Source organism: Lichenostomus cassidix, chromosome 2, assembly GCF_008360975.1.
Source record: "Lichenostomus cassidix isolate B80296 chromosome 2, HeHo_3.0, whole genome shotgun sequence".
NCBI lineage: Eukaryota > Metazoa > Chordata > Aves > Passeriformes > Meliphagidae > Lichenostomus > Lichenostomus cassidix.
This window is the reverse complement of record NC_139482.1, coordinates 29103428-29228693: the sequence shown is the minus strand read 5'-3', so window position 1 is coordinate 29228693 and position 125266 is coordinate 29103428. Positions and strand designations below refer to the sequence as shown.

Sequence of the window (125266 nt, the reverse complement as noted above, 5' to 3'; positions counted from 1 at the left end):
CGTTGACAGCACTTTAAGTATTTCATTTCACTCTTTGCCTTGTAAAGTCATTTTTCTTCCCCTCTTGTTTGTATAAAGTCTCTCATGCACATCAAAATCAGGGTGGAGGAAAACAGGGTTAAAGAACACCAGGTCTTACCAGGAGTAGTATTTATTGTGTACAGTTGACATGTTTAGATGTTAGTCTTGAAGTGAATAGTGTATACGCACAAGGGGACAGGGTTTCAGCTGGTTTTACTTGGAGTAAATGAAGGGCTTATCCTTCCTTAGCAGGGGACCATTAAAGCACGTTCCCATGCCAGTTAAGTATGTCTGAAGTTTGGTGGCAACCACAGAATCTGTCAACAAAGACTGTGAAGTTAAATGCTGTTTATCATCAATCGTGTTTCTCCATGGATGTAGAGGTTCTAATGTCCAGTCATTTCTTGTGTCACTGGGCAGGAAAATCTGAGTCATCTCAGTCACCTGAACTGCCTCACTTATTTAGTCATGTCAGTTAGTCACCTTAGTTGTCACTAACCTATGACTGAACATATGGAGTCAATTAAAGATACACTTAAAATGGTATCTGCAGTAAAAATCGGGATTTTTCTCTCTTTTTTTTTCTCAAATTCAGCGCCAATGTCCTGTGGACATACCCCAGTTATTTCCTGACGTGTTAGTAATGAATTGGCTGTGCCGTGGTGTTTGCTTGCAGTCATGAAATTCTCCCTGCTTCCTGGAACAAAACCAGTTCCTGCAGTGCTATTGCACTTGTGCCATTCCATCCCCAACCTTAAAGAAGCCCTTTCTGGCACCAGGCAGTGAGGAACAGCATGAGGAGGCGTAGCTGTTGCGTGGATCTTTGCTGTCTTACAGGTTGACACACAAGGTGTTGTGGTGGTGTTTCTTGTCAATGATCATTACAAGGCAGACACAGTGGAGAGGCGAGTCTGGCATACAGAATAAACTTGTCTGTGTTGTTTGGATCAGAGATTCTTCTCTGCAAAGAAGAAAAAATGTACAAACTGTTTGGCATTTTTATTTATTTCTTTAGTGAAGTGGAGCGTGGTAGGTAGAGAAAGGGAAATTAGGACAGGAAAATAGGCCATTTAAGTTCTGTGGCTAGAGCAACCCACAACTAGGTCAGAAATTAGCTCCCTCAAAAGCACAAAGACATAGCTCATGTTCAGTTTAATAAATCTAACAAGTGGTTGCAAAGGGAGTAACGGTTTGTTCATCTTTGCTCTTGGAGAGACAGATAATGAACATATTCTTTGACAAACTTTCTGACCAAAATCCAAATGGCAAAAAGCTCTTGGATTAAGCCTGGGTAGTTAAATTGCCATTAGGAGACTACCTAGAAGGGACACTCACTCAAGCAAAAGCAGCTACAGGCAGGCATGAAACTGTTGTCCTGGACAGAGCTGCTGGATGTCCAGCATTGCTTTTTGAGCCATTCTTTATGATTCCCACCAGATATACCATGCAGTGGTGGAAAATAACATTGGAGTGTAAGAATAGCATGTCTCCTTGTTAACTGAGTTGATGCCTGTGTGTTTTGAATTGTCTCATGAATTGCACTTGCCAGAGAAGATAGGCTTGGTGAAATGTGTCCCACTAAAGTTTGTAGACAGGTGAGGGAAAAAAACCCAAAATAACAAAACAAAGAACTAATACAGCCCCAGGACACAGACTTTAAAGGGAAAGTGTATTTCAGAGGCCAGCCTGCTGAAAATAGTAAAAGAGGCAAATACTCACATGTTCAGAAGCTATGTCTTGGGATTTCTAAAGATCTTAGCTGCAAGAATCGCCTTTCATCACATTTAAAATCCATTCTGAATTAAGCTGATAGAAGATTAGGATAAGGAGAGTTTCTTACATCTACTGTATTAAAGAAACAACTGGAAGCTGAAACAACAGTCAAGTGGTATTTTGAATAGTAGTACATGAAAGGCTTGACTGAAAGCCCAGTCCTTCTATTCAATACCAGAATTTGGAAATGTTCTGAAATTGAGCTACTTTTAGTTCAGCATGGAAGACAAAAAGGCAGAATTCTAGATCCTGGAAGTGAAGTGGTCTAGGGCTTCCTACAGACAAATCCAAAATTCATGTCCTGTTATGTATCAGGCACTTGTATGTCTCTCTGGAGCAGTGGACAATTAGTAGGAAAGTAGCCACTGGGAGACTGTGTGTATCAGACTTTGTTTCCATGGGAAGTGGATCATGGCAGTGATGGTACATGCAATGATGGTACATGCTGGTACCTGACCCACTGGCACATCTGTTCTTTAGGTCTGAAATAAACCTTGCAAACTTCAACAGCAGATGTAAGCTAATAACTCTGTGACAAATGGAACATGTTAATGCTTGTGGACTAACACTGGGCTGTAAGCAGTGGGAGAGTAAATAGTTTTCAGATTAATTGCAGGTTTTATTGGTTTTATGTTATGTCTGCTGTGGGTTCTCATTACCATCGCATCCCAGAGTTCCTATTTATCACATTCACATGGAAACTGTTACCTCTTGAAATGAAAATGGATACCATCTGCTGAATGCCCTCCCAGGTGATTCCCTGGAAGAGTTCCAAGAAATTCTAAGAAGCAGAAATCCTAAGTCTTTATAAGTACATAGCAGAACAGTAGAGGATGGTTTGACCAAAACCTTGTATGGTGGAAGTGTAAGGGTGGGGAGAGAAGCTGGGCATCACAAAGGAAATTTGAGCACCAAGGTTCTGATGTAAGTTGATTTGCTAAGTGATCATCACCAGGTCTGTGTGCTGGCTGTGTCACTGTTCCTCCTGTGCACATGAACTGTGTGATGAGCTGTGTTGTGCCTGTCACAGAACCATGGAGAACACAGGTTGGAGGGGACTCCTGGGGGTTGTCTGATCCAATCTTCCTCTCAAAAGCCAAAGCAGTTTTCTCAGAGAGCTGTTCAATCAAATTTTGAATGTCTCTGAGGATGAAGGTCTACACCAACTTGTTTCAGCGCTTGGGTAGTCTCTTTGTAAAAACCTTTCCCATATCAGAATTAACATTGTTGCCACTTGTGGCCATTGTCTTGTTCTTTAGCTGTGCCCACTGAGAAGGTTGGCTTAGTCTTCATTCCAACGCCTTTCTGAGAGTGGAAGACTGCAGTCAGATCTACCCCCAGCCTTCTTCTATGTAGACTAAATGAACACAGTTCCATTGTCATTCCTACATCATTTGTTCAAGAGCCACAACAGTAATTTTTTTCCCTGTGATATCATAAGCTGGTACTTTCCTTTGATATTCTGCTGAAGTATAGGAGAGAACAGAGATATTTCATCCAAATCAGCAATCCCCCAGTGAAACAAATTCACTAAAGGAAAGACAGAATGCCAGATTTTGGTGTATCTGTTATTTCTTTCTGTGGTTTCTTTGAAGCACAGTCAGTGTTCTCACCCTGCTCTATTAGCGTGGCTTAGCTGAGGTAAAGTTAGCTGCTGTGGTCCTGTGGTGAGGTAAGAATTGTTCAGAAATCGATGATTTGGTTATGAGCAAAACCTTGAAGACATGAACAGTAAATGGCTCAAAATTCAGAAGTTAAATTTAAAGAACCTAATTTCTTTCCTAATATAAAATCTTAAACCAGTGCCATAACTAATTTAGACGCCTGACATACATTTTGAAGCAGTTGGTTCGGTGATAATGCTATGTGCCTCCAGCAAGTCATCATTCTTTAAAATATCTCATTATTAGAATAGCCTAGCTTCTGTTCTTGCAAAGAGAAGACCCAAAGCTGTGAGCTATCAGTAATGTGAATTCAGCACTTCTGAGGGTGCGTGAGGAGCGTATAGAAAAAGCTATGACTCTTTAGTTAGGAAAACAACCTGCTGCTGCCAGCCTGTTCTGCTGCGTCACCACCATCATCATCTGTGCACAAGCTGGGGACAAGCTGGGAAGCAATTTCATCATCTGGTCTTTTCCCTTGATGGAACTTAAAGTGTACCAGGCACTCACATAAAAATTTGAAGCAACAAGAGTGCTCAGGAGTAAGTTCATCTGTAAGAATATGTCTTTATTTTCCACCAGTCTTCTTGCAAGCAGATGACACTAACAGCAGAATGGTATCTAGTAACTAGGAAATAGAAGAAACAAACCTTGTTTGTTACTTGAAGTGTCAGATGATGACCCAGGGTTTGACAGTGAAACCCTGAAGTCTCATGCTTATTCTGAATTTCCTGCTTTGCTCTTGAGCTCTATAAATCCAGCTCCAGTACAGTGGCAGACTTATCACTGTGAAAATCAGCCCATTTGTATTTGTGTGGAGTGCATTTCTGACTTTATGTAAGCTAAGCAGTATATAGGCTTACACATTTAAACTTAGCTTCCTATTTTATCCTACAAGTTAACTGCTTATGGAGTCTACTGTCAGTGCTTTTTGCTATCAGTGCCCAAACATCTGCATTAGGGACATTACACAAGCTGACAGTCAGATTCTGGTATCTGCAGTAAGCAATTAATCCCTTAAGCACACAGGAATTTTCTGTCTGTCGAATTGGCTTGGTACAGTTTCTCTAAAAGAAAGATAAAGCTGATAGGTCACAGCTTATCTTTTACCAAAGTTTCTTCCTAGAATCACAAGATTTGTCTCTTTTTATCATCTGGCTTCCCAGCCTGCAATCCCAATTTAGATTTACCCTTTTGAAACTGTGGAGTTTTTTTGGTGGTGATCAAGACAGCCATCAGTTGAAAAGCCAGGTACTAGCTTTGGTTTGTTGGTTTGTTCTTTTTTTTTAATATGCAGTTGCTTTTTACTTTACAGTTTACACAGACAAAGCGAAGTGTTCTGCCAGTGCGCTAATAGAGTTACTATTTCATTGTGTACTTCACATGAGTCAAGAGACCTTCTGCAAGGGGGCAAGAGAAGCATTTAGGAATGAAGGAAGGATAGAGTGGGTTTTAGACTGTTTAATTCTATTTTTTTTTAAAGAAAGTGAATAAGTAAGTGAAGAATTCTAAAGTAGAATATTTGCAGTTACTATGCTTTACAGAATGTACACTGAATTCTAAGCAAATCTAAAGGTAAATCTAAACTTAATTTTGCAGATACTTTCAAATTATGGTAGATTTTCAAGTTTAAAATAATTCTGCAGATACTTTCAAATTATGGTGGATTTTCAAGTTTAAAAGAATTAGTTTACTTCCTAGTATCATCTGTAAAGTGTTTTTGACACCATCTTGTGTCTTATTTCCACGTTCTGTGTATGAGTGAGAGATGGCAGCTCGGGAAGCTGCCAGCCTGCCACTACAGGAGTGGCTTTTCTTCCAGAGCTGTGTTGAAACTTGATGGCACAGTTTCCCTAGAGCATCCCAAGTCATGGCACCTGGCAGTAACCTGGTGCTGCTTTCGTGTCCATGCCGCCAAGAGACACAGCAGGTGACAAAGCAATAACTGCAGTGCTGATGGAAAAAAAGGCTGCTTTAACAGTAGGAAATCATTTTAAACATGATCCAATCTTTTAGAGGATCCAGCCTGAAATTAATACGGACTCTGAATAAAGTGCTCTGAATAAAGCAGTCAGTCATGTTAGGAGTGGACAGATCTGGAGCACTGGCACCTCTGGGTTCACTGCAGTGCTGTTTTGCACGCATTCAGTGGAATTGCTGGCATGAGGGATAAAAGATTGATATCAGATATTAGAAATTATTAGAAATTAGAAATTAGAAATTAGAAATAGAAGCAGGCTGACAAAGGTCAGACAGACTTTATGGCCCTCTTCTTACCAGCAGCAGGCCAGGGTTCGTTTCTAGTCTCAATTCTGGCTGTTGGTGCAAAGAAGTTTTTTTTTTTTTTGAGGAAGAAAGGAATGGACCTCAGGTCTCTTTTACCTGCTTCTCATTGCTATACCTATGTTGGGGCTGAGACAGCACCACTTCACCCTGCTAAGTCTCTTGTCTCAGAATTCATCCAACATTTACAGGCATCTTCATGTCATCCTTGAGTGTCATCTCCATTTCTGAGCCAAAGGACAGTAAGGTCACAGGTCTGACAGAACAGAGAAGAAGATGTCTCAAAGGGTTTTCTTCAAATGCTAGGTAAATCCTTAACTACTAAGACAGTTCTTCATTTCATTCTTTCATTTGACACTCCTGTGTCAAAGGCATGTGCCCTGCACCAGCCAAATGCTGCACTAACCAAGGCACCTCTGCATTTGGGGAGTAGAGCACACTGAATAGCAGTCAGGTTTTTTTCAATGTGCTTTATTACTTGGCTTGTTTAGTATTATTTTCCTGAACTGGATGATTTCTTGGTTTTGTTTGCCTCTGAAGAAGAATATGTTTCTGCCCATTGCAGACTGGCACAGCTGCAAAAGGTGGCTGGTGAGAGGGGACTCAATAATATAATTATTCTGTCTCCAAACACTTTCTCCAACTGGATGGTGTCTCTGGTTGTGATGAAGGAATCCGGTTCATCTTGGGGGGTGATCTGGATTCTTACATTTTATGGAATGGACTAAAACCACTTGGGAATTCAGAATATCTCTGGGATCCTGATATTTTAGGTGACTTCTGGTGAGAAAAGTTAACATGAATTTCAGTATGGAAACAAAATTCCAGCTTCAATGTCATCTACAGCATGGTTCTGACCTCCCACTGTTGCAGGACTGGCAGGCTGTTGCTATGAAACTGTCTGTTATGTTTTAGAAGGCTGTGCTTTTGTGCTTTTCCTCTAATTTACATTTAGGTTCCCATCTATACTATTAAAATTGTCCCTAGTGGATTCTTCCTTTGATATGGGAAGAAGCTGTCCTTCTGGTTCCTCTCTGAGGATTGGTATTCCCCAGAAGACCACACTTTTCCTCTGTGCTTTTGTCACGTTAAATCTCTAGGGTTGCTTTGCAGCATCAGCACCACCATGTGTTTCTCTTCAGTCGGTTGTCCATACAGCTTTCAGACCTCTCCCACACCCTGCTGAAGCCATTTGGAGTTTAGGGTCATGAGAACCAGTTGCTTTAGGACTTCTTTAGTAAATACATCCATGTCTTTGATTTATCCATGCTGATTCTTCTTGCCTACCTCTTATTCTTGCATTTCATTCATCCTACTCAAGTTTAGTAATGTATAAAGGTGAAGTTGCACACAGGCAGAGCATAAACTAGTGTCTGTTTGCTTTTTTAGTCCTTGAAGGGAGAGTTGTTTTATTCAGTTTAAATAAATCATCCAGATGTGTGCCTGTTTCATCTGAGCTGCATTTTGCCTCAAGAATCCTTCAGTTTAAAGAATCACCATGAGCTGCTGTTTCAAGAAGGTTTCTTAAAAAAAAAAGTGGCTCTAATGGCCATTAAATTATAACATAAATATGACACAAATGCTACAAAAATCACTAAATTATAGTCAGCTATTATAGGAATACTAAAACTCACCCCCACAAAACTAAAAAAAAGGTGTACAGGGAACTGTGAATGTGATTATGCACTAAATGCAGTTAAAAGCTGAAATAGAAGAAAAAAATTGAAATAAGGCAGTCTCTGCTCATCAGTAAAAGGGATCTGGTGTGACTCTAAGAGGGGCAACACGTGAGAGTGTTACCTATGTGCTGTTTGGTGCAAGAAGGGACGATGCATGACCTTGAATGGTGCAGGTGTTCTGGACTGTCTTTCTGTCCTGTTTTTTGTGTCCTATACTTCTCTTGGGACTGCTACTTCTCTCTCTCTGTGTCTGTCTGTCTGTCTGTCTCTTTCTCTCTCTGTCTTTGCAGTGTTTGCTGGCATTTCCCCTGACATGCTACTGGCCTATTTGGGATCTCTAGGGACTGCATCCCTACAAATCTGGCTGCTGTGATTATTTTAGTACTCGTCCCAAATTTCCCTGAGGAGCAGCAGAATTGTGCCAGATGTGCTTTGCTTCCCTGGCTCTGGCGGGGAGGCTGTGTGCCAGCTGTAGGGACACCAAGAGGGGGCTGAAGCAATGGCATTGGTGTCTGTCCCAGCCCCTGGGAAAGGGGGGATCTCCTTTCCTTCTTCCGAGCGAGGGGCTGCAGGATGTGTCTGCACAGGCTCTCCAGCAGCTTGGGAGAGCAGACAGCTCTGATTGCAAGTCCAGAAGTTTAGCTGAGTGTAACAAAATGTGTCCCCAGTCTTTCTGGAAATCTGGGCCAACCTGTGAGGAAGGTGAGAAACCACAGTAAGTGAGAGGTGATCAGTCTGGGAGCAGACTTTTCCATGTTGGATTTATTGAATTATGTGTGGTTTGTGATGGGAGAGAGAATTCAGGACTTTATCAGCTAGGTACAGGATGAGATACCCTTTGATTAGAAATCAGCATTAATGGGTTCTTCTGGAACAGCTTTACGGGTTTGGTTTTCTAGGTTCACCAATGTCTTAAATTCAAAGCAAAATACAGAAGACACAACGTCTGTGATAACAAGAAGAAAAAAAATCTTATTTCTAGTAATCCCAAAATACCACTGCCTTGATAAAATCACAGAAAACTGGGTTTTATTTTCAAAAGGTGGGAAAAGTGTAATTTTCCATGTCTTCCACTGCTTCCATTTCTTGACACCAGAAAAATTTCTGGTTGTGGAAGCAGTGTCTTTTGCAGGCTCTTTCAGAAGATGTCTGTGCATTGCTGTTATCCCAAGGGCCTGGATTGTAGGGACTGAAAGGAGCAGAGCTGATGTAGGGATGGGCACCAAGCCTCATGATAAATTCACCTTCTCTCGGTCATCAATAGAAGAGAAAGATTCTGTGACAATTTTTAACCTTTCCTTTCACTGACTGTCCTACTAATTCCACAAACTATAAATTATCTGCCTTCTCATTTCCCTGTAGAATCTCCTGTAGTAACACAGATACCATCTATTTTCTCTTGGGTGGTCTTACTGATACAAATCTAACTAAATTTTAGATCAGTTTTTCTCAATTGGTTTTTATTTTTTCATGGCTGCTGCTTCTGTTTTGGACCTGTAGAAGGACCAATATAGTTGAAAGCTTATTGATTTTTCCCAGCTGGACTAGTGGGTTTAATCATGTAGGTCTGGCTAAAAACCTTATTTTGGTCATATCCTGGGATAGATCAACAATACTGTTTCGTTACTTCTGGCATAATTTATGGCTGTCAGTGTTATGCGAATATCCCTGCAATAAGTAGTAATGATATGGAGTGATATGTTGGCCCATTTCATCAGGGAAAGAAAAATAGAAAAATCTCAGGCAACTGATGCACTTTGAGAGACTGCAACACAAATGCATCTTCTTGTTGTAAGGTTGCCATGATTTGTTCACTCTGGATTGAATAATTTTTATTCTTGTGTGTTCCTAAATCAGAGAAATTTGGTGTTCAGGGTGTGTTTCTCCCTGCTGGTGAAGCTCCAGAGCAGTCTGCGTTTTCCCTGCAGTCCCATGAGATGAAGGACGCTGAACACCATGGAAGCAAACATTCAAATCTTGTAACACCATCAGTAGAAGAGCTGTGGTGAGTATAGGATGCAGCAGCAGTTGTTAACATTGCACTCTTAAATGGGACACTTGGACTAAGGCAATTGAGTTTCTGGCAGCCATGGCAAGGACACATCTGAGTACCAAAGTGTTACCTGTCAGTCTGCAGCTGTGTCATATTAACAGCTCCAGCTCTGGCCTCTTTCCTCATGCTGACTGGGAGAAGGTGGTGGATCTTGGCACATACAGCTCAGCAGTGCCTCTCCAGTGGGTGGGGGACATGTCCTGTATGTCTGCAAAGCAGAGCCATCTGTGGGGTGCTGCTTGCTGACAGCTGAGACTGACAAGTGCATTTCTCTCCTGTCTCCTGCACGTGTGGGAGAGGCAGTGGGAAAGCAAACACGAACTCTTCCCTCTCCTAATCCGATCTCCCCAGATGAGCACTAAGCACACTGCCCTCCCAGCACAACCCCTGGGGCCCCAGGGCAGCAGGGAGCAGTGGTGAGGTGAGACTCCAACCTGCACAGCTCCTGCTGAAGCTATTGAGGTCTTTTAAACTCAGGACTTCTTTCTCAGCAAGGAATAACGCTGGTAAACTGTAAAGGAGAGACCCAGATGGGGTCAAGCACCTGAACACCCTGCTAGTGAGTGGGGTGACGTGAGCTACCAGGCCTCTGTGGGAGGAAACTGAGGCTGTCACCATGGTGTTAATCAGATTCCTTGCAGGAAAAAATAGCAAGTGAGCTATTTTGGTCATCCAGGACACCAGTGCAGTGGCTTTGTGACATGGACCAACTATGTTACATGCACAGCCCAGGAGTGCTCGCCTGCCTGAATTGTCTTCTGCGGGTGTTGGCGTGACTTCCCCTCCTGGGATTTGTTTCCATTTACATGAAGCTATAAAGGCCCATGTGGCTGGTAAGGAGCAAGAATTAACTTGTGCTAAAAATATCATAGCAAAAACAAAACCAAAAGCCCTGAGGGGAAGTGGAAGAAGTCAACCCCTGCTTTTCCCCCCTTCAAAATCAAAAGATGTGGCCTTTTCTTGGAAAATATATACTTACGTAATTTGTCCTAATTTTGGTTCTTAATAACCAGCACAGCTCAGCAAGAGCTGAATGGTTACTGCAAGTAACCCATGTAATGTTCTTTGTGGTTCTTTTTGAGAAAGGACTGGTTTGTCTCAGCCCACAAGCCTTATTTTAGATAATCACCATTTTTAAGTGCAAATGTGATTTTAAAGGTAGTTATTCTTGTCCATGAGCATGACAGGAGCTTAAAGCAAAGCCTTTGAGATGCCAGAAGGGACCTATTATAATTACCAGGCAGTTCACCAATGCCTCAGTAAGGGCATGCTTGGGAGTAACAGGTTTTATTCCCCAAATGCTCTTTCAGACAAACTCAGCAAGGCTGAATCACCCTGTACCCTCCATCTGCAACCCTTCTAGGCTGAGCTCACTAGTTCTGGTAGGTGACATTTTGAGGAAGTGGTTCAAAACAGGAACCAGAGTTCAGCAACCCTACACCCTTACATTAATGAACATAAGGGATTGGGCCACTTTTTCTTGCCGTTTGCTTGCCTTGGAGTGCTGGCCTGTCATTGCTGAAGTGCACAAGCTGTCCTGGAATAAAGCTGTGCTGCTCAAATACAGGCACTGAGAAGTTTGTTTTTTGCTGCTAATGCAGCACCAGAGCTGCTTGTCAGTGCCCTGACCCAGGCACCCCTCTGGGGAGCTGTGCTGGGAGAGGGAGCCCCACAAGGAGCTGCACCAGACACCCTCAAGCCTGAGTGTCACCTGAGTGGGGAAGAAGGGCCTCTAACACTCCCCGGCCCATCAGTCCTGTCAGTGCTGCTCGGTCAGTGCATGTGTGTTTGTTCTGCTCAAAGCTCTGCCTCTTGAGCTGGGGATTATGGCAGCATTGCAGGAAACACAACACCCATTTATAAGGCATTAACACTGCCTTGTCACTAAATGGACTGGGGAGGGCTTTTAAAGATTTGAGAAAATGGCTGTCACTTGAAAAGCCACTTTTGTGGAAAAATCTCAGCTGTGCACAACCACAAGACCACCTACATATCCCTTCCTCAGGGAGTGGACCCTGGGCTCTCACCTGGCAGAAGCAGGTTTCTCTAGGTGTTAAGTGCCTTCCTTGCTCAGCCAGCCTGCAGCAGCCCTAGGGATGAGTTCTGGGACTTTTCCATCTCTCTTTTTGGCACGAGTCTGGCTGCTGGGTTTGGGATGTGTTGCCCAAGCAGAAAAGGGGGATGCTGGCACAGCAGGTCATCACCTTTTTGGGTGTAAGTCTCTTTCAGCCAAAGTATAGTAAGGGTAAAGCAGGATCGCTGCTGAAAACAATGCAGGGAGTGTCAGTTTAATGATGATTTGTCATCTGTGAGATTACTAACCACAGTGGGGTGGAAGCCCCCTTTGCAGGGGGCTTGACACGGTTAGACAAGCCTGCAATGCAATTAGGTAGTTGAAGCAGTAAGAAATAGGAACCGTGTCAGCCCCTTTCAGACTAATAACCAGTGCTTTAACCAGCCTCACTGTAAAACCTCACTGTTGCATCCCAAGTATGATGTGGTCTCTCTCCTGAAGAGCTCTTTCACACCAGAGGAATGTTTTAAAGCAATATAATTGGCTTTCTTAGTTAAAACCTCAGCATAATGTCAGAAGTGAGAGGCCAGAAGGGAATTACCTTCAAATTCAGTAATCCCTATTTTAAACTGCACCCTATTGCAATTTATTGCCAAGTAAAAGATGTGCAGTTCTGACATTTCGATTGCACTGTTTGAAAATTGAACGCAGTATTATGTGAAGCACATTTTCTATGAAGTATCTTTTTATTTTTACAAGACAACTGATTCCATATTTGAAAAATATATTTGGTGCTGATTGTAGCTTTGATTTCTCTAGCAGAGAAACACTAATTCAAGAGCTGTGTTGAAGAAATGTCTTGGGTTGGGAATATTTTTAAGTGAAAGGCAGACTCTGTGAAGGCTTCCAGGGAAAGGCACTTTGCCTGAAGGGAGTCACATCAAAAGCTCTGCCCGGCTTTTAATTTTCAAGGTTCCTTGAAAAACCTTATCATTACACACTTTTGTACTGACATTCACTCTGATGCAGAACAGATCTATTTGTATTTTTGCCCCTACCTAGTTCAGTTGCCAGCATGTATGTGAAATCCTGGATGAAAAAATACACGTGTGTTTGAAGTTCCCATATGAAGTCATCTCAGAGATTAAGTGGGAAAAATTCCTGAAAACTAGATTCAGAAACTGTTAGTGCCTAATAATTTTGCTGGGGGAGGGCAAACTGAGGGGCTCCCAGGAGCTACATATTAGACATGATATGAACACAGAAGATGAAGGGTTTTGGGCACTGTGTGACTGAAAAGTGAACAACTCCTGTCAGCCCAGAGTCCAACTCCTCACCCTGCTCTAAATCACAAGTCTCAACTTGGCCAGCAGCCCTGTGCTAAAAACACCCCTTTCTCTCCAACACATTGTCTATAAATGGAGGTGGGACAACTGTGTCAGCAATCACAGAATACCTCAACCTGGCAGGGACCCAAAAGGATCATCGGGTGCAACTCAGGTGCCTAGTTTGGAGCTACCCGACCTTCAGTGCAGTGGATCCCACTCAGCTTTGCTTGTACCTGCAGTGTGCTGGGGCCACAGCTGCAGTAGGCACTCCAGATTTGCTGCCTTTGGCCTTGCAGTGCCTCTTGTAGCTGATGACTTCTGTCTCCAGCAGATGGCCCAGCCAGCCCACAGCCAGCTGTGTCTGCTCTCCATGGCAGTCTCACTGCAGGGAAATGGTATTGTGTGCTCTGCACGTTACTCTAGATTGGCACATTGGAAATCAGCCTAAGATTATACAGAAAAGTGGGTTTATGTACACCAAACTAAATGTTCATTAGTACCTCAGAAAATGGCAATTTTGAATTTAGGATGTTTTCAGCAATAGTGGCTGCATGTCAATGACTCAATACTACCACGTCACAGCTGCGTGTGTTTTCAAGCCCAGAAAATTTAATTTCTGTAATAACAAGGACCAAAATGGAAAGTATGCAGCTAATGCATCAGTTCTGCTTTTTAATATGACTATCTCTGGTCTTCTCTACATTACTGGAAACATCACCATGACGTATTTCCCCTTCCAAAGATCAATACCTGTTAGAAAAATAAATTAACTAGATGGAAAGCTGGCATTCAACAGCACTTGATTTCCACTTGCTAACTGCTGTTTACAGTAAAGCTAGATACATACTGAGACACAACACTAACAATCCTATAACCTGTGATTTATATGAAGAGTTAACTTTTCCTCAGAAAAATCTGCACTCTCTGCTAACTTATTGGTTTCTAATGACAAAACACACCACTTCATTAGTTGATTATGCCCTTTCGTACTTTTCCCCTGTAAGAATACAAGCCAGTCTTTTCTAAACCTAATGTAAATTAATTTCAGATTTCACATGTAATGACTTCTAGTTTTGAAGCTAATACTTCTAAAATGAGATGGTTTCTCTTTCAAAATTCAGTGATCACCAGTAACTGACCGTAGTTTGAACTGAGCAGAGCAGTTCAAACTCTCTGATTATTCTACTTATCATTTGCATTAATTGTACCTGCAAAACTGGGACTCCGCAGATTTTTCCTGTACATTTTCTTTGAATTAAGCAACAGAATGAATCAACATTTGCTATGGAATATGGTTCATCTGTTCAAAGTTGTATGTAAGGATGTGAATAAAGATCTGACAGTGATCCCAGTTAACTACAGATGCTGATTTTTTTTGAGAAGTATGAAAACAGTCTGTTAGCATTCTTGTGTAATTTTTACTTGAAAAAATCATAAAAACTTTGGCAAGTCAGAAGTTTACATACACACTAATACCACTAAACTAAGATATAAAAGCCATTTATTCAAAAAAATGTGGTGGTGTCAAATCACATACACAAGCCAATATTGAGCTACAAACACAGACCAAACAGTTCTATAAACAGAAATTGGAGTGTTCATATACCATAGTACCTGAAAAAGACCGTTAATAAAAAGGAGTCCATAAGTATTTCACTTTTTCTATATGGCTCCTTGCTGGATGTCTTTGCCTAAGTTAGTGTACAACGAGCCAGAGGTAGAGTCCCAAGTAAAGCATCTAATGCCTCAGGGCTCCATCAAAAACCTTTATTCTTCTAAACAAAAGGAAAGTCTAGTCTATAGTTTTCTGTATGACACTGAAGTAAAGCCTCTTTGCTTGAACAGTACAGCATTCCCAAGCGCATTTGGCATTAACCTAGATTGAGACTGTGCTTTGTGGAACCACCTCAGTTCTCCTCCCCTTCAGACTCCGACTCTAGAAGAGAAGAAAGTAAAACACTTCATGTAGGTTGCACAAAGACATTGATGTGAGTAATTCTATAAAAACAACAAGATATCCTTCCAAAATGAAAATGAAAATTTTCACCACACCTAATACTTCCTAGGAAAGATTGGCAGATATACACAGAGCAAACCAGAAAGAAACACACAGGTTCAGGAGACGAAGGTTCACTCTGCTGCCCTCCATGGAGGAGCTCTTCCTTTACAGATCTGTCACTAAAATTTTCACCCCGTCACCATGAATGATTCTGGTCCTCATCTGCAGAGCCATACAATGTGTACCTGAGCTGAGCTTAATAAAGGATCAGCATTATTTGCTCACTCTTCTAATGTCTGTGAGTAGACTCTACTGCTCTCATCCAGGAAGCACCCTTAGAACTATTTGTTCTGCAAATATCAATCAACATCACCATCCAGCCTATGTAGAAAGGCATAAGTGGTGTTACCTTACAGGAGGTATGAAACATGTACAAACCAAATTTTTTAATGATTTTTATAGCATCAGATTAAGTTCATTTAGTAGTAGAAGCAGAAGTAGAAGTAACTGAGAAACAGGAATACACATGCTGGTTTTATAACCTAAAGCTACTTTGCATCGTATTGTATTTCTGTGTTCACCTGACAGGAAAGGGCTCACTGCCAACAAATATTACACCATAGATCAGATTTCTGAGAGCAAACAGGGTCTGCGTGTTCTTACAGAAACATTTTGTCTCCGTTTGTACTGGACTTTGTAATTAAGGACATCTGGAAGAGGGGACACGCAGGAAAGGATAAAAATAAAGAGCAGCCAAGGCATACAAGCAGAAAATTAAAAGGGGAAAAAAAAATGCTTAATTAGACCAAGCTTGCCCATCCAAAATCTCAAGTGTGAAAGCAGCTACCATTTTCATACTGCTACCTGAACCTGTGAATTGCTGCTAAGTTTTATTTGTTCCTTGTCATTACTACATATGCCCTCCAAGTTTATAAAACTAATTATATTAAATGGATGCAAATGAGCCCTAGTAATTCTATCCCTATCTATTACACATAGATTTATCTTCCCAACTGCTGTGGGATTCTTTTTCCATGCAAAAAAAAGATAACTTGCTTATTCAGTACAAGTATTTTCCTATGAAGAACATGAGAAAAACCAAGCTAGGGACTAAAGAAACTAGTTCCCCTTCTAAATAACCATTTTAAAGCAGCAAATACAGATCACATAATCTTAGCCTGACCATTCAGCTAAACCCAGTTTTTCAAGAGCCAGGGCACAGGCAAGCTCATGCTATGTGCCATTAAACATGATAATAGCAGAAAAGGCACTGAGACAGAAAGCTATTTGTCTGCACAGGCCAGCACCAAGGTTTTTCATGCTGTCATCAGGGCAGAGTTCCTGCCTGCAGAAGCTAGAAGAATTTACCTATAGGCAAATGGTTCCCAATGAATAAAGGACTTCACAGGGACATCAAAATCACTAAAAACGCAGCAAGTGTTGTTAGGCTTAGGTATGCCCAGAAACAATTGGCACAGTTATGCCTGTTGTTTTTTATTTCAAGTCCTGTATACTTCATACGCCTGCTACAACTAAGATATGCAAAAAAAAATTTGATTTGCAAAGAGACTACCATAGTTCTTCAAATGAACCCATACCTTCTTCAGCGTTTTGCAGCCACTCCACAAATTTCTTCATCTGGTCAAGAAAAACACTTTTGCCTTTAGCAACATGTGCTTCTTTATACCACTTGAGGATAGCTTCTTCACTCAGAACATCAGCTGAAATACAGATCAGTGTTTGTAAAAAAAAAATGTATTTTTTAGGGAACAGCAGATTTTGAACACGAGAGGAGAAAGGTTTTTTTAAAGGCACCATAAAGTTAACATGATTGGAGTGGAACAAGCTCTGCATGGTCTACATTAGGCTACAAATACAGAATATTTGATGCATATAATGGGTTCCAGATGCAATAAAATGTGTAATGTATTAGGCTTAAAATAAAGTATCAAATCTTGTGCTTCTGTCAAGCACAATATTATTCATCTGTTTTAAATACACCACATAAGATGGCTGGATAAAAGAAATATAATAATCAGCCTGCACGTCTTGGAAGTTACCACAGTAAGAATTACCATGCTTTTTATTGCTGTTGTGTCACAGAATTGTGCCTCGTTCTAGAAATCTGAAGTGACAGATACCTCCTGACTGAACACTTATGAGACAGCCAGTAGGGATTTTTTGCAATCATTTTCCCCTAAAGGTTTTATATTGTTTTTAGCTAATAAGTTGTAAGGTCACTATTCAGACCACCCATTTTAAGAGATTGGCTTGGATGGACAGGACAGCTGACATTTTTATGTCAAGCATCAGGAATAAAATAGCTGTCAGTGAGGACATGTGAGGCTGAGTACAATTCAGAATAGAGAAATACTAATAAATAGCAAGGACACTTATTGTTACCAACATATGCAAATTTAGGTCTAGCAACAGACCTCTAGCCCCAGGACAAAGCTCCTGTGATCCAGCCAAGCCAAGTATCTCAGTAATTGATGGCTGTGGAGGCAAAATCTGGGATCCGCAATGGCATTTTGGCAGTTATGTAATGCAAGAGGCAAGAGCAAATAACATCATCAACAACAAAAAATTCAAACTGTATTTGTTCTATAAAAAGACTAAAGACAGCTTTCTACACCTCATTAAAATTTCCATTCTTTTTGTCTTTGAACAAACTACCCTCCCTGCTCTGAGAATCAATGCATTTATGTACTTCACTGCTTCCTCGAGCTTCTTGGTGCTGTCCCACCCACTGGGTATTTGCTTGCCAAAGCACCGACCCTGACCATCACCTTCTGCTTCAGCCTGAAGTTAGAGCAGATGTGGCAGAGAAGGGAAGAAGACAAACTGAAATAAATGACACTAAAACCCCAAAGCATCTGATCAAATGAGACAGAAGAGACACATTTCACATATGCTGTTGAATAATAAACAGATGGAAGCAACCAGGGATACGTTTGAACTTAATCAAAACTATTCCAAGACATCCAACAGTAAATGAATATGAGATCTCCCTGAAAATTAAGAATTTAGGAAGTGTGTGTGACTGGAAATTACCTTGTCTCTCAGGCACTTTTCCAAAATAAAAGCTCTTCTGCAGTTTACTACAGCTGACAGTAATGCTGAGAAAAAATGGAGGGAAAACAGGACTGAGCTGGCTCTAGGCTTTCTTCCGTACGTATATATTGTGCTTAGTGAACCTACAAGTGGCAGACAAGGCCACCATCTTCCTGAAATCACAACCTGCCACAAGGAACTTTTTTTTCCAGTGTTACAGAAATGCTGGAGACAAGAAAGAGGTTTGAAACATGTTGCATTAAAAACTTCCTGTTAGTCCTTAGCAGCAGCTCAAAGGAATTACAGTATTTAGCGAATCTGAATTTTAATTTAGCAAACCTGAAAGTATGTTACATGGGCTCATGAACCTGCGGTTTAATGTCAAAGTCATTTGAAAAGATTACATGCACTTTAGAGTCCTGAAGTTCACACAACTACATCTGCAAAATTACTCAGGGTATGACACATAGGGACTGGCAAAGAAAATCAGGAGAGATTTCAGAAAAAAAACCAATAACCAAAAAAACCCAAGTAAAGCAACCCCATCCCCAGCTCAGGTTCTGGGGCACTGTGGACATTCAGAAGCATGAAGCTGCTGTATAGAAGAAAGTGCTGAAGCCTGTTGCTGCATTACAGGCCACATTATGATACTGTACAAGGAAGCACCTCCAGGTAGGCACACAGCTCAGTTCAAAAGTAATAGGACTTAAGTCTGGTTTTTGATTTGCAGCCTGTAAGCTCAATGGTTTTGTTGCCAAATAGGAAAAGGGAATTTCTCCCTCCCTTCCCAAAACCCTGATCTTATAAAAGCAGCATGTACTCACTGTATGCCTCAAAGATTAAAACATTTGCAAGTCTGGAAGTTGAAAAATTTGCCTGTATTTAACTCCATGGCAATAAACCTCCTACCCTAACAGAGAAGAACAAAATGCCCTGAACTACAAAAAGGACAACTGCAATGCTCCTTTCATTTCTGAGAAATATTACGTGTAATACATTCATGCCTGCAGTGCTCATAAAGGATGACGTTCTCCCATCAGCACAAAGATGCTCAATGCAACAATCATGCAGGACAGGGTGTAGTTAATGATACCTCTAAGTTGCTTTGAAGCAGTGGGAACACTGAGAGAAAATGGAAGGAGGATGAAGGGAATGACTCATTTCGTATATATATAGTTATTCCTCATTAAAGTTGATTATAGATATATTTTAATGGCTAAAGCTGCACAGTGGAGCTTGTGGGCGTGAGCACATCATTTTCACTGCAGTCCCAGGTGATGTCAGCCCCAGAGAGCTGCTTTTCCTGCAGGTGCAGCCAACTGCCACTCACACCACCCACGGCCAGAGCCTCCAGGGACGTCCCTCACAAAAGGGAGAGGCTGCAGAGCAGAGAGACTGAACAGCCCAGTCTCTTCACTTCAGGGTTAACTGGAAAGTTACTTGAAGTTCAGGTCTCAGCTTTGCACTCAATCACCCAGTTCAAATGAATTTCTGCTTTTAACTCAAACCACATAGCCACGGGCAGTAAAGGGAAAAGCACACCCTGTCAGCTGCCAGCACAGTCAATCAATCTGCAAAATTCAACTCTATTGCAGCTAACTCAGCTGGGAGAACAGAGCCTTCAGGCAAGGGTTCTTTCAAAGCAAGGAATGTCACCCACAGTACAGTTAAGGACTTTCTGGTTTGTTTTGGGCTTTTCCCAGGAAAATTTTGCATCAAGTACCATGAAAAAGTACTTGAATAATAAAGATATTTAAAGATAATTGTGATCCATCAAAAAACAAAACCCTTGTATGAAGTGGAACTTGAAGATTCCACTCTTTTAAGTGTAGAATTCTGGCAGAGTTTGAGAATCTCTGTCAGTCTGCATCATTTGGTTATTGTATTTCTGAGGCCTAATTATGCCTCAAAGCAGAGTCCTACTTCACACGTACTTGTGATCAGTTCTTTCTTTTTGTATTTTGTAAATGTTGTCTTGAATTCTAATGGAAGAAGTACACAGAGGCTTTGTGTTTGCTGTTCAAAGGGTGAAATTCTGATCCTCATGAAAGGAATGATTATTAATTTCAACAGCATCAAGATTTCAGATTTGAAATTTCAAGGATGGACACAAACTAAAAGAAAGGAGATCAACAGGTGCATATGATATATAACATAAAATCCAGTAACAACAGTGCTTATTTTAACAACAGTTAAGGGATACACTGCAACACAAAAGGAACTACCACCACACATCTTACAGTGCAAGCAAGGAGACTGGCAAAATTATTGAAGGCCACTCAGAATCCAGCAATTCTCATTCTGCAACTGGCTTTTAGATCTTGGTCAAAATGCAGCTGGCAGATTAACCATTGTACTGGCTTTAAGTGAAAACCATAGAAGCAACGTCATGGCTGGGGATCAGTACAGACTCGACAGCTTATTTTTCTCTGTATAAATAATAATAATAATAGTAATAGTGATGATGATGGTGATGATGTCAACAAGCTTTAACTAATTACAGAACTTCTTTTGTAAATTACACCTACAAGCCGATAAAAAGCTGCTGCTATTTAAGGGAAAACAGCGCTTGGGTTTACACTGGGGAAAAAGTGGATGCTCCTTCCTGTTTAGAAACAGAATAATAAATTAAAAAATCAACACCACAGGCACACAAGATCTTCTACATGCTAATGAGCCCCAGCTGTCAACATGTTTAGGTATTTCCAGGTAATTTACTGCAAAGTAATCCAAGGGCTATTTTATGATGGAAATATGGAAAGCATTGAGATGCAAGATGTTGGACATGCTGATGAGAGTAGTCATAGAACTGAATTAGTCAAAGCATGACTGGCATTAGGTGCCTATCATCACTGCTGACTATTTTTATGTTCAGGAAGCACTCCCTCATAATGAGTAACAAGCAACAAACTGTCCACATTCATGCTGGTACAAAGCTGCATTTCTCTCTGCCCATTCACAGACACTTGAGATACCTTTATTTGTCACTAGATGAAGTTCATTAGGGGACCCTGACACCTCTCTGGATCTTGTGCACATTACACTTAAGAACAATACAAAGGGGAAAAAGGATGTCTGCTATTCCCTCACCACTGGAACAGCCAGTAACAGTTTTAGGGGGCTTTTTTCCTTGGCTATTAGGAAACAGAAGATATGCTGTCATTGGCGAGTTATCTAAATAAAGTGTATGTCTCTAAAAAGACTTGATGGCTTGTTTTTAGTGGATACGTATCAACTGCAGAGGAGGAGAGGGTGAAATCTACCAGCACTGAAAGAAAGAAGAGGCAGGCATGAGCCATTAGAACTCAACAGAATCATGTGGAAGAAACAGAAATTGAAGGACTACTGTTCCCAGAATCTTCCCTGGTTGACAACGTAGCTTGTCCTCACCTAATGGACACTGTTTAACTCCAAAGCTGCCAAAACCAGATGGAGCTGATGACTTCCTCACCGTGCTCAGTGCCCACACAGGCCCTATGGCAGTGGCTGTAAGGTCAGGCAAGCAGTTGCCAGCAGGCAGCAGCAGGTCTGTCAAACAGGGCAGATCCAGCTTCAGCCTAAACAGGGCCAGGAAGGGCTGGCAGCTGTGCTGCCACATGACTGCATCAGATGGCAGAGAGGCAGGTGCTGCAGCACGCCTGCACCAGATATTCCAAGCAGGAATATAGGAACAGCACATATTGCACAAGCCATACAGTAGCTCCAAACACTCCTCTAGACATCATGTGAATCCTAAACAGGATTGTGGCACCTATAGTGCTGAGGCTGAAGTCATCTCAGCCCTCCAAACAAGCCTGCCTAAGTAATCTCTAGAGTCAGAATAAGACATGTGGGGTGAGCAGAGTGGATGGGAACTGCGTTCTTCAAGCATGTTAATATAAAATTCAGTGATTTATTTTCTTTTTAACTTTCAAATGCTTTGGAATGTCAGGGCTGCTCTTGCAGGTTAGCACAGTAATGAATCTACAAAAATTCTGAAGGCAGTCCTACACAAGACTATTTCTGGTTTAACCATCACTTATGCTCTGAGTGCACAGCAATTACGCCTCTCATTCATCATGTCCGAAGCGAATGTTCTTTTCCAAAGAAAACTGAATCAAGTGATTGCTGCAGCTTGCAGTTTCAAGTTTTTCTACAGTCATTAATAGTATTTACAAATTGTAGAATTTGAGGGCAGAAGGACACGGTGCATTGCTTTTTCATTTATCATTGAGGCCACGCTATACTAACAGAAGGATAGAAATAAATCCACATGATTCACTTCCTTCTGCCTTCTGAAGCCATGAAATTATTTAAACAGTTGGAACACGTTTGCTTTGAACATGTACCTGGACTCAAAAGGGTGAACAAAGATCAACATTAGGTTTCTACTCCTGCTGATTTTTCTCCTCCAACTATTTATAGCAAGAACGTCAGAACAAACTGTTTGGCACCCACCCATTGCACGCAGTGCAAGACCATTAGTCTCTATGACAACCTGATCAGAATAAACTTGTGAAGAAGTCAATTTCACAAAAAAAGAAGATATCCATCAAAACTATAGCACCTGCAAAAAATTGGCAAGGAAAGAAGAATAAGGAAAGCTCCTTCTGGTAGGGAGTGAGTCAAAAAAAAACCCCAACTCCAAACCCCTGAAAAATCTTCCTGCTGAGAGGGTTTGCACTTTCAAGGTTTCTTCAAACCAAGCTCTGATATACTTTTGAAATCTGCCAAAAATTTATAGAAATGTCTTCCTAGAACTGGTTTTATACAAGGACTAAACTGCACTTGAGTTGGCTGGACAGTGCTTGATCCTGCTCATGCTTCTTGAATATGGAATGAAAGCAACAGAGGGAGAAAAGGGCTTGTTTTAGCTTTTTCTGCTGGCACACACTCCTTTGAATCATCAAAGCACAAAGTATTTCAGAGTTCAATGCCAACACAGCTTTCTCATTTGAAGTACCTGGTGAAACATCCTAGGTGAGTGGTTGACACTGAGAATCCAAGCACAGAATACAACAAGGGGTTACACACTTTTACCTTTATAGAAGAGTACCACTATCTTCTGAAAGGCTTTCATGAAGTGGATGTTGTCATAACAGTACTCCTGCACCTTCTGGAGAAGGATCAACTCTGACTGGCCTTGAGTGCTGAACACAGCAAGCAGGGGGGCATATTGCTGAAAGGAAGAGAGGGTAAAAAACAAAATGCATGTCACTATACTTAAAGATAAAAAAATAAGCATCCTGAATTTTATCCCGGAAAATGTTTCACTGAAACCTTACATTTACTTGCACAGTGCATTTTCTTAAACACATGCAATGCATACACAAATATCCATGATTTTTTGTAGCATGTCCTGTATGCTGTAAACTAAAATTCAGTACCACTTAGTTACTGTATTCTGTAAAATAAATTTATAAACCCACAATCTGGCAGTACTGCTGTAATACATTTCATAAGGCAACATTCTATTCATTCAGGAGTCATGCTTCATGGATGTTTATAACATAAGATATCCCAGGATGAAATACATGGAAAAGAATTCTTTAGTTTCTCAGGGGTTTTAGAAGTCCCAGAAAACTGAAATAAAGAAAATTATTCCAAGTTAAGTGTGATAAAGTGTCCTTACTTTTTCTCATTACCACAATCAAGAGTATCATGTCACCCTTTTCTTTGGTAAACAGCAACATTTTCCAAGCACAGTATTAACTGCTAATGTTACTCTGACAAGACAGTAGTGGTACATTTCACTGTCTTTTCCTGGAGTTTATTAATATAATAAAAAATAAAGCAAAAACTTATTTGTTATGCAATTTCCCTCTCTAATTTCAGATCTTAAAATTACAAATTACACTAAAGGACCACAGTCTTCCTTAAAAGCTAGTGTTTATATCCACGTCTCTCCAGTTTCCTGTCATCTTAGCCTGTGATGAGTCCAGCTAAGACTGCAATCTTAAAGTAATATTAAGAGCATTTATCAGAGATGAAGGCAAATTACCTTTGATCTTCAGAAACCCTAGCCAATACATTGTATAATGTCACTATTTCATCTGTTCTTGCACTGAACAGCTCAGCCTTTCTTCCTAGTTTTCAGTAAGTCCCAGTTTGGCATTCTCCAGCTGGACTTGGAATGGCCTGATATTACAGAGCTCCAGTCAGTGACCAGGGCTGCTGCTGGTTGTGGTCAGGTGACAAACCACCCATCAACTGCAGCACTGATGGGCATGTTTGAAAGTACAAACCCTTCAGCACCTCTCTGCAAGGCGCTAAATCCTGAGGGTTTTACCCAACATGATCCATGGAAATAACTATTAACATAAGAAAATCAACTGAAATTTGAAAGGCTCTTCCAAAACATGTTTTGCAAGAATTAGCAGCCATTTAAGAAAGAGAGAGCATGAAATCACACCACAATAGCAAGGAGCAGCTCAGCAGGCTGACAGCATTTAGTACTTTTGCAAGAAACTCCTTTAAAATGCTTAGATATAGCTAACACCAGAGGCCAAGTTTTTCCACTTCTAGCAGGTATAGTCACATCTTTAGACACGACGTCAGTGCTTTGGTAAAAGCACTGAAAAACTTGTGCAGGCTGTGAGTAGTTCTTTTTCCCTTTTTAGCCCTTGTAGCATCCAGCTGGTATCTAGGCAAGTTGCAGGGAGGCAGAGCAATATACTGCTCAGTTGATTTATTTAATAGACTCAGCAGAACTCCCCCCCCATCCATATGTTTGTGAAGTGCTGCTGTCTATAAACATTACATAACTTCTAATAAAAATCCTGTGTTTTCAGTTTGGAAGTAAATTATCTTCATTTTGCCACATCTGACTTTATTCCCTTCGCATTCTTTCCTCACTTCTCAGCTGGTAAAGGCTCAAAGTTATGAGTTTCACCAATGTCTAACTGACTAAGAAACCTTCTTCTCATTGCTGGCTGAGCAAGTGGCACTATTTTCCATTTGCATCATTTTAGGGAGTAGGGTTCAGCACCCTCATTGTCATGAAGCTCACCAGAGCCTTGCCTCCAGAGAGACTCATCTGGAAGACTCTCCCCATCCACAGAGAACATCTCCTCTCTGCATTGGAGGTGCCCTAAGCACTAAGCCCCAGTGTCACAGTGAGGTTACTGGGACAATGAGGAGCTTATTCTGTGAGATCCAGGGTTGAACAGCTTGCCCTGTCTCCTCCTGAGGTCAGCTCCTGCTGGTGCTACCATATGGATGGCACACACGACTTTTACTGCACTGCCTGAGTATGCTGGTTCATGGCTGCCCACTCACCCCCCCATTAGGCAGCCACCCATCCAGCAAGGCTTTTTAAGATCTGTAAAATATGTCAATATCCTGGGTTTTGAAACATCTTTTCAGGGGTGCCTAGTGTACAACTTACTGAAAGAATCTGCTAAGTTAGAGACTGGTACCCAGATGTCAAAGCTTGGGCAACGTGCTTTGTGAAAGTTACCTGTCAGCTAGAGCCATACAAGAATAAATCCCACCACCTGGCACATCACACATGTAGCATGTATTTATACACATCCCAATCAAGCCACCAAGCCAAAGCAACTCCTTGACTGTTTCCCAGCACATTGACGCACAGGAGGGAACAGAACTAAGCTCTGTATCACCTTAACACTGCTAATCCAATTTCTGGAGCTGGGTCATACACTGAGGTATCTGAGAACCCAAAGAGAGGGACCCAAGATCTGTCTCCACCTATCCAAAGAGGAAGGATGTGAAAAATGCTGTTTCATGTTTGAACACCGAACTGCAAAGAAGCAGCTATCGAAGTCCAAATTTCTATTTCCATTGCTTCTATTAAAATATTACCTTTAAGTGCAAATAGTAAATACGCCATATAATTTTTCCCTCTGTTTTTAGAAAGTGGATGTAGTTAAAAAGATGCCTATCTTATGCAGGCAAGGTGCCTTACCTAATTCAGTGGGGGTGTGTGCATAGCTGATGGCTTAGGTCAGTGAGATGCATAGGACTAAACATCCAGCCAACAGTATTTGTACATAGCCAGCTCTGTTTCTTTTTTTCCAGTGTTCAAATATTCCAGAAAGTGTTTGTTAATTTGCCCTGCAGTACTAGACAATAAATCTCAGTGGATGCTTTGTTCCAACTCAAAGAGAGATAATCAAATTTTACATCAAAAGAACAAGAAAAACAATGTCTCTCCTCCTTCTGGAAACTATCTTGTCTTTCTACTGCTATTTGAGCCTCTTGAGAAAACCTGAAGGCATTCAGTCTTACCATCAAAGACTACACATATCCCAAGTAACTGCAATTCTAGGATTACTGCCTGGGAAACCAAATTCAGATAGAAGGACAGCAGCAGCAAGAGCAAAACCAACACAGGAACACCCAAGTAGGGAGAGACACCCAATATGAAGAACAATCTATTTTACCATAAGGAATAAAGACCAGATTGCTTCTGTTTTAAGGAAAACTTTTGAAGCCCTGGCTATGAGGGAGTATTCTCCTGGTCATGGTTTACCTGCTTAAAAGGACTAACTCTGCTGAAAAGCCTCGGCCTCTGCTCTCAGACTCAGTGTCTTGCACTGCACAATTACTTCAGACTCAGATGAGGAATACCAACGATGGCAATGACTCTGATGCCTCTGCATTGGTTTGAGGTTTCTTTCCTATTCCAAGGTCTTTGGAGTTTTTGTACCAACATGCAATGGTGGTACTGCAATATTGCAGCCTGTCTTTCTACGTATTCAGTTCCCTTATCCTCAAGGACAGTAGCTGGATCAGAGAGTAGTTATAATATATGTATGTACACACAGTCCCAAGCCAGCTCCTAGGTCCTTAGTTGACAAGGTGCTGCATATCCAGCTCCCACAGTCAACACTGGCAACAACCGATTCACAGTCTGGCCTCAGCATTCCTGCCAGGATCTAACCAGCTCTCTGCAAAACCAGCACAGGTGCCACCTCACCATGCTCCCAAAATGTCTTTGCTTCTGGCAAAGACATTGCAGAGGCAGTTCCTGCAGTTTACTAGTCAGGCTTAGTAGCCAGTCTTACTAGTCAGGTCTGAGCAGGCTGAGTCTCAGCAGTTGTTTAGCACTGTCCCCAGTGCCAAGAATCCCTCAGGAGCTGGTACCCTGGGAAAGCACAAGGGAGACATGCTCAGGCTGTGACCACCTCAGCTTGCCCTGGCTCTCTGCACTGTGGGACTCAGGGCACTCAATGATCTGAACTACCTCAATTTTGCATTCATTTGACTGAAGTCAGGCCATACACAATGTTTGGTATGCTCAGCATCAGCCTTCAAAAATCTAAATCTCCTGGATTTAAACAGGTAAAAGCTTGACAGCCTAAGAACGTATTCTGTGAATTCACAGCTTCCTCCTCCTCTTCACCCATGCACCCACCTTTAGATGTTTGAGGGCCTGCTCTGCAACCAGCTCTTCTTTCTTGTTCCATTCCACAGCATTCATGACACAGGTCCACAGGAGACCAATCACTGCTGGCTCTGGCAGCTCATTTCTTTTCATTTCCTCTTTTACATAAAGCACTACCTGGAGAAGGAAATAAGAGACAATTCCAATGAACCAGAAATGATGCTGACTTTCCAAATACTTGTAGTCATTTACAACTAACACCATGGTGTAGAAATATTAAGAAACAAAATTAGAACAAGAATAATAAAAAAGAAGTACTTGGCATGCTTCTATTTAGAAATGTTACTATAACTTGACAACAAGTTTTGTCCCTCCCCTCCAACCTAGAAGTTAATGCCGTTAAAGGAAATACATTCTTGGGCATAAATGAAGGAAATTACCCCCTATGCCACAGACAGCTGCACTTGTAAATCCAGAGGATATTTGGTTGCTTTAGTCTTAAGCACAGAGTGAACTGATGAATAAATTAAAATAGTTTAAAAGAAAAACAGAGAAAATCTGTTCCTCTCTACCTAATGTTGATTTAATTCTTTGATTATGATCGTATAAACAGAAAGCTGAAAAAAACACTTTTACCTCCTTAATTGGGCATTCCTGAGAGAGACGTTCTTGTAGCTCTTTTTGAAGTTCTTTACGAGTCCCCAGTGACTGCTGAACTCTAAGGAAATCTGAGAGTTCTTTTAGACCTGCTTCAGTAAAATACTTGGCAAAATGGTCCACATTCTGCCGGTTGGCTGGAAATAGTTCCTAAAAAGACAGGAATGCTCCCTGTTAAATAACCAACCATGACTCTTGACAGAATGGAAAGAACATTTTTTAAGAATGAACAGTGGGAAAAACCTGTTACTTCACTTAAAACACTGCTTGTATCCACACTGAAAAAGTCAACACTTCATTCATATTGGAGTGTTTCACTACAGTAGAGGGAAAAAATGATGTCTAGTTACGTAAATAAGCCAACACCCACTCCATGTGAAGTGCATGTAGTTATGAACAGCTGGGAGCTGAACACGTTGCTCAAAATAGTTTTAAGTGCAATTATGCTTTTTCCAGATTCCAAGAGTCTTGTAGGGAAAGTACAAAGGAATAGATGGCAAAGCCATTATAGGCAAAGCACATTTATCATGCCCTCCCAGCACATCCACACATTTATCTCTTAAGAAAAATACATTCATCAATACGTAAGGGGCCCAGGCACCCTGGCCTACTACTAAAGCATCACTGAACAAAAATCACAAAATCTACTATGTGCAGCTAACACTACCTCCTGTAGGCATTTCTAATTCAAAGACACTGTCAATTTATGAAAGCCCAGCCACTTAGAAAAATTTAAAAATTACTATAGTATATGCCCCATCTTAGAAAGTACTCAATGGCATTTGCTTACCATCCATTCTTGGTGTCTTATCAATGATCTGTGAGAGAGATAGCACTTTTTTTTTAACAAAGAAGCTAGAGACTCTTCATCTGTTTACTTACTGACTAATGAGATTAAGAAGAAACTTTCATGAAGGCATCTATGCTAGGCAACATCATCTGATACTTTACAGTTGTTTAATAGAGCAGTGTAATGAGAGCTAACAGCTGAAAGTTTAAGTCAGTCAAGCTTGAAATAGAATTAAGATGCAGTTTTCTTTTTCCCCCTCTCTAATAAACAATGTAATTAGTCCATTTCCCATCTTAATGGCAAATTATTTATGACTTGGATACTTAAAATCAAGTACAAATTGAAGAGATGGAAGGGTGTGGGAGGCTGCTTCACTTTTGAAAGATACTTGCTTAATTAGATACTATTGAGGTAGAAACAGGAAATACTGCTGAGTCTCCAGGCAATGCTACATAGGATGTGCATTTGACTGGATTATTGCAGCAACAATCTTTCTGAGGATTAAAAAACCCCCAAATGATCTTCACAAAGACACTGGGAAAGAAAGGCACATGAAATTGCTACACATTCATATATTCTCAGAATACCGTGCTACAAATCCAGAACACAGGTTTTGAGTCCTAAGGCTGAAAGCCTTCCTGCACTGTACTTACTAGGTCTGCTGTCACCACTGCAGGACCATTTATGCTACCTAGTTGGCTACTGCTGCAGAAAATTAGCTTACTGTTCATTCACTATACTATTTAAAAGCTGCTGCTTCAGAAACTTACATTCTGATCATAACTCTTTATATTTTATTTACTACTTACAAAAGGAAAATGTATTTAAAGAAACAGAGCTTCTCATGCCCAGCTGCTGGTATGTTTTGTTAGCAGTGGTTAGAAAAAAAACCCCACTTATTTAATTCCCAAGCCCCACATACATAGTCTCTCAGAAGGCATCTGACTACAGGAAAAACAGACAGAATGTAAAAACATGTGATACTTAATATTCCTGAACCTGTATCAATGCTGCAGCCATAACAATATTGCTATGTTTAAAAACATTTTCAAAACGCTAACAGAGTCTGAGGGGGAGTTAACATGCTTACAGCAAACTACCATCTGCATTTCATTTCCTTCTTTTTCCCTGGGAGAGATAAAGATTATTTAAAATATATTGTACTTACTAGCAATCTCTTATCGAGGTTGGCTTTTCTTAAAGCAGAGGTAACAGAATTGGCATCTTTCTCTGCCATCCATGCTTTAAAAAGCTTTACTGCAAAAGAGGCTGCAATCCCTATTAGAGAAAAGCACAAAATATGTTTTAGCAATGTTCAACATGAATTAGAGTTGACTATAAGAATTACAAGGTTACAAAAAAGTTACAAGGCTATGGAATGAAATTACTCATATGACAACAGAAACAAACACGTAGAGCTGAAGCACCTATTTTTTTCTACAATGCAAAATTAGTTTTCTTAATTATGCTAGATTGTTTGAAAATCTTTTCATTTCATATTGCCCACCTGCATTTATCTGTTCAAAGATTTTCTTTGCAATTATTTTTCCTATATCCCCAATTCACAGACTGAGTACAACACAAAAGAAAAAATTATGCACTAAATTGTTAGGAAACAAAGGCATAAAACAACAGAGGATAAACAGGAGTAACTAGAAACTGTATCTTCCAAGGTCTTTTAGGCAATCCTGGAATTAAATAACTTTGCAACTTCAAGGTGACAGATTGTGTTATGTCCTCCTAGAAGGCATTTAATAGCCAGTAGCACCAGACACAAACACTGTTTCAAGTGAAAAAATTCCTTTCTCGAGGCACAACTTAGTATTTTGTGTATTAAATCAAACAAACTCTACCTCCACTAGCTGTGGATTTAATAAACCATGAAGCCCACACCTCATATTTCCTAGAGCTGCACCACCACGGCTCTGCTGCAGCCTCTCCACTGCGAGCACCAACTGTGGGGAGCTGAAGGAAGCTGAAAGGTCTTGGAGATGGAGCTCATCCTTGAGGAAGGTTGCCTAGAGGTCAGTTTTGATTCTCCATACTGCACTCATACCAGCATCAGGGCTACTGAGGGCAGTGATTAAGGTACTGCATCATGAAAAACACAATCCTGTGCTACAGCTAGTCACTGTAGTTTTCTGCTTCAAATCCAGATAGTCCAGAAGCTCTCAGAGCTAGGTGGGACCTACTGGTGAGGAAGAGTTTCATCACCCTTAGCCACCTCACAGATATTCATTATTTTTATTTCTAGGATTTCTTTGACTAAACAAGTCACCAAACAAGAACAAAAGAGACTATTCCCAGAGCACTGCAAAGTTCATTGCAGTCTTTACAGATCTTGACTGCTATGGCAGTTTTGGCAACCTCATTTCAGGAGCTAAGTCGTAAGACACGATCCTTAGAGAAGTACTGTATGGAACAGGGATCTACAATGCCAGGCCAAGAGTGGCCTGCAAATAACTCTTTAGGCTTGTTTTACATGTTGGACATGATGCAGCAATCCTACGTGCTGCAAGCTGTCTAATCAAGACTCACAAAGCCTGGTCAACTAATGGGTGACTAAGGCACAATTTCCAGCTGCAAACAGACTTTAGTGTATCCATGTGCTTATATGCTAAATACCAAAATTGAATGGAATGATCTCTGTCACTGAGCACTGTCCCAATACACATATCCCAAACATGTTTTCAAGTTTTAGCTTAAAACAAAGTAAGTTTAATGTCAGTATCAGTATTAGAAGGTGTGCTGTTTTCAGCTGGGGTAGAGTTAATTCTCTTCACAGTGGCTGTACGGGGCTGTATTTTGGATTTATGCTAAACACAGGGTTGATAATACAGATATGTTTTTGTTATTGCTGAGCAGGGCTTACAGAGAGGCAGGGCATTTTCTGCCAACACCTGCCTGCCCATGGGAAGCAGTGAATTAATTCCTTGTTTGCTTTCCTTGTGTGTGCAACTTTTGCTTTCTCCATTAAACTGTCTTTATCTCAACCCATGAGTTCACCAGCTTTTACCCTTCCCATTCTCTGCTCAATCCTGCTGGTGTGGGAGTGAGTGAGCAGCTATCATCTGGGGCTTGGCTGCTGGCTGGGATTACACCATGACAGAGGGAGGTTGTTCTAGGGCTCCACTACCCATGTATTTTCAAACTTACTTCTCATTTACAGCCCAAATTGATCACTGGCCAGTTCCTATACTCTATGCACGTCCTGTCACTCTTTTCCTTTGAATAGCTCTTCTCTTTTTGTTTGCTTTGGGCTTTTTTCCCCGTATTTGCAGAAAGTAATTTTAGCCATTTATTTTATTGACTAACCCCATCAGCTGCTCTTTGTATTTGCACTACTTTGCCAGCACAGAGGACAAGAAAGGTACCCTTAAGCCTGACAAGATTCCACTACCACCCTGACCTTTCTCTGTCTCTACTACATCAGCAACCCATGAAAGATAATTTTGTTTTCCATCTATATATAAAAGTAATGAAAATACTGACATAAGGTAATCTGAAAATAAATTAGGTACTTGTGCTCAAACCAGACAGACCACCTACCCACACAATCTACCATTACCTCACTTTCAGCCATTTCTTAGCCAACATTACAAGTCCCATGCTCATCAGCAACTCCTTCAGCTCACCTAATTGTTTCCTCATGTATTTTAACCTCACCTGCCTGAAGCACTGTGTTTTTTGTAAATGAAAGAAAGGTTTGAGTTTATTCATGTATGATCTACTTGTTTTGCCTTGCTCTGTTCCCCATTTTTCAACTATCTTTGCATCTTAATTATTCTTGCATAAAGTATCTACTCCAGGACACTGACTGAACAATCCTTCCTCAAATGGAGTCACGGATGCATTTTTAGTACATATATACCAAGAACCTAAAGTATAAGTAAGCTCTGTCAAAAGTTTAGGGCTCCTAGAAACATAAATTTATAATGCAAATAAGAATTGTATTCTTAAAATGTTAAATTTAAAATATAAAAATTTACATGATTTTTAAAAATTTGTATTTTCTGATGGCCCTTGTCTTCCCATAACTAGGAAGACTATTTTAAACACATTGCAGACAATCACCCTAAAAACACGGATTAGTGCTTTTGTTTGAGATTTTTCCTAGTTTAATTCTGATTCCAAAAGCTGTGAGTGATGAGAGAGCAAAGCTGCAGCTGTGGCTTTTCTTTCTCCAGCATTTAGGAAACAAATGTAATGGTTAGCATGCTGCAACTGAGAACATGAAGTTAGAATAATTTTTTTGAAATTAAAGTTACAATAAATTTTAGCTAATATATAACTCTAAAAAAACCAAAAACAGTCATAAAAGCTGCTCAACACTACCAGTACATTGGCAATCATACCAGGTACTCCAAACTGTCAGAAAAAGAAATAGCTGAGAGACCAGTTGAAAAATCAGGACTCCACGGTAGATTGGTATAAATATATAACAAAAATCCTTAAAAAAAGTAATCTCAAAAAGGCATTGTATCTTAAGACTGAAAGAACTCATTTACTCATCATATGATAAACACAAGTTCATGAGAAAGTTTATCAATCCCTGATCACTACTAGTATGAAGGCAAAATGAGGTATTGATTTGTTTTTCTTCTGCAATGTCCCATTGGCCTGCGTGTGATCTCTGTCTCACTCCTCACTCACAAGATATTAGCAACACTTGAAGAAATGCAAGCAGATATATCTCAGGAATAGATATTATATTTCACTGCTTTGTATTATCACAATAATACATATATTCTACAGTTTTGCACACACAAGTATGACTTCCAAAAAACCATAAATCCTTCATGATTTGTTTTTGTTTTGTATCTTTTTTCTCTCTGACTAGCCTTTTACTAGATTTCACAAAGAATGCTGGGCACTGCTGTCTGTACATTCTTTTACTTTAAAATGCTGATTCCTGTTGTACAGTCACAAGTTTCCAACTTCTATTTTATTGCAACATATATGATATGTTGCAATAGAATACATCTCCTATAAAAAAGCTAAAGAAAGAAAAAAGACATGGAAAATTACCTTCTTTGACTATATTGTCAGTGAAGAGGCTTGTTAAAATTGTAGCAGGAAGAGTCCCATTGGCTAACAGGATGCCAGAAAGCATTGCCAGTTTTGTCTGCTCCGTCTCAGTAAAGGCTTTAAGAAACAGCAGGAGCTGTGGGCCAGACAAGGAAAAAAAGAATATTTGAGGCATAGGTAGACAACAGAAAGAAATTAACAGTTCAATTTCTTATTTCTTGAGACATCTCACTGAGAATTACAGCAATCACATCAAAATCTATCCAGAGGCATGCAAGTGCCATTTCACTGATCCCTTGTAATTTCACTTTCTGTACGGACACAAGCCACCGACAAGAAAGATGGAGAGAGACTATTTACAAGAGCAGGTACTGACAGGACAAGGGGGAATGGCTTCAAACTGAAAGAAAGGTTTAGGTTAGATATTAGAAAGAAATTCTTTACTGTGAGGGTGACAAAGCTTTGGGATAGGCTGTCCAGACAAGCTGTGGATATTCCATCCCTAGCAGTGCTCAAGGCTGGGCTGGATGGAGCTCTGAGCAACCAGGTCTAGGTAAAGGAGTGTGTGCCTATGGCAGGGGGTTTGGAGCTAGATGGTCTGTGAGGTCCCTTCCAACCCAAACCATTCTATGATTCTGTGGGGAATATGGCCTTAGCGAGGTATAAAAGATCTGTCTTCTCCAAATATATGTACGTACATGTAAAGATAAAAGTATTTGCCAAAGGCTTGAGACACAGAAATTACACGATCACAGACTGCCTATTCACAGCTGCAGACTTCCAGCTAAGCCACACAGAGTTGCAGGTTGTTTTCTAGCTTTTGAAAACTATTGCTCATACAAACAATAAAAGCATGGGAATGTTTCCTGTTTTTCTTATACGGAAGGGAACACAGCACAATTACAACAGATTTTTTACTAGCTAAAATAAGAAAGATATTTCAAGTTCAGACATTCTTGATAAAGCTGACAAAGGATAGACAGGAACACAGGCTGATTTAAGACCTTGCCATTCCCAGTACTAATTACAAGAGAAAACAAACAGCTTGAGAAAAAATTACAAATCTCATAATCTTAGAAGATTTGACCTACATATACACCTTTTAATTCTAAAAATGGCAATTAAGTCTATTTTAAAAATCTTAATTTCCTATGTTAAAAAATTATTGACTTGAGAGCATATTGATGAAGCACATTATACTCCTTTTCCTTTACATCAGAAAATAAAAGTCATGCAAAATGAGATTTTGTCAATGACATTACTGTTAAGAATAATGTTTTCTTAACATGTTGTTAGTGATTATGGTTTGGGTGATGGGAAAAAAGAGGTGAGACAATAAAGGACAGCTTCATTCAATGCAAAAAGCTGATGACTCCATCAGATACTAGCTTACAAATTTACCATCACCACAGAAGAAGGGGGAAAAAAACAGTACTGCAGATACAATTTTCCAGACTTAAAAAGAATTCTCATTTTCTTCTTAATAAAGAAGAAGAAATGTCACCCCTTCCAAAGGGTGTCATGACCTTGTGCTGTCAGGACATCCTTTTTTCTTTTCTAAATGAGCAACAGATGCAATTAGAGCAAAACAGCTTGTTTTGATAGAAAATTCCCACCAGGTTTCCAAATAAGCATATTTCTTAATTACCATATTCTACCCATATAAAGGGACAGAATATCACACATGTCTCTGTGCTTGTTTGTTACCATGGACAGTGAGAGATCTTCTGTGAGATATCTAAGCTGCTTATCATCTACTGTAAAGCTTTCTGAATGCAGCAGTATTTTAAAAATCCAGGTGACTAACGAAGTTATTAAATCTCATGCAGTGTTTTATGAATAGTTCTGCTCTGCATCAGTGAATAGAATTGAAAAAAACCTCATTCATACGGCAGTACTTACAGAATAACATCAGCTTTAAATTGCAGCTTACACAGGCCTGAATGATTCAGCTACAGACAAATCACTCGGAATTGTTTTTCAGTGCGCTACAGCCAAATGACTGCAACATGCACTTGTACCTTAAAAGAACAATTAAGAAACTACAAAATCTCAAGGTGTAATTTTATTTCAGCAAACTCTGACTCAACCAAAAAAATGTATGAAAATTTGGGATGCAAGAAGAATGGAATTATTATTTCTAAATACATGAATGAGAAAAAAATGGTGTGCTGTATTTCCAAATGCAGCAACTAACTGGTGTATATAATGGAGCAGGCAAAGGAACTCCAGGGCCACATTTAATGGAAGACTCAGAACATTTTTACAGAATTTCAATAGAATCCTAGTGCAAAGTGGAAGCCTGTGGATTTAAAACTTTCTTTATACAAGCTTTATCGTAATAATACCGTACTAAAATGAGATCTGCACAAGAAAAAAAATCAGAATTAAACCTCTTTACTGGAAGTACTGAGACTGTTAATAAAGTGGAAACAGCTTCAGACTTCTGTGTACCCCACTAAACTAGTTTTTCTTTTTCATCTATATAAGCAATAGATGAGGATTTTGATTAGAAAGTGGTCACACTGACTACTTTAACACGACAGACCAGGTTTTGACATACTTCTGAGCTGTAACCTCCATTCGGTTTTGTCAGTAATGTGTAAATCATGAACAGTTACACACGTTCATGTCAAATTTGAGCCAAGAAAAAATCCAGCTGCAAAGCCAAAATTATGCAGTCCAAGATGGAGACAGATTGTATGAGGAGGACACAAAAAAATGTATCAACTCCAGTTTTGAGAAATCTGTATTTGGTCAAATGTTTTGGAAGGCCTGATATCACATGTCTGTGGTGTTTGCAGCCTCATCTCCTTCTCTTTCCTCTGAAACATGCTCCTTGCAAGTCTCTTAGCATGAATGTGGTTTCTGGTGTTCTGGAACTGCACCCCACTGCAGTATATTTTAAAGAGAATCCTTATCTTCTACACATACCTCGCTACTTAAAGAACTCTTCATGCTGCTAGCCTAATTTTTGTTTGACTAATATTTTTTAAAAGCAGCTCAAACCTAGGCTTGTCTTTTTTTGGTGTTTAAAAATACTATTCTGTACTTTCCAGCAATTGTGAAACAATTTAGGGGGACACTGGGTGAAAGGAAAACCCAAAACATTTCATAAGCAAATCTTAAAAACATGAAAAAGAACAAAAATTTCAGTTCAAAGTTGTTATTTCAGATTTTTATTGCTGATTAATTTAAGCACTCTTCTTTTACCATCACAATTACAAACCTCAGCAGGGAAGTCACAAAATGTCCAAGACACTTCAGAACAGTACCCAACCACCCACAGAACATTCTCCAAGTGAATACTTCCCTGCTGTTAGCCAAGCACAGGCATTACTGCTTTCATTAGACTCAAACTGATTCCAGGCATAAAAAGGGCAGCTCTGGCTCACAGTTTTGTATTTTTATGATATCTATAAAAACTCCCAACTATTTAAGCAGAAATTCAGAATACCTAATAAGCATAAGACCAGACCTAATGTGATGTTCCATGCTATTTTTGTCATTGAAGTCTTTTAAGCACAAATTCTGGGCACAAAAGACATGCACAAGTAAGCACATGCATGAAACATTGAAAAGCACACAAGAAAAACAAGTGCTTCTGATCACCTCTTGTGATCTGGAAATCTTAAACGGTGAAAATTCAGCAACTCTACCCACACAGGGAGTGTGGTGTCTTTTTATGGCTTCATTATCTGAACTGGTCTGTTGCTGACAGTTTTTCACATCTGCAGACAGCACTGAATTGTCAGCAATGGAGAAGGCAGCTAATATAGCAACAGATATCTGCTGACTGAGTCCTGCCTTTCATTCAGCTGACTTAAAGCATTCCTGCTTATTCCCCATTTGATCTCAGAATGTTATTCTCCTCTTATTTCCTAATTCCTAGCTTGATTTATGGTTCTTTCATTAGGGAAATAGGAACATGAATAAAGGATGTCCCAACATCTCCCAGTACTTCAGATGTACTGTCATGACTCAGTAATATTTACCACTATTAAGACAAAAAATCTGTACTTTATTCCAATTTTGATAATAAGAAGTTTATATAGAAAATTACTTAAGCATGCAAACACACTAGATAAATAGCTAATACTGCATTAGTCATCCACAGAAATACATATGTAGAGGAAGGTGAACATAAATTTGGAACTTTGAATTTTACTGAAATTATTGCAAAATGTTGTAGGCCTATGCCAGTACACTGGGCAGTGCTCATATGAACTTAAGCTGCCTACACCAAAACACAGCAAGTGAGAAATGCATCTAAACATCTTTGTCTCCTGTTGGAATTGCTTGCACAAAATAATTTAGATGTAAAACTTTAGATATATGGTTTGCTTATGCCATTAGAAAAATGAAGAACTGGCAATTTTGAGGAGAGAGTTAAGAAATAAAACAACTGAAAGCTAGAAGCAGACAAAAACGTCCTACTTACACCACCTGCTTCTTTAGTGTGAAACTGCTGGTATTGCCTTGTTTTTTTTGGCATGCCTTTTTCTGTGAGAAGAGCTGATTTTTCCACAAGTGCTCTCTATCTGCCTAATGAGTCTACCAGAAACATCACTTTCATTGCTGGGACAGTGACCCATGAAAAAAATGTCAACGAGTCACTCTCTTACATATCTAACCACCGACTAATTGTAGTAGTCTTTGGTCTTGCAGAAACGCCTTCTGGAAATACAAATGTTATCTATCTTCTGGCCCTCTAGGGGCAGCTACTCCTGTACAAGTTACAGCATGGAGGGATTAAAGGATTAAGTAGTTAAAAACCCTGCAGCCTCATAAGTGAGAAAACAGCCACTTTGTGGGTTCACACAAGCAGGGGGAGGGAGAAGGTAAGAAAAGGCACCAACAAATAGTCCTCAAAGACTTTTAAGGGCAATGGAAGTGGAGGTGGAATACACAGGCACAAACACCCTCACAACCACCTTCCTAGTTTCTAGTTCTCTAATAAACTGGATTAACTGAGGAACAGGATACAGCTGGCATCCCCAGGAGCCACACCAAGATTCACACCAGCACCATGGGTGGCAATGGAAGGGCAGATGGAAAAACTTCCCCATGGCCTAGGACCACTGTGCAAACCTCATTTCACGATTTGTCATACAAGATGTAGTCTGACACTGAAAACTATCCAAAAAGTATGCACATAAAATTGACGTTTGCAGTCTGCAAGATGAACAAGCCCACTCTCATCCCATGCTGGCATGGCCAGGATGTTTCCAATGGCTTTCAATGAGCAGCTTGGCTCCAGTCACACTGCACCTCAAATGACTGCTTTCTCTCAAGTTGGCATGTGGCTAAACTTCACATCACAGCCACTTGTTCCTTAACTAAGAGTTAAATTATTATGTATTAACCACAGTCTCATCACTAAGTGTGCAAAGTGAATTTTTGGAAACTTAGAGGATGCAAAGACAAGCAAGTTACAGAATTGAGCGGAGGCGGCTTGAATTGACATGGCATTTGCTTAATATGCTGAGCACTCTCTGAAACTTGAATGCTATGAGTCAGCGCTTCTCATGTCAGTGATTACAGTAATTAACAGCAGGAACATTAGATTTGTGTGGGGATAGAGGTAAATTTAGGTCTTTAGAATGATGTTCTGAGTAATCAGCATCAGTTGATAGGCATGCTGGCCACAAGTGTAAAAATAATTTCCTGTATGAGCAAGAATGTATAAATCAGAGCCAAACTAATTCAGCCACAAAAGCGGTGTGAGGTATCAAGCTCCAAATGTGCCCTCGTATGACCCTTGCAGCAACCTGTCTGATGTTTAAATAATATGGAAATATGCTTTATAGTCATGGGACAGGTTTTACCATCACCAGCATGCCTGTTAAGTTACAGGACAGTACAGTGTTTATTATTTATTCAGGCCATTATAAAAAGATATTTACATCTGTTACGAGGAACTCAAAATAGACAAAATAAATCTACACTTTAGTTTTTCAAATTTTTGTCCTGTCTTCTCCTGTCTCCTTAGAATTCAGTATCACAAAACAACACAGTATCCACAAATAGCCACTGCAGTCTAATGGGCAAATCCTGAGCACTCTGCCACTGGTGAGGACTTTCTCTTACACATATCTGTGGCCTCAAATCCAAAAAACTTGTGGTTAGGATTCATTCCACAGTGCAGGAGTGGTTTAATACTCATACATCAAGAGACCTTCTGCATAGCAGATTTGCATTTTATTCTTTGGAAAAAAACCACAGAGAGATGTTCTATCTGCAGGAGAGTAATGCCACATCTCATTGGGAGGTATATCCCAAAGCGTATCAAAGTTCTGCAAAAAAAAAGTCTGGAATAAGAACATGGGTTTGGTCAGAGCAACCACAATTCAAAAATACTCCACATCAAATGCTTCTTGCAGTATTCTGACAGAACTGGATTTGCAGAGTAAAGATGCCTCCCAGTAGATTTCATCCTTTTTTCCAGTAGAGCTAAATAAAATACCTAACAGCGCCACATTCATACATATACAGTTACATTAGAAATAGAGTAAAAAAATTAGCTTTCCAGTAAAGACTGCCATCAACATTACCTTTTTGATTTCATCTTCAAATGCTTTCTCCAGATATTTGTATCTCCTGATAAGTTTATTGAAGACCTAAAGATAAACACAGATTAACTTAAAAAGTGTAACAATTGCAGCCATCTTTCTTTAAAAAAAAAAAAAGCAAAGGGAAATAAGTAGCTTGCAGAATGGCATGTCTGTAGCATTGTCTTCCTCATGGAGAGCACGAAACACCCTTCTCTCAGTTTTGTGATTTTTGCTTTGTTAAAAAAATGCTTGAATGGGAGAATCTATTGCAGTTTGAATTTTTTCATATTTCTCAAAATTTTTTCCTACTCTATTTTTCACACTTACGTAGATAAAAGCAAGGGAGAGGAGGAAGGTAACTCTGCACCCTTCCTCTGGTAATGCAGCCCTGGGGAAGCTCTCAGCTGTAGGCTGATGGAGTGAGGCAGACAGGATGTTGGGCATCTTTAGTAGATGAAGTATCTTGGCAAATCAACGGACATAAATGTTTACAACAAAACACACTACCGTCAGAGAAAGAAGAAGAACATTTGCCAAAGCTTCTACAACAGTTATGTTATTGGAACCACTTGTTCTCCAGTTTTGAGCATTTGTTTCCCATCATGCAACTACAGATTATGAAACCAGAACTAGCACAGGTGCAGAGTTCATTCAAAGAAGAAGGAAAAGGTAAGAAATTAAATAAACAAATCATCACTTGCACTGCTGTACAAAGGCACAAAGCATATGACTCACTGGCACAGGTAAAAAGGTTTATGTGGGGAACAAACGACATTACTGCCACACTGGATGCAGGAGGGAGGAAAATTAAGTTTAGAAAGCTTTAATTCACTTTCCAGATTTTAAAATAGATTCAAACATCATAACTGGTAGCATTTTGGCTCAGAAAAAGTGAAAAATCAAGTTGTGGCCATGCTGAGAGGTAGAGAGACACAAAATCCTAATAAAAAAATGACAGACGATGAAATGTAAGCCTCTTCTTAATATTTCCAAACAAAATTCTGTACATTTTTTTAAGTCTCTGTAAAGGACAGAAGTAAACTTCATAAGCAAATAATCTGCTAAAATATCAAAAATAACTTCAGTCTTTTTACTTGAAGACTTTTCACTTTCAATTGTTTCCATGACTTAAATCCATAAAAAAGCAGCCATGCTACTGGTTCATTTGGGAGACAGAGTAAATTACCTTCTAGGTATCTTTTAGATAAAAAAACCCTAAATACTATTTTATACTATCTCCACATTTTCATAACACAGTAAAAACTCTATTTTTCATTAAGCATTAAAAAAAAGGAAAGGTCAAAAAAAGGACAAAACTCTTCAGGCATTAATTACAAAATGGTGATTTATTTTGGTGGCTTTTGGTTTGAAGTGCAGAAAATACACTGAAAATTCCACTCCTTAAACTCTTGAAGCAAAGCCTTCCCCTTCCATTTTTAAATATGCAATCTTTAAGTTTCTCCTCAGAGAACTAGTACTGCCAATTTTTGTTCAAAAGATCATTAAAATATTAAAATTCAAGAAGACAGAATCAATGCCTTTACCAATAACAGAGACTTTCCTAAAGCAGAATACCCTGTTTTGAAGAGATCATAAGACTGATGCACAAGAAATATTGACTCCCTTTCCAAAAATAAGTTTATCTCACTTAGTTAGATTATTAAAGATGTTTTTAAAGGAGCTTTCTTCTGTTGAGCAAACATTTTTTACCAATGCAGATTTTGATCCCAGCACTCTCTAAATCAACTATGCACCTTTCCAGCAGATTATCACCCCAGACACCTTAGCAGGGACAGCAGCTTTTATGCTTTTTGTTGCTGACTCCAGCATTTCAATAATAACTAGCAATTAAAAAAGATAAATATTTCACTTAATTAAAAATAGAGTTTTGACATATGGGAGTTGGAAGGGTATTGCATTTTTGTGCAACCCCACTTGTATCCAGAATTGCATGATGGCTTTTCCATAGAATTCTTACTGTACTTTCTCACATTATTATTATCTTCCATTAAGGAGTTATGCAAAGTTAGTCTCTTTTCAGGAATGTTTTAGGCCTATTTATGCAAGCTTTATTCCTGCAAGATGAAATTATATATCACATATGTAGGAGAAATGAAAGCTCTTGGAATATATGCCCAACTCCTAACTAGTTATGCAACTAAAGGTCGGAGGCGTGAGCTTTATATTTTTTGTCATTCATATACTTCATGGAACTCTTTGGGTTGGAAAATACCTTCAAGACCATTGAGTCCAACTGTTAACCCAGAGTGCCAAGTGCCACTAAACCATGTCCCTAGGCCACCATCTCTACAGATCTCTTAAATATCTTCAAGAATGGCGACTACACCATTTCCCTGGGCAGTATACTACAATGGTTGACAATTCTTTCAGTGAATACATTTTTTCTAATAGCCATCTAAATCTCATCTGGCACAACTTGAGGCCATCTCCTCTCGTTCTATCACTTGTTACATGGGAGAAGAGATTGACCCCCACCTGGCTACAGCCTCCTTTCAGGCAGTTGTATGTAGGGAGTGATAAGGTCTCCCCTGAGCCTCCTTTCCTCCAGGCTAAACAACCCCAGCTCCCATAGCTACTCCTCATAGGACCTGTCCTCCAGAGCTTCTCCAGCTCCATTGTCCTTCTCTGAACATGCTGCAGCACCTCAATGTCTTTCTTGTAGTGAGGGCCCCAAAACTGAACACAGGATTCAAGGTGTGGCCTCATCAGTGCCCAGTATAGGAGGATAACACTGCCCTAGTCCTGCTGGCCACACCATTGCTTATAAAAGCTCAATTTCCGATACAGTTCATATGTTTCTAAAAATATGGTCCTATAAATATTTCAGTCTGCACACAGAAAAGGTCAACAAAATAATAAGGGTGTTGTCTAGAAATAGACTCAACCAACAGCAGACTGTGATAAGCAAGACTGCTTTTTGAAAAGAAGGTATTGCCAACTGGGATAAAATTATCTTAGACATCCTATTTTCTTACCTAAAATGTGTAGGTTAGGGCAGATTAATGATTAACTGGATTTTCAGTTGGTCTGTAGCTAGCCTACTGGAGCCCAGACAGTCTGCAGATGTTCCACTGTAATCCCTTTAGACACATAAATGGAAAACAGCAATCAGCTATGCCTTTACTGACCTGAGCATAATTTCGGATGGCATCATGATCTTCATCTGCAAAAAATACACAGTGGTTGGTCATCTTGGTCTTGTCATTGTCATCTATGCGTGTGCCTCCAGGAGCTAAAGGAAAGGATAAAAAAAAAGGCAAGGAATGATTTCTTACTTTAAAGAATGTTCTATATATAAGATTTAATAAGTCTAGTAAGTCTTATGTTAATATCACTGAGGCAGAAGGCCACGGTAAGAGTTACCAGGGGAGAGAGAGAAACAGAGAGAGACCAAGCTTTGCTGAACTGTTGTGGCACCTGACAGGAGGGGCACCTGGCTGATATGCTGCACCATAGATCACAAAGTCCTCACAGGACTGAGTGATTCAGTTCACAGTCAGGAATCTCAGCTGGTCCTGAGAGCACTGAGAGTGATCAAGTAAGCACGACTTGGAGCACAGCCCTTATGCATTATTTTAACTTTTACTTTAAACACTATAATAATGTAACCCCCTTCCAAAGAGAAAAGTATTAGTGCTCTGTTAGTAATCTGAGTGCTTGGAACATTCTGCTAACCCCTCTAATGCCTACCAGGGTCATGTAAACATTCAAAACACTGACTTATTTTGTTGAGAGTTTTTCTCCTAGGTATTTCCACTAGCTTTTTTTTCCTGCATTACCTCAAGTCTTAAAAAAACACATTTTCTTCTTACATACCAAAGAGCAAGAATCAAAGCAACGTGACCAGTAAAAGACTTACTCAAAATACAGAGGAAAGTGAAAAGCACGCTTTTGCCAAAAGCTGTCACTGATACCTTGTAGAAATGTCCCATGAACATCCACAAAGCATACCTCATCATCCTTCACTTCTCTCAGCTAGCCTTTGTTGCAACATCTACAAAGCAAGACTTGCAGCAGCTCTTAACCCTGAGTGCTGTATTACACCTTTTTATGCTAATAAAATCCCTGTGTCCCCTAGTTAACATCTCTCTCATTCTCTTTGCTGTTGCAATTATATGCTGGTTTAGCTCAGACTGAAGGCTTTTCAGAGCAGTATCCAGCAAGCAATGAGGTGTTACTGTGTGACAAACAACAAACAGTGCTATGATATGAGATGCAAGCAGTGAATTTGTAATACAGGTTATAATTTCCACTGCAGAGGAAGACAGCATTTTAAAAGAAGCAAGCAGGGATGATCATCAAAATTCTCTGTCAGATACTCTGCAGGTTACCTAACATGCTGCCAGCTACCAAAATATCAAAGAGTGTGTCAGCATAGCGGCGATAATCAAGTCGTGAGCCTGCTGCATCCAGAAACTTGGCTATAGCCTCCAGGTCATTCCCAGCTTCATTGAGGCCTTGGACAATCGTATCCCTGAAGACTGTGGGTTCAAATTTCTCCTTTTCATCTGAAACAGAGAGAAAGAAGGAGAAGGAAAGAAAAAGTGTCAGTTTTCAAAAATGCTGTAAAAATCCAGTATCAGTCAGCAATTGAAATGAACATGGCACCTAATGTATTCTTCTCATTCTGGTCAACACACCAAAACTTTGTTTGTTTGGCTTGTATTGTTTCTGGAAATTCTGCAGTGTTTACCCTTGCATCCCTCTCCTCCTCATCTCCCAAAACCAAAACATGCAAACATAGGGGAATAAATAAATAGAGGAAAAGCATCTATTGAAATTGTTTCCAAACTTCATAGTCTTCTCTTGCTGAAGATACTATCACGTGTGTAGCACTGTGCATTGCTAAATCTGAGAGCAGGATAAAGGGAATGTCAAGCTATGCATACATACTCTCCCTGTACAAACATTTAGCTTTTCATCTCTTGCTGCTTTTCTTTTAATAACTATGGTCACATAGCTAAAATGTTTTCAAAAAGACAAGTCTTCAGGAAAAAAGGAGATTGAGGTATTAATAAAACTAGATTTTGAATAAACATTTAAGACAAGGCAACACAATGTAACCAGGAATTTACCTTCCATATTCACAGACCTAAGCAGCGCTAGAACACAGAAACGCAGCACTCACTCTGCATTTGCTACAGCTGTTCCTTACTGAGCTCAATTAAGGTATAGCCTGACCCCCAGAAAATGTCCCTGGGTCAAGGTCATTACTCACAGCAGACATAACTACAACCTCCAGATAACTCTTATCTAGATTTACCCGTACCTCCTGCTGCCTTTTTGTGCATGCAGTTAACAGCTTACCAGGGCTAGTGAAAGCTTAAGAAAACAAGTCCTGGCTTTATATAAGAGCACAAATGAAATGCTCGTTACTGTTAAAATAACTCTGAACTTCTGTGCACTCAAAACCCAGGTTAGTTATCACCTGCTGACACAAACATTGATACAAGTTCTTGAAAAGCTGAAAAATACTATAACCAGAGGATCAATCCAGAGTTTTTTACTTATTAAGATAAATCAGGATTGGTTAAATTTCTGTTGAAACATGTGCGAATCCAGTCTAAAAGATGCCAGCTGCAACTCTTGCAGGTTTTTTGTGACTAGAGGTTCAGGCCTTTATGCATCCTCTGGCTGCAAGCTTCTGTTCTACTCACAGTGCAGCTTTTCATCCCAGGCCTTAAACAAGTGACCTTACTTTTTAACAGCCTCTCTTCCCTAATCTCTTCCCTCGTGCCACAGTAGTCTTGTGGCAATTTAATAACTATTTACAGACAATTCCTACTTTTGATAGCTTTTCTATTTCTAATACAGAGAAGTTTTCTCTCCTCTGCTGCATGTACCTGGGGTGTGCTCATTCTACCATCTTCAGTGCATCACTTGCACATTCTCCTGCACTTCCAATGCATCCCCTTCCTCCACAGCAATTGTACCTGGAAGCCATAGAGCAGTCCCTTGGACTCAGTGTCCCAGGCCACTGGGAAGCTCAGGTGACTAGTCCACTTGGCCTTCCAAGGGGCCTGGCAGCTAGATTCTCCACTACCACACTCACCACTCAACACTGGCCACCACCAGTCACTCTCGGGACTGCAAATGATTTATTTCCAGGCTTTTACTGCACACTAGATCTTGGAGACATTCAGGTTCTCAGTCGTGTTACCTTGACTTTGGCTGTGGTGAAAACCTGGAGTCTGTGTTTTGAGGAACCCCCTCTCCTAGCTGCAGGGCACACCCATCACAGACACACCACAGGGTTGAGAGGGGCATTGAAGAATGTGCCTTTGCTCTGGGTAAATACCTGCAGAGAAGCATACTACTGGAATTCCATCTGAGCCATCAGATCTGTTACCAAATACTCAGTTGTAGCTCTTCTTCAACTTGAAGTACAAAAGCTAACTCAAAACAAGGAACAAACAAGCCAACCAACCCAAAAACAAACTAGTCTCTTACTGAAATAAGTACTTCAGTATGTGTACTTCAGGCAGTTTTATTTGTACACAAGAAACACAGTTCCACCCATAAACGAGCATCTGAGTATAATTATTCTCTTCTGGATTGCCAAATAAGTATGTATTATTTAAATGGTAAAAAAACCCCCAAAAAATCAAAACCAAAAACTTGATGACACATCAACCAGCAAGAAGACAGAGTTTTGTCTTAAGAGTTAAAAAAATAATCTTGTTTTCCATTTTCAAATGTATTTTGCCTACCAATTTAAGATGTTCAATCTAAACTGGAAGGTGTTATATGCTTGGTATCATGGGCACACAGTGCTCAATACAAACACAAATACCATGATCAATATTTCTTAGCTCTTTTAAATAGATTCTTCCCCTGCCCCAGAAGTCCTCCTCTCATCTGCAGTACCCTACTATTTTCTTGTCTATCACAGTCTAAGAGTTTACACAGGAACATGAGGTGAACTCATTACATGAAAAGCGATCTGTAATTTTATTGAAACATTTCCCTACCAAGCTAATGTACTGAAGAGGAATATGCTGATGTTGTACAAGAGGGTGAGTAAGAAGCCATCATCAACAAGGGGTGACAGTCTGTTGAGCTGTCAAGTGCACAATTACTAAAGAAGCACAGCTCCAGTCATGGGCTAGCAGAGGCAGGTGTAGCTCACAGATGTGATGCACACAATAGTCACTGCAGCAATGCTATACAAAGCTTTTCATTTTCAGCATGTTCCCAGATCCTTATTTCCTATCTTTTGCTTCTAAGAAAATAATGAAGTACATTCACTGCCCTCTCCTTAAGAATTAATTTTATCTCTTAAACAGAAGGTCCACAACTGTAATTCTGCGGAAGAGAAAAGGTAACATGAAGTGAAAAGAAGGGCCAAACGAGGTAATGTCAAGGTGATAATACTGCCTTTTTACTAGATAATTTTCTTCCTGAAAGTACTATGCAGCATTTTGTTTAGCTTATTTTGCACCATTTTTTAAGCATTTATTAACCCTGTATTATCTATACCATGGGAACAAACTTAGGTATCAGGTATTGCCTGCCAGCTCACTTCAAAGTGCACTGTTTGATCCCATTAATGCTTTGGGAAGCTTTTTGTCCTGTAGGTATTTGTCAACTGTCTGGATACACAAATTTTCCTTACTACCTACTGGCATTTTTGCTATTGCAATTTTCCCTCTTCCATTTCAGAAGACACAAAGACATCACTGTGCATGCATGTATTCAGTCAGTGCAGTCTACATCGCACGTATCTGCTCCATAGAAACAAGTACCAGCCAGATGCCAACTACTGCCAACCATCACTGAAAAAGGAATATTCAACAGGTACAGAGATCACACCAAGAACTAACCAAACTACTTTATTTGCCTAGACTGATAGGAACTGTGAGATGCCTCCTTCCCTTGGAAGGTTCTTCCCTTATCAGCATCGTTTTCCTTCCTTCCAATCTTTTTAAAGTGATTTGAATGTCTGCCACTATATATGATGCAGGCAAGGTTTATTCCTTTTATCAGGTTAATCAATATAACTAGAAAGAGTGAGATTTACAAGCTCCTCCTTTCATGGTCCTCTCTCAAAGATATTTTAGATATTAAGCACACTTTCACACATTAAATTAAAAAACATTGTATTATTCTTCTTTTGCTCTCTGAAATTTCAGAAGTTGTTCACAACCCGAGATTAGTTGCAGCTAGCTGACCAGTGATAAAAGTTTGCATATGCAATTAGTTTTATTAGATGCCTGACTGCAGCGTCACACCTCACTGAGATGGCAGTGCTCCAGGGATCTAGAGAAGGGAAAAAGGAGTATCACAGGACACAAACAGGTAAAAATCAAGTATCTTTCTTTATTCTAATTATTGCTTGTATTAAATAGGTGTGAAAGACCAAATCTGTATTAAGACCGATTATACCAAACTCAGTGGAAAACACAGGCTGAAAGTCTTTATGAGAGACAGAACATTGTCTGAACCTAGGACAAGTTTATCAAATAACATATTTACTGTAACTGACTGACCTAGACTGAAAAATACATACGATCAATCCAGCAGTGTGCATGTCTGAGTGCTTTTACTGGCTGATCTGACAGACAGACTTCTTCAGGGACTGTTAATTCCACTCCTCTGGGTACGTCTATATGGTTGTGAGTTAATGCAGTGTACAGCTCCCACTGCATAATGCTTTCGACCATGCTGACAGAAAGTTAATTCCAGTAATTACTGGCGCACCATCACAATTAATTACAAATACTGGTTTCTTTTTTAATTAGTTATCCTTACAAACATTCTATGGGCACCTTAGAAAAGACATTTTCCATTTAAGAGACTGTACCAGTGAAATGAATTGAAGAAGTGCTGGGTGCAAGGGAGGAAAGACAAGAGAAAGCTGGCACTGCTTTTTGACATGACTGAAACCAAACTATTTTGGAATTTGTATCTAAGCTTTGTGATCATCCTAGATCTCTAGACACTCAGCTCTTCAGACTCGTGATTGAATTTGAAATTTTCTGAGAAAGGTTACCAACTCTTTTTGTTTCTCTCATCCACATCAAGAAAATGCTCTTATTTACATTTCTGTTACTAGACATTAAGAAGAGGTGTTAGCTTTTGATCAGAAACAGGAAAGTGAAGATGGAAAAAATCTGTTTCATGACAGACAGGAACTCCACCTGTGTCTGCTGTAATAATCTACTATTGCACTACCAAAAATTATGATCTTTCTTTTCACAAACCAAACTTTTGGTTGTGTTTTTCTGGTGGGGGAGCAGGAAGAGAATAAAATAATTCATTACATATATTTTGTCTCTCTGCCTCAAACTGTTGGGCATTCATCTCAGCCACCTAAACATGAACTCTGAGTATGGTGTGAGCAAGCATGTTAGGACAACACCTGCTGTACCAGAATATCTGAATGGTCAGTACTATTAGCACCACTCAGCTTTCTTTAAAAATTGATGCTCTACTGTATTAGCAAAACAAAGTGTTGGTCATGTTTACAGAAGGTCAGTATCACAATGAGTAAAATGGGACTCACACAATCGTAATTGTTTTAACAATTAAATAAAGACTATACTAACATAGGAGAAAAAATATTTCCGAAAAAGGAGGTTTCTGACCTCCTTCTGACCTGAAAGCAGGACCAGTGAGATGATCTGACCATCTCATGGAGAATGAAGGCGAGAAAATTCCTTTTTAGATATGAAAGGTTCACTTACAGATATGGCACTGATTTGAGTCAAAGAAATAAAAACAAAAATTAAAACAAAAAACCCAGATAATTTTCTTTACACAACCTTTAAATAAAAGCTCATATTTTGTTTTTAGTTGAAAACGACAGTTTAAGAAACACTCAAAGCAAACATCTAACAAGTTTTCTTCATGATATGTAAATATACTACAAATTCATTTAGCATCTAATCTTTAACTGAGGGTTCCACAAGACTTCATAGTTAATAAACCCAAATTTCAAATGAAGTCCTAGGATATATGGTGAAAATAACAGAATTTGTAGAGCTTAGTTAAAAGTAACATCTTCAAACTTAACATGGCTGAAAAGAAGGGGAGAAAAATCTTTTAGTTGAACTTTCAACTATTCCACCTGCTCCATTTATAGTCATTTTAACAAAGAGGAAAATAAAGCAAAAAATGTAATGCAACCTACCCCTCTTCCTAGTTTTGAACCGCTGGCCTGTTAGCACTGGCTTCTGATTCTTATTCATAAAATTTCTGAGGAAAGAAAAAAAAGGAAAAATATTTATACTCTAGCATTTACAGACAACAGTTTAATCTAAAGGCAAAATAAAGACTCAGTGTGGTAAAACTCCAACATGTGAAAGGTAAAGAAAGTTCTTGACACATATTCAAAGAGTAATTCATATTAAGATGAAGAGCACTACAATCCAAGGATAACTTTGCTAAGATGTGTTCCTCTTAATACCTGGCTGTTGGCATCGCTGTAAAAAAATGTGAAGGTTCAAAACCAAACAGGAAGGTGTTGGAGTCTCTGCCCTTACTCCTGGGGCAGGGGTACAGCACCACTGCCCACACAGCTCATGGGGCTGCTGGGGACACAGTAGCCACTAGGGCAGAGGACTGGGAACCATCCTGGTGAGGCTCATCATGGCACAAGTCTCACCCTCTGGCATGTTCACCAAGCTGATGAGTGCCCAGGGTCACACACCGTCCAGCTCAAGATAAGACTTTGTGGTCTAACCACAATGTTTTAGCCATCAAATTCTAATCAAATGTTTCTTACAAGAATCACTGTATCTCAGTAACTTGAAGTTCTGAAAAGCATGTGGGAGTTGTAAAAATAACAGTAGATAAACAGATCCCTTGCCCCATCAACTTTGTGCATAAATATGGAGTAAAGGACCTATATGACACATCATACAACAGTGAAAAATACTGGGCTTGTATTACTTCAGACCTTTATAGCAAATCTCAACACACAACGTCAGAAAAATTGGAAAGTGAAACTATATATATTAATGCTATTTTATCTAAAGAAAACAGAACTATTTTTAAGCTTTGGATATAATCAGTTTCATCACACAAGACACAGCTTATGAAAAGAACAGCTAAACCAAGAGCTGAATGCAAGCAGCAGTGAGCAAAAGGAAGCTTTGCAGCACATAGGAATCACCATGGGTCATCCCCCTTTCCTGCCCACAGCTTGTGCCAGCCCTGAGATTCAGAGGCCACCTACTTCACACCCTGCATGTCCTTAGGTCGCTGTTACTTATGATTTGCTTGTCCAAACTTAAGCCTTCTCATGCAAGAATTTGAGTATGTTCTCTTAATAACTTCAGTTTTACAAAAAGCTGTATTATTTGTATTTCTTCATTGTGGACTCTGCAGGTCTAGTTTAGAAGTACACAGATTTGCCTACATGTTTCCTACCACAAATGAAAAGAAGCTCAAGCTCCATATCTGAGAAAGAAGCCATCAATCCCATGTTACTAGCCAAGTAGTGCTTTCTCTACCCCTGAAAATTGATTTAACTCTCTTAACAATGCTCCAGCTATACAATATATTCCTGTTCACCAGACTTCTAGTGGCAGCATCCCTAGCCATTTTTGCAGCACTTCAAATGTTTTACTTGGCAAGCCAGTGCTTTCTCGTCTAGGTTTACCATTTATCCATAGTCAAAAACTGTGCATGCAAGCACATGAACTGGAAATAGCCAGTAAAGTTCAGTGTCAAGACTGGGTTTGCTTCCTGTAAGTCATAAAAACACAAATACGCAACAAGCAGTTCAACTGAGATTCATATTCATCACTGAGATCTAAAGCTGCAGTTGTAACAGACCAAGAAGCATTTAGAAACCACTCCAACACTAAACACCCTTCTGGAAAAACGATTTGCTCAACTGCAAAGATAGTTCAACATGGCAAACCACGATACCGTGGGATCTTTTAAAGTGCTGTAAGATCCAAGAGTCCCTTCACAGCAGAGCTCAAAAGGCTCTTTCCCCTGCCAAGACAGCTCGGTGTTATAGGAACAGGAGGTGCTTTACAAGTTAATTAGGCAGATAATCTAGCAGTCTACAGGGATAAGCAACAGCCCAGCCACTAACCAGTGACTGGCTAGATTTGACACACTTATCAGCTTTGTCTTTCTGACCTCAAGTTATTCGTAAAGAGAATGATCTATAACATTCAACCAGGTATTTCTGATTTGTTTTTAATGTTTTGCCTGGACACCTTACACCTTGTTCTGGGTCTAAAAACGTTCAAGAGATGGCAAGAGATGCCCACGAGGTTTGCAAAGTAAGAGTCAAGTGAGCCACCCTGCAGGTAAGAACTGCAAGAATTAATCTGCTTTTCACAGCTCTTCCAGTGCACAAACGTGCCATCAGGCTGGGGTCGACAGTGCCCACTTCCTTAATGAACACACAAAAGCCTTCAGCCCAGTATACTGGTAGTTTCTTGGTTTCTATAAAAGACAGAAATGCAAACATTAAATTTCTAACACCAGACTTCTCCTTTCCTTTGATGAAGTGTATTTTTAAGCTGAAAAAAAACTTGCATGCACCTGAAGGTTGTAAAGTCAACCTGCGGGTCAACTACTGATTTTGACTATTCCCTGTGAACATAAAATACGTCCTTTAAAACAGCTGGGAAAGATTTAAAAAAACAAACAGTAAAAGCAGGACTCACAACTTGTGGCAGATTTAATGACTAGAGGTTCAGTGCAACAGAAGAGAATCTTGAATAGTTAATTACTGGGAACATAGGATATGCCTTTGTCTATATTTAGCTCTAAATGCACTGTGCTTTAATCTGCTTGAGTGAGGGTCTGGCTTTATAAGGCATTGCCTCAAGCACTGGCACAGGATCTTTCATTAAGAAACTGCATCTTAAGCCTGAGCAAAACCAACCCAATAATCTAGATGGCAATCCAGAATGTATCTGGACAAATGGCATCAGCTCTTTAAAGTGAGATTTTTAAATGCTGTTGCCACCACAACAGATGCCTGGATAAAAGTTGAAAATTTACGAAAGTGAATGAAATGCAAAAACCTTTTTATTTTATCAAGAACAGACCAACAACAGCACAAAGGTGGTGGCTGAAGGCTGTAAATTCAGGGTGGCAGCCCATAAACTTGCACAGCACATTTGATTGCATCAGAGTGCAGCCTGCCTCTCAGGCGTCAGGTAGCTGTAAAACCTTGAAATCACATAAGACCTTGAACTATTACATATATTTTCCATTTTGAAAGTACAGCAGCTGGCAGCTCAAAGCCAATGGCCAAATTTTGAAATGGCAGCTAGAGAAGTCATAATGGTTTCATCAGAGTAAAGATCTTAAGGGTAAATATGGGTAGGAAGGAAACAGCCTCCAAAAGAAAACCCAAACCACCAGGCAAACTTGTATCTTGCAGCCCAACATCCCTCAGGATTCATATAAATTGTCGGCAGGAGAGCAAGCAAGAGATATGGAATGACAGCTCACTCCTTTCACAGATTCCACTCTGCACCAGAAGATGGGAGACACTCTACTGAGTGTCTACAAGCTCTACTCTCAATTTATTGCTCAACACTCAAGTAGATGTCAGAGAGCCAAACAGAAGCTGGCACTACTCTCCACAATGGGTTCATTTTCCATACAAACCACAAAATGTCTAAGTCTGCTAATTACTAACTTGAAGCTACAAAATTCGTAAGAAAAGTTAAAAAAATGCATGACTTTAAAGTTTACCAAAATCCACTCCTACTCGTGTTAACAGGCTTGTATAAAACAAATTCATACTTTAAAAATTCATAAATTGGTGAGTTGGCAGATTCTCCTGATACTGTTTGAAGTCCAGGAGCTCAGCTTTCTCTATGGATGCTCATTTTCATGCTAAAGACCCTAAACAGTTAAAATAAAACTGAGGGACATCTACAGTTGTAGATCCAGACATACGTTATACAGCAGTAACTCTAATCAACCAATCTTCTCACACAATTAATAAAAATTGTAGCAGTTTTAATTAATAAATCCAACATTAATTAATAAAATTAATTTCTAAAACCTGCAACAGATGAAGTAAAAGTTACTTCATAGCTTCAGCAAGTATGAACTCACTTAATAAGTCAGAAAAATGCAGTCTTTTATCCATACCACAGGGAAATTCTTATGAAGATTAACTCCTGAATTATTTAAAGCCTTGGTAAGGCTGAAGTTTCTACCAACTTTAAATACTGGAAACATTTGTTCTTGGAAACATATTGCTTAAATTGAAAAAAAAAATATTGAAAACCTTTATTCAAAGCAACGCTATTTTTCTAAGCATCATTTTACACTTCTCTTAACCAAAATCTCAGAATCATCTGAGATTCTTCAAACATTAACATGCTCAGATGAATCTGGGAACAGTTGCTTCACAGCAGCGAAACTTCCCTGCCCTAGTTATGCAGAGAAGGGAATCAATGCCAGACAACATATGAAAGAGACCAACGGTTTAATAAAACTCCCTACCAAGACTTTATGGCTGTGTGTGTGCAGGGCACTAAACAGAGCCCAGAGGGCACACAGTGACCCTCTGGGCAGCCCACTGGAGGGCGGGGTCAGCAGCACTGCTCCACAGGACCCTGCTGCTGCTGTGGGGACTGGCGCCGACTGCGTTTGACTGACAGGGAGATGGAGAGAGCTGCCAGAACACCACCAACACAGCACTACCAGCTTGCACAGGAACAGATGCTTCGCAGGAATTACTTCCATCTCCCTCCCTTGCTGAGATATCATGTAAGACAGGGGCACTCATCACAAAGGCAAATACAATAGGGGCATAGATGGGTAGAGCTGCTTTGATGGAAACATCCCAACCCACATATCAAGGGCAATCTTTTTTTTCCCCAAAGAATATCCAGGACATTAAAAGGCTTTACTGGATAGTTTTTATCCAGCAATATTACTGGGTCTTTTCATTCTCTCACAGTTACAGACTTAGGGTAAGGAGAGTTTTCCACTTCATTCAGCAGCAAGCCAAGAAGTTACATCAAATGCAAATTACTGAACTCAAGCAGCATACAGGAAGAGCTGCCCTTGCACTTTTGCCAGAGAGGAAACATGTCAGCATGCAGCCAGCAGCTGTCTGCTCTCTGGAAAGGCAGCAGACAGCTAGATTATGAGCTAACAAAATCTGTAGTGGAGAACTTATACATCATTACCAGTAGAGAGGAACAGGTCAATGTAAAGGGACAAGAAGACAGAGCAGATGCAGTGCAGCCATCAGTTCTCACCAAATCCTCATCAGGCTTCCCACTTTCCATGGGGACACTGTGCCCTTTGTCCTAAAACATAGGGATTTTTTAAAGAAGTGACTAATAAGCTGGAGGTCTGTAAATTCAACCATGGCACAAATCACCAGGAAGTGCAGCAGGTTTATGTTACAAACTGGCAACCAGGTTTTTTCTTGCAGACTTGCCCACAGAGGCACCAGCATAGTTATAATGCTTATGAAACCTTTAACCCAAAGGTGCCATTCGTTAGGAGCAGTAAAGCCAGAGCCAGGCTCTTGCCACATTAAAATTCCTTCCCTGATTTTATAGCCTCAACAGCAACGTGCAGGGACAAAACAGTAATGTAAGGATGTGCAGGGTAAATACAGTTATGTAAGGATGTGCAGGGTAAATGCAATCAACCTGGGGTTTTAATGTTTACAGGAAATACAAATATTGCTTATCCACATGCCTCGTCTTTCCCAAAAGACCCTTACAGAAGCTTTCAAGGCACTTAAATTTTTTTAAATGTTTATTTTTTAATCACAGAACAGTGTTGGTCCACAGTAAAAAGTATATCTACTTCAATAAAAGTACTTGTCCTTTATTAGCATGCCTAGTGGGAGAGAGAAAACAAAGAGATGAAACAAGTGGATTTGATTTAATTCTGCAGCAAGTAGAAACAAATACCTAAAGAGAATGAAACTTACATTGCATTAAATAAAAAATAAAAGCCTGTGCTCACGCAAGATTCTCCGGCCAAGAATTGTGCATGCAGCCTGTGAATAGTTATCCTGGAGAAAAGGAGAGGGAAGGAAAACTTTATTGCTCTTTGCAGTTATCTGAAAGGAAGCTGTAGCCAGGTGGGGCTGGTCTCTTCCAAGCAATAAGCAGCAAGAGGAGGAAAATGGCCTCATGTTACATCAGGAGAGCTTTTGATTGGGTAGTAGGAAAATTTTCTTCACTAAAAGCATTGTGAAACATTGGAATGGACTGCCCAGGGAAGTGGTCAGTCTATCACTGGATTTATTTATTTAAAACACAAGTAGATGGATTTGGCAGACATGCAGATGGCACTTAAGGACATGGTTTAGTGGTGGCTGTGCTGGGTTAATGGTTGGACTCAATAATGTTACAGGTCTTTTTCAACAGAAGCAATTCTATGATGCTAAACCCCAAACAAATGAGAAGACTCACCAAAATCTGCACCATAAATCACATCACCTCATGGCTAAACTGGGATGCACAGGAAGATGTTTCTTGAAAAACAGCCAGAAAAAAACCCAGTTCCCACTACCACCAATGAATGTACAATCACACACTGCATTAGAGATCCACCTCACTGCACTTATTTCAGAAGAGCAGGTATTTCTTTGGTCACTAACCAAGAATTTCTACAGAAGTGGCTCAGGTAAGTAACACCACTGAAGCGCTTTCAATGCACTTCACAATGTCAAGAGAACTGTAAACTGAAGGACCGAGACAATAGACTTCTCTGCCATGTCATCAGGAACCATATAAAATATGTGTGAGTCATGGCACAGTCAGTCAAAGAGAAGAAAAAAAGAAGTAAAAAATTCTTAATAATTGACAGGTAGAAATACAAGTCAAGAAAATTAAATCACACACTCAGGTTGCCACATACAAAATGTCTTCCAATAACAAGATTTCTTCCAGCAACTAAAGAGGAGGAATTAGACATAATTCTTTAAGGACAAGGTATTAGCAGGAGCTTTTCTCACCGTTGAGAGCTCTCTTAGGTGCTGTATTCTTAACTGGAGTAGGCTGAGATAATGGAGATGGTGTATTGCTACAGATCAATTCATATCCAATTAACATTCATTTTAAGGTAATAGCTAGTCATCCAACTCCAAGCTTGCACACCCTGCCAATGGGAAAACCTCTTAGAAAAAAGCGGATAAAAAGGATAAGGCAGAGATCAGGGTGAGGTGCACTGAGAACAGAAGAGGAAGACAGAATTCTTCCAAAGCTAACAAAGATTTTTCCTCACACAAGACACCACACTTTCAATGACTGCGTAAATATTAAAACAGGGTTCTTGAATTTGGAGACACATTGGATGTCCAGTTCATTCTGAAAAACACAACTGTCTCAGCAATTGCCATAGAGATGATTTTGTTATAGGAAAAATGGTGTAGCTGAAATTCTGCAAAAACATGATTGTGAAGGTACTGCAGCAATTTAGCTCAATCCTTCATTGATGTTTGGGGGAGAATTCACTAGCCACTGTTCACAGTACATTTGCAAGAAATCACTATTGGAGTTACTTTACAGGGTCCCCTTGAACGAGGTCTCCAATAAACCAATAAATACAGGTATTCGGAAGGACACGTTAAAAAAAATACCAAAGAGGCTTCATTCCCAGGAACAAAGCTTGTAAGACACAAGACAATACAAGAACAGTTCAGTAATGAAGGCCAGTGCAGGACGGTCAGCTTTCTCATGCAGAGTGTCACTCCTCTGTTCAAGTCCATCCAGCTTCGGGTTTTTTAATGTATCAGGCCACTGAAAGTGTTTACAGTGTTGATCCTACTCATGCAATTCCAATACCAACAAAAAAATCCAGAGACATACTTCTTCCATTCTTCTTGCTACCTAAAAGCTCTGAGTAGCAGCAAAAGACCTAGACATCACTAGTGCCTCCAGGAAACTGCAGCACTTGAAAACTGATAAACTAAGGGGCTAAGGTTAAAAATAAAAATAAATAAATACAATCTGCATTCTCCAGAAAGCAATGCCTCCCAGTTGCTAACAGTTTATTATTTCATGAACTAAATACTGTAATGGGAGGAAAGATGTATTAATAGCTAGCACCTCCTACACACCTGCAATCGATGAAGGCCTTGATTTTAATAGAACAACTGCTTTAAGCATTAAAGCAAGTTTCAATTCAGAGCTCCCTAATTATTTCTTCAAAGCATGTGCAAGGACTTCACCAAGATAACACATGTTTTTTCTCTAACCTGAGGGAAAGTGAGTCAGCTTCCAGACATATGAATTCTGATCTTTCTGGCACAAAGGGCCAGCAGTGAAAACACACCAGGCTTTGCATTGTATCTACAATTCCAAACATACCAGCTAACATTGATCATGGCGTTAGCAGTACTCACTTCAACAAAAAAAAGGAGTCTGTAACTGACTTGTGTCACTCTGCATCCCAAAAGTAGTCCATATTCCCTGTGGCTGCTTCTTCCTCCTCAGAGCAGGTGAGCATTTTGACAGAACACACTAGTTTTGGTAAATAAATTCCTGGAGTGGGGAATAGAAGCAGTCAATGCTTGGACTGCTTCAACCTGCAGTTATTTTCTAGGCAATGGTGGGTACAATTTCTCTCAGATCAAGCTAAGATAATTCTGTGGCAATAGATACTGATTTGCATTCAAGTTCCATGTTGAGAAAAAAAAGAAATAAAACCCACCCATGGGATGCCCACACAATCAAATGTTATGCTAGGTGAGTCAGAAAAATAACTATTACAGACTGAGCAGACACTCGCTATCCTACCCGCTGCTTGGCAGCTCTCATACCGGCGCTCTCCACCTTACTTCAGAATGGCATTTCTTCACCTCTATGCGAAAACCTGAAAGCTCTTAGACTAATTCATGGAAGAAGAGTCTGTCAAGGGCTATAAACACATGAATGACATAACCTTCTAGGCTTGAAAAATGCTGTGAGTTTGCCAGGACATGAAAGAAAGAAATGTAGCACTCCCTTCTATTTATATTTTTATACCACCACATTCTCCTCCCCCACCCTTTTCTCTTTTTCTTTTCTCACCTGCCAACACTACAGACCACTTCCAGAGATGAGATTACAGACCTAGGGCAAATTTCTCCCAGTAAACCAAGCTTTGATATGAGAAGGCTGCCTCTTAAATTCACAAACATGCAAGATAAGCATTATTCACCCATGACAGCATACTCCACTTGGGAGTATTATGACAACAGCACTGAGAGCTGGGTGGCACCTGAGTAAGGTCACGTTAGGAGGAGAAGCAAGCAAAAATCCCAAGAGGTCTATCCAAGGTCAGCTTGCTGTATTACTAATTTCGCAGGAGGACTTTAGATTGCTTCTTGTAAAACGAGGGAAAACATTCAAACCAATTCTCTTCAGTGATGAAAGCAAAAATCTTTCAGGCATATTGTGATTCAAGTCCCATATTTCTTCCCAAAATTTGGGGTTGCCCAGCATTGTGCCCAGTGAGAATACTGTTAAGACTGGTAATGGGAATCACATTGGTATTGTGATTGAACTGTGTATTGCAACTGCTATACTTTGTTACATGTCATTTACAGTTGTATGACATCTTCAGTATAATTTGTATTACTCTGCTAAATCAGAAATACCATATAAAATCAACTAACTTCAGGTGACGAAATGAAGTATTAAACATCATACCCTCCATATGTGGAATATCTAAAAGATGCTGGTCAGAGAGCACTAGACTCTGACACTATTCGCATATCAGAAGTGGGAGATCAGTTTTGCTTTGGTAACTGAAAGCTCAAATGCCCAGCAATCATGTATGGCAAAGTTACACATTTTTGGAATATCATACACAGACACAGTCCTGAAAGTGCTCAAAGCACTGCATCTTCTCTCAATTTTGACAGTTCAACTTTGTTTTTCTTAATCTTCTTCCATGCTGTATCAAAACATAAATGACATTAAATGCAACATTTATCTGAAAATATAAAAGCATAAAACCAAGAATATGTCTTCGTTGGTAATCCATATTCAGGAGACTTTGAAGACCATCAAACTGAATCTGAAAAATTCACAGTCTATCTGTAAGCACAGCACTGCAAGCAATGGCTATTATGAATGCATCTCAAGTTTTGCTTCTCAAAAAGTTATAATTATATGCAATTTTGATCATAATTGCAATCAGATGAAAACTCAGTTGTCAAAAATACATTTATATATACAGGTGGCTAAAATCTCAGAATTAAGAAACATAACCACAAAAAGAAGTCAAATGAAGCATCAATATAAATCACCTAAGCTAGAAAAAAGAGTAATTAGCCTGTTGTGTTCACTTATTTGTATCTATTTTCCAGTCTTAGCGTCATCTCCTACTGGCATAATCACATTACAAGAAGCTAGTAGAAGTTATGGAGACATCTGTTTCACCCCAATGTTGACCAGAGCAGATATGTAATGTTTTACCCAACTCCACCACAGAGGCAGCAGGCAGTGCTGAATACATTGCAGTGATTTGTGCCCATGCACTGGTAATGGAAGCATGGAGAGCTGTCCGTCAGCTCAGTTCAATGCCAAACCCAGCAATTTAATTGGTACTATTGATTGTGAGGACCACTCCCTGTTTCACTGTCGATCATTTTAGCAGGCAATCAGCTAAGCCAAAACCCCTATCGACTTTTCTTGACTAAACAGCCATCTGCCAGAACCCAAAAATGGGGTGCATTTGACCTGCCTTAAAAATGAATGATGACACCCAAGTCTGACGCTGCAATTCTTGCCTCTTTCTACCATAAGGAGAAACATAAACATTTCCAGAAAACAGCTTATCTAAAATATTCTTGCTTGCCCATCTTAGAGTGAGATGGATGAACAGCTTCACAGCTTCAGATTTAAGGCACTTTTTAGGTATCTGAATCAGATCTAACTTCACACCTGCAGATTGGCCATCTGTGTGAAAGTCTACAGCTCAGTGATACCTACGAACATCTCAAGCAGAGTTAAGAATTAAGTTACCCACCCAAAATTACCAATCAGGTAGTTACTATTTGTATACTATTCAGTTCTATGGTTAATTCAGTAGACCTGCTTGCTTATCTTTCTGAAATAATTCACAGAATTTTCATTGTTGGCTGAGAAGTTTCCAAATTCTGTGTGCCACAAATATGCTGAGAGAATAGTCTCAGCATCAGACCACAGCCATCCACCCACTCCCAACCCAGTTTCTGAAGCCAACAAGCATTACTGCAGGAGTTATGGATTTCTAACCAGAGTATGTTTAATATCTTTTTTCAAGGGCATAAACCACCACTATGCCACTACAGCCTTGCTTCCTTCAGAGAAAGCATGCATCCACTTTGTGGTTGTTTGGCCTATGTCAATGTCAGCTCAGCACAATTATATTTGACACTATTAATAGTGAAATCTATTTTCTTGTTTACAGCATCACTGTTCATGCACTGGAAAGAGCATATCAGCGACCTGCTTCTGCAGATAACCTAATAAGGGTTCCATGGGATGTGCATCTGCAGGTGTATGCACACATACATTTGCACAAGAGAGCAAAAACACCAATAAAAGCTACGCTAGATTTCTACAACTCATCTCCTATGAGGATGCAAAATATGAAGAATTTAAAAGGTTTACTAATGAGACAGCTAAAGGATTTTTTTTTTTCTGGACTGAGAAACCACAATGAAAAGCTTGGCTCCCTCAGAGGCTTCAGAAAGACGTTAACCTAGCTAAACCCTAGAATGTAGAGCTGCTCAGTCATGGATACAGCCAAACTCTCCAAGTCAATGACCTGACTGCTGACGGCCATGCAAACCACCACATTTATCTCCCACCTCAAATGTTGCTCTGCCTAGTTTGATACACTCAGTTGGGCTGTAACTAACTAGAGTAACTAGAAAAGCTAGCATATATTCTTTGCTAAGGGAGGATAAAAATGCAAAGGTATGAGAAGTGCCAACCTAAATTAATTTTTTTTTCAATTCTAAAACAGAAAAGAGCAGATATTCCACATGACTCTCAATCGGGGGCTTTGGAGTAAGTGGTATTTTGTGCAATTCCTGACAATGCTTCAAAAATAAAGTTGATATTTCAGATAAAAATATGTTGATATGAACCTTTATTAACCAATTGTTAGGAACGTGAATAAAGGTACTTTATCCAGTAATCTAATAGCCTAGTTTTCAACATAAATTGATTATCTTGGAATTACAAAAATATGTAACAAGCACGTTGAAAATAATGGGGAACATGTCCAACACTCCTTGTCCCCATCACCAACATCTTGCTCTCCCTCAGCTTCAAAAGATTTTATGTTGTCTCCTCATATCATAACACTGCTTTTGCAGGGCTGATACCCACTAAGAAGATCAACAACTGTTTAAACTGATAGGATAAAGGAAAATGGGGAAAGAATGAGGCCTTCTAATAGCCAGGAAACAAAATACAACTTGGGAAGGGCACTAAGATACTAAACTAATCCTAGCATCAAATGGGCCACCTAAAAAATGCTTTCGCTTAACACATTTGGCTTTAGTGAGCTGGGAACCACTGCTCACAGACAAAAGTTCAAGAACTGCACAGCTTCCTCACAGGAGAGACCTGAGAGTCTGATGCCGTGACAATTTAGCACTGTGTGTCACCAAACAACCAGTCCACTGTCATCATGAAGAATCTTGGAGACACAACAGCAATGCAAATTGACATACTGATGGCAGGGCACATTGGGGAAAAGGCACTTTTCAGCATACACCAATAAACACTTTAACAGGAATAAAACAATTCACAAAATAAAGCCCTTGCCTTGGCTCTTCTAGAGAATTATGAGCATCCTTTCCTTTCTCTAATTCAAGAAGCCTTTTAACAAGGCCCCACAAAACAAGATAGCCAAACTCATAATCTGGCGAAAGACTGCATGCATATGCTTGAGATAGAAGTAAGTGTTTCCTTGTGCTGTGAAGGGAGCTGAGACTGATGGGCAGGATGATAAATCTGAAGGGCAGAGCCAAGGATTCACACGGCCCTGGGGACACACTGACTGGGGCCTCTTTTCATGCGAAATGTAGGGAAAGAAACCCACAAACATCTTGGCAGAATATGGTATTCAACAGCAGAACACTGGGTTTCCATAGCACTGGCTAATGGTTTTGGGATCCTCAGGTCTGTCACAAGAAACCTGACATTAAGAAAATAAAGCAGACCTAAGACAGAAGAGACTTAACATCACAGGCTTCAGAAAGGTGCAGACACATGGGAAAAAACAGCACCTAGACTCAAACCAAACTCATATCAATATTGATGTATACAATGAAGGTTGTAGATTGAAAAGAAACTCATCATCCCTTCTTCTAAAGGGCTGACTTCTCCTCAAGCATTTTAAAGAAATAACATACTTTGTTTTTCTAATCTTCTATTGCTCAAGGCATTGAATGGTAGTGAACATAAATAACAAGCCCTGTACCTGGCTAATGCTCAGTAGTGTCTTCCCAAGATTTCACCCCTGTGTCTTATCAGAAGAAAAATGACTAATGTATAACTTGAATACACTGAATGTATCTTTCCTCTTAAAAATATTTCCAGAGAACTAGAGGGTTTTATTTATGGAAACAAAACCTAAAATGAAAGGATCACTTTAGCTTGCAAATTACAAACCATTGAACTGCTTAGACTTCTTTTCTGCATGAGAACACATCTAAGGAAAACACATGAGACACTAGTTATTACAAGGAAGTACAACCCCAAAGCCATATTTAATTGTTCTGCCTGCACTAGTTGAAGGAATTGTAGAAACTCGTTGAGATTCAAGACGTCAAAGAAGATGCTTCCTTCCAATGTCCCTGGAAAACCTCTCTGTCCCAGACTATGTCTAGCATTTCCTTTGCCTGACCTGTCTGTCGTCATTCCTAATTCTCACTAGAGGTAATCCACCCTTCTTATAGGCTGACTAAAAGTAATAATCTTTGTCTGCCACTATGAGTCTGCAAAAACTCTAAGTGATCTCTACACAAAACTTCTCCATCCAACATAAGAATAACTCAGATTTTTCAGAGCAAACCCTTGCATAGAATGCCAAAACATGTCTGAAGTACTCAGTAAATTTTAAAATTCACTCTATAGTTTCTGTAGTAGAAAAAACCACATTTCTAATTTCAAAATCTCTTAAGACACATAGCAACTAAAAGTTTTCATAGACAAGGTTGGAATTACTACTGATTTACTTCCTGGAAGTATTTTCCTGACTTGCTGAATTTAAAACCCAAAATACATAACTCAATATTGATTATTTCTTTAATATGGCACATGTGAGGAAGGCTTTCTACTTTATTAAAACCAACAAAAGCACATCTAAAGATGGAATGAGAATAAACCTGCAATGTGATCTACAAAAGCTGCCACTTCCACTTAACCATCCCCATCACAAACAGCAATCCAAGTCAGAATGTCCACCAGCAAATTGCTACAAACATATGAATTCCCTTTATTGTGCTTGCACTATACAACCACACTTAACAGAAGCCCAAAGCTGTTAACCCCTGAAATTCAAGTGTTTCATCCTGCTCTCAGCTGTGCAGCATGTAAGAATGGTGAAGAGCACTATGGTGCAGTAAATATGGCCACCACACCACTGTGCATGGGTACTAGACTCTTTTTTGCTTTTTATTTTGACTTTTGCAGTCTCTTAGAAGATCTACAGCTACATTTAAGAAGTATGGTACAGCAAGTTCAACAGGGTTTTCAGGCATGGCAGAGTATTATTGCACTCCACAGACTTCTCTCTAGGGAGAAAGAATAGATTTTTTTCCATTTGTCTATTTTCCTCTCACACACCAGAAATCCTCTGAATGATCCTTGAGTATTTTATTTATCATTGAACAGATAAGTTCAAGTTCCTACTTTAAACATGTAAGTACTGTTGCAGTTAAGGGGAAGACTCATGCTTAATCAACAATGGATCACATGGAAAAAGAAACTTTCAGAAATCAAATGCACAGTTTAATGAACAACCATGGCAGTTCACAGGTGATTTATTGCTCATGAAGTATCAGTATGGAATTACTTAATCTGTAAACTCAAGCAGAGATATAGACGTGGATGATCACCTATTGCCTTATGAGCAACACAGACACAGGAAATCTTGAATTTGCACAGGAGGAATGAGGACAGAAAATAAGCTGAGGAATAAAAGATGATGTCTCTTAAAGCAATTTGAACTTAACAGCACACATCCATTCAATGCATGATCTAATTACTCTGTCCTAAACAATAACCTTAACCCTTCAACAGGTATACATATCTGCACATGACTGTAAGCAGAGTTAAATAAACCTGTCTGGAGGTTAAAAAAAATTACTCACTAGTTAGATCTAATTAAATGTTTAACCCAAGTGCCTCCACCGTTCTTCACCAGAGAAAAGGTTTGATTGTCACTAAATGCTGCTGACACTGGTTTTCCCAGTATTGCACTCATGAATTCCCAAAAGCACTATAAATTCTATATGAGCTGGAGTTTTTCCGTCTCCTTCTACGCACACATATATTTCCATTGCAGCTTTATGTAATTTTATTTACTTCGTATGTCTGAAATTTTGAATTTATTTTAGGAACACTCATCTGAAAAGCCACTGCAATTCAAGTCTTACAGAAGCCGTGCTAATGCATTACTGGGTTATTGCTACCACTTGCAAAGCTTCAGTGGGAAAGAACTTAAGTCTTGCAAAGGTGCTCAGGCATACTCTGACACATATTGCTGTCACTAAACACATCTCAGGCTTTAACAGCAAAAAGCTGCTTGCATGCCATCTCTTCTAAAAAATGGAAGTACCTACCTACACGGAATTCACAGGCATGAAGCAATTTGTTTAAAGGTTAGATTTCTTTCAATTCAATAAAATCATCACGACTTAGAGCCTCCCATGAAAAGCACAAAAGATGCATTGTCTGAGCAAGTTGTTCATACTAGAACCATCTAGAACAATCAATTAAGAGAATGGGAACTCACTCTGCGAAAGAGCAGTTTAATTTTTTCCTATGTTGGGTACACAAAGAGACAAAGGGGCACACATATCTGATTTTGTTGTGAAAGCAATGCTGACTTTTTCAAATGAAGCTTTTAACCAGGTAGTACAAATGAACATTCATCTAAGGCACTTACATTGCCCATGATCATCATTATGAGCATCTCGAAATTTCTTCTTTGCACTGTTAATCCTCACTCCCTGTGGGAAGATTCTGGTTGCCCTGGCATGATTAGCAGTTAAAGACACACAAAAATAAAAGCATATGCTCAGAAATGTACTTCACAACCTATACAAATAAACTTGTGAGAAGTTTTCTTAAAATAAAATTCTATAGGTGGCTGCTATTCAGGCTATATTTTAGGTGCAAAACCACCAAAGCTGGCTCTGCTCAATCAGGTCAGGTTTTGGAGCAAACTACCAACACTCCAATCAGACTACTAAGCCCAGACAGAAGTACCTTGCCGTTATATGGACGTTCAAGTCCCAAACTGGTACGTTCCCATTGCTCTGACCTGTATTTCCTGATGGAGAACACTGCTCACCACTACTGTGCTCATCCAATAGTCTGGATCAGATAATCTTTTGGAGAATACTTTGGTGTCCTTCAGTCCCATATATGTAAGAATCCTTTAAGTCTGGGCTCAATAGAAGATGAAGCAAGCATAAGCCTCATCTTGCCAGACTTTGGATACAGCTACGGCCAAGTCCTGGGATTTGCCCCTGAAGTTCAAAGTGTAGAGAAAGCCTAACACTGTGCAACACCTCACAAAGAACTGGTAGCAGGAGCAGACCTCTATCCATGTCTCAGAGCAGCATCTTAGCTATAGCTAAGATAGCTTGTGTACAGCTCGTGTGTAGCTATTGTGGCTACACCAATTGTGTTCAAACGTGTATCAGTGCTCACCTGTTTCAGTGATTCTTTTGTGGTCTTATAATCTAGCCTCTGGTAAAAAACAGGCCTTAGCAATATTGACAGATCATAACAAATATCAAGCGGGTGTCCTGAGATCCAGAAATAGATGTAAGTTTAAAAAGCACCCCACTTAAAATAAAATAAAAACACTTAAAGAAGTCAAAGAGTTACACAGTGCCAAACAACTGGGCTGGGGAGGGGCGGAAGTAACTCATCCACAGATTACTATTTGTGAGATCTGAGAGGAAAAAACAGAGGATGTTTCTAGCAATAAAAAACCCTTGAACTTGCATGAACTTGAATTGATCTAAATGAATAATCCTATTAGATCCTCTTAACTTTGGCCAGGATATAATTATAAGGATTGGAGACAGCAGGACCAAAACCCAGTGGGGGTCTGTCTGCAAGGCTCAGCTCCACTTGAAGGAGATTTCCTATTGCCCAGGGCATGCAGGAAAAGAGAGCTAGTTTACAGAAACACAGTTGGTAACCATATGGAATGGATTTTACATAGGAGTGACTCAATACACCTAAGACTTCGGCTTGGCAAAAAGACAATGGCAGGGGACACCACAGGCCTGTCAAGGCATGACTGCATGCCAAGGTTGAACAGGAACTAATCCCTCATCGGCTCCCGAAACAGGAACTGGGGACTGAACAAAACCATGAAGTAGCAAGGTCAAAAACAAGCAGAGGTCCTCTTTCAAGCAGTTGTAAAGGTTATAATGATGGGATGCTACATACCTAAATTTACCTAAATTCAAAAAGCCTAGCACTTTAGGCTGTCAAATATAAAGGTAAACACAAAGACACCACTTTTTGCTGAAGAAATCTCTAGCTGTGAACCACTGAGATGGGAGCTGGGAAACAAGTCACAGAAGTATGAGTACTTGTATGACCTATTATTTTATTTCCCCCTAGATAAAATGCAGTGGATCAGACCAAGTTCCTGACCCTGCCAGGCCCAGGAACAGAAAGAGACTATAGAAGGATCTTTGACCTCTGCTGCCATTAGCAGAGCAGCAGAGTACATGGCCAGAATTCAGGCAACCCTCCAAGGGAGAAGGTTGGTTATTTGAGAGAAAACACTGAGAACAGTCAAACCAGTTCAGCATTTCCTTTCCCTCTCTTCCATGTCCAAAGACTGAGTTTCCTGGTGTACTCTCCAAGGCATAGGGCAGTCTCTTCTCCCCAAATCTGACCCAAGAAAGGCTTACTGCTCTGTACATTCTCCCAAAATGAACGTCACTTTATTAAAGAAATCCTCATTATTTTATTGCATGAATCTTACTCTTGACAATTGCAGACAGGCACTTAGGATCACCTACACATTGGTAACAACAGCTACCACCAATCCCCACAAGCACACATCCGCACACTACAGCCAGCAAACTGCTGGGGAAAAATGTCACCACTGTTCCTGCTTCAGAAATCACAAGCACCAGACATATCACCTGATGATGAAATAGGGAATTTTTTATATGTACAGATACAATTTAAAATCTAAAAAATATTCTGAATCACAGTGAAGGTAACATTTCCTTCTCCCTCTGTAATAAACAAAATGTAAATTATTAATTACCAACCAGTAATACCCACATCTTAAATATGTGAGACAAACAGATGCAGCAGATAAAAGAAATGCATTAAGAAGCAAGACACAAAGGCACAAAACCTACATTTTCATGTTCCAGTTCCCTGCCCAGACACTGACTTCCTGCACTGCCCTGAAAAGAATCACTTGTTGCCTCCATGCTTCGAATTACGTTCGTAAAATGGAGGCAATGCCACTTCATCACCATCTCACAAGGATAAACTGAAGATTGTGAAATATCTGCGTATCACAGGATTGAAGGTCATACAGAAGCCAGGTAAGAGTGAGAAACATGTTTTAACTAGCACTGAAAGTATTTCATTACCCTTCCAGATGGAGCACTCCTATAGCCTTAGTCACCAAGTGAGATCCAGCGAGGCTGCCAAGGAAAAATTGTGTTTGTTCATTCAGTGAACCAGGGTACGATGGCAATACTGACATTCTCACATTAAATAAAAGGAATGTAATATGCATACTTTTGTGCACTGAATGCACAACAGGTTTTGTGGGGGTTTTTTTGAGTGCAAAAGGAAGCTCCTGTTATTTAATAGAGCCACAGAGATTATCAGAGCACTGTAGTATCAAAAAATTTGTTCACAGCAGGTAAAATTCACACCCTGCAGTGAACCAACAAAAGAGCACTTAAACCCTAATTTCAGCCTTCATGGTTGAGCCAGTGACATACTTCTGTTAGCACTACATGGGGGTATTTTTCTGGATCAGAGTATTAAAAGCACTTGTGCTTTAATGGCATTTTTGGTTTCCCACAAAAAAAGTCAAGAGAATCTGTTATAATCTGAAGTCCAAACTGATCTCTTTTATTTACACTTGTTGATGCAAGTAAAACTAGATGGTGGTACACCCCTGTATTCTCATCATTTTTAAAATCATGGAAACGTACAGAATTTGGCTGTTTTGCCAAAACAAAACTATATCACATTTCGGTTTTTTACCCAAGTTGTTACAAAGAAACACTACATTCAGAGAGCATGCTTTTCGATGAACCAGGAAGCAAAGTGAGACTTCACCATTTCTGGAAGTCAGTCAAGAAGTCATCAAAATTCCAAAACAGAGAAGAAGATCAGTATTGGAAAGAGAAATTTCAGCATGTAAGTAAACACGAGATGACCTGCAAGTACTAAGGAAAGAAAAAACTCGGCTTGCTGACAAAGGTATGCCTTCAAAAATTAGTTACAGGAAAAAAATTGGGCTCCTCAAAAGAAAGGATACAAAAAAACATACATCGAAGAGAAGGGCAAAGGAGGGTAAAAGTCAGTACCAAGTACCAGGGTACTGCTTTTTTCTGTGGTACAAAAACAGGCAGAAATCAAGGATGTTAAACCTCAGTCCCTTGGAGGGAATCTGCACGATCGTCCCTGCGCCTACCGAGCTTCTGCCGGAATAGTGGAAAGTTGGACGTGTAACAAAGAACATTTTTCCACCAAGAGTTTAATTTTAGCAAGGCGCCAACAAAAGGCACGGCTCGGCACACCGAAGCCGAGCGCGTTCTTCCCCTCCCGACCCATCACCGCCCGCTCCCTCTGCGCACACCGCGCCGCGCCTCAGCACGGCTCCCTGCGGCCGCTTCAGCCCGACACACCGCTCCACCTGCCTGCAAAAAGACACAAAAAAAAAACACCGACAGAAAACCCCACCGCCCAACAAACCGGTGCCATAAAAAGGCATGAAATCAGGAGCACGGACCGAAGGGCCGGCGTGCACCAGATCCCGCACCGCCGCCCTCCCGCAGCGGACCCGGAGCCGCCGGTGCTCCGCAAACCCGCGAATGGCGGCATTTCCGAACGCGGGCTCCGGCACCGAGCCGGGGCTGTGCCTGTGCCGCCGCCCGCCCTGCCCTGCCCTGCCCTGCCCCGCCATGGCCGCCGCGCCCGCCCGCCCGGAGCTGCCCCACAGCAGCCGTGGTTGCCTGGGCGGCAGCGCCGCGGGGCTCCGGAGGGGCTCAGGCGCGGCTCCCGCCCGGCGCTCTCCCCGTCCCGGCCGCACCTGTCGGGTGGTTGCGCGGTCCGGGGCGGGGAGGGCGAGCGGGCGCGACAGCAGCGGCGGCGGCGGGAGACAATGGAGGAGTGAAGGACGGACACATTGACACACGGGCGCCTCCGCCCGCCCGCACCACTCCCGGCACCTCCCCGGGGTGGGACGAACGGAGGAACGGCGGAGAAGGCAAAAAGGGGTGACAAAAGTGAAGCAGAACGCGTTTCTCAACTTAAAAGCGAGAGGAGAGAGCGGAAAGGCTCCTTCTCTCCGGCAGCACCGGACGGCAAGCTGGCGGAGGGCGACAAGCCGGCGCGCAATGCCCCCCGTGCCTGGGCAGGAATGGTTCGGCCCGCAGCCGGCCCCAGCAGGGCGGGACTGCGGGCGGAAGGCCCGTGAGCAGCGGGCGGGGGCGGTGCCGCGGGCGGGGGCGCTCGGGGGCGCTGCGGGCGCCGTCCCGGGCTGATCCCGCCTTACCGTGCGCGGGGGGCGCGATGGCTCCCCCCAGGAAAGGTGACCTGAGCGCGGAGGAGAAGGACTTGCTGGCAGTGATCGCCACAGGTGAGCCCGCCCGGCCCTCGCCGCTCGCGGCCCCGGGCCGCAGCTCCACGGGCCCCGCCGGCCGTGCCCGGGAGGGGTTTGTGTCCCCACACGTTGGCGTGGCGGGTGAGGCGCCGTTACCGGCCGCTCGCCGGGCTGCCCGCGCCCTCGGCCGCGCTCGTTATAGCATTGCCAACACTCGTGTCGCGGCACTGAGGGCCGCCTGCCTCCCCGGCCCGCCTTCGGGCCCGTCACCCTTCTCCCCGCCGGGGACAGGGGCCGTTCCCTCCGGGCAGGCCCGCGTCACCCGCGGAGTGCGGTGGGAGGCGCGGTGCGCTGCAGGGGCTGGGGCAGCTCAGCTGGGCGGGTCTAACTCTGCCCAGGAGAGCTTACGTCTTATTAGCAGTGTCTGTTGACATTTGCCTAGTTATTGCTCTTAATGTCCTCTGGAAAAAAAAAAAAAGTTTTCTTGGAGGTAATCCACTCCTCTAGCCTGCTGTATGGTTTCCCCCGTGTGCTGTTGTCAGACCAGGATGTCTTTGCAGACACGTTATTCTCACATTACCAGAACTTTAGCTTGTTTGGGATGTTGTGCACCGCTTATCCCTTATACTGTTTTATTTTAGTATCCCTTATACTGTCTTATACTATCCCTTATACTACCTTATACTGTCCTCTTAGAGAGAGGAGAGGGAATCAATGTCTGTCGGAAGGGATGGTGTCAAGATGATGGAGCCAGGCTCTTGCCGGTGGTGCCAAGCAATAGGACAAGAGGCAATGGGCAGAAACTGATGCACAGGAAATTCCACCTAAATAAGAGAAAGAACTTTACAGTGCAGGTTACTGAGCACTGGAACAACTTACCCAGAGAAGTTGTGTAGTGTCACTCATTGGAGGTATTCAAAAATTGTCTGGATGCAGTTCTGTTCAATGTGCTCTAGGATGGCCCTGCTTGAGCAGCAAGGTTGGACCAGATAACCAGCCCACTGTGTCCCTTTTAAACTGACCTATTCTGTGATTTTGCATTTCATATAAGTGCCGCAGTTTCATCACAATATGTGGTACACGTGCTTGTTGCCAGGGGAACTTTCTATCATTTGGGTTTCCTGGTCCAGTAATGTGAATTTCATAGCTCTGACTAAATAGTTATCCTCCAAACTATATTTTGAAAATCACGAGCAACATTCATTAGTTGGAGGCAAACTAAAAACTTGCATTTCTATGTGTAGTTTTCAGGCAATTTGAACCCATGAAAATTTTACTTATAGTTGTGGTGCTTCACTCTCAGTTTTATTAAAATGTTCCTCTGTTCCTCAGAGACACAAGCGTAGGATAGGCAGCAATGAATTTCTGGTGGACCAGAATCAGTTTGATTGACTCACTTTAATAATAGAGTTTCAGACCTTTGTCTTGCAGACACTTCTGTCTAACTTACCTGATGCTTCTGATTAGGGTTGTGGGATAATTCAGCTTGGAAGGGACCTCAGGAGGTCTCTCGGCCAACCTCCTGCTCAAAACACATTAGCTGTGAGGTCAAATACAATTGTTCAGGGTTTTATCCCATCAGGTCTTGAAAACTCCCAAGGGGGAAATCTGCACAGTGTCTCTGGGCAACCTCTAACTGGGTTCATACTGAAAATGTTTTTCCTTGTATCCAGTCTGAAGCTTACCTTTATTTCAGCTTCTGCCTGTTATCTCTTCATGCACCACTATGAAGAGCCTGGATCCAACTTTTAGCTCTGGCCAATTCTAGAAGACTGACTTCCATCAGTTCAGTGTCTTGTTTGAAAATCCTTTGATGTTTTGTCATACAGAACTCTGAGTTTGTATATGCAACTTCGCTTGTATTAAAATTTACCTGAAGATCACCTTTTGCTCTTACTGATGTCTGTTCTTTGGCTGGGATGTTCTTCTGAAAACTGATCCAGTTCTTAAGAAGCTTCTGAAGTGTTTAGAACTCATGTATGTCTGGGGGAGTAAGTCAGTTGATGGTTCCCTGATTGTCAATCACGGGTTTTTTACTGGGTCTTTATCAGGTGTATGAGGTGACTCAGGTGATTGTCCTTTTTTCCCCAAATCAATGAATTTTAAAAAAAGTTGGTAAAACCCTCTGTAGTGTAGGTAAATCACACCAAAAGCTTTATGAAAATAAATTGTTTCTAGTAGTTGTAATGGGATTTTTAGGCAAAACTGAAGTTGCAAGAGCTGTTTTGCTGAAAATTTGCTAGATGAGCAACTCCTTGTGATATAGCAAAGATAAGCAGGAAAATCATTAAAATAAGGGATGCAGTGCTTATTTTTATTAAGCACATCATTGCTGAAAGAGCTTTGCTGATGATTGAATGAGACATTAGACATTTCTGTTAATTTGCAACAAATATTCTTCAGACGCAGACTCTTTGAATGTTCTTTTATTTCTACTTGTTTATGCCTGTAGAAGCTGCATTGCAATACCTGAATAGTCCTCCAATGGGCTTTAAATCAGGTTCTTAGACCTGTAGCTTAGCTGACAGAATTTTTGTAGTCAATTGAAAAATACAAAGGTGTAGTCTTTTTTCCTGACACATATTTCTTTTTCAGACTTCAGTCTACTTACCCATTTGTCAATTTTTAGAAATGCCAATGATCAAACTACCTGGGTCCTTGTCCTTTCTACTTCTATTCTCTATTACCAAAAGCAAATTCATTCCACTTCTGTGCATGTGATGTGTTGCACATTACAAATTGAAACAGGAAAGATGATGTGAGTAAATGATCAAGCATGTTTCATTCAGACGAAAAAGTCTTTGAAATCAGGTCATTTCCTTTTGGGGGAATGTAGACAACTCTTCTAGACGAAAGATGCTCCAAAAGAGATTGAAGTTTGAAATGTGTTAAAATGCTCAGTATCATTATACCCATTTGGAGCTGTTTATGTGATATTTATCATGAGACATATGAGGGTCCTGTTCTTGTGTGTGTAGATTAGTTACTTCACAAAAAATGGTTGTTTACTTGTTGTTCATGCATTCCAACTGCTCTTTGATGTTCTGAGTTCTTGGCTTTTAGCTTCTAGAACAGAACACTGTTCATTCCTAGGCATCTTCACTAAGTGCAATTGATTTTTTGGTGGTTAATCTAAAACCCAAGCAGTTAACATAAAAAGATTTTTATCCTAATGAGAAATGGAAATGACCATTTTCCTCCAGATTCTCAGTTTATTGTGTTTCTCACCCCCTTTTCTCTCTCTTTGTGTCTTTTTGTTTTCAATCAAAGGAAACACTGAGGAGGCTGGAAGGCTACTGGGCAGCAAGAATGTCCGTGTCAATTGCCTGGATGAGGTACTGCAAAACTGTACAAGCATTATGCTGACTTTAATAAGGAAAACACTAGGTCTGAAGGGCTTCATGTTGTTAAATAGCATTTCTATAACAGTAATTGCTATAGCCCTGAACATCAGAGTTACTCTGAAGACATTTCCAGCCTGCAGCTGAATAATGAACCTTTGAAGAGTTCTTACTGTTTTTTAAAGAAAGTTTAAAGATAAATGTTGCTTAAAGTACTACACTGTGTTTTCTCTCAAGTTCCATCATGAGCTCTGTCTGTAAGGTAAGATAAACACTGCAGCAAAACATGTTGGGGATGCTCCCTGACTTCCTGTCATCTTCACCAAACTGTTGTGCCTCTTTAGGGACTTTCTGTGGGAGACACCATACCTGTCCCCATCCTATGCTTGGGCCTCATTGCCCAAAGCCCTGTCTTTGCCAAACCATAAACATACTTGGAGGGTGAGTAGCTAGATCACAAGTGGAAACACAGCTTTATATAGATGTGAGTGTGGTAGACATGTAGAAGATTAAAGCCTGAAGTGCTACCTGGAGATGGAGATTAAGTTCATGGAGAAATGAACCTTGTGGGATGTTCATGTTTCCCCTTTTTACAATGTTTTTCTAAAGCATGCAGCATTAATATGAAATGTAACATGCAAGCAAAACTAATTCCCTGCCAGACATGCTAAATCCATCTGTAACTTATTAATTTAAATGTTAATTTGTGGGTTTTTTTCACACCTTTATAATTTGATAGGAATCACTGGGAAATTCTGGGAACGTGTCTAGTTCAGCCTCTGGCTCAAAGAAACTTCAGCTCCAGGATCAGATGAGATTGCTCTGAGTTTTGACCTGTCTGGTTTGTGAATCTCTAAGGATGGAGACTGCACAATATTTCTGGGCAACGGTTCTATTCTCTTACTGTGCTTTCAGCGCAAAAGTGTTTCACTTACATCTCAACCTCCACTTAGGCTCAGTGTCTCTTGCCCTCCTGCCACCATAAGTGAAGAGTTTGTATTCTCAATGGTCTCCCTGTCAGTTCTGGCAGGCTGCTGTTGGGTCCCACCAAAGCCATTCCTTCTCCAGGTTAGGTAAGCCCAGGTCCCCCTGCAGCCTCTCCACTGCACAAGTGCTCAGGTTCCTACCATGTAGTGGTGATGCTCCATTGATGTTTTTGCAGTTTATTCATGTCTTTGTTGCACTGGAAGGCTCAGCATTGGACAGAGTATATTGTAGATGTGGTCTCCTGAATGCTGAATGGAATGCCACTTCTTCTACCAGATATCTTCATGGAATATTGTTAGCCTTTTTTATTTCTGCCAACATATCCATTTTCTGATTGTTGTTAAAAAACAGTTAAATATTAAACCTGAAATTCTACTGCATGAATTTCAACAAGTTTCTGAAAAACTAAGCCAAACTAAGCTTTACAGAGAGCTTCAGGATGCCAAGATACAATATGTTTGCAAGTGTGCTTTGTTGTATGGACATTAAAAGGTTTTCCTTAAGTGTAATTGCTGAAGTTGTGCTGAATGACTGCTGCTTTGCTGCAGTATTAGTGCAACATCCAGGATTAGTGTTGAGAGGATATGGCTTATTCAAAGAAACCATATCCGAGTTATGCCTCAGGCTATTGTTGTAGCAGAAATAATATTAACCGTATTTGCCTAAGGCTCACATCTGACTAAATACTCACAAGGCCTATAAAACTTGAAAAGTTTATGCAATGGCCTTCTTGCAGACTCCTTTTATCCCCAAGAATGGTGTGTAATCATGCATATTAATCAGGGGAGGGTTCTGATTTGTTTAGGGTTCTTAAATCCATCAGCCATGTCAGCTTTAGAATTTTTGCTCCAATGTGTTATTGTAATATCTATACATAAGTGTGTGTGAAATCGTAGTTAAACACCAGCTTCATCTGTTATTCATTGCTGCCACAACTGGAGACTGTTCTCAATGCATCAAGTCTTAATGTTTTTCTCTGTTGCCTTAGTTAGAAATTCACATTTTTATTGCTGTTACTTATTTTATTAATGTTAAAAAGTAAGGAAGCCCTGAAGATGAAATGCTTAGCTATTGAAGTGGGAGCTCAATTCAGTTAATTGTACATTCAGTACATTATTACATTCACTTTAATGTAATTCTGTCTTCTAGCTGTGGTACAGAAAGCATGCAATCACAATTTAATAATTTCCACAGGCTGGAGAATCCACAGCATCCAAAAGCAGGCTGTTACATAGTGCACTTCCTAATAAAAAAACCCCAAAACCCATAACCTCTTCCTTTCATTTTTGGTTTGAACATATATTCTGACTGCTTGGATCTGCTTTCTTCTAGATTAAAAAGCACTGACAATCAGCTGTCTTTTCACTATGTACCTTTAGACAAGGACCAAGTCACATTTTAACGTCTTCCAGATGCAGTGACCTTTTAAGTATCTTGCCGAAAGTTATGTTTCTGCAGCAAGTGAGCTATAATAGTGGCTCTTTTCCAAATCCTTTCCAGTTGTTTCAGCTTCTTACTTCAAAAATGTACACATGAGCTGGATGCAGTATTTTAGCATTGCTTCTGCTGTCAGTACATGCATTTAAAAAGGAAAACTGACTCCTCTAAGTCTACTTGCTTTTTCTGCCCTTGTGCCAAGACTCCCTCACACCCTTCACCTCCTGCTGTCTGTGGAGATCTGCTGGGAGTGTCACTTGAACGGAGTAAGATTCCTTCACTCAAATGAGTTCCACAGATGCCCATCTTCCAGAAGGTTGGAGATACCCAGCAGATACAGTCCTGTTTTTTCTCAGCACCCTTTCTGACCAAACAAATAGCTTTGTTGTTTGGGGATTTAGATGTATGAAGAAGGAAAAGGTATTTAGGCTTAATCAGTGTCTTTATGAAAACCAGGAAATGCAGTAGCTTCTCTACAAAATTGGTCTTTAACAGTTTGGTAACTTTAAAACTCTAGGGGCATTTAAGTTCAGGTGTCCTAAAACATGAGGACAAATAGATAGGCTATGGAAATGGATGCAAAATAAACACAAATATACTTCACTTTAATGCTCACTGCTTAGTCGTCTTTTGTTGTATTTTAAATGGAATGGTTGCTAATTTGGAAACTTAGCATGGGAGAAAGTGTTCAGGACTTTCCTTTCCCCTGAGAATGCCAAGCTTGTAAATATTGTGACTCCTTGCTGGCAGTTTGCTGACTTGAACTCCATCTGCAACGTGTGGCTAAAACATTTCAGATTATTATAGAAAGACGGGCTAAAGGAAGCACGTGGGCTTTCCAGCTGTGGAAGTTTCCTCTGGTCATGGTGGTAGTTCAGGTTGCAAAGGAGCTCAGTAGTACTACATCCTTTGTTTTCTGCAGATCAAGCTTACAGACTTGACCTGAGAAGTACCTCATTTTACTGTATTTAAAATAATTGTAAGGTTGCTCATAATCTTCTTACGTACAGAACTATCATCTGGCATTAGGGGCATTACTTTTTTCCTCTAGTTTGGGTAATTCAGCTGTTCAGTTCTGTAATGTATCATTTAGAGACAGTCTCCTCTGTGCCACAGAACCGAACACTTCCTGGGAATTGCAGCAGCAGCCTGCTTATTCATGGCTGAGATGTGTGTAGCTTCACTCATACTGAGTATGTTCAACTCTCCAGTTAATGTATCTTGCTATTCCAGTGTGAACATTCTATGCTAGCAGAAAATCCCAGATCTTTGGCCTTTATTGAGGAGGAGTTTTATCTTTTGATGTTTTTTACATACTACTTCAAAATACACAAACCAAAGAAATTTCAACTGCTATTAAGAATTATCTGGTTTCAATTCAGGTTGCTGATTGATGTAGGCTTTAACTTTTCATCGCTGCAGATGAACTGAAAGATCATCAGAGGAATCTAATGGGTTCCACATGTGAAACCAACAGCTGAGCAGGATGACTATAAAGGAGAAGAACTGTAGCTGTGATTGACACCTACTGAACAGTATTTCATATTCTAATTAGTCCATACTTAGCTACAGCTAAAATTATTTGTGCATGTTACTGTTGATCTCCTTCCAAATCCTGCCTGCAGGAAGTTTAAGATGTGTAAGGGCAATCTTACTCAAAAGCTTTAAGAGTGAAATTTCTGAAGGCTTTCATCCAGTGAAAAGTCAAGTTGTATTTCTAGACTAGCAGCATTCAGTACCAGAGAGTTGATTCTGAAGACATATATCAACAAGTATTTCTGCCATCCTGTGGCACCTGTTCTTTTTGCATAATTTTTAGTAACATCCCAAATGCTGTCTCACATAAAAGCCAAACCTAGAGTTGTGTGTTTCGTTTATAATTTTCTGAATTAAATAGAACTGGTTTAGTTGCCTGAATCTAAAGGGTAAAATAAGACACTCTTTCTGTGTTAATGTGGGGCTGTGTTCCTCATTGGAAAATCAGCTGGAAAGGGAGGGGTGGATGCTTTAATGTTGCTGGCAAGTGTCTATGCAAATGTCTATGGCAGTTTTTCAGCTAGGGTTTTGACAGCCCTTTCGCTTTCTTTTTTTCCACTTTTTCCTCTCTGTTTGAGTAGCTGCTACTCACATGTGCAATGTCTTAGTGTACCCCAGTGCCTGCTGAGGGACTGCTCTAGTGTGATCCAGCCTGTATTGCACATCTTGACGGGGTTCCGTGGTTGAGAAGAAGGGTGATGTGGGTGTGGGAATGTTGGGAGAGCTTGGATTGTGCTTTTCACTTGAGTAACACAGGTTTATGTGGCTACTTCAGTAGTGAATTGTCATCATGTTATCTACAAAACAATGGCTTTTTAAAAAGACATGTGATGTCTTCATTCTTTACGCACTGAGCATGAGTATTTAAATGCTCACAACATACAGAGGTTTTGTGCCAAATATTCGCCTGTCACGAGAGTAGGAGATAGTTTTTTTTTTTTTTTTGTTTGTTTGTCTCACTTCTTGTTCCCTGGCTATCCTGTGTTTCTTTATTCCTGTGGTTGACGAAGGCTGAGAAACAGTTTTATTGGAAACTTCCTTTGTAGTTCCTAGATGGCAGAAGGTTGCTTTTCCAGTTTATTATCTTTATAAATTTGTTTTTATTCATCCTGTGCAAGCACACCTCAGCTGGGTGCTGAAGAGAAGATAGACTGACCTGCTTTATTTTTCCTCTGTGTTTGGTGGTGGAGTCCAACCTCTCCTTGGTTCTGGTACTCATCTGCCTGCCCCTGCAGCCTCCCTACACATCCTTTTCTTCCCTTGTTAGCTGGATCAGCCCACTGACCCCACAGATTGTTGTTTGGGGTTTTTTAATCAATTGACTTCCCCACCATGGCAGCATTAGGTCAACGTAGTTCTTGGAATCCCATCCCTCAGTTTGCTTTTGGGCTATTTTCAACATGAGGAGGCAGGAAAGATGGTCTGTAATGGCCAGGCTGGCTGTGCCAAGAGCCTCGTTGTGCCAGGGAGTCCTTGTTGGTTGGTGAGTTGGAGAACCCAGTCAAGAGAAGTGCCAGGTAATTTCTAGAGGCACTTCTAACTCTTTTCCTCTTGTATAGTGAGACGTACAGGGCATACTTACAGCCCTGCAGAAGAGAAGAGATGGTACTGTGTAACATCCCTACAAAACAAATTGAAAACTGGGAAGGATTCTTTTTTGTCCTAGGGAATAAGGTTAAAAGGCTGGATTTTTTAGTCAGAAGAGTGTTACATGCTGGCTGCTAGAAAATCCTTCATCTGATGTTTCATAATGGAACAATAAATAATTTGTTTCATCTGTATGCTTAATAAACCATCTGCTAGTTTTGTCTTTTAAGTATGTTGTATTGACAATCCAAATGTCATCTGTGAGAAAACAGACTGTTGCTGGACCTGTCTTGGACATTCAGGCTGAGAAAAATACTTGCAGTCAAGTGAGTTTCAGTATAGGGACATAATACAGGATACCAAGCATTTCCAGATAAACTTGTGTCTAGCCTGACCCTATTTTGTTTGCTTTGAGTGTGAAAAACAGATATTATGTGACTTTAAATCCAATTTTATAGCAACTGTCCACATATTTTCTGCCTGATAGGGTTTTGATCCACACCACAGCCTGACACTTCCGAATTTAATCAAAGGATTTTAAAAACTGTTTTCTGAGAGGAGAGGATAAAACAAACACAGTTCTTTCCTTTGTCATATAATCTTCAGATCTTAATTGAAACAACTGGCTTTCAGGATATGACTAAACTTAAAAATCATTGTTTTCTAAAAATTCTTTCTCCTGTCAAAAACCATACTGTCTTCATATTCCTTTGCTGCAGTACCTCCTGTGCTGCTAAAGGAGGCAAAGCCCTACTGTGACTCCCGATGGGATTGGCCCATAAAATTGCTGTTGACATAACATAATGAAATGTAATATAATAAAATAAAATATATTTTATATAGTAGGGCAGAAAATCTTTATTTAACATTTGTGGTTTCCCAAATGAAACCTAGCAAAGCCAGTTTGTTTCATATTTATGAATTATCTGTTCAGGTATTATGTTTATTTAATGGCAGTTTATATTGCAGTTTACCAAAATACGTGGGTTACTAATATATAATGCGTCAAGTAAGCACTTTTTAATATTTTCAGCTAGGATGGACAATAATGAAAGTATAATACCTTATAATTATTAAAATTTTAATTTTTCCGATTTCCCTCACCTTTAGAAATCTGTTGAAAATTATGCTGGTAAATTAAACTCACTTGGGTTTTACTCTGTCATAAATTGAAACAGGAAATATATTAAGGCTCAAAGTGACAATTACATTATTGGAGAGTATCACATTACCTTGCATTTACAGAGATGCAGCAGTGGTGTACATGACAGTATTCAAGCACACAGCCTTGACTGGCAAAGAAAGGAGCAGAATGCTGTTTTGGTTTCCTTCAGAGACAAACTGAAGCATGCGGTGTTGGAGGGTGTTCTTGGGCAATTGGAGTGTTTCATGCGATTATGTGAATCTTGACCCAATGTTAAGCGAAAATAAAAAAAGAAAGCACACTAAATTCTAAAAATGGAATGACATGCAGTTTTCTCAAACAGCAACATGCTTCTCCCTGCCCTTGGAGAGGGAGAGAGCCTGCACTAGCAGTTCTAACAGTTCATCCTAGTTTTGAAAATTTCCTCTGGGGTTTGCCCAGCTTTACATTTATAATTACACCTCAGTCCTCCCATGCTGAAGCGAATCCTTTTTGTACTGGGACCGTTGATCAAAGCAGTAGGGTTTAGGCTGTGGTTGTTAAAGTCTGAGGAGAGCTGTGTGTCTTTTCAAGAGCTTTCAGAGCTCTGGCTGATCATGCCAGAAAGGTGGAGAAGTAGGAGCGGCGGATGGCAAAATTACCAGTAATCAGGACTGAAAATGAGCAAAATGGGTTTCAGAGACTGCAGACCTTTGTAATGTTTAAAACAACAAGAGCCTATTTCTAATTTTCTTGCTGCTTATCATGTAAGCAACAGCAGGGGAGAAAAGAGTAATGTAGGAAGCTAACAAGGTTTCTAAATCAAGCTTTTCCAACTAGCAGAAACATTAGTTGTCTTTAACACTAATGTCTTACACAAAAGGACAATGATAAATTGGCTGTAAGTGGTTTTCACTTATTCAGCACTGCTCTGTTTTCAAATCTATAGCACAGCATAATCAGAAAAGTGACATGGAAGTGGAAAATCTCCTGTATGTTAGTAACCATATTTTTAATGAAGATTTTGTGAGCTTTTTTTGTAAACAAAATATTACATGCGGCTTTGGTAGTTACATTGAATATGTATGTACGTATAAAAATGATCATCGGTATGAAGATCAAGAGATATAGCATTCTTTTTTGTATGCTATTTGCCTCTCCTTTCTTTTGCCAGCATGGCATGACCCCTCTGATGCATGCAGCTTACAAAGGGAAGGTGGACATGTGCAGGTTGCTCTTGAGACACGGAGCTGATGTAAACTGCAATGAACATGAGCATGGATACACTGCCTTGATGTTTGCTGGACTTTCAGGTAACTTCTTACTAAACTCAGATCACTGATTTTTATGACTTCAACGGGTACAATTTGCCATAAATTAATAATTTAAAAGGAAATCTTGACATGGTTTTATTATTCAGGTTTGCTGTTATTTATGGGAACCATGCAACCATGTCACAATGAGTAGAATCCTGTGGACAGTCGAACAGGAGAGCTACTGTTCAGGCTCATATAAAAATTTATTTTGTTCAGCATTTTGAGGCATACAGTCTACTTGTCCTGTACCTACTTTGTCCTGTTTGTTAGAGATTTCAACAGTCACTTTCCTGGAACAGTTTTCTTCTGCAGTGGGATACATTCTGTCTACTTAGACTGTGTTACACTGAAAATGATGCTGCACCAAGCTGCCTTTTTAGTACTGCAAAGCAGTAGCTTTTAGTAATGTTTGAGACTTCTCAATCCCATATTTTTCAAATTTTGTCTTCCTCTTACATTATTTTTCCAACTATCTTGTGGGCTTTTAAAAATGTATTTAGTAAGTTTTAAAAAGATGTTTTCCCACATTAATTTTCCCTCTCCTCTAACAGTATTTTTTTCATGAGAGTGCTTATAGTTGTAAATATCTTCTCCTGTCTTAAGTGGTGGTTTGCAGCTTTCTGCTTGCTATTCTTTTTCCCTAATGGCAGGTAGAGTGATTTCTTTGAGTGAGAAAAAGACACTACATTAAAAGATCGTTCTTTCTGGGAAAAAGATTAGATTTGGGAATATGAGGTTATTTTAAGTATCTTCTTTACTAGGCCACTTATGTCTTCCCAAAAAGGAGATCCTAGTGAAGTCAGGTTTCTTAGCAAGTAGAGTTTGAAACTGCCTTCTTTCACCATAAGTATAAAAAGAGAAAGGCTTATGTGTGTGTATGAGCCTTAACTAGATCATCAGATTGTTTTTCTGCTAAAACTTTGGTAAAAAGGTGTGGGAAATTTCAACATTCTTTGATATTGAGCAGTATCACAGCTGCAGCAGGTGATGAGAACAATCTCTTAGAGGTTGTTAAATGACTACAGCTTTATGGAAAATGCTGGATTTTTACCATTTTCTCACAGCTGAGCTTTTAACCTGTCATCCTGGGTGTGAATGCCTCTCAATGTTTACTTTAGGGTCTGTTATCTGTGAGCACAAAAGGTACATGAGCACTACTGACGCAGTGATTTTGTTTTTAAACATCCATTTTCATCCAACATCCCCTTTTTGTATTGACTTTTCTGTACTTAGCCTCTGCACAAAAACTGATAAAGTAAGAATACCTTTGAAAGCAGAACCAGCAGGAGTGGTGACAAGTGTCCTTATTAGTCTCTGAAGGGCACCAATTAAGTCATCTAATCTTCCCATCAAATTTTAGCTTCATTTTACTTGGTATTTAGCCCAGTCTGAACACCCAGTTCCCACTGTGGAGAAAGGAACAATCTGTTCTGTTCACTGTGTTCCTGCTACATCATAGTCCTGAATGTGTTTTTCTTCCTAGAATAGCAAATGTAGTTGAACTGTCTAACTGGATTAGTAGAATTTCCTTCTATACTGCTGTCCAGAGCAACCAAGCTCTAGTGTAGTTACATGAGTGTGACTCCCATAAGCTCCAAGGAAAGGTGAATGTGCATTACAGAGAGTAGAGTTACACCCTCTGGAACGTTAAATAAGCACCATGCCTTTTTTTTAATCCATTCTTAAAAGAACAACATTTAAGAACGTTCATTTTCCTCAGTGTTATTCCTGGTCTTTAAGAAATTCAGTACGTTTTTTTGAAGCATAGAGAATTACAAGTTCTGATTTGTCCTCACTCATTCCCCATATCTTTCCTGCAAATTCAGGAAATAAAGAAATCACCTGGATGATGTTAGAGGCTGGAGCAGAAACTGATGTTGTCAACTCTGTGGGAAGGACAGCAGCACAGATGGCTGCTTTTGTGGGTAAGGTGAAAATTATTATAATTTCCTAAACTCCTAATGAAGTAAAATGTTAGATTCTGATGCTTGTTGTTGGAGAAACATTATTTAATGACTTGTTCTGAACTGACACATTGTTAAGCTTTGTTTTCCATGTCTTATCATGTAAAACTCAATTTGTGTTCCATTCTCATGTTTGGTTTCATAAAAACAGATGATCTTACCTGTGAGAAGAGGTGTTGCTGTTGAAGTGTGTAAGTTTTTGCGATGTCACCACTTTGGAAATAGTAAGAGGAAGCTAGTTACATTGGAGGTGTCTGAAGTGCAGCACCAAGTGCTAATTGGAGCTTCCTTTGTGGGAAAGAGTGACCTTAGTGCCAGGAGTCAGGAACTCAGCTGAGTTTGAGCTGTGTGCTGGCAGTGAGCAATCACCTGTCCTCTCCCCTGCTTTGGGAGAGGGAGAAGTCTTGGAACCTTTTCTGAGATAGTCAGTGCTTACTGACCTGAACTTCACTAGAATAAGATAAAAGTTTGTCGTTTCAGCATGCAGAATTAAACCTGGAAAAACATGTAATGGGCTTTTTTGCCGTTCTGTTTATTTTTCTTGTCTTTTTATGTTTGTTTCTATAAGCCCTTTTTACATATTTTACCCACCTTGACAGTACACTAAGCTGCTGATTTAATGTTCCACTTTTTCTCTATTTCTAGCAAGGAGAATTGATGAAATATTATAAGGAAAAGTGGAGCAATTTTCAATGGCCCAGTTTTTGCTTCCCAAAAACCAAAAATGTCTTTCAAACACAACTGTCTCATGGTGTTTAAATGCCTGAGAACTCCAAGTCCTGTAGGTGTTCTGGATTCAAGAGCCTACCTTGCCATTTAGATTCACTTCCTTGAATAGTAATTTAGTGCTAAGTTTCAATTTCTGTTATCTCATTCTGCTCTTTTAAAGAGGGAAAAGTTGACATTACTCACTTGAGGTTCAAGCAGCAAAACCTTAACTATTCACTTATTGTATCAGAGAAGTCTACTCCCATTAATTATCCTTTGGATTTGGAGAGTCTTTTCCAGTGTGATGCTGTATGGAGTTACTGATGGATGGGGAATATTATCTCCAACATAATTTTTGAAAATTCTTGTTTAAAATCTCATCACATCACCAAGGTAGCATAAATATTTTCAGGCATACTGAGATACACCACTCTGTAAAAGTCTGAACATTGGAATCTATTCCTGTTCTTTTTTCATTCTTTGTCCAATCAACCTTAATTCATCTGTCTGTGTGTGGGAAGTGAGGATACTTCTTCCCCTGTCATTTGTCTTACACTGTGCTCTATTAGCTCAGAACTGTCTCTTCTAAAACAGTGGAGGATTTTAAATGCTGAAACGTGGTTGGCTGTGTCTTCTACTGATTATAGGATTAATGCCAAGACAAATCAATCAATTTAAAGAATGTGGTCCTGAACTAGAGAAGATAAGTTTTACTTTCCCTTTAGCTGAGTAATCCATTATATTGTCAGATGTAGAAAACAGGAAGAGGGTGTAACTTTCCTCATCTTATTACTTCCATCACAGTCCTTTTATATTTGGTAAACTTTGAGCATGTTCTGTTCTTATAAGTTCTCCCACCATGGTTGATACACTCATATCTGCTTCAGGTCTGAAAACTTACAAGTCTCAATGCAAATGTCAATTTTAAAGGTACAAAGTGGAAAAATCTTACCTTGATAAATTATAGCACTGATATGAGACTACTAGTATAGTTTAACTTGGAGGAGAAATGGCTATTCTCCTCCTTTTTACCAGGGAAAGAGGATACAGGAAGTAGAAACAGTTTTCAAAATGAATTTTTGTGAGTGCATTCCCTTCTGGGAAGTCAGTAAGTTAATACTTACTAAAGATTGAAGCTACACACAACAGAATGACAAGAGTTGCTTGTTTGCAGTGCAAAGTATATCATGCAAAGCTCTTTGCATGTGGGTAATTCTCTCTTGTATTGCTTATATTAGATTTGGGTTTAGGTAAACTTTTTGGTTATTATTTCACTGGTGATTTTTTTCTTGTGTTCCATTTAGGTCAACATGACTGTGTGACTGTCATCAACAACTTCTTTCCACGTGAAAGGCTGGACTACTATACTAAACCTCAAGGCTTAGACAAAGAACCAAAACTGCCAGTAAAATTAGCTGGGCCTCTGCATAAAATTATTACTACCACCAACATGCATCCTGTTAAGGTGGAGTGATATGTAAACTGTATGTGTTTGTTGGCATGGGAGCTGTTGCTTTTTGTCAGGAAGCATTCAGCTCTTCTGAGAGTCCAACTTAGATCAAAAGCATTATTCACTAATCCAGAAAGTGAGGAAGGTTATTTTAAGGCTCAACATTTAGATGTGATTAAAGAATTAAGCCATTTCAATGTTTGTATGTACCAGAATTTTGAACTAGCATCTTTAAGTGGAGAGATTCTTATTTTTTTTATCAGTAACCATAAATAGCTGTCTTTTTTGGCTTTATTTCCCAGCCCCACTTGAAGGAAACATAGTTCTTAACAAAATCCTATTGTTCTCTCAATGCTTTCCTCAGCATGTATCTTCCTATCTTCATCACTGGTTTGCCACTGTAACATCTACCACTGCTGCTGTTTCTAAAAGTATGTGCAAAAGAGCTTTTATTTTTACTTCCCAGCATATTGCTGACAATATTGTCTTTTATGGTTTGCTCCACCAGTGTAGTTCAGAGAAATGAATACACCCCTAAATTCAAATACAGATTCCTTGGGCTTGCCAGTCAAAGTCCAGAATGTGTCAACAGTTTCCAGCCAGGTATCTGCAGTACTCACAGACAGTAGTGCACCAGTGGCAACTAACTGAGTGAGTGGAGAGCACAGTTTCCTCTTAGAACATTTCATTCAGTGCTTTACTAAGCTGAATGAGTACAGGAAGTACTCCAGGATTATGTGAAGGTGATATGTTTTGTGAAACTGCTTAAATCATACAAGTCCAGTTTATTTTAGGTGTTCAAAAGGAAAGAGATTTTAGGACAGTGTATAGTAGTTTCATGGTAGTTTCTATACCTTTCTTTAGAAATGGTTTTGATTCTTCAGGTTCATATTAAAAAAAAAACAAACAACAAAACCAAACCAAAAAAACAAACCCAACATACTGTTTTTAACACCAGTCTTAATTGTAATTGTTTTCTTGTATGGGAACTGTGAACTACAGTCTACTGAATAATAATGCTAGATAATGACTTGGAAAAAGAAAGAGAAGACTGCATAAGAAGGAAGTAGAAGAATATTAGAAACTCCACTGAAATTTAGCTACTATGAGCTATATAAGCTTTAATGCTAATGCCCAAGTCTTAACTGGATTACATTTTCTGCAATCTTTCTCCTAGATCGTGTTGCTGGTGAAAGAGAACCCTCTATTGGCCGAAGTAGAAGCACTGCAGAAATGTTACAGGGTTCTGGATCTCATTTGTGAGAAATGCATGAAGCAGAAAGACATGAATGAAGTTCTTGCTATGAAAATGCACTACATCAGTTGCATCTTCCAGAAATGTATTACCTTTTTAAAAGAGCGAGAGGATAAACTAGATGGGTTTATCAAAAGGTGAGTATTTCTACAGAGAGGTCTGAAAGCACATGTATGTGCCAGTGTTACAGATAAAGGAAAAAGTCGACTGTGGGAATATGTTGGATTGGCTTGGATAAAGGCTATGACAAGCAAATTTTGAAATAATCCCAGCTGCATTTACATCAGGGTGACACTGCCTCCATTTTTTCTGTGTCTGAAGTGACACTGTCCTGGGTACAAAGGAAACATTCCTAGAATTTCAGCTCTCTGCTGCAACTGGTTAGAACTTGGTATTTACATATACGCTGTGAAGCAGCAGACAGGAATGTGTGATAGAAAAAAGGGCAATGATGGGCTTGAAAAAAGTATTTCTCAGTGCCTGGTGTGGTTCATCTGGGAACATTTCTTGTGCCATTTTGTTCTCCAGCAGTCATACAGGATGAGACTTTTTTTCAAAAAGACTTAAGCAAGTGAGAACTGCAAATCCCACAGACTGGGTGAGACTTAGACTCTTATATCACTTAGACACATCTTCAGAATCTACTCAGTTACAAACCCAGCTGCCTGATCTTAAATATCAAAGTAACCTGGCTTTTAGAAGGATCACATTCCCTGTAGACCTCCATGGATTTTTAATGTAATCCTCTGTGATACAAAAAATAAATTACGAAGTTAGTTTTCACATACTGAAATCAAATTGTTCATTAGTGATCCATATAAAAAAAATAGTAGCCAAAGAGATTTAAGGACTATGACATATTATTAAATGTAATGAAGTGGAATTTGTATTTTAAGGTATTGTTCATTTGTCAGTGTTTATTCTTATTCTTACAATGACAATTCCTGAACAGCACAAAGCATTTTGATATTTTAGTCAGGTGGAGATAGCAGTCTACCTGTACATTATTACTTTTCTCTGAGTGGTTGAATTAGTAAGTCCTGGTTTCAGATCATACATTTATTTACTGTGTATTTCATAATGATTGGGCATTAGAGTAAAAATGCTTTCATTTGCATTTTAAACACCTTAACATATGAAGTTGCCAAATTATTATTAATTCTTCTCTATAATCTGAAAGAGGACAGAGTACAGCATGCTGTGTGTGTTTGTTCTTGAATATTTACTGTGTGTTTTTTTATTTTACATGGGTTTAAAAAAATTTAGTCTCTTGAAAGGGAGAGAGAAAGATGGTTTCCCTGTGTATCAAGAGAAGCTAATTCGAGAAAGTATCAGAAAGTTTCCTTACTGTGAAGCTACATTGCTCCAGCAGCTTGTGAGAAGTATTGCTCCTGTTGAAATAGTAAGTTTTTCCTATTAAGAAAATCCTTTCTAAATAACTTGCATAATAAGTTCAGTTTGAGCCATCTTTCTGTCCTTAGTTTCTGCAACATATTATTTTAAGTAAAGGCTTTTGATGTCCCTGAACTCTCTGGCTAACTGGAGTTGGATTTTACATATTGCAGGAAAATGCTCTAAAATACTTCATCTAGTATCTTTTTCATGGGCCCGTAATGAATGCTTAAACACCTCCGCATTTAAAGAAAAATAAAGCCTTTCATTTCTTGTCTCCAAGCTTTCATTTCCCACTCTGGGATGTCTGTTCAGTTTTTCTATGCCAGTTCACTTTTAAAATGGTAGATTCAGACAAAAATGAAGCTTATTTTGCACTCTTTTTCCCCAATATCTAAATTCAGTTTAAGACCAGATAGTTTCCTAGATTATTTTATTGTACAAAAAGTTGGTAATATGTGGTGGTAGAAAAAGGAAAAACATTCTGTGAGGTTCCTTTTATCACAGAGAGAGAGGCAAGATGATGCAATTTGCAGCAAAATGTATATTTAAATTAGAAAATCAAAATTACAAATTAAAAATCTTAACCCGAGTTTTCTTCTTATGTCTTGGCTAACACACTTTTCATTTTAGGACGATTTATTGCTTCATAATAAATTTTACATGAGAGTTGCTGTTCTTTTTTCAGCATGTTCTCTCTGGTTTCTGAGAGCAAGATGTATGCACCAACACTGGGGAAATGGAACAATCTTGTGACATGTTTGGACTATTCTGAGTGAATTAAAAATAGCCTCCATCTTAAGTGGCTCCAGGTCTGCTGAAATGTCCTGAGGCTTAGTGCAATCTCTACTGTTTGTCTAAGCCAGGAAGATAAACAGTGTGAAAACATAAGCCATTGTGATGCATTACAACTTGCTTTAGAGTAAACATTTTCCTTCCTGTTGCTTTTTTCTTAGGACAGCTTGCAGTCTTTTCTGCCTTTAAAGAAATGATGGTTTATTCCATTGGATTTCTTTCCATTATGGAGAACTAGAAAGGAGAAGATGATGTAGTTTTTATTTTTCTGGGAGCCTTGGATCTTTGTCATTGCACAATTACTTGGATTCAGTCTGGGCATCTCAGTGTTGTCATACTAGTTAAGATTGTCCATTTTCCATGGTAGTCTAACAGTTTAAGGAATAACTTAGAGCTGCAGCAGCTTGCCATTTTTTTCTTCTGATGTTTCCATATTGCCCAAAAAAATAGTTTTAAGGTATGGTTACCTAAATCCCATTGCTTGCATTGCATAGGAAGGATGCTGCAAGTAACATCTACATAGTAACATGCAAATGATTGAAGATTTCATGTTCTGACCATCTGTATCATCTGCGTGCACTGAGCACAACAGCGTATCAGTGCAAATGAAACGTCTTTGCATCAGCACAGAGACTGAGCTGCAAAAATGTGCTGCATAGGATCTTCCAGCAGGTGACAGATGCAAAGAACATGGCGTTTTTAATAACTTACAGAGTAAATTCTGCAGAAGCAAGGGGCTTAACTTAACTTCATATGCAGAAGTTTGTCTAAAGATGTAAACGTTAAGCTGAGCATGTTAGTTGAAGTTCTGTGATTTGGTTTTATGTTCTTGCTGCTGCAGCAGCTGCAGTGAGAGCAACACTTGCGTTAATCATTTCTGTTCTTCCCTTGCATGTCCCTCTCTGTGACAGTGCTGGGTTTTAATATCGTTACCACCTCTTGTCTTTCAGGGCTCTGACCCCACAGCTTTTTCTGTACTTACACAAGCAATTACTGGCCAAGTGGGTTTCGTGGATGCTGAATTCTGTACAACTTGTGGGGGAAAGGGAGCAGACAAAAGATGTTCCGTATGTAAAATGGTAAGAATCAAAACAATAGAGCCACTGAGGTGCTGAGGATTTTTAATGCTTCCCTATTTACTGTGTAGACTTAGAGGGAATGGCATGCATGCCTGCACTGAAAATGTTCAAGCCATCTACTTCTGGGAAGGATGCCTGAAATTCACAAGTAGGAGTACTTGGATTTCCAAGTGTGTAGGCTGAAGAATGAAGAAAGAGTAAAATTTCTGTATGTTTAGAGTTAATAAAGCAAACTGCTCTTTACAGATTCTTACATAGGTTAGAATACCATTAAATGCTATACATAGAGACATTTAACTTGGTGCACTATGAAATAGAAGAAAATTGTGTGGTTTTTTAGTACATTAAAATTAATCGATAATGCTGGTAACTTTCAGGTGATGTACTGTGACCAGAACTGCCAGAAAATACACTGGTTTACCCACAAAAAAGTCTGCAAGACCCTGAAGGAAATTCATGAGAAACAAGAACTAGAAGCTGCCAAAGAGAAAAGGAAACAAGAAAAGAAGCAAAAGAAAGGTTGGGGTCTGTTGTTCCTGTGCTGAAACTAATGCTGTGTTAACTGCATCACAAAGAACAATTTAACAGGTCTTAAAAATGTAAAACAGTTGAGGTTGGGAGAAAAATCTTTGATGAAACATAATGGCAAAGCTGAGTTTGTTGGGATTCTGGCCTTTTAATTTAAAAATGGTGTATACTTTCCAAGCCTGGTTTTTAATGCTACAGTTACACAGGTTTCTACAATGAAAGCATTCTGATTTGCACTGAACTGTTTCAAAATCCAGATGTTTAATCAAGCTTGTGCAGAAGTTCCATGCTGCTCTACTTTGTGTTGGAGGTGTTAAGACAAGTTGGATAATAAGCAAGCAGCCTGCTCCTTCCAGTTGCAAAGGTTAATGTAGATGTTAACTCTCCCATAATACTTTCATTATCACACTATCAAGTTAATTGTGTTGTGTGCTTTGAATGGGAGGAAAGCAAGCAGGAGTCTTTAAACTGCTCATGGTGGTTTTCTCCCTTCAAGAAACAAGTAATTAAAACATAATAACAGAAAAAACACTTTATCACCCTTTCCCTTAACTTACTCTGATGAATGTTTCTCAAAGAGAAATAATAGGAAGTTGGGGATGAAATCACTTTTTCTCTTTTACAGCTTACTGGATTTCCCTTCCTTTGTTTTAAGGATAGTAGAAGTGCACTGCACAAATCATGGATGCCTTACAATGCAACCACAAAAATGTGGTTCACTTCAGCTGTACTCGCAATAGCAGGATATAAATCAGTAATAAATTAGTAATAACTGAAGTTTTCAACAGTTTCCTGTGATGATCCTGTTACAAGAGCTGCTGCTGTTGCATGAGATCAGGATGACTGTGGAAGCTGGAGGCAAAGACATTAGAAATCCCTGGATATATTGCATACCAATACAAAAAACATAATGAGTTGTAAGCAGTGATGCCTCACACTGGTGACAAACACACACCCTTGCAGGTTCATATTTACTGAAGGAGTCAGTGGCCACATGCTGTCCTTTTCAGAGGGAGAGGCAGGATCTTGGTGGATGGCATCTCTCCCTCCCTGCCTAGAAAGGGAAGCTAACATTTTTCGTTATGCTTCTACTGTACTACCTACATGTTAATCTTTATTAACTTCTTCAAGTACATGGCCAGCACACCATAGATCTTACCAGATTATGCACTGTTAGCAAGACACTGAATTCATCTGTGCTTCAGGTCACCTTGTGAATGGTGTTGTATCTGAGCATTTCAGATCAACAGCAGTTTTATTTCAGAAAGCTAGTAATACCCCTACAAATCCTGTACATCAGAAAATTAAAAATTAAAAAAATAAAAGCAACATCTGCACCTACATGGAAACCCAAGACTTTAAGTGTTTCCACTGTACAAGGGTGAATGTCAGGGAAGTCCATGCTTCATCCCGTGCTGAAGGCTCTTAGCTCGTAGCCACGTAAGACCTTAGGAGGGCTTCAGCAGGGTTGTGGCTAGCTGTTAATCATAACAGAGAACAAGAAACCAAGATTTAACTACTTGTGCTCCCAATTAGGCTTTCTCCTCCTTCTTTTCAGAATAGCTAGCATGCAAGCCCTCTTAGTAGAATCAGGGAAAAAGTTACTTAGCAACGTTTTTTCTCAGAAAACTTTGCTTGACAAGTAAAAGTGCAATAGCTGATTCTGTTCCACACAGTCAGGTTATAAATTTTAGGATTACTCACTTCAACCAAAATTCATTGTTTATAAATGCACATCACTTCATCAGTCTGTTGGATGCAGAAATGCTTCCTATGTAGTCATATTCATGCCTTTTTGATTTAAAACAAACCCCACCAGTAATCTGTGTTTAACTGGCCTGCTGCCGCTCTTTGAAAAGCTGATGATAAGAATAGTGTTAATAAAGCATGTTTGAATTGAAAGTTAAAATAACTGTAGTGTCCAACTCTGCTCCTCTCTAAATTAAAAAGAATTATAGCAAAATAAAAACATAAATTAATGAGATCTTTGTGTAGGGTTAGTCCCACAGTAACCTTACAGCAATTTAAGCAACGCTTTAGTGTCTTGGGTTTTTTTGATGAAGGTTGGCTAAATTAATCACTTCTGGAACTGATGCAAAGTATCCTAGTGTTTATTGTTCTTCAGTAATAAAAGTGCTTGCTTGCAAATGAAGTAATTGTTTATTAATTGTGTGACTTCTCTTTTGTTTAGATGAAATGCAACTAGTAGAGGGTAGTTCTACAAGTGAACAACAGTCGAATCCTGATCCAGAGCCTACAAAAGAAGTGGATCCAAATCATCCTACTGATGGAACAGAAGAACCTGAATTAACCAAAGAGATGGAGACACTAGCTCTGCACCCTGAAAGTCCCCTGGAAACTGAGACTGGCTTAGATGACATCAATCTTCAAAAAATTCAAGATTCTAAGGAGTAAGAAGAGGGTAGGAAGGGACTGAGAGTTCTCAATGGTACTAAAGAATTTTTTAAGCTGACCATGTGTGAGTTCTTAAAGCGTGGCTTATGCAAGACTTCCTTTAAAAGACAGAATGTCTCTGTACATCATGACATAGAATACTGGCTACTTTGTCTGTAAATACTCTAGGTTTTGTTGTAAATTGTCAAGACAGGTATTTATTATCTGCTATAAACTAGAGTGGCATAGATCCATCTGTATGTATACCAACAATAAGCCTAGTGAAAATCTATGAGTATCTGTGGTTAATGAACAACTTAGTGAAAAATGAAAAGCATTTGATTTGGTTTACTCATGTTTTCAGAACCTAAAACTTATTTTAATTGTAATTTAACTTTTTTTTTCTGCAAGTACATAGATCTGTAGTTAAAAGCACTGGAAGGACAATTTCCAGTTAACTGAATTGATTTTTTTCAGCACTTTATGAAATTTTATCTGAAGGAATTCAGTAGCAATTAAGTTTCTGGCGATAACTCACCTCAACTCTCAATTTTTCATGACATTACTGTAAATATTTTTGACTAGTAAAAGCACAACAATAGCATCTATTTTGTGGCAATTTTAGTAAATGAAACTGCTGTTTCAGGTGTCTCAAGCTGATGGTGAAATGCGTATTTCACTATTGGTTTGGTCAGAAATATTCCAAAGTCTAATGCAGGGAAGACCGGAATGACTCAAAATATGTTGACTGACAAAAATAATGCATTCCAAATCGGTTTTCAGGTAAAGATGCCTTAGAGCACAGTGGGATGTGGCTTATTAATTACTTCATAAACATAAAAAATGCTTAATATTTTTCATGCTGAACTGGTCCCAGTGAATTAGATGAGAAGATTCATGTGTGCATTGATACGACTGAGATTTCACTTTGGCTTTCAACTAAATACCAGATCTAGAAAAGAGCTTCCCTGAACTATGCTTTTCACTCAGATTTATTTCTGTGTCTCATGAAATTAGTGGGAATGTTGCAACTGAAAATACCACTTGCTGCATAAGGATGGCAAAATTGGAGACTCTCTTGTTGTTGGCTGAATCACTGATGTTTTAAACATAGCAGTATACTTCTAATTAGAGGAGTAAGGACCATTCTCAAAACAGAGGGAAAATGCTATTAATTTTTTTACTGTTTAATATGTTGAAAGCTTTTGTTTAATATTGTGAAAACTGTAAGAGTGAGGATACATAAATGCACCTGTGCAGGGAATGTACCTGTGTTTTAATTTCAAGGATTAGTAGACTGTGAAGAATAAAGGGAAATTTTTTAAAAGAAGGGAGCTACGTGGCAATTCTGTTTCCTGCATCTGTAGTACAGTGACATTCTCATGTGACATGCAGGGGCCTCCTGTAGCTTGATTATACAGGTTAAACTTCATGACAATTGGCAAGCAAGAGATGCCTGCCTGGAACTCAGATCTGTACTCATGCCGTAGTCGCCTCCACCCTGAGTTCTGGAAATGCAGAAGTGCTGCTGCTTCCCTGTTCCACACATAGCATTTGGGGCTCACAGGGATGTGTTGTTCTTCAAGGATTCTCTGAAAATGCCCCTTCAGGGCAAAAGATTCAGGGTTTTGGACGTGTGCTAAGATCCCCAGCACAAATCCTGCTTTCATTCTCCCAGTGGTGGTGCCATGCTCATTGGAAATCTTTGATTCCTGCTGACAGGCCACCGGACAACCTCATCTCCAACCTGCTTTCAACAGGAAGGTTGGACAGGAATCAGATAAGCTCCAGAGATTCCTGTGGCTCTGTGCTAACTTAGGAGAGAAGGAAGGAACACAGAAGACAAGCTACAACCTGAAAGAAGGGCTTTTTTATGTGTAGAAAGTATCATTGACTTTAAGCCTTTGACAGAATGGAAGGAGAAATATGTAAGGAAATGTATTAAAAGAAATAAAAGTAGTTTCTTAAAAAATAGGGTGCAGTTTAGTACTTTCTGATAACAAAATTATGGTAAGAATTGCTTTTCAAGCAACTTTTATTATAACATTGCCACTGCTTATCATTTGTTATCTTAATTTCTTCACTCTCTATACTTACTACGTATGATAAAAGAAATGCTACACTAACATTTTTTTTCTGGAAATTCAGTTAACTAGATGCATGTGTACTTGTTTTATTGAGATGTTAACCAACTCACATGGTTAACTCTAGAGAGAGAAATTGGTTTTTTTCCTCATCTAAACCGGACTGTCAGCTTCTCAAGGGGCTCTTCTGCTTTGTTTTTAAGCCGTCTTTCTTGACAGGTGGCTACTTTGTTCCAGTCCACAGAGGAAAATTCCATTAGAGATCTTCTTGTTGCCCGTACTAAAACCGCATCTTCAGGGTCCTCAAATGGTATTCTGCAAAAAGAACAAAGCAATGCCCATTACCTGAACATTTTCAAACCACTTCAGAACTAATTTACAACAGGCACTCTGTGTAGAAAGTGAAAGTAGCAGTCATAATGACACTAAAAGTGAGGATTTGAAAATTCTGGATTTTCAGAAGGTTTTCTTCTTTTACAAAATTTAAGAAAGCAAAACAAAGTGAGAAAAGGTCAGAACCCCAGAATTCTAATTGAGAAAAATCATGCTATAAATTATTTAAAATCTATTTCTAGTAGACTTAAAAATGTTATTTTATTTTCTTTCTATTTTTATCCACAAAAGTTATAATTTTATACTTTAATGTTCTGATTCAATGGACATGATTCAAGTTATTTGATACCCATTAACGGAAATGTACATTTATTTCTCTGTGGATCTCTTAACTTGCCCTCAGGCAAATATCCATTCTCCAGGCTCTGAATCCTGATCACTGTGAGCTCCTGTTCATGTATCCTGCCACAGCTGCAGTCCAGGAGAGAAAAGCAGTAGACTCACAATATCAAAGCAGGATGACAAGCAATTCATGATAGACCAAAACCTTCCAAGTCACATATAATATTAAAACTGTATCTTACAAGAATGTTTTTCTTAAGTAACGCACCTCATGTATGCCACGGAACTGTCTCCACTGAGTATCATGGGCTTTGTCACAAAAAGGCACCTTGCAAAGCCTCAGCATTTACATAAAGACCCGAGGCAGCTCTACATCCATTCTATCAATGAGGATAGCTAACTCCACTGAAGGCAGGTAAGAATTAATTTTTCAACAGAAATTAGCTTCATTTTAAAGAGCTGTGCTCGGTACTTTTAAAGGGTATCATATAAAGGCTTTTATAATTCTCTTTAATGCACTTTTCAAATCTTCTCATGTAGAGATAGAAAGTAAAGCCAAGCCTGATACCTAAAGTTTGTAAATTTATTCTTACAAAGTTTGCATCTAAAATGTCATCACATTAAAATGCAACCTTTCTCCTGTCTCAATCCAGACACAGAGATAAAAGTTTTACATTTATTTCTATGGTTTTGAAATGGAACAGAATAAAAGTAACATCACATGCAGACTAAAAAAGTTTCATTCTACAAGTCATAAAATTTTCCAGAGTGTATTTTTGAACAGCCAGTCAGGAGAATGTTTTCTGGGACATAATAAGGAACAGCTATCCTGATGCTCTAATATTTTGAGCATGCTTTTTCTAGTGATCAGTATTTGATCTTACAAATAAATGGCATTTTTATGTACCCATTTCCAAATGTGGAATACCTTTCAATACTAAATTTTAGACATCAAACTTAGCCTAGAATTGCAGCTATATTAAATTCAAAGACATGAAATTGTTTCAAAATCCCATTTTTACTGGACATCTTTTCTAGTTAGGGTATTTTTTAGGCATGGGAAGAGGAAATTAAATGTTTCAGAGATGCAAAAGGAAGAAATCCAAAACATTACTTACTTTTTTGTGCTATTTCCAAATTCACGACCTATAACAGAAAGGTCAAATTATGACATTAAATGGCTGTACAGCAACTTGAGTATCTGAGAATTGATTACTATCTTGATCCTAAATTGCTTGTTAAAATTAATTGAAAATAGCACACAATTTGAAATATTTAAGATAATATTTTATTAAATTACTATGGAAGCGATTATCTGTGTGTGTTTTAAGTGTATGTAGTTTTAAGTGTCTTGTATTTTATTTCCTATAGAAATACACTTCCATGCTTTTTTTTCTTCCACAGAAAATGATGCCACTGTGTATGTGCATGATTGCAGGGTAGAGATAAAGATAGCTGTCTGCCTAATCATCAGCAAAACAAATTATTAAATATGATAAAACTATCCTGCTTTTCCCAACCTTCAAAATAATTGTTAAACATAGTGCTTTCAGTTTTACTATTGTGATATATACATTTAAAAAAACCTTGCAGGTATTTGATTACTTTCCAAACTTCCATCTACACTATTTAAAATGCTACAATTTCAGTCATCTACGCACAATGGTGGTTTTCTTATCTTTATAACATCAAAAATGCAGACAAGATTGTGTAGGATTTCAAAGTTTGTTCTGGATTGTGATGCAAGTCTCATGATTCCAGGTGGTATTCGTTTGCTTTCTTGTGCCAGGATCATGCTGTCTTCCAGATCTGAATGTTTTAAGAACTCTAAAAATTGCTTTATATGCTATTATAAGATATCAGTAAAATATTCTCAGCTTGGAAAGCATAAAGAGGAATCACTTTACAAAGCCAGGCAACATATGTAAAATTTGGAACACAAGAACAAAATATTTTCTTCAAGAGATTATTTTGTAAAAGCACTAGAGGGCATCAAAACACTATGATGCTGAGCACTGAGACTCAGGAATGTATTGAGATGTTTTAAATAAAGGTAAAACTAAACACAAGACTCATACTGACAAAAATGGTTTGTTCAGCTATCTTTAAATGCAATTCTGTAACTACAGGGTGTGACTAGAATTTATCTGCTGCAATACTCTCAGTAGAAGGATTTATTTGTTGCCTAATGCTGCTACAACTACTTTATGAAGCAAACTGGCTGAGTTCTTGATGCATTTATATTTTATCACTAAAACCAATAATGCTTTATCAGATGAATGAAAAAAAACATTTCTAATCCAAATCACCTAAAAATGTATGCTTTTCCTTCCCGTATTATAAATACCTGAGGGCATTATCAGTCTTCTGGCTGGCTGAGTGCATCTGCTAGATCCCACCGTAGTCCCCAGGGATGTATCTACTCTCTTCCCAAAAGCTATTGACTGCACGACCCAAGCCCTTTTGGGGTTAAAAAGATGAAGCGCTGACTCCCTTTCTCTTTGTGTAACTACTGTTAAAAGGGATATAAAAAATTTAAGGTTTTTTCTATCAATTGAAAAGGCTGCATACAAAAGGTGATTCATGTATTTTCTGCGCAGTTTTGTAACAGTAGTGATGTTAATTACACAATTTAACAGCAATTCAAAATGGGAACATGGAGTGATACTTTCTAAGGCCTTAGGGCGAAGCCATGCACAATAAAATATTTTCTTCTGAGTGCAGTAGGATCAGAAGTTTTAAATGAAGATGCTAGAAAAGAAGACTTTTCATACTCCTTAAATGAGATCTCCTGCAGAAGTCAGTAAGGATTTGGAAGTGTCTTTATGAACAACAAAAACAAGTCCTGGTTTAAGGCCGGTTCAATTCCCATTGGTCAATTACAGAGAAAACCCTAGGAGTACAATCAAAACAAAACCTTAAGTTTTTCCTGTTTTGCACTTTAAAAGAAATAACTTTGATTTTTAAACAAACAGTTTGAGGCTGTTAAATCAAACTGGGGGTGGTAGCTTCAATTATATGAACTTAATACTAATCTAGTACTTAGCTATGGAACAGAAGTGAGCTAAACTTTCAGAACAAGTAATTTGCAGAAGCATTTTCAGTTCAGGGAAGTTATGGAGTCATGGTGTCTAGGGGACCAATTAGGAAGGAACTGCAGTAGTCATGCCTGAAGGTAACAGAACATGAGCACATGTCTTGTGTAAAGGAGACAGCCAGGACTATGCTCTGGTAATGCTCTACAGATGGTGAAGAATCTTTGTAATGTTGGAGAAATAGTTCACTAACAGAAAGTCCAGGATACAGTTTGATACAAATTACTGCCTCGAGTCTTAATCCAGGACTCACTACAGTAGAACTGTATTTAGGAGATGAAGTCCAGGAAGTTTTATGGAAGTGTTTCTAGACATGTAAATGCAACAAGTATTTTTCAGCACATTAAGCTTCAGTCATCACTCCCCAGTCAAGAAGTGATATTTAGCAACACAGCCTTACAGACGTGTTAAGCACAACTCTTAACACAAGCACAAATGCTCAGGAGAGTGGAGGTACCATTGCAAAATGACTGTGAGCAAATGGGCACATGGTCAGGTCCTGCAGCTCTTCATCAACCCCTGGCACCTGCTGGAGCTTATCCAGCTGCTTTCCTTCAAGCCAGCTGCACAGTCTCCCAGCACCTGCAGATGTCCTGAATCTGCCTTGCTCAAGTCCTACATCCTGATTCTCTAAGAGACTGGGAGCAGGTTTTCAAGGTGCCACTGGTTTCTTTTGCTATTTTCTTATAAGGTAGTGCTGAGGTAGGAAGCAGCTGTTTTCTCAGTGCTCCAGTAATTTTCAGTCCTGCCAACCACATAATTCTCCAAACATCAGAGACAAAAATCACCTAAGCTGATTTTCTGGATCCATTGTGGCATGTTTATGGATTCACTGATTTAACAATTGGCTATTCTTGCAAAGACTTTTTTTTTCTGTAGAATTTACAGTAGACAAGCTGTGAAAGATCTCCTGGTGACTTATGAATATTTATATTTGAAAGTTTGGTCTGCACGTACCTTATCAAGAAATGTGCACATAGATATTTAAACTGTATAGAAACATGTAGGTAGCTCAGGATATTATCCATACCTATGTAAGCACACTCACCCATGTCAACATACCAGTCTGAATGCACAAATGTAGGTACAAGTTTCTAAGTATAGGCTTTTATCTTTACCCAAACAGACCAAGATACAAGAAAACATATAGAACTTAAAAAGAGAAAAAAACCAAAAGCATTTGACAAAGTGTTTCTGCCATAAAAAGTCTTTTTGCTTGACACATCTTGCAAAAACAGGTATCTTGTTCATCAGTTCTTTTTCTCTATCAACAAATGCGTGTAAAAGAACAGATAAGATAATTTCACCTATTTTTCCAAACTGGTTACAATCAAATGCAACTGTCAATGCTTTGTGAGAGAGGAAAGCAATCCTTACACTTCCTGTCAAGGAGCTGAACTGAAGGAAGGAAGTATATCACATAAAGCCGATAGTCTCGATCACATGCCAGAGGGTTTTGGAATAGGTCTGCAAAATGTATACAGAAAAAAACAAACAATGTCACAAAAAAGCAAATGCACCAAAAGCACAGCTTTGCCATGCAGCAAAATTAAAGGTCACTAGGAGCCAAAGATTTTATACAAAATATCAAATTCAAATTGCTCTTACCCTGGGTAAACAAAGAAGTCTCTTTTCACGTGTGAAATCATTGATCTAAACATGGACTGCAGGAATTGACTTACTGCAGAGTATGCAAAACACCATTGGCAGGAATTGAGTAAAGGTGCCATCACGCACTCCAAACCTTTGACATTTTTGTCTGTTTTTTAAGATCTACAGGGAAAAAAACTAATGTGTTTGCCTTAGATTTTTCTTAAGTATTGTTAGCTAATGCCTATTTTAAATAACAGTGGTCTTTTAGGTGTGACAGCTTTAAAGTAAGACACAAAATTTGTAGGAGAATAGAGTTATTAATATCAGATGAGCTTTAGGACACCTAAGAGTTTATCAGAGCTGATAAAAGGCTTTTTCCCACAGACACAATGTAAAATACAAATACACAGCCCTCTGATGTTTTGACAGATGAGTTTTGAAACTCAAGAAACTGAAAAGAAAAATTTTTCATAGGACCCAGTTTCTTGAAAACCTGGGTCCCACTAGTTTTCCTTGAGACTTGAGGTACCAAGTTCCAAAAGCCCATTTGCAACTTGGCTAAAATGTTTACGTTCAGGTTCACATTAGATGTATAACCAAAACTTTACAACACAGAGACAGGTATCAGTCCCTTGCTACTGCTTTGCCAGGTGAGGAACATTTGCCTGGCTCACATGCAAAATCAGTCTGTTTAATGAAATCTGAGGCTGATTAAAATAGAAACTGGCTCTTTCCTAGATCAGCTAATAGACAAATGTTGTGGGGTGAGAGGTATTTTCTAAATAATAATAAAAAAAAAAAAGCTATTTTTCTTCTTATACAAATGTTGTTCTTCTAAGACAGTAAAATAATCAGGAGGCTGCCACCTTGAGATCAGAGCAGGGGAAAGAAGTCTTAAATTGATAACTTTGACAACTGCTGCTACAGTCTACAATGATCTGTTCTCTTTCTGAGGAGAAGCTGTGGCTAATACTTCCTCGAGGGTAAAAAAAATTCTTTTATACGTCATTTTAGCAGTTACGGAAAGGAAGATGGTATTACAGAAGCAAACAGATAGTGAAAGAAAAAAGTCTGAAAATATTCCACAGAGATTTGTAAACTACGAGATGCAATTTCATGTTCTTCAGGACAAGTATGACTGCTGAGAGGGCTCAGTTCTTGATGGGATTTAGCAGTTAGTTGAAGATGCAATAAGGCTGGAATGAGCATTTGGTATCTTCTACACAGAAAACATCTGTTCATGTAATCAGAGAATAACTTTTTATTTCAATTCTTTAACGATGTTTTTAAAATCACTGTACTTAAAATTAGTAAGAAACCCACAAGGTGGCAGCAAAAGAAAGTTCAATTTTTACTGAACAAAGTAATAGATATCTATTTTTTCCTAGAAAATGTTATTAATCAGAAAGAATATTATGTATGTATCTGATAAATCTGTTCTTGAGTCAAGAAAATATACAATAGCATTCCAAAGAGAAAAACGTTTCAGAAAACTCTGTAAAAGCATGTATGTTGGGTAGTGAAATGGAACAAGGATTCAAGAGAGATTTTTCCCAAGGCACAAATCAGGTCTGACACTGAACACTTGTGAATCTGGATGCTGCTTGGACTACATCCCTCCTCAACAACACTGATTTGCAGGTTTGTTTTAGAGAATGTGACTTTTTCTACTACTCATTTTTACAATAAATCCAACCACTGAACAGATCAAGATGGTTTTGTTTTACAGAACATCTGGGATCAATTCCTGGCTGAGCTATCTACTTTCTTGTCAAGGTCATGCAATTTTAGTTCTACAAATTAGGATAATGCTTTCTTCCTCCACAGTTTTGTCTGTTTTCTCTATTTGGAGCGTAGAAAAACAGTGTGCCTCTGCCACATGGGGCAGAAACATAGTGAACAGTTTTCTGAGGTCTAGCAGCAGGATGTTATCAGCTGTGGACAATAAATCAGCTGAGGCAATTTACAGAGTACGTAACAAAAATCTTGGATTCCAAAAGGGAGATGTGAGCACAAGGTGAGCCCATAAAGAAACACCCTGTATCTCCCAAAAGGTTGCAGTTGTGAGCACATGTGCAGTAAATCTTTTGAAGCTGAGTGTCTTCCCTAGACACTTGATGAAGGATGGTTGTTATGCTGCACATCCAGTGCAGGGCAGTCACTAAAAATCACGAGAGAGCCTTCAGGAAGAGAAATGCAACATTTTGGCAGCTGGATGCTACTTCTGAAGTGAATAATAATAGTGTGTTTTAATAGTTCTATTGTCCCCAAGAGCTACAAATAAAATGTTGTTAAGCAACCAGGAGCTCTGTTGAAGGCTAGCAAGTGTTTTTTTTGTTTTTTCTTTAAATCAGATTGTTTGACAATAAAAAAGATCTCCCTCGTAACAGTGAGAAGTCTCACTGGTTTTGTTTTGTAAGAGTGTGTTATGAGCACATCCCTTTCCAAAGCTACATGGTGCGAATTCTGCACCTACTTCATATTTATCAATATTGCAAGAAGATAGATGATACAGTAATATGATATATAGGATATAACTTTTATCATTTATTTTATTTACTGATGTAATTTAGTTCAAATATGACAGTGCATTTAATTAAACCAATAGAGAACTGTTAGTTGGAGAACTCATTATTATGAAATCTTGAAGCAAGTACATTGACAATTATTTTCATGACAGCAAAGGTCAAGAAAGAGTGACTTTAAAGTTATGGTTATTAAGGTTTTTAAGCTGCTTTCACTGATTACCTTTTACTCTTGCACAAATCTTTGAACTAAACAACATTTTTTTAAATTAGGGTGGATCAGGATATTATATATATTGTTTGATTGTTCTTTCAAACACTTCCTTTTCTGTGGTGGTGGCCAGTCCAATTTGCATCCAATTTTCACTATGCCTTCATAACTGCCATTCATAGTAAGTCAGCAGCACTTAAACTATCGGCTATGTATTTCCCACAGATGGTTGCAACAAGTACAACAAACTTCCTGTGCCTGTTGGAGCTCCTTATTAATTTGTAGAGCTAACATTAAATTCAAGTGACTGCACCATTTATAGGATCATCATAGGATGTCTGTCCAGACTCTGCCTAATCACTTCAAACAACTGCATTGTTAAGTGGACTAATTTTTCTATCTGCATTGTTAAGTGGACTAATTTTTCTATCTTGCATATAATGAAAAGAATTACAATAGTTTGGTTGACACGTTGTCTTCCTAAACACTTGATTTGTTATTTTAGTTTTGGCCCAGGGTCAAGTTCAATTAAAAGTTTACTTTTCCATTCATATTTTCCTTTCCCACAATCGGACATTCAGTTTTCTGAATGCTTAAGGAGGTGTTATGGCCTGGTGACATTCTGACATTCACCTCTTTAACCATGTCACTAAGGCACAAAACTTGTTTCCTGTCTTCTCCAAGTACTAAGCACCTAGCATGAGCTATATGGACATTTCTTTAGGAATATGGAAAAGGACTGCTTGTATTTTCACTTTCAATATCTTAATAGTATATAATCCTACCTTCCCTGGAGGCTACTTCTTACATTGTAACTTAGTGGGGCCAATACTGTCTTGTATAACTTCACTTGAAATTTCAGTGAGCCAGTGCTATTTTCATTTCCAGCCAGTATATCAGAAAATGTGCTCCCTAACAGACATTGTTATTAATAATACCAAGAGTATGTTTACTCTTAGACTCTAGAAATCCACAAAAAGATGCAGAAAAAGAAGTTCTATAAGCAAGAGAATTAATGAGGCAGGAATTGGGGTTCTATAACCTATCACTCACACTCTCAACAGAAATAACACCCATTTTTCAACTCCCTTCACCTCTACGACAATCTCACTGTACTCCCACGTTCCATTACAAAGAGGCAGCTGTAGTCTGCTTAGACACCCTCTAAGCTTCTCATCCAAGATACTGGCTAGCCAGCAGCCAAAAAGTTAACTTCTGAACTCACTTAGCAGTTTTTCCTCAGTTAAGGTAATCTTTGAGGAATTTTCATGTCTTAGAAATCTCTTTCTTCTGTCAAATTTGGTTGAAATTGATAATTAGCTTCAAAAGCTATTGGCAAATGATGCGGACACAGACAACATCCTGATAAGAAACTAGAAAGCTACTACTTGCTGTTCTGCAAAATAAAAATAAGGTATTACTTAGAGTGTGCAAGCTTCTCATTCCTTTCAATTCCTTCACTGTTTTGCCAAGTTTTTTTAACTCATTGCTGTGCAGAAACAGAATCTGTAATGAACACAAGTGTTTCAGAGCACCTGAAATAAAATGAAAAATAATTAATTATTCTGACCATAGCTGCCTTTATTAGAACACTATTTTGCTATGCCGAACACTGATTTTGATATTGTAGTTATTTATCTATGCCTGTCTTTTGGTAATACATTTTGTGAAATATTAATTAAAATCAATAAATTAGAGATATTTCAATATCCTTTTCACCTTTCTAGTAACATCCGTTAAACACATGCCTAACCTTTTTTGTTCCAATTGTTTCCATTTGTCCACATCACCCCTGCATCAACAAATCAGCCTCAACTGCAACCTCTCTTTTTCCTCCCTTCCTTCCTCCTATATCCCTGTAATCTTTGATTAATTCACTTCCATTTACCTTGACCTAATGCTACCTTTGCCTCACAAACAATAGTATATCTCTAATACTACCTTTGCATCACAAGCAATAAAGAGTAAATTCCTTAGAAAATAGTTCTATTTCAAGTAATTATTGATGAATTAAAAACCTATTACAAAATATTGTGGTGACCCAAACTATATGTTCACATCCTCACACCACATCAGGATTAGACATCTCGCTTTCCAAATTATATATAGTATCTTATGCACATTTCTCTACTAATGAGACCCTTCTGCTTACCCATATTTTATCATCTGTATTGTCTCTTGTATCCATTTTTATGTCTTTCAAAAATAAATTTTGCTCCAAATCTCAAAGAAGCTAACCAACATCATTTCTCATCCCAGCATTTTATAGGGACAGAGAAAAATAAAGTATTATCATTTAAAATGTCTAAAATATTTAGAAATTTATTATGCTTTGGCCTGTTCATTCACAAATTCACAAGTTTGGTAAAGCCATTTTAATCTACAAGGGCAAGCAAAACTGAAGAAGACAGATGCTTTTTTACAATAAAACAAGTTCAGCAATAACTTTGCAAAATACTTCTGGTTATTGATTTTCAATACTAAATATGGTCATGTAAGACAAAAAATATTTTACAGCTGCCTGCCATAAAGTGAATGACATTTCATCTCTTAGACCAGAATAAACATATCACCTTATTGCCACTCAAGTATGCTGGATAAATTAAATATCTAATAATTTACGTGTACTATTATACATACATAGGAGCTTTCAACCAATAAGTTACTTGCTCTCATCCAGTTTTATAAATTTGTATGCTAATACAGAGAAAAGAAAGTACAGGCCTCTGCTCAACAATTTAAAAAGGGAGGATTGGTACCTGATATATCTGTCAGCTCATTATTGTTGAGATAGAGTTCAGTCAAGCAATAGTTTTTGATCAAGAAAGTTAAATCTTGGATCTGAAATTAGAGTTAGGCATACTGTCATATGTCAGTCAGAAACAGATTTCCTTGAATGACTGGTCTCCACATTTTCTCTTCCTTCTATTCACATTTGAAATAATTTTTATTGTGAAAAGACCCCTGTAGAGCATAATAATTCTATATTGGTTTAAGAATATTGCTGAAATATATAATTGGAAAAAACCTAGCATCTTGTTTTTAAATTATTTCTTCACCAGCAGGTTCAAAAAGCATGTATTTGTTCTAAATTGTCCTATCTTTGGCAAGTTTTGTTTTCAAGATTATCTGAAGTTTGCTTTTTTCGTGATAAAATTATTGAGTACAGAAAGATATGCTCCTCCTATTGAGGCATTTTAAGTGAGACTTTTCCCAAGAAAAGCCACTGAGTGTCTTCTTCACACAAGTTATACAGAGCAACAAAAGAATGGTTTTTGTTACTGCTTAGGTAGGAAAGTGAGAGCTGTGCAAAAATCCAATTTATTTCTCTTTTTTGATCAGCAAGATCAGTTCTGCTCAGTTATCATGCCATTCCTTCTTTTTCTTTAGTGTCCTTTAGAAATACAAGGAAAAGCCTTATTATACCTGTGATTTTAGTTCAACATTTTAATACATCTATACTTTTGCTTTTTTTTTAAATAGTTGGATAACCAGAGATCTTTTGATGAAGTGGACGTAAGATGTCATATACTAGCATAAGATGCTAACCTGGGGCAGCAGATATACCTGTGCTCCAAAGTGATATGGAATCTAAATATATTTTTTCTGCTGCACACAGGTCTACTTATTTACCTGAGCAAGCAATTTAAGAATTTGAGCTCACTGTGAAAGTCATGTAAACTACTGTACAGTAAGATATTTAAAAGCAGGTTAAAATTCATGCAGTTTTATTAGTTTTCTTGCTTTTTAATTACCAGTGGCTAATGATGAGGGTTTGGATTCAATTCAACCATTTAATAATGGTTGGCTATGTGTATGGAGATTTCTAAATCAGACAATTCTACTGTCTAGTAGATGATTTTCTGTCAGATACAATGTGCTTACAATTGACTGGAAACTGTACTGTCTGGACATTTTGACAGAGCATTGTCCTAAAACCCATGGAAGATATAATAAACACTAGAATACACATTTGCACAGATAGAGAAAGTAAGGCCTGTGCTTTGTGTAACTGATTCAGGACCATGCACTGCATTGGAAACAAGAGAAGTCAATGTGGCCCAATGTCACACTCCAACCACTCATCTGGAAATCTCTTAAATGTACCAAGTCTCAGAGTAAGGGCAGCAGATACCCCATCATCCCCAGAACTGCAGTGCTGCTTCCTGTGCACAGGGAGAAGCTCATTTCACAGAATTTTACATGACTCTTTTGTGCATGTAATCAAAAAGGAGCCTCACCTCGCCCATCAGCTTGCCAGAAAATAAACTATGCGTGTCTGCAAGGGCATAAAAGAAGAGCAATGCATTTCCTGCAATCCACTCCTGTCCTACAGCCACATCACCCCTTGGTCGGTTCCAAGAACTGCCTGATTTAGCTACTGGAACACAGGAATTAGCACAAATCCTCAACTTCTTAGAGACACAAAATTTATAATCTGATGTGAATATAAAGGAAAATACAATAGGCTATACTCTAATGTCAAAAAAGAAGTTTTCTTCAAAACTGTTATATTTGACATTTAAATTAGCCTGGAAATTAAAAGTAAGTTATTAGTTTGGCAATCATATAATACTTTATGTTAGAAAAAAATACAAAGTAATAATCAGGGAGTATAGATACATTGGTCTGCTCTTAAAAGGAATATCTTATTACCTTATTGTTGTTGATCCACAAATACCTCAATCTACGAAACTGTGATAGACTTGGGATACTTCTTAGTCCTCTGATGGAATAAAAACAAAGAGTAACAAATTTCTTAACATTACTAGTGCTTAGTAATTTTATAAATATTTTAATTTTTCATAAATAGTATTATACAAGTACTAGAAAGGCACACTTCCTTAGAATTTATAGCAAAGATACAAAGAATAATATGGCAGAGACAGTGTAAGCGCTCTGCACACCTGCAAGCATAACAAGGCAGCAGGTGGTAAAGAAAGGGGAACAAAAGAAGTGATACATTAATTCCTTTTCCACAACAGCATGAGTTATGAGTCTGAGTCACATGTACGTTGCAGTTTGTAGAAATCCTCCTCAGAACACAGGAGGAGAAGTTTGGCACCATGGGGGAATGAAGCTAAAAGGAAAAGTGCTTTGCAGCGGGGATTGTCAAGCCTCAGTGCCAGAGAAGCCAACAGAAGACAGACATAAAGCATGTCAATTTGCATTTTTTATTATTTTTCATAAAAGTGGACATTTTAAATATTTTGCTCTTTTTCCACTCTTCTCCTCTTCTCATATTTAGTACATCCACTGAGGCTGAAACTATCTCCCACATGCCAGTATAGTTTTATGTTTAATTGTGTATCCAGTACTTTGAGCTTGCTTAGTGTACTATAAATAACAAATTACTGACTAAGAAGAAAATACTAGTGAGCTGCCAAGTAATTTTCAATAATTGGTCTTCTTTATTTTTCATTGCTTTAAACAAATGTTCTTGATTTCCACTAGAAAAATTATAGATGACCTTTACCTGACAATGTGAAATTGCCATAGCAAAAATTTTCTTGCAGATTTTAATGTGTTGCAAAACTAAGGCCAGTGTTTCAGAAAGTAACTGGATTGATAAAAATTAACCTCGCATCATCAGGCTAAAGTCAAGTTTGTTTTCAAGCTGTGTCTCTAGCTTTCCATGTTGTCTTTTTATTTGCTGGTTTGTTTGGTTTTTTTTCCAACACACTCTCCAGGTACAGACAAAGGGAGGGTGGATGCCTTTTCTCATCTTGCATTTGCAAATGAAAAGAGCAAATACTACAAAGTTGAGGTGCTGCACTTTTAGCCTCTTGTATTACTGAAAATCAGACTATCCTCCCATGTTGTTACTTTGTTAAACTGTTTATTTGGCTTCCTCACATAATCTATAAAAACTAACCCTACAAATACATAATGAACGTGTCTATTGTCACAAGTAACAGAAAAAGACATTACTGCAAGCAGCAGAGACAAGTAGATGGCTGTTGACAGGACATACAGAGCTCCTACAAAGCTCCTATCTAATTCTCCTGTGCACCCTTGAACTACATTTCAGGTAGCAAAGCCAAAATTTCTCATATTCTTGGTCACTGCCACTCTATAACTAGTTTACAGGTTTACATTTCATTGGCTTTACTCCCTGTCTAGTAACAGCCTCATCTTGTCTATCTCCAAGCCTCAACCTGGTTTGATCTTTTTTTTTTTCTTTTTTCTCTTTTCTTTTTCTTTTCTTTTCTGGTATTAAGGCATTTAATTGGCCCCAGGTAGGTCTTAATTCCTCTAACAATTTAAAAGAGCCTGTCCCTTTCTAGATGCCTTCCAGGCTTTGTATGTCTTTTATAAACTGATCCTTTTTTTGCCTGCAGCACTCTTTTTCTACCTACTGCGACGTTAATCAGTCTTCCTATGATGACAGCTTTCAGTGTCCAAAATACATCGCTTCGTGTCCCTTTAATAGTAATGGTTTAAAAATATAAACTCATTCCCTCCAATTTGATTGACTTTAATTATTTTTTTTTTCATTTTCTTATTTCAGCCAGCAGAAAAATATGTCAAACCGACAGTAAAAGAGGCATGATCTGATACTGAGCTTGGCTGAGGTTCAAGTTTATACAAACTGATACAGAATAAAAGGAGTTTGCTTCTGTCCAATCATCAAAGAATCCATCTTGCCTCATCTTTCCCAAAATGGTTTTATGGGAAGACAGATCATTTCTGTATCTGCCATGTGAACACTTTTCTTATTCTATACCAAAAAAAAAAATGCTTCAAAGCCATTGAGGGCACACATTTAAGCATTTAAAACCAGAAAATGTGCCAATTAGGACTGTATATGCAGTTTTAATTTTTTTATACATACACAGTATAATAATCGTATTGTTTAGAAAATATGTATCTATGCACCTTGTAATTTTCTCATTATTTAACTTCTCTCTGAAATTTTACATGTTTTTTCTTTCTAAAAGGCCTATTTTAAAAGTTTTGACAGTAACTAAATGTTTTATGTTTACTTTTCACAAAGCATCAAATACTTTCTTGGCGTAAACCAGGAGATGTGATAAGGAATTTAAACATACTAGCGAGAACATTTAGATTTTCAAGACCATATGATTTCCACTAAAAACAGACTAGACAACACTGAAATCCCTTGATACTTTTTCTTTTCACCACTCATTGGACCAAGAGACCTTGAAAACCTTGTCCCTTAATTATTAAACTACATTAGTTCTTTCTATATGATATCAACCATGTGAGCAGTGGATGAAGTTGTGAGGCTGCAGACAGGTATGCAACACTTGGAATTGTGCCCTGGCCAGAAATTCAAAGCACGCTTTCCCAAAACTTTGAAGTATGTCCTGTCACGTATCCATCCCTCTATGGCAGCCTCTCAGCATGTTCATACTACACCATGCACCTCTATCAACCTAGATTATCCACAGGTTCATGAAAGCTTTGCCTCCCTTCACTCAGCACATCTTCTTCTCCTCATCTGCCCTACATCTCGAGCTGTTTCATGCTCTCAGAGGAAATCAGCTCTCTCATCAGTACTGCCTGCCCAAAATAAGTGTTCTTGTGCTTGTATTCACTTCATGTTGCCCTGCCCTCCCTTCAGTTCTTAACAGTAGAGGTGCAGGTAATTTCAAAGGTGGTACTGAGTTTTGCCACTGCAGTAACAGATTTCTCCAGGGAGGTCAGAAATTTGGCAGTTCTTACACTGGGTAGGTCCTGTGTTTTTCTGTTTGCCTTCTTAATACTCCTTCCTCCCAGCCTTATAAGCCTGTTAGAACAGGCAGAGATCGGTCCTTCAAATCTCACTCCTCTGCTCCCCATGGTAGGAATTCATGTACAACTGTGAACTCACAGACCCTCAAGCAACTCCAGGTTGCTGAAGACAGATCATGTATCTAGGGGTAAGGCTGTTAGCTATGAGCACAGTTCTGCTGTGTATTGGTGTACCTTCACCATTTCTTTATTCACAACATGTATGGACTAAGGAAAAAAAATATTTACTGGCATTTCACATAAAAATTATGTTTAGAGAGTTCCTGATACAGACAGACTATGAAAGCTTACCATTTACTGTGTGCTCTACTTTTAGTAGAAATCAAAACAAGAAACATTTTACTTACTGTCTAGCCAGATACAATGCTACAACATCTGTATTGCTCTTATAGCCACAGATCTTCAGCTGGTTTTCTATTGCCTGACAGAATACAGTACATTTGTCAGTATAATACACAGCATCACTATTGATTCATTACATTGTAATTTATGTGAATTCAGTGTTTAAAATGAAGTGCACACCAAAATCAATATATATATCACAGCACCTTGCAAGCTATAACATAGTCTAAGAGAGATTAAGAGGTACTAAATTGGCAGTCTCTATTTTATATTTATAAAAATATTCAGATGATTACGCTACACTTATATTAATTTTCTTTTCCTGTGGAGAATCACAGTTGGTAGACATGAAGTGAGAAAGTAATGTATGTTTACTGGAGAATGGGCTTCTCACTCAGGTCAGCCAACCCAGTACACGTCATGAAAAAGGAAACAGCTTACTGTGCGTTACAGGTGAAAATTTATTTCATGCAGCTTTACTTTGTGCACACATTTCAAAACTATGCATCTAGAAAAGTCTACCTGTACATTTAAGGTTGAAAAATGCAGAGACAATTTTTACTTTCAGAATATATTACTGATATGTTAAAACTTGCAAAAGCAACGAAACCAATTAACATAAGAATTATGGATCTCTCTTACTAGTTGTTGATAAAAACTAAAACGCGTATCAGAAAAAATGGATTTACTACATGAGCTACTGCACCCAACACCATTACGATCACTATTGTTTAAAACATGAAATTGCTAAACTTTACAAGTACAAAACGGCTTGGAAGAACCAACAGATGTAAGAGTGGCCTGTATTGGCTGCACAACCACTCCAGCGCGTTCTGGGTGTACTAAACACACACAAAACAACTTGCAAATGCGTGAGACCTGTGGGACTCTCTGACCAGAGGCAGCCAGGCACTCGCAGGGCCACTTGTGGGAATATGCCATTCACCCAGAACTCAGCACGGCCAGCTGGCAGCTGCAGCTGTCGGGTACGGGAAAAATCGGGGACAAATGGCCATAGTTTTCCTTTACACGTGCAAAATCTGCCCAAGGAACACCAAGTGATCTCTGGAGAAAAGCAGCTGCGAGATGCCCCAAGTATACCGGCGTCAGGCCCGGCACTGCGAGACACACCGATGGGGAGCGTGGACGAGACAACGGGGAGTGCACACCTACTGCACAGAGCACCAGTGCCGGGTGCCACGTTCCAAGGCTGGAAGGCTGTGTTTGAAGATCTGTATTTCGCATACCCCACCATGCAAGATCTCATCCTCTCCCCACCCTGGAGCCCCCTGCCCTGTCAGCCCCTGCTCTGTAGCGCAGCACCGCGCGGCCCCCGCGGGGCCAGCAGGGCTCCGGTGTGCTCAGCCGCCGCCTCGGAAGGGCTGCACCGCACTTGGGAGGATCGGAGCCGCTCGCTGCCGCCCCGGGGCCGGGCGGGGAGCCGAGTGCCTCCCGCCGCCGCGGCAGGACAGAGCGCGCGTCGATCTGGGGTGTGGTGGCGCTGCCCGGCGGGCAGAGCGAGAGGCTGAGGCCCGGGGCACCGGGACCGGGCGGGGGAGAGGGGCCGAGCGGGGGCAGCCGCCGTTCCGGGCGGGAAGCGGGTGTGGTGTGGCCGGGGCGGGCCGAGGGGAGAGGACAGGAGGGGCCATCGCCCTCTCACCTGCCTGCCGGTGGTGGCGGCCGCCGCCATCTTAGAGCCCCGCTGTGGGCGGCCGCGGGGAGCAGCGCGAGCCTCGGGCCGGGCCGGGCTGGGCTGGGCTGGGCTGGACTGTGCGGGCCTGGAGCCCTAGTGCGCTCCTGGAATCACCGAGTCAGTTTGGTTGGAAAACACCTCTGAAATCATCGAGTCCAACCTGCGACAGATCACCACCGTGTCAGCTAGACCATGCCACCAAGCGCCACATCCAGTCTTTGCTTAAACATCTCCAGGGACGGTGATTCCACCACCTCCCTGGGCAGCCCATTCCCATGTCTAATCACCTTTTTTATGAAGAAATTATTTCTTCTTCTAGGGCAGCTTGACACTATGTCCTCTGGTCCTGTTGCTCGTTGCCTGGGACAAGAGACAGGCACTGGCTGCAGCCTCCTTTGAGGCAGTTGGAAAGAGTGATAAGGTTTCCCCTGAGCCTCCCTTTCTGCAGAGTCACCCCCAGCTCCCTCAGCCGCTCCTCACAGCACTTGTGCTCCAGACCCTTCTCTGGACATGTTCCAGCACCTCCATGTCCTCCCTGAATGAAGGGTCCCAGAACTGGACGCAGTAGAAATGGTGTAACACTGAAATGGGAGCCCCACCTGGGAGTGAATCAAGGCAGGGCTTCATGCTGGGGAAGAAGCTCGATGGCGAGTGAGGGGTACCCACCCAGGGACCTGGGGCTTGGGGAGGGGGCTGGCTGGGCCAGTGGGAGACCCTGGTGGGCAATGGCTAAGGGGAGCTGGGAGAGGCCTCTGATACCGCTGGGATATCTCCTGGATCATATTCCTCACAACCCTGAAAAAGTGTTTGCTTTTTTTTTTTTTTAAACTATATAGGATTTTTTGTTTTGGTTTGGGTTTTTTTTTGTTGTTTTGGGGGTTTTTTGGTTGTTTTGGGTTTTTGTTATTGTTGGTTTGGTTTGGTTTGGTTTGTTTTTAAGCAGAGATCCTATGTCCATGTCTGTAGATCACAGAATCACAGAATCAGTAAGGTTGGAAGAGATCTCTGCGATCACCGAGTCCAAGCTATGACCAAAACCCACCATGTCTACTAGACCGTGGCACTAAGTGCCACATCCAGTCTTTCTTTAAAAACCTTCAGAGACTGAGACTCCAGCACCTCCCTGGGCAGTCCATTCCAATGTCTAATCACTCTTACTGTGAAGAAATTCCTCCGAAATATATGTCACTTATAAAGAAAACACTCGTGTGTTTAATTTACAGCTAATTCACATCGTATGTAATATTTGCAATTTGCAAATCACCTTGGTGCCTGAGAGCCTCTCTTCCGTGCCGGCTCCTGGAGTGGGCCCACTGCTGCGACAGTGTCTTGGATTGAGTTTGGCTGTAAAGGAACACAAAATGTTTATGACATCCACATGTGCAAGCAACTGTTGCCATGTTGCTATTTTTATAACCATTTTTACTGCATAGCACAAGCTGAAGAATAGAAAAAGCCATTTCCAGTGGGTGGGTGTGCACGCACTCATGTGCAAGTAGGACAATAGAAAATGTTTGATCAAGCTACAACAAAAATATGTCTGAAAACTTGGAGCTTTATTTAGAATTTAATTTACGCAGAGTACTCAAGTTAGCAGAAATAGTCATTGTAAATTATGTGTAACTGATATACAAAGAACAAGAGTTGTGTGTGTAAATATATGAATAAGCTGTCCCTCATGGAATTAATTATGTGCATGCCTTTGCTTGTTCAGACCACTGAAGCTAGATGTAGTGTATATGATGGAGGAATGGAAATACAGTACAAGTATTATATTGCAAATTCCTAATTTTCATGGAAAAAATTATGTGGGTGGCTTTCATTTCAGCTAGGTAGTTTTAAACAAATAGAAACCTCAAATAAGAAAACTAGACATCTTAAAGGCATAACACTGACAAGAGAAATTCCTTTAATCCCTTATTTTATCTTCTAAAAATATCTCTAGGATATTTAAAGTCATAAAAAGAAGAACTCTAATGGAGAAGAAGAAACTGGTACAGATATCCATATTTTCTTCATTCTACTTTCAAGTTCGATGTTTTCAATCAACAAGACAGAACTACCAGTTTAGAACTGTGAAAAGCAAGGTAGTTATTAAAGTCACCTTTAATAATAAAACTGACTTACCAACTAGTCCAATTAACATGATAGGACAAGAAAATTCACTAATAAAGTAGGAGAAAAGAGAGAAAGAGGGAACATTTGGAAGGTATTTTGTATTCCCTCACAGAGATGTGACACAGGTGAAGTTTGTTTTACTATGTTTTGGGGTTCGAGGTGCTTGTCTCTATTAACAACTGGTAGCTACAGACTTACTCTGGATGACTAAATAGAGACTGCCTAAAATATGGTAAAGTTAATACCTATTTCTTTCTGTATTTGCAAGTTGTGTCTTAAAATCCCCGCTAAATTTAAAGAAACTTGGGCAGAAAATGAATTTTTTTTAAAATTCAGACTGAACTATCACTGTATTTTACACTGGTTTGGCATTGGTATTTTTTCCAAAATATGTAATCTGTTACCTATTTATTACTATTCCTGGATTGCTGTCCATAAGTTAAAAATTATCATGTGTCCTTTGGGTTACTCAGAATAATGACTGACTTGCTATACATATTTTTAAAAAAAACATCATATTTATGTAGTAAAAATACTTAATGTGCTTGTGCATGAATAAGCAGTTGCAACAAGACAACATGACCTTATAGTATGTGATAACAGAACATCAAAATACGGGAAAGTACAGACAGATCTTCTTTTACTGACAAAGGTGATAGGGCAGAGCAGGAGGTTACTAATTTTGTAAATCATCAGGCTACAGATGCCTTAGGGAGTGACAACTTTTCTTCCTTACTTCAGAGGCCTCCTGGTATGTCCATGCTTCAACCACACCCCAAGAGATTGTCATTGTATTACTTTAGAGACCACATTATAGAAACATGGATTTGCTAGGGACAATAAAATTCAGATTAAACCTGATTTAAAATGCAGCTTGTCTCTGTTGGATGCTCTCTTGTTTGGTCCCCCACATTCTTCACCCTCGCTGGGGAAAACTCTTCTGTGGAAGCATTTTATCACATTCTAGCAACTGACACTTGGACAATAATGATCTGATGTGCTAAATCGTTCTGCCGTGTTTTTACTTTCCAAAGATTTTGACAGGGCTTTACTGAAAAACCAATAGCACAATAGCTCTTTGTAACTTAACCTGCTGGTCCATGGCTGTGAAAGATGAAATATACTGAAACCAATACCTAATATGTGATATTTTTAATCACCAAAGTTTATAGTGTTCAGAATTCAGATATTCTTTGCCTGTGATATTAGAACAGTTCTTTATTTTTAAGGGTTTATATTAAATTTCTGATTTTCAAGTCCCCTATAATTTCTAAAAACTACCATTTTGAAGGTCTGCATTTTTCTATATATTATATAAGTAAGCTTTTTTCATGCAATGTCCCAAATATATTAAATATTATCTATTTTCATACAGATAGTTTAAACTACTTGCATAGTATTCTCACCTTTGTAGTCTTATTGACCTGAAGTTAATGGTGTTTCAGTGCTTCTCGCTGAGACGACCTTCATTTTTAGAGCACATTTATTCAGTGTAAAAAGAAAAATATTTAACAGTGAAAAATAAAGCAGTAAGATTGCATCCATCCCCTTTATTTTTTTGCAGAAATTGATATTATACACACCATTACGGTATGGTGATTGCACAGTTCTTTACTATTGTCTATGATTAAATACTTCTCATCAAAGGTACTGTATTGTATGGCTTTTTCACAAGGGTATTTTAAAAAACTGCATCTTCGTTTTATAGACTCAACTAATTTATGTTGGAAGGGATTTCTGGAGGCCATCTAGTCCAACACCCAAAAGAAAGTTGATCCAACTACAGAATTATTTTCCATCTCACATGTTCATGCAGCTCTGCTACTTACAGAATAATCATCAAAGAGCAAGAGCATTATCTGGGACAAATTTAAAATTGCCTGTGTTAAACTAATGATACATAGAAATTAGTACAATTACCTTGTTTTTGAGGTTATTAAATACATTTCACCTGGAAAGTGAAATGCAAAATATTGTAGATAAATGCGAATTTCCTTTTTTCTTTTTGTAACCGGAAATATGCTATCAGTGTTTATCAGGTGAAACTAGAAGCCTGAGGAAAGATGAGTAGGATATCCTACCTGCATTCCAGCTATTGCTCCAGAAGAGTGCAGTTCTTTCGTAGGTCCAGTAGCTGCAAGCCCTTGCAGATGTTTCAAATACTCAGTGCTGTCTAAAGCATTCAGGAATTTGAATCACTTCTCTCTCTCATGCTATTAATCTTGCTGATGGCACTGATGACATCCCAGTGACCCTTAAGCAGGTTCAGGAGCAGATAGATAGATTTTCCAATAGATAATACAAACTTGATCCCATATCTAAACAGTTCAGACTATTTTCAGCTTGAAGCTAGTTATTAACTGGAATGGTTAGGCTGCTGCCTAGGAAACATTATTTAATTTTTCTAATATTGTGTAATATAAAGTAATACATTTTACACAATGGTGAGTGTAAGGAAAGAAGATAAAACAGTCCAGATGCAACCTATGGCAAAATTGCCCCAGCAGACTGCATCGTGTGGATGAACCAGGTCTTTTGAATCCAGCTTCACTCTGACTTGTCAACTGAATACTATGCTGGAGAATAAAGACCACCACAACTAATGTGACAGGCCTGCTGGAGAGGAGTTCCAACAGATTTATAAATACTCTTTAAGTTTCTATCAGCACAATTTGGATGTATCTTTCATTTCAACATAGCCAACCCTTCACTTTGTTCCCTGGCCATTCTGCATGCTGGAGTGTTCCTGCAGTTTGGCTTCCAAGTTGAATCAACAGTCAGAAAAGAAATTACTGTCTATTACTGTCTGCTGCAGCTCTTTTATGGGTATGTAAACAACATTCTGTGAACAGCATCCTTATGGCAAATGATCCTATTACTCTAGTCTCAGAAATTTACATCCTAATCTTTCAAAATGTTGTATGTGCACTTCCACAATGGTTTATAGCTATCCTAATATATATATATATTAGTGTATATATATATATATATACACCTCCATTGCTATGATCACATATGCTTTCCAGAACATGATAACTGGAATTTTTAGTCCTCTATAATGTGCAAGCTTGGAATGTCTGAGGCTTCATAGGAAGATATTTTAACAGGGAAGTTATTATAAAAGTATCACTGCTTGTCACATAAGTAAATCTTCTGTATTCAGTACTTGAAATCAACTTACTAATATTGTTGGTATTTTTCATCAAAACATACTATGCATGTTTAAAACTTTCAATATTGCTGCCAAAAAAAGTTGACTACTTTAACCTTTAAGTAATAACTCTTTTCTAGAAGAATATCTGCAGGGCTCTCTACATGTAGAAGTCAATACTGTTCTTACTGATGACTGATGGCAATGTCCTTGTTAATTCAGAGGATTCTTTGTCAGCGGGCTGTTTTGTAAACTGCAGATACTGAAAAAAGCCCTCAACTTTTCATTTAACAGTGATATCTGCCAATGTAATTTTCAGATGTAAACTTCCAGTAGTCTGTCTTCCTAATGAGTTGACAATGAGGCTGTTTATGTGGTGCAAAATGTGCCACACAAAGATGCACAAAAGCCGCTCTGAATGAATTTCCTTGGATGTTGGAGGGTCTGTGTCCATTGCTGACCCCTAAACACTCTCTGTGGAGACAGGAGTGTTCAGAGAATGTATGCAGAGAACATAAGCATTCCCAGTAACAAGAAGTGTAATATCTTAGTTGGTCAGTTAACGCCCTGAAAATGTAACATGGAAAATACATGTCCTGTGCTATATTCATACTGTAATATTAAATAGATGCAAATGATTATATGCAATACAAAATAAAACCAAAGTCTGAAGAAGAGTCTGAATTTATACGTGTAAGAACTTGCATGTACATTCATTCAAGAGAAAAGGAGTGCAATCTTCATACCAGGACTCTTAAAATTATTATCTGAGTAATAGAAAAAGGTCTTTATTTATATAATATTGATCATACATTTTAATCTAAATAGGGGATACATTATTTCTGTTGGCTACCTGGCACTGAAATTGTTTCTTCATGCCTTCTGCCTTGGGAAAAACTCTGACTCATCTGTCTCACTGATTTGATATTTTGAGATCTGTAACTGTTGTTTAGTCTGTCAAAGCTCTACTGACCTAAACTGTTTAAATGAATTACTTACACACTATGTTATTACTATTCTTATTCTGCAGTTCTTCCCATATACTCAGTACCTAGTCTTGTCATGTACCTAGGCTAAAGGTACTAAAAAGTAGCTAAACCTAGTAAAAGAGTTACGATCAAATGACATCTGGACACCATAGCAGTGTATCAAAGGCAGTTAATGGATCAATTCTCAGTTGCCTCTTAAACTTTTGTACATGGCAAAAGCCACCGTTGCACTGCTGTTCTGCACAGAAAACAGGATCTAGACTTGGAACAGATCTTCTAGATCAAGTCTGCTGTTTTCCTTTTATGTTCTTTTAATCACATTCAGAAATTTGTCATATTTTTGTCAATTAGCAGCAGAATGAAAATACCATAATTATGTTTCACAACTGTTTCTGATTCTGTTTCTTCTTTCTTGCCTTCATGTTGGAGAAGAAGGGAGCAGGTAACATTGAATGGTGAAAAACTTCAGGAGATGCTTGAAGATCAGCTTCATGGTTGAAGTGAACTTCAAGGTTTTCACAAACTACATAATTGTTACTGATTTTAGAGGTTTTTCTACAGCTAATAGGTATGATGATTTCCCTGTCACATAGGAACAGTTTAAAAAAATTAGATTAAAATTTTCTTTTGCCCATGTTCTCATTTTTCACATTTTTCTCATTTTTCATATCATTTCTGCAATGATATGCAGAGGTATGGTATGTATATTGACATGTATTGGCATTATTTAGGCCCATGAATAAGAAAAATACATGTTCAAGTTCACAAAACTGTACTGGGGAGAAAAACACTTGAGAACTTGAGAAAGTAACAGTCTTCATAGCAGAACACAATTTTAATTCAATATGGGCTCTTTGGAACTGCCAAACAGTGGAGTTGCTGAAACCACATGAATTGTAAAGGAAATTTACACAATTGGAATTTAAGTTCACTGGTACTTTTGAGAATTTTACTTTTTGCCTGTCAGCGTGAATGTGTGATTTATTTTCTAAAAGACAGGCACAGTTATAAAATCACATTATATATATTTAGAGCCCATTTCCACTTCTATAGAAAAGTCTGTGTTTTTTTAAAAAAGTGCTAGATGCTTTCTGTGAAGTATGCCAGCAGACCTTAAACGAATTGTCATCTTAGACAACTGTTCCACCTTCAAATAGTTTGGTGTAAGAATATGGCCTTAATCCATACCTCCTCTCCTAAGTGTGTTTGGTAATTGCTCCAACCTCACAGTAGGCTAACTTTTAGTGAGTTCTGGGAGTTTGTTTTATTAGAAAAAAGTAGTATTTCATGATTGCAGAATCTCTAAGCACCAGGTGAAGTATTTTTAATCCATTTACTGTATTTGTATTTCCCCAGGCTTCCACTAGTTTGATTCCTTCTTAAGTGAATGTTTACAGTAGCTGCAGGTGTCAGAGCTACCTGGGTGTTTGCCTTGAGGGAACAGAAGATTTGCTGTTAGTTAAAGGTTATTGATACAAGGGAACTCCTTGTTTTGTGTGGATTGAGGATTAGGAATAATTTCCCATTATAAAGTCTCATGCGATAAAAAAAATTCACACACACACACACACATACATAGATAGCATTGGCTTTTGTTATTTTAGCTCATTCAAGATGGTGAGTGTTTTATGTTAAAAATGTTACCCAAATACTCTGTTTCGTTAAAACAAAATATTTTTAAAAAGTTCTAGAGATCCAGGAAACATTTAACTTCAGAATGGAAAGGAAGATTGTAATAGCTGAACTTTCAGATTTCAAAAATGCTACTTTGAAAAAAAGCATTTCCCATATTTAAAATACCTTGTTCAACAAAGGCAGGAATAAAATATTTCCTAGTCTGCACTGCGGTAGTTTTGTACAAGATTTCCTGTGTCTGTCAGCGCATTGTTGGGAATTTGTTTGAGTTGGATATATAGCTGCAAGCTTTTTATATAGTATCATCTATATAAAAACTATATATAAATATATATATATAAATATATATATATATATAAAACTATATATAACTATATAAAACTATATATAACTCTCAGAACAGGCTAAACCATATACCATTAGAACATTAATAACTGCCAGTAACATTTATGCTTTTTAGTGTTAATGTTAGGTCACTAGTAAGCAGTGCTGAGTATTTAATTCGAGAGTAGATGGGCTTGTAGTTAAAGACTTCTTTTTCCCAAATAATTACCAGCAAAAAAATCCACCACAAATAAGAACAAGCTGAACTGCCATTCATTTCAACTGACTCTGGTTTGGGGTTTTTGGTTGGCTTTTTTCCCCCCTCTCTATTGCTGTGCTAACCACAGACATAAACAGCTCTGGCATAAAATATGTGTGCTAAAATTAAACAGTACATCCTGAACAATTTTCTCTGATCTTCTCTCATACTGCCTAAAAGAACCAAAGGAATCCCAATTAATGTTTTGGAAACAGCATCAACAAAGGTAGAAAGCAGTTCTGCAGAATTCTCACAGAACTTCAAAAGTGATACAAATTAATATTTGGAACTGGCACCTGAGACTTCTCGCAGTAAAATTCCAAAATGGTGTTCCATAACCTCAAAGCATCTTCATCCACTTCATCAAGGCAGTCAGACCTCATGGCCCTCGCAGAACAGTCAGCATGGACAAATACCTTTGCAGCCTTCCTGACAGCACCATGTGTGACACTTCTATCTTCAATGTTCTGATGGCCTTCAGAACTTCACTGTTGGGCTTTAAAGTTCCTAATTGTGCAGCTTCTCATTACACCCTGACTCTAAGCAATGAATTTTCATCAGCAATGCATTATCACTTATGGTGTACAGTCCATGTAATTTTGTATCACAAGGATATTGGAGAAACGTTAGACCAGAAGAAAGAAAAACATCAAGTAATGGAGATAAAAGATAAGATCAAACCTACCAGAAATAAGTGTCTCTGGCATAACTATCCCATTACAAAATATAATCCTATGAAAATTTTACCTAATACTCACAAGCAGAAGACTTTTATAGAAGGGAAACATATGAGTTATAAAACTTACTATTGTTGTGCTTGACTCTTGAAAATCCTCTCACTTACAGAAATTCATAATTTTGAGTGAACTTGCCATGCTGGAAAAATTAGCTGTCCAGAAGGAAATTAATTGAAATCAGTTTGCAGGGCAGATTGTACTCTGAGCTAGCCAACAAAAAATGCAGTTTGCAGCTGTGACATCTTCTAGGTGCCCAAAGCACCTCAGTGCCCTCTTCCTCTGCCTGTGAAGAATGAGGAGAACATTCAGAGGTAATTTTTGGGCAGGGGCACCAGTACCCAAAGGGGCTGTCCCTGTTCCAGAGGCTCTCCAGCATCAGCACAACATGCCAGTTCCTTCTGTGTGTACTTTCTTCTGAGAAGGTCATTTATGCCCCAAGTCCAATGAGTACAGAGGACTCCAAATTGTTCCTCTGTCAGATTTGTGGCAGGAATTTCAGTTCAAGACTTCAGTGAGCAAAATTTAACTGCTTGCTCACTGTATATACTGAAATGGTGAACCTATTCCACTTGGGGCTTTGGGTTGGTTTTAGGTCTAAAATTCCTTCTAGGCTATCTAGAGCTTTTTTTGTGAGCCAGCAACCAAAATTAATCTCATTGGTTTGTGTGAATAGATATTTTCATCTATAGGTCCTGAAGCTTTATACTAAAGAATTTATTTTTATCAGTGCAGAATTCAAAGCAGAATAGTACTGATGGACACAAAATTAAGATCTACTGACTGTAATCTAGATGCCCAAACAGCAGAGCTCTCTTCTCAGGGAAAAAAAAGTGGATTGAAAGACATATTAATAAAAGAGATTTTAAAACGTTTAAAAGACTTGAATGCATGCAGTGAAGTTTGAGCCTGAGAATAATTTTTTGAAGTGCCTGAAAATTGGTATGTTAAAAGCGATTCAGCATTCTTGCTTGTCTGAGACACTCACAGGTCATAGTGATTGCTTCTGTGTTCCCTCAGAAATATTTAAATAGCTTTTTACTCCAGATTTTGACTGAGAGGCAGGACATTTTTCAGAGAGAACATACTCTTCCCTCAGCTTGTGCTATGTCAGAATGAATGTGGTCAGTCTTCTTGAAAGATGTCTCCGTATTTAACCCTGACTTTTGTGACAGAATTTGTAAATGGGAACATTGTTTTGTTCTCTCAGTCTTACAAACTAAGAATGTCCTTTATATCTCATTTTGTGAGGGCAGACAGCTTACTGTAAGAATAAGAAAATAAGATAAGGAAAGATATAAGAATAAGATAATAAGAATAAGAAAAACTGGAAGTTGAACTGAATCCAAGTCCATACTGTGAGAACGTATTTTCATATTTATCTTACAAAGGCACAATTTATTCAAATAAACAATTTTAATTGAAAAATGCTGTCAAAATCCTAACTATTTGGACTGGTTTTGATTTCAGACATAAAAGAGTCTTAATTTTATAGAAAAGATGTGAGGGGACCATGTATTATTCAAAGTTCTCAGTTGTCAATATAAATATTGTGATCTTGTCCAACAGTGAGGGGATTGTATTCATTTTGGCAATATTCAAAATGCAATCAACCATAGATTATGAATGTCTTTAGACACTGTGCAATGGTGCATAAACCAATCAATTATCTTTTTTGACTAGGCTTATCTGGCACTGAGACTGGAAACCTGTCTTATTGTGAATTGTATGCACCTCAAAAATACATAGAAACTATTTTCTTGTTTCTGTTTGCTTAATTAGTATACATGACATTCCTAGTTGATCTGGGCATGGGAATCTTTACCATCCAATTTTCACATGTGTCCTACTTCTATGAAACTTATCCAGGAATTAAATAAATGCAGTTTATCACTCCTTAGAACCTTGTTGTATGCATCTTCCTGTCTCAGTCTCATGAGATACCTCACCACATTATTAATCTATGTGTGCAGCATGGAACTCCCAATTGT

At 39.1% G+C, this 125266-nt stretch overlaps 3 protein-coding genes across 11 annotated transcripts; 1 reads left to right on the top strand and 2 right to left on the bottom strand.

The window, feature by feature from the left end:
- Nucleotides 1-14296: 14296 nt before the first annotated feature.
- BZW2 (basic leucine zipper and W2 domains 2) lies at nt 14297-71283 on the bottom strand. 2 transcript variants are annotated; one of them, XM_085050847.1, is made up of 12 exons: nt 71150-71283; nt 50376-50440; nt 44575-44751; nt 43372-43475; nt 40223-40288; nt 33669-33804; nt 29809-29918; nt 27830-28000; nt 27224-27370; nt 22885-23023; nt 16410-16532; nt 14297-14748 (listed from the first exon to the last, which is right to left on the bottom strand). In XM_085050847.1, exons 2-12 carry the CDS (start codon nt 50431-50433, stop codon nt 14720-14722), a joined length of 1260 nt encoding a protein of 419 aa, XP_084906973.1. In that variant the 5' UTR covers nt 50434-50440; nt 71150-71283; the 3' UTR covers nt 14297-14719. The 2 variants fall into 2 exon arrangements, with proteins under 2 accessions (XP_084906973.1, XP_084906974.1); XM_085050848.1 differs by lacking the exon at nt 71150-71283 and adding an exon at nt 70685-70839.
- On the top strand, nt 71103-98157 carry ANKMY2 (ankyrin repeat and MYND domain containing 2). 5 transcript variants are annotated; one of them, XM_085050842.1, is made up of 11 exons: nt 71106-71233; nt 74468-74532; nt 82383-82521; nt 84351-84449; nt 86501-86661; nt 87824-88038; nt 89168-89303; nt 91039-91167; nt 91545-91686; nt 93887-94106; nt 95812-98157. In XM_085050842.1, the coding sequence occupies exons 1-11, from the start codon at nt 71167-71169 to the stop codon at nt 95906-95908; spliced, it is 1470 nt and encodes a 489-aa protein (XP_084906968.1). In that variant the 5' UTR covers nt 71106-71166; the 3' UTR covers nt 95909-98157. The 5 variants fall into 5 exon arrangements, with proteins under 5 accessions (XP_084906972.1, XP_084906968.1, XP_084906971.1 ...); XM_085050845.1 differs by having other exon boundaries at nt 93887-94117; XM_085050844.1 differs by having other exon boundaries at nt 93887-94144.
- LRRC72 (leucine rich repeat containing 72) lies at nt 94480-114704 on the bottom strand. 4 transcript variants are annotated; one of them, XM_085050850.1, is made up of 10 exons: nt 114353-114700; nt 114033-114225; nt 112378-112451; nt 108929-108998; nt 107032-107113; nt 105694-105807; nt 101321-101410; nt 99196-99357; nt 97967-97994; nt 94480-96488 (listed from the first exon to the last, which is right to left on the bottom strand). In XM_085050850.1, the coding sequence occupies exons 2-10, from the start codon at nt 114060-114062 to the stop codon at nt 96323-96325; spliced, it is 816 nt and encodes a 271-aa protein (XP_084906976.1). In that variant the 5' UTR covers nt 114063-114225; nt 114353-114700; the 3' UTR covers nt 94480-96322. The 4 variants fall into 4 exon arrangements, with proteins under 4 accessions (XP_084906976.1, XP_084906975.1, XP_084906978.1 ...); XM_085050849.1 differs by having other exon boundaries at nt 99196-99360; nt 114353-114694; XM_085050852.1 differs by lacking the exon at nt 105694-105807 and having other exon boundaries at nt 114353-114704.
- Nucleotides 114705-125266: the final 10562 nt, after the last annotated feature.

Excerpts from the sequence above, each read along its gene's own strand:
- BZW2 (XM_085050847.1), bottom strand. The coding sequence starts at position 50,433 with ATGAATAAGAATCAGAAGCCAGTGCTAACAGGCCAGCGGTTCAAAACT. Across the intron at positions 40,289-43,371 it reads CCATCCGAAATTATGCTCAG|GTCTTCAATAAACTTATCAG; the intron begins GTCAGTAAAGGC and ends GTTTATCTTTAG. Across the intron at positions 23,024-27,223 it reads AGGCCCTCAAACATCTAAAG|CAATATGCCCCCCTGCTTGC; the intron begins GTGGGTGCATGG and ends TCTTCCTTTCAG.
- ANKMY2 (XM_085050842.1), top strand. The coding sequence starts at position 71,167 with ATGGCTCCCCCCAGGAAAGGTGACCTGAGCGCGGAGGAGAAGGACTTG. Across the intron at positions 84,450-86,500 it reads ACAGATGGCTGCTTTTGTGG|GTCAACATGACTGTGTGACT; the intron begins GTAAGGTGAAAA and ends TGTTCCATTTAG. Across the intron at positions 94,107-95,811 it reads AAAATTCAAGATTCTAAGGA|GCCACCGGACAACCTCATCT; the intron begins GTAAGAAGAGGG and ends TCCTGCTGACAG.
- LRRC72 (XM_085050849.1), bottom strand. The coding sequence starts at position 114,062 with ATGGCGGCGGCCGCCACCACCGGCAGGCAG. Across the intron at positions 107,114-108,928 it reads TGTGGATCAACAACAATAAG|ATCCAAGATTTAACTTTCTT; the intron begins GTAATAAGATAT and ends CTCTAATTTCAG. Across the intron at positions 105,808-107,031 it reads TGAGCTGACAGATATATCAG|GTGCTCTGAAACACTTGTGT; the intron begins GTACCAATCCTC and ends ATTTTATTTCAG.